Genomic DNA, 114,835 nt, shown 5'->3' with positions numbered 1-114,835 from the left:
AGACATTGTGGGCATTTCAGTACCACACACTGTCTCAAGATCCAGAAGGCCTCCAACTCCAGACCCTTGGGAGCCTGCGAAAGATCCTGGGCAAGAACACTCCATCCCCATCCTGCTTCATACTTTCCCCTAGGCATCCTCCATTCCACAGTCTGCGACATGCATTCTCAAGACAAGCACATCATCTCCCATTACTGCCCTCTTATGACATGGCCCATGGTCTTCCCAAGGATTTCCAGTTCCCTCAGTTCACATCAGCAGATGCCCAGGCCCTGCTCAGTGCCACTGCCACATTCTCCTCCGCAACATGCCACTGGTTCCTTTCCCACCTCAAGGCTCACTCCAGCTTTTGCAGGCCCTTCCGTCAATGACAGCACCATGAAAAACATATGGATGACATCACATACATGGTGTCCAGTGCACTCTCCACTCTTTCTATAGGTGACGTTAGCATAGCTCTAAATGGCAATGGCATTGATTTCATGCTGTGGGAGAACAATCCAAATGCTGACGAGCACACCACTGTAACAGATTATATCGACTGTGTAGGAGAATTCGGGTTTGGGGTTTTGTTTTTGGAGGGGTGTCTTTGTCTGGTTTTGATTCTTTGTATATTATCACGAAAAGAAGATTTCTAGGTCTTTTGTAACTGTGTGGCTGCTGATGCAAATATTGAAAGAACATCAAAACAGGCCAGCATACGTCACGCCACTTCTCTGGCCAGGACTGCTACTCTGCAACCTGGGCGAGGGGAGAAGCAGAAAAAGAAAAAGAAAATTCCCGTTTCTGACACCTACCTTGCGTCACACTCCTCTCCCTGAACACTTTAGACTACTAAGTAGAGTGATACATACTTGGAAAAACAACAGAGGAAAAGTCCGCAAAGCCTTCCCTACTTTCTTAATGATTCTGGTGGGAGAATCAAAAGGGAGAAATTACTCCACGGGGAGAGAAAGCCCTGAAGCCTCAATGTCACCTCGCATCACGGCTCTTGCAGGGGACAATCACACAGGAGGAGGACAGACTTTTCCACAAGAAAACTTTCCACATCTCATACCAGCACAATCAGCACTCTGCAACGCGAATAAGGCACCAAATAGCGCCTGGGGCACTGTCACCATCACAGCCTGCCTGTCTTGCACTCCTTCAGCAAGCTCGCGTGCAAACGCTACACACCCCCAAGCAAGAGCGTCTCGAAAGCTGATGTCGTGGCACCTCTCATCGCAGCCGGCAGCGATTTTACTCTACGGGAGAACAGCTCACACCCACAGCAGCAAACCTCAGCTGCCGACGGTAACCGCCGCGGGCTGCGGCAGTACCGCTAGTTTCCCCCCACAGCGAGAGCCGAGGGGCTCCGGCAAGGACGCGGAGGCAGATGCAAAGGTGCCGTGAACACCCTTGAGCACCCGCCAAGCACCCACCGCCCGCAGGCCCCGCGGGCTGAGCCCGCCTCCCACCAGCGCCTGCCCAGGCGGCGGGCCAGAACGAAGACCGCGAAGAAGGGCGGAGGGAGACCGAGAAGAAGGGCGAAGGGGCGAGAGGCCAGAAAGGGAGGGCCACTGACCGTGTCCAGGAGAGCGGGCGGCTCCGGCTGCGTCTCCTTCGCCGCGGGGCCGGGCGGCGGCGGGAAGTTGGGGCTGAAAACCATCAGGTCGCTCTTGCCCGCGCCGTCCGCCACGCACAGGCTCCGGCTCTGGCGCTGCGAGTACGACCAGCTCCCCACTTCGCTGGCGCACACCAGCGTCGCCGGCCCGGGCCCCGACACCACGGCCGCCCGCGGCGACCACCGCGACGCCCCGTACAGCACCACCGCCAGCACGAACACGCTCGACACCGCGCAGATGGCCACCACCAGCCACACGTTCGTCGCCGACGCCGACGCCGCGCCGCCGCCGCGCCGCCCTCCGCGCCCGCCGCCGGCCGCAGCCCCGCTCCCGACGACGACGACGACGACGACGACGAGCCCGCGGCCGCCAGCGCCGCCTCGGCGCCCTCCACCAGCGACACGCTCAGCGTGGCCGTGGCCGAGCGCGCCGGCTCCCCGTGGTCCCGCACCACGATCACCAGCCTCTGCCGCGGGCCGTCCGCCTCCTCCAGCGCCCGCGCCGTGCTCACCTCGCCGCTGTACAGCCCCACGCGGAACGGGCCCTTCCCCCGCGGCTCCCACAGCTCGTAGCGCAGCCACGCGTTGTAGCCCGAGTCCGCGTCCACCGCCCGGATCTTCGCCACCACCTGCCCCGCCGGCGCCCCCCACGCCGCCCACGCCCACAGCGCCCCCGGACCCGACGACGACCAGCCCGACGCCCCGGGCCCCGGCCCGACGCCCGGCGCCGGCAGCAGCGCCGGCGCGTTGTCGTTCTCGTCCACCACGAAGAGCTGCACCGTGGCGTTGCCGCACAGCGGCGGCTCCCCCGCGTCCACCGCCCGCACCTCGAACTCCAGCACCTGCACCTCCTCGTAGTCCAACGGACGCAGCGCCCACACGCGCCCGCTCTCCGCGTCCACCGACACGTAGCTCGACGCCGCCCGCCACCCCCCGCCCGCCCCCGCGCCCCGCCCACGCCCTCCGCCACCGAGTACCTCACGCGCCCGTTCCCCGCCTCGTCCGCGTCCCGCGCCCACAGCCGCGCCAGCTCCGCGCCCGCCGCGTTGTTCTCCCGCGCCAGCACCGTGTACACGGCCTGCGCGAACGCCGGCGCGTTGTCGTTCACGTCCGACACCGGCACCCGCACCCCGCGGCTGCCGCGCAGCGGCGGCGCCCCGCCGTCCTCCGCCCGCACCTCCACCTCGTACTCCGACACCCGCTCCCGGTCCAGCGCCTCCCGCAGCACCAGCGAGTACGAGCCCGCGAACCTCGCCACCAGCCCGAACGGCGCCGGCGGCCACACCGCGCACCGCACCCGCCCGTTCGCCCCCGAGTCCCGGTCCGACACGCTCAGCAGCGCCACCACCGTCCCCACCGACGCGTCCTCCGGCACCGGCACCGACAGCGACGTCACCCACACCTCCGGCGCGTTGTCGTTCACGTCCACCACCTCCACCACACTGCAGTGACCCGACAGCGGGGGTCCCTTTGTCTCTCGCTTCGATTTGGATCTCGTGAAGGACGTCTTCAAGTCCAGGGCGCCCGTGAGACGGATCTCCCCGTCTTCGGATCAATGGTGAACAATCTCTGTTACCACAGGAAGAACTGACGTGCGTAGAAACTCCTGATTAAGCCCTCGTCCGGATCCGTGGCGTTCACCCGCACCACCAGCGTCCCCTCCGCAGCGCTCTCCGGCAGCTCCACTTTATACACCAACTGGTTGAACTGGGGCGCGTTGTCGTTCGTCCAGCACCGAGATCACCAGCTCCATCGTGCCCGTCAGCGACGGCCGGCCCCCGTCACTCGCCGTCACACCAACCGGTGCACAGGCATCGTCTCGCGGTCCAGAGATTGCCTCAGCACCAGAAACAGGATTCTCGCTATTCTTCACTCGCTGTAAATCCAACGAAATGCTCGCTGGGGCTGAGTGTATAGGAGAGCTGCGCGTTGGCTCCGATGTCTGCATCCGACGCGCCCTCCAGCGGGAACCGAGAGCCGGGGACTTCCGCGATGCTGAGGTTTTTCCGGGCGCGGGGAAGAGCGGGGCGTTGTCGTTGATGTCGGTGACCTCCAGCTCCACGTGGAAGACGCGCAGCGGCCGCTCCACCAGCACCTCCAGCCGCAGGGCGCACGGCGCGCTCTTCCCGCACAGCTCCTCCCGGTCCAGCCGCGAGCTCACCACCAGCGCCCCGCTCGCCCCGCTCACCTCCACGCTCGCCCGCCGGCCCTGCGCCACCAGCCGCAGCCGCCAAGCCTCCGCCTCGCCCGCCTCCAGGCCCAGGTCCTGCGCCAGCCGGCCCACCACCGTCCCGGCCTTCGCTTCCTCCGGCACCGAGTACCGCACCTGCCCGACGCCCAACGCCCACCCCGCCTGCAGCAACAGCACCCGCACCACCGCACCCCAGCACTGCCGTGGTGGTCCACGAATGCCCATCGCAGTCACCGATTCCTTTTTCTCCCCACCGTATCGTTACGGATCTTTGTATCGAAACGGTTTTAGATGTGCACTACACGGTAATCCTTTCTCAGGGGCTGCACATCCTCTTCTCTGCTGCTCTTTTTCTCATCTGCGATCTTTTTTTATATGCACCGGAAGGTGTTTCTCCGCCCTTCCCCCGCTTTTATCATACGTTTATTAGGTCAGAGCGGCATCATGTGGCACTCTGCACGAATTGCCTCTTACGGTATCGCACTGGTTTGCTTCGTCTTTCTCATTTGCCATTCCAGGCACTTCTTTCTCACTTTGTTGCCGAATACGTACCCCAGCAGTTTAATTGTATTGGTTTAGGCGAAGTGCATATGATTATCTCGAGCTTCTTCGTAGAACACCCTTCTGCCAGTTTGTCTGAAACACGGTGCTTTTCGCTAATTGCAACTAATTTTGAGGCCTGAATTTTGTTATTCGGTTAAAACAGGCAGAAAAATCCCATCGAACTTTTAATTCTTCTCGGAGACGCTTTATTTTCTTTTGCACTGGTGTTTATTGTCACCTCTACTCATCTTGATTTGTAGCCCCTGTCATTAGTTCAAGTGGCCGAAAACTAATCTTTCACACTTGTTTTCCTAGTGAAATGGTCTTGCCATAAGTTATATTGAACATATTTTTCAATTAATGGGACAGGTCCCAAGCTGACCCTGATGGGGTTTCCTCTATTAGAAACCCTGAGGCTTAACTGAAGTGTTTCCAAAAACATGCGCGTTCCACATCGCAGTTCTATACATTTCTTGCAACAAAATATATCTAGAAGTGTTTTGTAACCAAGCCACCGGGGTGAGGGCGTTCACACGCTTGTGCTGTGAGCAAGTCTTTTAAGGATTGGGGGTAGAAGGAAAAGGGAAAACCGGGAAACAGATCCCCTGCTCGCAGTCGCTGGGTTCCCCCCACGGCATCCCTCTGCGGGAACAGGAGGGTCAAACGGTTCGGCGATACCTCCTTCACAGGAGATACTCCCTGTTACCCATCAGCTTCGCTGACAGCACAAGTGACCACCCTGCTATGAAATGCTGAGTGGAAAGGGGACGCAGGAGAGCAGAGTCTGAGAAACGCAGGTTACTCCACATTTCCCTCTACTCGGAGCCGAGGGGGACACGGGAGGGCAGAGGCGAGAGGAGATGCAGTCAACACGCGTGGTGACTCCAGTCCCTTGGGAGGAGCCAGAAGAGAGCCGTGTCATGGGCCAGATCCTTCCTCTAAATGAGACAGGGCTGAGTTTTTCCGCTATCTGTGCTCTCCGTTCGCGCCTGCCTTCTGCCGGAGGCTCGCCTGTGTCGCAGGATACCGGAATAAATGTTACCGTCCTCCGCTCCCCCGCCCCGGCAAAGCCGGGTGCGCGGCTGTTGGCATGATTTTCGACCACCATTTGAAGCTTCAGGGCAAAATCCGCCGCTTGCCCACACAGCTCTCGTCCGCCCCCGTTCGCATTCACCATCACCTGCCCCACGGCCCCGCAGGCAGCCGGGCTGAGGCACACCGGCCCCGCGGCCGCCGCACTTCCCGCAGCCGGGCTACGGATGACAGCAACTTCTTGCCGTTACCTCTGCAGCTCATGTACACAGACCACAGTTCAAAAGATTATTGAACACGATTGTGCCTACTGACCTTTTTGTATTCCTGCCCGACTGATCTCCACAGCGCCGCCGGTTCATACGGAAATCTGCCGCTGAAGGTAGTCAGGCTTTCCGTGGACAGCAATGATGTCTTGATTCCAGATCCGTCCCTAATGCCATTTTTGTACGGCCTATGCCATCAAAAACGCCAAGATGAACTCTTCCTACTGCGTCTTTGTAACTTACCTGCAGTTCCTTATCCCGATCAGTGACAGGGTTTTCTCCCCGAGGGAGACATTCAGACAGATCACGTTTCATATCCGAAATCCTTGTGGAAGTTCAGCCTTTGAAGATGAAGAGTGGTCTTTCTCTCCAGCGCTGCTCTCGAGCGGAGTAGCCCACGGTAAACGGCAAAAGGGACCTCTGGCAGAGACTGCTGCTGCTGCTGGGGACTCGGACTTACTAAGCCCGTTAGCATATCCCTATCGCATTCATAATGCCCACACAGGTTTTGTAATTCTCTTCCATTGTTTAGGTCTACACACGGATTTTCTGCAGTCTCACACTGTCGTTACCACAGACCACAGGCAAACAGACAGAGACAAATCTATCCTATCAAGTAGAACTGCATTTGTTAACTTGCAGGCGACACAATTGATCTTTTTGATAACAGAGGACCGACGAGTAAGATTCTACAAGGCACGAATTTTGCCCTGAGTTAATCTGGAGACCCATTCCCGACCTCTGAGTTTCCTGGAGTTTTCTGGCAGTTTGTTTTAATTCGTGTAGCAAAAGGAAATAAAGGTTTGGGTAGAGATCACTTTCTTGACTCGTGGATAGGAAGAGATGCCGGGACAGATCTTCTATTAACAAATTCATCACGCTCACTCCATGTGAGTCCAGGACGAGAGGTGTTTAAGCAGGATAGGTTTGGTTTTGTTTTCCCTACTTATGCACTTGCTAAGTTAATCCACTTACCTGGAATAAGTAGATCTTCTCTGGAGGAATAATTCATGCCATATTCATAGGGATGAAAATATAATGCCGATGTCAGCAAAAAGAGCACCATTTTATTTTCAAGTATCTTAGAGCCATGCTAGGGTCTAAGTTAAGCTTGCTGTAAAATGTAGTAGGATGTTTTAAACCAGTAAAAGAGCTGTTAATGAGATGACAAGCATTGACGTCAAGGATAAAGCACAGGGCGTCCCTTTTCCTGTGGTCTGAACACTTGTCGGCATTGTTTCTATATCCACCAAGCAGCAGCTGGAATAAATGGTCCTACAAGACCAGAGATCTGAGCTTTGCTAGCGATAAAGGTGTTTCTGTATGCAAAGAAACAGTTAAAGAATCCAGGATAACCTACACATTGGAAGAGTTGTTTCGTGCTTACTCAAATCCAGTCCACGTGAAATTCGCACATTCTGATGAAATCCAGCTACTACCTGAGTAGCAGTAGGGTAGCGGGTGGCATTGGCAAATCCTTAAGCATTGTAGCATTGAACTGCTGTCACAGATGTACAACTAAGTTGCCTTTCATACCACCTGTATCTATAAAGAGAAGCCTCGAAGGTCATAAGGAAAAGCTGAGATGATCCTGCAAAAAGCCCCTGACTCGGTGAAAGGCTGTTTAGCTACTCCAACTTTGGTCAGTCTCAGAGTATGCCCTGTGCCTCTGACTAAGCAGCAAGGCATGAGGAGTGGTTATCCACATCAAGAAAGAATCTGTACAGAACAATCAGTAAAAGCTACTCACCTTTACACCCCGACAGCCCACCAAGTGCCTGGGCGTTACTCTGAGTCTCCTCCATTTGATAGGAAGGGGTGAAAGCCTAGTTAAACTGTTCCAAAAAAGTAACCACGAGTTTCGACATCCCGAGTTCAGTTCGTCCATCAGAGCTTACGGAGTGAACGCTCGGATTCTTAGAAAAGCAAGTACAGCCCAATGGCAAACACTTACAGTAGCTCCGGCCAGCCAAAAGGTTCGTCTCCTGTCGTTCTTTAGACAGACAGACTTTTCCAGGGATATTTGGAAAGCTCTAGTTCGACCCCCTCTGAACTCAAAGCGTGACTTCAGTTACACTTTGAGACAAGAAACGGAGAACCGGCAAGAGGGAGAACAGCAGCAGCTCCGGCAGAATCGCTGCCGTGACACAGGACACTTCCAGCTTTACCATCCCTGGGACGGCAAGGGCCGCACAGCAGCTCCAGATCAGCCGGCTCAGGGCGACTGATCCCCCCGCGACCGGGGATCCGGAAAGAAGAGCCTGTCCCCTCCGGAAGGGCAGGGGAGCCCCGAGCTCACCTTGTCGGCTTTGTCTTCCCGCGAAGCGGCTCCTTCACGCCTCTTTAAGGCAGTTTAGCGGTTAGAGCACGGCATAGAAAAGCCGAGGTCTGGTTTCAAAGCCCTCCTGAGACCGAAGCTTTTAAAAAGCCTCTGCCACCATTCGAGAGTGCCCTAATCACCGAGAGAGGGACCGCCCGTATGGGGTCCCCACCGGTCCTTCAGCGGGGCATTCCGCCTTGAGCAACGCCGGCAGAGAGGCCGGGGAAGGGGGTGACCTGGTCGCTCAGCGGCTGGAGCACTCACCGCCGCGGGGTTTACTCCTCGCTTCCGCGCATCACCTTCAGCAACCACCGAATATAACGGGGCAGGCTCAGAGAGCAGGGAAGGGGAGGCTCAGAGAGCAGGGAAGGGCACCAGACCCGTCCCTTTCCCCTCTGTCTTCGGGACGCTGGCGGAGCTGGAGCCTCCCTCCCCCGGCGTTTCGCGGGAAGCTGCCGGCGGTGCCCGTCGCTGTGCACCCCACCGCTGCCGGCGCTCAGCCTGTCGCTCGGACGGTGACAGGACCCCGCGCAGGGTCACGCAAAAGCCTTCCCGCGGGCGTCCTGCTGCCGGCCCCAGGCCGCCCAGCTCTCCCCGACAAGCCCAGCGCCTGCCTGCGAGCCCGGCTCCTTGAGCCTGGCGCCGCTCGCCCGGGGAGCGGCCCAGCTCCCGGCTCCGCCTGGCTCCCCCGCCGCCATCCGCGGGAAGTGAATAGCGGTCCCGGTCGGAAAGCGCATTAAAAAAAGATAATAATAATAATAAAAAAACAACCCAGCCAATTCCAAACCGCTCCCAAGCCAGCGCGTCCCTCCCCGGGTAGGGACGGAGCCGCTCCGCCACCGCGGGGCCCTCTGAGGAGCAGGCGGAGCCCGGCCCCCGCTTCCTCCCCTCCGCCGGAAGTACCCGGCAGCCCTCGGTCCCGCCGCGGCGCTGGCAGCCGGGGCCGGCCGGGCCGGCGTCCGGCGGGCGACAGCGACGGGGAGAACGCCCAGCGGCCACCCCCGCCCCGGCGGCAGCTGCGGGGCCGGGTTCCCCGCGGGAACCGGCAGCCGGTGCTGTCGCCCCGAGCGGGTCTGGGCTCTCGCTCATCCCCCTTGAAGGGGGAGCAACGATTTTGGCCGCTCTCAGCCGCCGGCGGGGCAGGGCTGTACAGACCCGGAGCAGCGGCTCCGCTTGTTCCCTTTCTGCCCCGTCGCTGTCGGTTTCGTTCTCAGCTGGCCTCTATTTAGGCTGGCGTTCCTCCGAGTGAGGTTTATGGCAGCCGGGGTTTTCTCACGTGTTAAGTGTTTTAGGGGCACGGTACGCGCGGGCTCCCCGATCCTGGGTTCTTCCTCTACGGGAAGGCACGTCTGCTAACACAGACCCCGTCCGATCACGGTCAGGCGGAGATAACCTCCAGCAATGAACATTTTGGCTATTCATCCCGCCATGAGGGCTCGTGTGATAACTCCTCCACGCCCCCAGCCTTCCTCAATTAACATAACTGACACCTCGGCGTTCGCAGCACCCCACAAGTCCCCGTTTTCCCGGGGGATAGCAGGCACCGAGACCCGGCGGTGGGCTGAAGGTTAGCCGCCCTGCCCGCAGAGCTGCGGAGCCGCACTGGGTTACGGCCAGCCCGCCCCTTCAAGCCGCCCAGCGCTGGGAGGAGCTGAGCTGGAAATCCCCGCCAGCTGCTCCGAGAAAACACATCAGACACCGTTAGAGGTGGAGGATAGTATTTATGGGCGGCTATTAGCGCTGACCGAGAGGAAAGGCGGGCGAGATCGGCTTCCCCGTCCGCGGGGAAGCTCCTGGGAGCGGGGCTCTCCCTGGCTCAGGATCCTTTGATTTCTGGAAAGGATCTCGAAAGAGGGGGCGAGTTCCCCGGGGGCTGGCCGAGCCTGCAAGGCTGGACAGATGATGCCCACGCTCCGTCTGAATCCCAGTTCTCTGCACATCCGTGCGGGATCCTGTCCTGGGGGTGGGGGAGCTCCCGCGTTGTCCCACCCTGGAAAAGCTGTGCGGAGACCAGGCACCCTGGGAGCCCGGCTGGCCGATCCCATTGCCTTTCATTTGCTAAGTACATTCCCCAGACACCATTAGAGCTAGCGCTCGGGAGCAGATGGACCCCTCCGTCCCGAGGTTCATCCCGGACAGATTGCATACAATTTATTAATAACCCAACAGATGCTCGGGCACTTTCCAGCTCAGATTATTTTTCCTGATTGCTCAAATCCCGGCCTGGGGGAGCTGTTCATTTATCTTCCGCCGCTCCTCTTTGTGCCTTACCAGCACCGACCTGAGGAGGGAAAGGGTGAAATTCGTGTCCCTCCCCGCCCTGACGCTGCGTATAAGCGTCCGGGAACTGAACGGGGTCTGATGCCAACCTTGGTTTGGCCCTCCCAGCCCCCGTGTCCCAGGGAGAACCACCGCTGCGTGCCGCCGGGGCCGCCCCGCTCCCCGCGGGCACAGCACGGACGAGCCGTCGGGGCCCTCCGGTGCTGCTCTGCGCGGCGGGGCTGGAAGCCGAGGCGCCCGTTAGCAGCCCGCCTCGTCGGTGCCTGGCAGGGAGCGACATGTCGTGACTCCTAGTAAAACAGCAGGAATCGGGACTTAGGCCCTTTACTTCCCAGGGTTATGCTAATCGGGTCGCAGAGAGTCAGGTTCCCCCTCCCGGAGCTGCTTTCCGAACCGTGGGGATCGCTGTATGGAGGTGAAATTAAAACAACCCATGAAGAAACGGATATTGCCCTCGACACGAACTCCCCCAGCCTTAGGCAGTACGGGCAGCGAGACAGGCAGAGCTGAGGGCCGGTGACCCCATCTCCTTCCCGGACACAGGGTCTTAAGAGAGGAGGGGGACGTATGGGGAGAAACTGCTTACGCCCTGCGAGACCCTCCCGGAACTAGATAAGATGCTTTGAGCTCCAGAAAAAGCCATCAGACCTTTCAGCAACGTTACGTTCAATTTTAATGTATAAAATGGGCTTTTCTTTGCTCTGTAGGGAGAAGCACAAAAGCAGCAGGTTGTTTATATACTACTGAATAAATTAAATGCAGGTCTCTGAGGATCTTACGCAAACCACTTACCTTGAAAACACACCCACGGGAAAGGGAGCTATGGAGAGATGCATCGTTAATGTTTTACATCTTTAGAGCAGCATCCAAGTAGTTGGCTCAGCACCAGTTAGCATTAGGTATCACGGAAGGTAGGGGATGTGGTTATAATTTGGAATGTAGAAGTCACTTGTAAGGTATAAGTAGCAGGACATTTGGGGTTGAAGTTCAGTGGAGCATGATGTAGGAATTAACCCTAAAGGCTGAGGGCTTAGATTAAGTCTTGAAGCTGAAGGATAATTGTTAAAGTGAGAGTTTGGAGGGAAAGTGCATTTATTATTAGGATGCACGCCATAGTGTAGTTTTAAAATAAAAATAGGAAGCATGGCAATCTTTTCTGCTCAGTGGCAGCTGGGCTCAGTAAAAGGCACTTCACTTTCTGTGAATGCAGGTGAGAGACACTCTCAGCAATAACAGCAGAAGAATATTAAAGTCTGTTACATTTTTCATAGCTCCTGACATTTGCAGTATAATTCCACTTCCTTGCCTTCTCCATGCTCCCCATGCCCAACAGATTTAGTGCAGGGGTGAGTTTTCTTCATTTCAGCCTCTGTAAATAAAGTGAGAGTATTGTGCAGTTGCAGGAAAAGAATTCCTTCCTCCTTGCTCTACAGCAATAGGGAACTGCATGAAATGATGCCAGCCAGGCTTGTCGCAGAAAGGAGAATCAGGATGTAAAAGCTGGGATGTTGTGTTAAGATGGCCAGTGAGCATGAGGGGAAGGGGGTTGTGGGCTATCAGAGACAGCTCTCTGCGATTTTAGGTGAAACCTAAACCTATAACACCTTGCACCCTGCTTACATAGCAATTTTTTTCCTATCTATAGGTTCCCTAATACCACAGATTCCCTGAAATGTCCACCAGAAAAGGAATAGAGGGAAATTCCAATGCTGGTACAGGGTTCCTGGTCAGATAGTGGCTATTTTATCCAGTTTTCAATGTTCTGCCCATCTTTCTTCCTTCTTGCTGTAATAACAATTACAAATATTATCCCATGGCAGAAAGTCTCATAGGCCGTTAAATTAGACAAATGTCCCACCATAATTTTTTTCTTTCACTTTCCTTTGCTGCACACCGGCTGTGCAGGTCCTGAATGCCATCTCCTTTTTTCTTTCACAGACCTCCCAAATACATACCTCCTCAATGAGTTTCCTAGGCCAGGTCACAGAATAAAGCAGAGAATGAGCAAAACCAGCAACAGCAACAAAAATATTTTCTGGGTTGATAAATGTTCTTCAGTCACTCACCACTTTGTGCCTCTGACAAATCGTCACCACAATGAGCAAATCTTTTTAAATAACATACACATTTTAAAAGAATATATAATTATGTGATCTGTTGACGTTTTGCTAATTTGTCAGTCCCAATCTCGTCATTGCTGAACTCAAAAAAGGGGAAATATGAAGCATAACCCAAATAACAAAAGTTGCAAAGTAGAATCTTGTGACAAAACAAACAAACAGAATTCAGAAGGATTCATTTCCTGAATTTTTTCCCTTTTTTTTCCCATCACAATTGCCTTGAGAGTGAAAGGATCAGCCATACTCTTCATTGCTTGGAGGACAGACATCCAATAAAGACAAAATGGAAGTGTGCTCCGACGATCAGCCAGCATATACAGGCAAAAGAGAACTCATTGGGGAACTCCAGCTCTCCCCAGAGCAAGGGCATGAGGAAATGTTTGGGGAAGAGAGAAAGAGATGGGGAACCAAGGGCTCATGGGGCAGCTATTCAAAGTAGGAAAGAATGTTCATTACCTGCAGACTCTGCTTCTGCCTATACAGATTTCTAAACAGGTACCCAGAGTGAGGAGGGTGCAGGGTCAGGCCCTGGGGGTTGTCCTTGTACAGTTTGACAGGAAGGCACAAGCCTCCCATCGCACAAGTTTTCTCTAAGGTACAATCTGGTACAAACCTCTGCCCACATTGCAGGCAGAAAGGGTTGAATTATCATCACTGATTCCAGGGGCTTGGGCAGTTTGGAAAACTACTGGGACCAGCTGGTCCTCTTCCACCTCTCCTAGGTCACACCACAGTCTTAGCTAAAACCTCTTCTCTTCTTAATGCCTTATATTCCCCAAACTTCCAATGTTTAAGCTTAGGTGAATGATCCCGGGCATTGTCATGGAAAGACACTTGCTTCTGCTCAAGCAGTACCAGAATTATAAGGTTGCCTGATGTTTGAGGTGGGAGGCCAAAAAGCCAGGGCAGTCAGGAGAGCCTGGCTGGTGTGCAACTGGTAGGCAGGCATGATTAGCACGGGGTACATCCAGGCTTTGCGAGAGTCCTGGAAAGCTTGGCTCCAAATGAGAGAAACAGAAACTGATTTTCTTGATAGCTACGCAGAATATTGGATTGGGCTATATGTTGTAAGCAAATGTGATGCCAATAAGGAAATGTCCGAACTGTCTCCTTTCTAGCTGTGGCCACAGCAACGTGTCCGTCTCTTTTGGGTAAGGAAAGGAAAAAGCTGTGATCACAGAATCAGAGAATAGTTGTGTTTGGAAGAGATCTCTGGACAACACCTAGTCCACTCCTCTCTGCTTAAAGCAGATTCTGCAGGACTGAGTCCAATCAGTGATTTTACTCTGCATGTTGGTTTCCTTGGGTTCAGCTTTCAGCATCTGGAAGCTGAAAAAGTGGATTTGTTTGAAGAGTTTTGCTTGATTTGTTTTGTTAGAGATATGTCTGCATCATTCTTGTTTTGGAGGTCTTTCTGTGCACATGAGCTTAAAAATGTTCTCTGTCTTTGTCAAGCCTGCTATTCTCTAGTCATCTTTAAGGCAACAACCAGCTGTATGCGTGCCAAAAGATTTTACTGAAAAAACCCATAAAGCAGCAAGCAATCCAGTTAAGCCAATGAATGACAGCCTCACAACCCCAACCTAGAAACGCTGAAAGCTGCATCTAGATTGATACTTAATTTACCACCAAAATAAATAAATAAATCAAGCCTTAAGCACCATGACGTTCATCAGGGAAACAAAAGCTAGTGCAGATTAGCAGCCTCCTCACTCGGAACTGAGGAAAAAAAAAAAAGAAAGATAACTGAAGCCTGACACACAGTCTCAGCCCTTGTAACAAATCCAAATAACAAGGTCCGCTATATTTTGCAAACTGCAGGATACCAGGGACTGCAAATTTCCATCAGCTACCCTGGTTACACTTGCAGCATGGACACCTGTCCCCGGTCTCTAGTTTTTTTTTCTTTTCTTAATGTTTCGGTCTCTTTTGGGCAGAAGCACACTCAGGCCTGCCCCACATGAAAACACACGCTTATGAGAAGATCTGCTGTCTCTGGTTCCTGCCCAAGGCCTTAGTTGGCCAAAGGGCTCACTAGAAAGCTGTAGCTTGAGGGATTCTGCAGCTGCTTTATTTTGTCCCAAGGACATCGGGCAACGCTGTTCTCCCAATTTTTGCTAATACAAACTCCTCGTCAGGCTTAGTCCACCGCCTTGTTTACCACTTCTTGGCTTTTCCACTGAATCCCAGAAAGAAACCAGACACACAATCCTAATGAAAAGCTCGGCATGTAAGGGAGAATTTATATTTCACTTCTTGCCTTTGCTATTGGTTTTACAAGTGATTGCTCATCAGAAACCAATTACCCCAGAAAGGCTTGGGTTTGGGTCCCTACTGATGTTAGCAGGATGAATAGCCTCATTTACAATCTCTCAACTGGAAAACAAAAGTAATGATAATAAAAAAAAAAAAGTCTTTTCTAATTCTCTCTGCCTCTGTAGTAATTCACAAGAAAATTAAACTAATAACTCTCTCTGTGAGCGTGTTATGCAGATGCCAGGAGTCAGGGATAAATGGATAAAACTATCCCAGGCAAAGTCCCCACGGAAGGAACCTCTGAGCAGACAACTGTTATGCCTTGCAAGATTCAGAGCTTCTCCAGCAATGCAATCTATGCAGAGAGGAGGCTGTTTCATTTTTCTTTCTTCTTTTCTTCCCCCTCTTTTTCACTTGAATTCCACCTGCAGGCAGCAAAAAAATTCCATTATTTTTGGCTGGGCTCATTTCCCACTCCATCTCCATTTCCCTTTTGCATATAGAAGTCCTTTGTGAAGAAAATTCTCCATGCCAACAGAATCAAACTTTTCACAAGTGGCTCCCAGAGTGGTCTTCCTTCCTCATTCCTTCAGCAAACAAACAGTGCTTTACTAGACAGAAAGGCTTGGGGGAAAACATGAGGGTCCCCGTTGTGTTCCCAAGCTCTGTGCTGTGATTTGTCCCTGCAGCTCAGATCCAAGTTTTGAATTTATTTTTTATATTTTTAAAGAAGATATAACATTAAAACAAAGTCTGTAACTTGCCCCTGCTGGTCTCCAAGATAGGAGGAGCAGAAATGATCTTCTAACTCCTCCCTTGCAGACTGGAAGTGTCTTGCTGGTCAGCTGTGATACCCCGTGTTGATCCACCCTGGTTTTCGGACACCACAATGCTGCGCACAAGATGGATCAGTAGACACAAGCACAGCAGATAGGATGGTTTTGTCCCAGCTGGGTGCTGGTGGTGTTGTGCATCATGTGGGTGACATGGAGGGGCACAATTTCGCTAGGGATTTGGCAGTTTGCAGCATGGGATCTTCATGGATTCACGTGATGACTGAGACTGAATGGGATGCCTGGAAGTGATCGGGTCAACCTTCTGCTCAAAGCAGGGTCAGATTTGATCCAACCTCACTAGGAAACTATAGCAGATATAAAACTTGAGCCAAAAGAGAGGCAGAAAAGAGGGCATGAGGGTGGACCCACAGCGACAGGAGCATGCTGAAGTCTGTTCGGGTATCAAAGGAACACGACTATCACGGTGAGCACCATCTGACAGGCATTGAGGGAGTCAAATGGCTCATGTCATGTGGCACAACCAGCCAAGAGGACTCTTGGGGAACATGGGAAAAGGATTCAACCCCAGCTGTAGATCTTACATACTGGGCAACTACCAGACTATCTTGCAGGGGGAAACTAAGAGGAAGAAAAGATGGTTTAGGTAAGCAAAATGAATACAACATTGCATTTCCTGGCAACAGAAAAACTAAGCTTTAGTTTTAGGAATTGATTTCAGGATTACTTTCCTGAAGTTTGATCTTCTAGGGGAGGCTCAAAGCAAATAGCAAATCTGTTCCTCTGGTCTCTGATAAAATGCCACTGACAGACAGCTGCTGGGCACGTAGGGCTTTATCTCCACTTCTGGTAAGTGATATTAAAGGAAGATCAAGGAGGAGACTGGGGACAAGAGGGATCCTACAGGTGGGATTCAGCCCCAGATCAAATGCCTTACATTTAGATACCTCGGTGGATATGTTCCATCTGTACTCAGGGGAGCTTTGGAGATTTAGTCAACACATACTGAACAACTGCAGAGCAAAACAGTGATAAACTGGGTGCAAAAGAGCAGCAGCTCTTTGACAGAAAAATTAAGCCTAGAGCCCTCAGCCCTCACGCTTGGCAGTGTGAAAAAAACTTTCTGTTAGTTAAAACACCGAGAAATATGGACATGGACTTAAGAGGAGACTCATCAAACCAGCCAGGCTTCCCTGTGATGCTAGAGTCTAAACTAAGCTCTGGATTTCAGATAGACTTGGGCTGTAAATATCCTGTGTAGAGATCTGCGTTATTGTTCGCACCACGCTGAACTCCAGTGCTTTTTAGGGGAAGATTTGGATACAGAAATTCAGTGACTCATTGCAATAGAACAGAACAAATTCAGACAGCTCATCTTTTCTCTGGGTTCACATAGCAATTTAACCCCAGTTTTTCTATTTCACATGCAGCCTGCTATCACAGAGTCTCTGCATCCTGGCCTATCAGAAATCCTACTAATGCTCATAATCATTTTCTTGATTGATGGTTGCTTTGCCTGCTTCTCTTTCCTTTGTACGAGTATGATTTATTTTCTGTGCAGGCAAAATGTATGATAAGGCATTTCTGGAGCTATTTAATGATATTTTCTGTTGTAGACATTATTGAAATGAACGGATTTGATGTGAAGACCTTAGTGACCCTTCTGGGAATCTTCGCTCTCTCTTCATTTCTTCCAATGCATTTTTCACCTGTTGTTGCAGATATTCCTAGCAGTGAATTAAAATAAATATCTCATCACAAATGCCTGCAGATCCTCTGGATGTATTTTCTGATGGTTGACTGCACAAATGTTTTATTTTTCAATCCGTTTAACATGAACTTGTTTGCCCTGCTTCCTGGCATTGGAGAAACACTTTGAATCCAAATGCTGAAACAAAAATCGCTGCTATTGTTTAAAACATGCAAAAATGTTATCATTTATTCAAATGTAAGATTTGGTAAATCGTTGAATTTCATGGGAGACGAATCATTTAGCCAAAGTGCAGACTGCACTAAGAGGTCATATTTAATTTATTTTCAAAGCCTTCGTTCGTGCTTTTTGGTCCAGTATGTCGCAAGTTATTCAGTACACAAAGGTGTCTACTTATGTCTCACAATAATTTAGCTGATTAAGTCATATTATCACTAACAAGAAGCATTAATTCCACTTGAGTGAATGCTGCAAACAGAGTCAGTGACATTTCCACCACTTAGACTGAAACCATTAGAGGCAAACTGGGGAGGCAAAAGCTTTCACTTAGCCAGGCTGTTCTTCATCTGATCTCTGTGCAGGAGTTGGCAACTGATGTTTCAGAGCACTAAAAAAAGAAAAGGTGCAAAGGAGCAGAGAAAATCAGCACATGACAATCATGCAGTCCATTTTTCAGTGTGGCAGAGGCTAAATTATTTATGACAACTAAAGGATATTTATTTCTACAAAACATCTACTGAGATCAAAAAGGAAGCAGGAGGAGGGGATCCAGCCAAGAACAGCAGGCTGTTCTGTAGGGTGAGTCCAGGGAGGTATTTAAGACAACTGAGGCAATCTGAAAAGAAAATCAGGATGGACCTTGACCCAGTCTTGGCTGAATTAAGGTGGGTTCATTCCAGCATCATCTTCAAGTGAGAAGAAAGAAAAGAAAAAAAAGTCCTAGCATCTTTGGAGACTGTAATTAACCATGGAGTGCCACAGACTTCAGGCTGGATCCAGAACCCTCCAAGGTCAATGTGGCAGACTCCCACTGGTCCCCATGGATTTAGCCCTGTCCTGCCGATACCGACCCCTCTGGGGAGCTGAGACCACCTGTATCCATGGCTCTACCCAGCCTAACCTCACCGCATGCAGAGTGCTGTGTCCCGCTAAGGTTCCTGCGGGCTTCACTGACTGCTACTTGACTCCATGCGTGACAGACCAGACTAGAGCTGAGCACCAGCCCCTGGGTCTTTCTCTCTGGTCTTTTTCTCTCTACCTCTGGATTAATTTTGTCTCTCTGGTAATAGCTTTCACGTCTTTACAGAGATACAGTAATGTTTCCATCCAAAGAGTCTATTCAGGAATAGCAAGAGCACAAACCCCCCTATTTGTGCTGGTGCCCAGAAGCACTATGTGCCTGCCTAGCATGGCCTGCAGCATTTTGCAGCCAACTGCACCGCATGGCAGCTTTCCTGCCGTTGTAGAAGCAAATCTCAAGCTGGCTGGCAGGTCCCTGAAAGCCAAGATTTGCCTCTGGATCTCTGAGAGAGCTGGAACGTATGAGAGGGGCGTATAGAGAGTGTTCTGTTGAGTGTGTCTCCAAAGCGGCTCTCATGCCCAGTGCATTACCAGACTACAGAAACCAGCTAATGCTCATGAAACTGTGCAGGAGGGTAAGCACAGGAAGAGTTGTAAAAACAACTAGTTGTAGGGCAAAGACCTTGCATTTTAATGACACCCTGTCCCTGTGGGAGATCTTCAAAGGAGAATCTCATCTATTAGATGGACAGTTCTGACCAAGCATGCCCTTGAAGAAGGAATAGTCGTGTGGTTGAGTTAGGTTTAAGCAAGTGCTCTCTCCCCTAAAGCAAGTCCGTTTTTATTGTCCTTTTTACCAATATGTTGATTGAGAAGAAAGATTTAAACTGAGATCTTGTCAGTGCAGGATTTCCTTCAACTAAGCAAAAGGAGATCCTCAGGGAATGTGGGGGTTTGGGGCCTGGGCTAGGCACTGTGTTGACCCTCAAATCCCTTTTGGAAGAGGCCTGACCTGAACATGCAAACCTGGGGATCAGCAAGAGGCGCAGACGTGTGTGTGTATCTATCTATCTCATCTCCTGGGCTGAGGATGGCCAGGAGCAATGGAGAGGAGAGGGAGGCAATTTACTGGGCATCAGTTGAGCCTTAGTAGTAGGGGTTAAAAAATGTCAAGAAAATATACTGGAGAGTGACACACCGGTGGGGAGGTGGCAAAAGCTGGCCACTTGATTGCTCAACCCCTGAATTTCCAAAGACAGGGATACAAAGTGTCCCTTTCAAATGCCTATGGTTTTGGGGATCAATTTTGAGATCAATTTCCCTTTGGGAAGCCACTTCTGGGAATCTGATACAAAGCGCCAGCTCCACGCGTTCGTTTAGATCCTGGATATGAAGCACGTGTACGGGGTGCTTTTGCTGTGTGAGCTGAAACACAGCTTAATGGCTCGGCCCTGCTGCAGAGGGGCTGTGGCTGAGCGCCTGTGGGCTCGCTGGAGAGGGCTGCCGTCCTCTCCTAATGCCTGACCACCACCACCTGCCCTGAAGATGGTGGGGAAGATCTTGCCAGAGCTAATCTGGGAGAGGGAGATGCTTGCTGTCCCACAGGGAGTCAGGTCTATTTGATGCTTTTATTACTTCTTGAGGCTGTTATTAATTCTTGTATCACTTTACATAATTCTCTTGTTCTTTTGAAGCAGTGAAACAGGCTAATGCTGTACAGAGGTCTCAGGCAGTGGCTGTTTGGGGTTCTTTTTTACCCTCAAACACTCTGTAGAGAGCATTGAAGAATGCACTCAGCAGCATAAAATCCTTCATCCTACCTTCTAATTGAGACAGGGAATTTCATCTGCTCACAGTCAGGCCGATGTGAGCTGGGACTGAAGTCACCAGAAGCAGCAGGTCCCTTTCATGTCCAAAGCACTGTCCTCCTGGGTCCCTGACTCCCATGGGGCCCCTTTGAGTGTTCCCTGCCCCCTGCTTCCACTAAAGAGCACGTTACCCACTTGCAGACAAGGACTTTTCTGGGTTAATCTCAAAAGCCGCATTGCAGCCTCCCCAAGCCAGTCACTGAGCAAGCAGGGGGTAAGAGAAGGACAGCCATGGCGTGGCCATCTCAGGACTTCATCCAAAGGTGAACTGCTTCCCACACCAAGCCAAGAGTCATCCCACCAGCAGATACAGGCTTGCCTACTCCCAGCCAGTTGGTCCCTACAACTGGCACACATCCAGGTTATCTCTGCGACTCCCGAGGCAAGCTGGTGGGGTGGCGAGCATCCAGGGGAAAGCTTAGATGAACTATAGAAAGCAACGCACAATAACAACAATAAGCCATTGCTGCCAGATCCAGCCCCTCTCCCCAGCAGTTCAAAGCCTTTTGTGCCCACGCCATGGTGCAAATCCCTGCAGAGTCTCTGCCCAAGCTGGAGCATGGAGCAAGGAGCAAGGAGCTGTGTGACATCTCCAGCACATGGCTCCTCCTGGCTATGACCCCAAAGTGCTCCTGAGTCCAGGGAAGGAGGGAAGGGGACCTTCAGCCCCCAGCATCCAGGTGAAGTGAATAAAATGAGCTGTCCTGGGCTGCTCCAGCAACTAAGGAGGCCAGAGGGACACACATGTCTCCTGGAGCTGAGAGCTCTGCTCCAAGAGCTGAGCAGCAATTCCTGCTGTCATGTGCTGCTCAGGGACAGCCAGGAGCCAGGGTGAGCTATTAAAATACAATTTATTGGTACAAATCAGACATTGTGAAACAAACTTGGTTTAGAAAGAGCTGTCATGTTCTGCACAGATGGATTGGAAATGAACTGTTCCGTGACAGGAGCGATTGGCAATGGTGGCAGACAGACCGGGTGGACAGGTGTAGGGTGAGCAGGGCAGGGGAGAGACTGTTCTGGGGCTGGAGTCCTGCCCTTGAGGGCTCTGACAGCCAGCTAAAAGTCCTCAAAGGCAAGCAGGGCACAGTAGGAGATATCTGTCCTATGCAGGTGGGGCCCCCAGTGCAGGGGTTCCCCCAGGCGTTCAGGACTTGGGGAAAATAGAGATCAGGGGGAGGGCAGGGGGAGGAGAGAGGGACTGTTGCCTGTGCTGGGGCCCCTCCAATGGCTGGAAACTCTTTCATTCAGATGATGTTGCCTTGGGCTAGAGAGTTACCCAGCAGGGCCTCACCTTGTGCATCTCTCAGCTGCTTAAGCTAACAGCTCTTCTGGCCATCCAATCTGTGTGTGTTCTCCAGCCCATGCTGCTCCCGGAGCAAAGACTGGCTGTGTCCTGGACCCCAGCTGTGTCCTGGACCCCAGCTGTGTCCTGGACTTTGGGTCTCCAGCCCTGCAAGTGTTGGGTCAGGGTTTGAAGGGAAGCACCCATAATGGCTGGGTTTTGCGCTCACTTCCCAGAGAAGACAGACACTGATGGCTGCTCTGGACATGCAACACATCCCACTGGATGGATCCCTGCTCAGGGACAGAGCAACGGTCACTGCCCCAGTACGTAGGGTCAGGCTTGACTGAACAGGCTTAGTCTGCGTACATTTTTCATGCCTACTGGGACAGAAATACAGGCATGCAGCTCAGTACATTCACACAGCCAGACAAGACAAAGAAGTGACAATGTTTACAAAGACAGATGGTCCCTAAAGGGACATGGGAATGGGTAAACTCAAGGCAGATTTGCTTAAATCTGGTCATATGGACCCCCAACAGCACCTGCTGCCAACACAGCTCTGCAGGATGAGATGGAGAAACGCCCCACCCACCCACCCCCTGCCCATCCCTCTCACTTTTCAGTCTCTTGCTCCTTAAATCCTTCCCCATGCCTCTAGTGAGCCACTGTCCTAGCAGCCCCGCAAAGTCCTGAGTGGTCCATACATGGAGCTGTGCGCTGTGGGTGGACCTAGCAGCTGAAATAATGCGAGTGATTCCCAGGGCCTTGGGCAGTGCCATCCAGGCCCAGCGCTGGTCATTATTTCAGGTCATTGTTGATAACCACACTGTCATGCATGTCACAGTAAGTTGTCATCTTCTTCCTCTTGCCAAAGGTGGAGAAGCTGTTCTTGTTCTCCCAGCCCAGGAAGAGGGGCCCATCTTTGCTTGGAAAGCAGAGTGGGGGTGCGGGGATGTAGACATTGTGCTGATAATCCAAGGCTGGGATGTGCCCTGGGTACAAGGGGCTGTACTGGGGTGTCCAGATGCTGTTGGTGCCTGCTGAAGCCTTCTGAAACTCTGGAGGAAAGATAAGTGTGAGACTGGCTCAGGGGAGGTCACATCCAATAGCTCAAATGGGACAGTCACATCCATGTCCCAGGGTGCAAAGCCATGGCGACGTATCACCAACCTCCCTTCTGGAGCTGGACACCCCTTCCACCCCGCAAAACTCCACCACTGCTAGGAACAGGGATGTGTGTCCCCGCACTGCACCTCCACCAAGCGACAAGAGGGTCTGGTCTTCCCAGCCCAGTGGCCCAATACTAACCAGAGACAGGGGTCACCAGTGTGCACAGCCTCTCGTGCTCCTTCTGGAGGGCTCTGCGGATTTCCCCCACGTCCTCCAGGCTCTGGGAGCTAAAGAGAAGAGACCGGTTCAAAGCTGCGTCGGAGATAACCTCCCCGTCCCCACATCCCCCTTCCACCCGCTCCCTCTGTTCCCGCAGTGCCGGATTTGGTACCTCTTTAGGGCAGGTCGCTGCGTGCTTGGAAGGCAGCCAGTCTGTGTTGGGCTGCTTGATCTGGAAAACACAGGGAAGGGCAAAGCTGGTTATTGGGACCCTCTGTTAATCAGCCCTGGGACCTCTGTTAATCAGCCCAGCCCTGCCAGCACCAGGCTTCAGTAGCCAGGGATGCAGGACTCCATCTCCTCCTTTGTGGAGAAGCAAGCAGCACATTCCCATTTTAGGGAAACTGAGGCAGTGTTGAACCAGCCTGTTCCCGTCTGGACCTTCCCCACCCTTCTGAGACAACTGGGGTTGTCTGGGGCTTGCTCTCTGTCTCTGGGAGTTTAATTGCCAAGTCTGTCTTCCGGGGAGAGAGAGGGCTTTTTCCTATTTCCGTTAATTTTAAAAAGCCTTTTTTGCAGGTGGGCTGGTAACTTAGCCAGCTCTCAGGCACCCAGGGTGAGAGGTGCAGAAATTGGCTGCATACCCAATGTCCCAGGGGGGTTGCAAACAACTAGGGGAAAATCCATTAACGTATTAGAGAAGTGAGTCCAGCGGTGCAAGGAGACGTGCGGGGAGAGCCTCTTGGCAGCGAGTGTTGGGCTCTCCTTGGAAGGGCTGTTTTTATTAAAAGTCAAACGTAAGTGGATTAGACGCTCATCACTCTCCATCCTTGTAATCGCGTTTCGGAAAGAGTCTTTCATCGGGAAAATTAGATATTCCTCATTTCAATACCTAACAAATGTTGACATCAAAATCCCACCCTGAAGACCCCACTCCTTTCCCGCCGGCGCAGCCCAGTGCAGCACAGCAGCCAGGCCTGGGTGCCAGAACTGGGGACATGAATGGTGGCCGGTGGGGCTGGGACCAGCCCCGGCTGCAGCAGCGGGGCACTGCAGACTCCGCCGGCACGGGGGAAGTGGAGCCGCAGGATGCTCAGGCTGTCCCAGTGTGAACTGCTCACCCACACGAAGGAGATACCACCTCCACCATCCCACCCCTCCGGGGCACCGGAGCATCTCCGTTGCCTCTAATGGGTGCCAAAGGCGGCGGGAAGGGATTTCCTCTTGCCTCAGCCGAGCCTGATGCTCCCCCGGTAATTAGACCCGTCGGGAAGCTCGGTGGAGTGTTTCCCGCTGCCTGATGGCTCCTAATTCCCACACTGATCAAAGGCACCAGTTATTCTCTGGGAAAAGCCCTGCCTGGTTTCTCTCACAGCAGAGGCTGAGGGAGAGGGCTGGGGGACCCGTGGAGCGCCAGTAAGCACTGCCAGGCACGGTGTTACCTGCTTGGAGACCTGGAGATGCTGGCCTGGCTGGGACCGCTTCCCAGGGTCCTTCTCGTTGTTCCGGGGGGGGCTGCAGGGTTTGAGAAACATGAAGTCACTCTGGGCAGACTCAGGACCAAGGCAGACCTTGTAGCAGTAGCCCGGGGGGCCGCCCCGGGCACATCGAGGCAGGTGGCAGCCGTGGTCCCGCAGGGGGCTGTGCCGTCAGGTTGGACGTCTTCAGGCCATCAGAGGAGGGTCTGGACCCGGGGGCAAGCAGTGGCAGCGGGGTGGTGAGCAGCCGTCACCTTGGCAGGAGCGCCGCTCTCCGTGGCACCGAATGGCTGTGAGGATGAGGATAGCGAGGAGGAAGGTGAAGGAGATGGAGCCCAGGGAGACAAGGAGATAGAGGGTGAGTGGGGAGGATGAGGAGGCTCCGGGGGGAGGCTGAACTCGCTGAAGTCGGAGAGAGTCTGAGGCATGGTCTCCACCACCGAAAGCAGGAGGGACAGGGTGGCAGAGAGGGCTGGCTGCCCACTGTCCGCACCTGCACCACCAGCCGCTGCCGGGTCGCGTCCTGCTCCAGAAAGGAGCGGAGGGTGCGCAGCTCACCCGTGTCTGGTGCCACGCTGAAGAGGGTGAAGTCAGTGGCCTGGAGGAGCTGGTAGGAGAGGCGGGAGTTCAGCCCCGCATCCGCATCCACTGCCGACACCGTGCCCACGAGGTAGCCAGGCCTGGCTGATCGCGGCACCAGCTCGGTGGCCACGGAGCCATTACGTGGCATAGGGGAAACAATGACCGGAGCGTTGTCATTCTGGTCCAGCACGAAGATGTGGACTGTGACGTTGGCGCTGAGTGGGGGGAAGCCTGCGTCCTGTGCTTGCACCTGGATCTGGAAGCTGCGGATCTGCTCATAATCAAGGGAGCGCAGGGCATACATGTGCCCACTGTCCGAGTTGATAGACACATAGGTGCCCACAGGCATGCCGTGGATGTGCCCATCAGCAATGGAGTAGGACAGGTAGGCGTTTTGTTGGCAGTCGGGGTCCAATGCGCTGACAGAGCATATGGAGGCACCTGGCGCATTGTTCTCCATCACGTAGACGCTGTAGGAGGGCTGGAGGAAGCGTGGGGCATTGTCGTTCACATCGGACACCGGGACAGTGAGGGTGCTGCGGGTCAGCAGGGCAGGGGAGCCCATGTCCCGTGCTGTGATGCTTACGTTGTACTCGGGCACAACCTCCCGGTCTAGCGCCTGCGTGGTGACCAGCGTGTAGTAGTTGCGGAAAGAGGAGCGGAGCTCAAAGGGTACGTCGGGGCCAACCTCGCAGCTCACACGCCCGTTGTCCCCAGAGTCCCGGTCCAGAACGCTGATGACAGCAATGACGGTGCCTGGTGGGGCATCCTCCAGCACGGGTGTGGACACAGAGGTGAGGGTCACCTCTGGCGCATTGTCATTCACATCGAGGAGGTGCACAAGCACCCGGCAGTGCACAGCCACAGCCGAGGGTCCACGGTCCTTGGCTTGCACATAGAGCTCATGGAGGCTTGCCCGCTCATAGTCCAGAGGGCCTTTCAGCAGCACCTGCCCACTCCGGGGCTCTACGTGGAAGAGCTCCCGGACGCGCGGTGGTGCATGCCCACTGAAGGAGTACTCAATCTCCCCGTTGGGGCCTTCATCCAGGTCAGTGGCATTGAGCTGGATGACCAGGGTGCCGGCAGGGGCATCCTCAGGAAGGCTCACGCCATACGAGGGCTGGTCAAAGGCAGGCACGTTGTCATTTGCGTCCAGCACTGTGACAAGGATGTGAGCTGTGCCCGAGCGCTCGGGGACACCGCCGTCGAGAGCGGTGAGCAGCACCCGGTGCGCGCGTTGCTGCTCACGGTCGAGGGCGCGCTCCAGCACCAGCTCTGCAAACTTGCTGGCGTCACTGCGCGTCTGCACCTCGAGCGAAAAGAAACTGTTGGGGCTGAGCCGGTAGGTGTGCACAGAGTTGGTACCCACGTCAGGATCCTGGGCGCTCTCCAGTGGGAACCGGGCACCGAGCACGGCGGACTCGGCCACTTCCAGCACATACTCTTGCCAGGGGAAGGTGGGCGCGTGGTCATTGATGTCCAGCACCTCCACTTCGACGCGGTAGAGCTCCAGGGGGCTCTCGACGAGGAGCTGCAGGTGGAGCAGGCAGGTCCCCCCGGCCTCGCACACCTCCTCCCGGTCAATCCGCTCGTTCACGAAGAGGATCCCGTTCTCCAGGTTCACCTCCAGGTGCTGCCTGGCCCCGGCCCGTGACACGATGCGGAACCGCCGGGCCGACAGGGTGGACACGTCCAGCCCCAGGTCCTCGCCCAGGTTGGCCACGAAGGCTCCGTGCTCCAGCTCCTCCGGCACGGCGTAGCGCAGCTGCCCGCCCGCCGGGCGCGCTGCCGGGGGCCCGGCCAGCAGGAGGAAGAGGAGGGAGCAGAGGAAGAGCTGCCCTCGCCCGGAGCCTGCCCCGGCCCCCATGGCCCCGCAGCCCTCCCGAGGACGCGGGTTCCCACCCGTGCTGCCGCGTCCCCCCCGCCTCGCCTTTGCTCGCCCCTTGCACTTCCAAAGAGTTTCGGGCTCCCGGGGGCGGAGGGGGAGGGCCCTGCCCGGAGCTGGGGGGCCGAGCCGCGGCCACCGGCGGCCGCTTAACCCTTTCCCTGCTGGCCCCGGGGAGGGGATGCAATCCGGGGCCCGGTGCCACACCAGAATCGGTCTAGCGGAGCCGGACGCACCTGGGGAGGAGGCTAGCCCCGGGGGAGGTCCCGTTAACGGCGGTGGGAGCTCCAGCGAGACCGATCGCTGCCCGGGGCACCGGTATTACCCCGCAGATGCTGCGCTCGTCCCCGCGGTAGATTAAGAGGAGCCCGGATCGCGGCGGCTGCCAAATCCCCCGGCCGCGTCCCCCGCCGTGCGGGTCCTAACCTTTACCAGATGGTTAAGCCCCTCCAGACTTGATTACATTTCCCTGCACACCGTTTTCCTTGTAATGCGGAGTTTTTAATTACCGGAGCAAGGGGGATTACAGACCCGGATAAAGCTGAGCCCATCAGCGCGGAGGCACAGAGAGACACACACCCCCCCCTCCTTCCCTGCCTGCTCCCACCCCCGACTCACCGCCTGCCCACAGCCCCGCGCCCCTAATGCCGGTCCCCCACCGGGCACCCCAGTGTCAGCCCCCTCGCGCTCTCGGGGCACGATCCCGCAGGAGACCCGAGGACCTGTCGTCCCCCCCCCGCCCAGGCGGGTCCCCCCGCGGGCACAAACTTTCCGCCTTCCGCGGAAGACGAGGGGGAGGCGGGCGCGGACCAAGCCTCGGGTCCCCCACCGGCCCCCCGGAGGGCGACAGACGGAGCCCCCTGCGACCACCCCCACCCCCACCCCCCCCCTCGCCCCGGTACCGATCACGGTCCCTCCGCTGGCCGATCCGTTCTCCCCGCAGACCGGTCTCCAGCCGCCGCCGCGCCCGGGCAGCTCCGCGCGTCGCCTCCCACCGGCGCCGTCCCCGGGGACGCTCGGTAACGGGACGGGGCGGCCGCCCCCCCCCCGCCCCGCGGCTGCTTAGGGCGCGGATAATCCCCTAACGATCTAGTTAAGGGCTCGGCGGGGCTCGGAGCGGCTTTAGCCGTGCAGTGATATTTCGCCGCCTTTGTCTCTGCCTCCCGGTCCCCGGTGGGAAGGGAACCGCCGGCCCCAACCGGCCCCCTCCCGCTCCCCACGGGGACCCGCGTGGGAGGCAGGATCCAGGGGAAACCGGGAGACCGGAGGAAGCAGGAGGCGGCGGGGCTGGAGGGGTTTGTCGGGCTGGGGAAAGGGGATTTTGTCCCTGGGAGCACAGCGCGACCCACGCGGGACGTGCCGCGCTCGTGGGGCCGCCGGTTAGGGAGAGGCGCGGGCAAGGGCGGGGTGGCGCCGCGGGGCGAGCAGGTGGAAGGAGTGGCGCGGCTGGGTCACGCGTGGGCTCGGGCCGCTCACGGGTGGAATTGGGACGGCTGCCGGTAAGTGAAGCCCAGGATGCATCAGAAGCGGCGATCACGGCCGGCCCGGCCCCCGCACCATCTCCCACGCCAGGACCACCCCTGGCGTCGTCGTTGTCACCCCCCTCCCCCGCCCCGATCTGTTTCTTTCCATCCCACAACCCTCCCCCCCCCCCAATCCCCGATCTGTCCCCCCCTCCCCGCCCTGCATCACCGCCCAGCCCTGCCCGCGGCTGGGACCCCGGAGGTGGGATGGCTGGGGTAGGGCTGCTCCGGGAGCCCCCCGAGGGCTGCTCAGGCCAGAGGGAGATTGGGGGGGGGGGGGGGGCACTGGACACGGAGATTTTCTGGGGTTTCGTTTCCCTCCCTCCAGTCCTTCCCCGTCTCCGACCAAGTGCGTTCCGGGAAATCCTCGGAGCTGCTCTCGCTCTTTTGTTTGATTCAGATTAAAATATTCATTCTCCCCCCCCCCCCCCCCCAGGTGCAACCTGCTCCCGGCAGGATCCGTGCCCCCCCGGCCCCCTGCCCGGTCCCGCCTGCCCTTTTGCCGCACTGCTCGGCAATGCCCCCCCCGCAGCTCCCCATCGCCGCTTCCTTGGGGGGGGGGGGATCCGTGTCCCCCCGCCTTGCTTCCCTCCCCTAAGGGAGGTCACGGGATAGTCCCATCCTGTTCCTTTTCCTCACCTCCCCAAACCTCTGGGTCCTTTTCTGCCCCCCCTCCCCAGCCCCCACGATTCCAGGGGACCAAGGTCAAAAATGGGGGGCTTGAGAGGGGGCACAGGCTTGTTCCAAGGATCCCTTTCCTGAAGGAAATGGCACAGGCTGGGGGTGGCTGGGGGTGCTGCAGAGGGATGGGAGACCCAAAAAAGAGCCTTGTTTGGGGGGGGCATAGCAAAGGAGGGTGAACAGCAGGATGGGGGAGATGGCACGGGGACAGTCCAGCACCCCAGCTAACACCCCACTTCACATCCTGTAGATTTTAAGTCCCCTCTTGTGATGCAGGGGAGCATTCAGCTGCCAGCCCTATTCTCCCGGGGTAAGGAATCAGGACGCAGCTAGAAGCTTGTTTTTGGAAGACGCTGGAAGCTAGAAGAAGGGGGGGATGTCTCTCTGAGATGTCTTGGCACAGGCGGGCGGGTGGCCAGTTGCCGCAGGTCAGCACTGATGTGCCTTGGCAAGGCCAGCCAGAGAGATCAGGGTGGGATGTAGCAGGAGATGCCGCAGGTTGAGCCGCCTTGGAAAAGCCACACAGAGAGCAAAGGGTTGGGGACCATCACCCAGCTGCCTGCGGGCACCAAACCTTGCCCAGCCACCACCGGCACTCCATTTTCCTGCCTGCTGCGTTCTGGGGCAGCAGAAGGGTCTGCCAGAAAAGCTGTCCCTGCCAGACCACACATCCCTTCCCCCAGCTCCCCAAGGCGCCCGTCTGCCCAGCCGTGCATGTGGGTTCACTGCTCCCTTCTTGCTCGAAGCGAGAGCAGTTATAGTTTGCAGTGCCCAAGAGGACAACCACAGCGGGAGGAGGGGTCTCCTGATTGAAGATGAGAGCAGCCCTGGCCCCGCGGCTGGTAAGTCAGTCCCGGGTTGCTTGTGCAGGGTCAGGTGCTGGGGGCTCGGTCTTTGAAGCCACAAAGCTCTGTGCAGCAGGATGCCCTGATCAGTGCTCCTTCCCTCCCCGAAGCTTTGGCTCCCTGCCTTCCCTCAGGAGGAAAAACCAGTGCCCTGAAGGGGATGGTGGCCGTCCTGGTGTGTTTATCAGGGCTGGTGGGGCACTGTGCCTGCCCTTGGGTGCTGGGATGCAAAACATGAAACATGCCCAGTCTCCTTTCAGAGGCGCACAGGGACAGGATGAGAAGCTACGAGCACGAGCTGGAGAAGGGAAATTCTTATTAGGTATTAGGGAAAAAAATCTTCACCGTGAGGGTGCTAAAACACTGGCACAGGGACCAGACTGGGGCAGGAATTGCCATCCTTGGAGATCCTCCTCAGCAACCTGATCTACCGGCCCTGCTTTGAGCAGGGATGCACCAGGGACTTCCAGAGGTCCCAACTGATCAAAACCGTTGTGTGATTCAGAAAGCCCCAATCTGTAGCAACCCACGCTCAGCAGAGGTGAAGTGGTCGCCAAGGCGAGGGAGACTGCTGCCCAGACAGCCTTGGTTTCAAGAGAGTGCAGCTCCTGTGTTTGTCAAAGAGCCGTTTCTTTTCACAGATGCCTTGCCCAGAGGTGGGGTATGGAGCAATGAAGGATGCTGGGGCTCCATTCCCACCAGTACTCCTAGTCCATGGGCTCTGTCCTGCAAGGTGCTTGAGTTGTTCAGCACCCTCATATTCTCTGACACCGGTGCAGGTAGACCTTTTGCTCCAGGCAGGTGTGGAGCCAGGGTGTGTCAATAAAGGTTTCCTGAAGTTCCATGTGGTTTGTAGGTAAGAAGAAGATGTAGCTGAGGTAACCAACTCAAGGGCCACTACTGGTAGAGTACACCGGATTCTCTTGGCCAGAAACACATAGGAACAAATCCTTCAACCTCTCTGCTTGAGACACAGGCTCAGCTCCGAGCAGACCCTCTGTAGCCATCATCTACTTTTGAGCATTTTCAGGACATGGGGGGCCAGTCCACTCAGCTTCTGGGTGAGCCAGTTCTGGCTCCCTGTAGGACACAGACTTCCCTGGCAGCTTGGGAAGCCAACGTCTCTGCTCCTGCTTCGGGGGCGGGGATTTTCTTGCAAGCCCAAGCCTGCAAAGGGAGCTGCTTTCATGGCTGGTGTCTTCTTCCTCTTGAAGTAAGAGACCTTGGACCCAAAGCAGAAGAAGACCTGTGTCCCTGTTATCCTGAGGGCTGGGACTCATACTGCCCTGGGCATCCTCTTAGAGGCTCTCCCCTAGAATGTCCTGTGGGAATGTCTCCTCTCCTCTGGGAAGGACTGAGAAGGAAGGGGGGTCAGTGAGCAGGGAAATAAGGGTGGGCAATGGTGTGATGCTCGTGTGGGGGAAGAGCAGAGGCTTTGGGAGAGAGGAGGTAACACATCTCCTCTGTCAGGCACCAGTGTGACTGATCTTGGAATACTGTGCACAGCGCCTGCGCCTGAAGTTTTGAAAGAAGAATAAAAAACTGATTTAAGGCTTGGAAAAATACCTTACAGGGAGAAGTGTAAGTGAAACTGCCTGAACTCTGTGCAAAAAGAAGCTGGAAGAGGTTTGATAGTAGGGCCAGGGAGGTGTCACAAGGAGGAAAAGCTGGGGACAACAGGACAGTTAAAGGCATGCAGACCCATGGCTTGAGCCAGACAGCTTCACACGTTGGACAGTGAGAGGGGATCGAGCTGTCAGAACTGTTGATGGTGTCTGTGTCTCTTGGTGTCTGCAGATCCATGTGGAACGGGAGATGTGGGTTCATTGAGCCCAAGTTCCCCGGTGTATCTTGATGAAATGGGAAGACTGGCCCTGGGGAGTGGGGGTCCGATTGACCTCACCTCCTCCAGCAGAGAAACCACTGCAGCTCTCCCCTCCATGTGGGTGAACCTACAAGAATTTTGACCTGCTCTTTCCTATGAGAAGAAGGTCCTGTAGCCACAAGGGAGTACCTTGTCAGCTGCCAAAGGGCTCCAGGGAAGAGGCTATAATCCTAACATAGCCCAGCCATAACCCTAACAGCTTCCCTTGGCAGGACTCCATCATCCTGTGCTTAGATCCTTAAATCTCTCCTCTCCTCTCCTCTCCTCTCCTCTCCTCTCCTCTCCTCTCCTCTCCTCTCCTCTCCTCTCCTCTCCTCTCCTCTCCTCTCCTCTCCCTCTCCCTCTCCCTCTCCCTCTCCTCTCCCTCTCCCCTCCCCTCCCTCTCCTCTCCCTCTCCCTCTCCCTCTCCCTCTCCCTCTCCCTCCTCTCCTCTCCCTCTCCCTCTCCCTCTCCCCTCCCCTCCTCTCCTTGGACAACATGCTAAATAGCAGCTGGAAATGTTGGAGTTGGGACCCCAACAAGGAGGCCAAGGGGTGGGAGTTGGGGTGGATATTTCCTTGTCCTCTCCCCACACACATCTCCTTGCATCAACCCCCAAACAACAAATGGCTGCCTGCATTTCACTTGAAAGTCCCACATCCCTGGGCTAGGTTGGTGGTTTCAGAAGGGAAAGGTAGAAAAAGGCATGTTCTCCTTTGTCCCCATTTCTGGTTTTTAGCCATCTGCTTCTGTGGAGCCACCCTGGATCTCTAGGGATGGATCTCTGGAGAAGAAATTCCAATTCTCCCAGTCCTGGACAGATATGGGGATGTTTCCTGCTTCCCTGTCCCCCCTTTCACTTCATTTCTCTATCCCCATTCCCAGGATAGGGACCACCTCCAGCTTCCCCACCCTCTCCTAGCCCCTGCCGGGGACTGTGCGGCCCCCTGAGACACCCCCCAACATCCCCATCTGCTCCCGGGAGCTTTGCAGATCCTCCAGGTCTCCCTTTTCTCCCCCACCAGCCCTACTTCTTTCCTCTCTGTCTGGGAGATCAGTCATCAAGGGTGTCGACACGCACGCACCCGACTCCCCCGGGAGGATGGGGAGCGTGAAGCTGGGGGTGGTGTTCTGCTGTGAGAAGGCAAAGCTGCCATCAGCAGGCGCTTTGATCTACAGACAATTACAGACGAGTGTAGGACCTCGCTCCGCTCAGCCAATAAATAATGGAATTCGTGTGTTGACACAGACAGATTTCCCCCAAACTGTCAGAGAAGGGGAGACGGGGAGCGAGCGAACGGGAGCCCAAGCGGATGGAGGGAAGGGGAGAGGAGTGGGCAGGGGAAGGAACGAGGAGGGCCTGTGGGAAAACAGGGAGAGGAGGTAAGGGAGGAAAAAAAGAACAAGTTTGGGGAGGCAACGCTGATGAGGGGAGCCGGGCAGGGAGGAGAAGGAGCCTAAGGAACAGATATTTGTAGAGGGGAAGGAAAATCAAGACAGGAACTGTGGGTGGAAAGGGGGGGAGTGCTGCATACGCAGCAGGCTGGAAGCAGAGGGGAAAAAAAAATCTGAAGGTGGAAAAGAAAGAGAAGGAGGAACAAAGGCATGGCAGTGCCCCGGGGGCTCCCTGGCTGCCTGGCAGATCCCACGCTCTCCGAGCAGGGACCATATTCCCGCAGCCCTCCGCAGAGCGCCCCGACCCCCCCAGGCACTCAGCGCCGTGAAGCTGGCGACGAGGAGGCACGCGTGAGTTGGTGAAATGGTGCCACTGGTGCTCAGCCAACAGCAGAAATTTGCTCTGAGATCACAAGTCCCCGAAAAACCTCCTGCGGACGCCCTGTCCCCACATTCCCCCTGCTCCTCTCCATCATCACCCTCCCCATCTCGCCCTCTCCCTGATCCTTCTCCAGCCTGGAGCTGTTTGTTCTCTGGCTGATGATGGTTTTTTACTTTGCTTGTGACAAAGAAATACCTCCCCTTTGCTCAGGAGCCCCACCACTGAGCCCAGCAGAAACCATCCATCCTTCCAGCAACCCTCCAAGCCCAACCTGGCTGCGGCAGCAGATCCGACAAGGGTGGGGGGAGCCACTGGGGCTGTCTCCTTCCTCCCAGTTTGGAGCACTCGAGCACAGTTTGTTGTTCCCTCTTGGCCCCATCTGCGGCCTGACCTGGCTCAGCCCCAAATATTGAGTGTGTGGAGAGCGGCTCAACTTGCTGAGGTCTCCAGGCCAAGCACCACGTCGCTGTAGGCGTCCCCCTGCTCCCTGCTTGGCCCTTTTTGAAAAACGAGGGTCCAAGTTTCCCATCCAAGCTCCAGATGGGAAGAAAACACCTCCCAGCCCAGGGACATTCCCCCCCCCCAATTCTCTACCTTCCCCTACCCCAGCCTCCCATCCCTTCCTGCTCCCTTCTGCGGAAACACCAGCTCCAACCAGGGGTTGGACCTTTGCCCTTGCACAGATCAGGCTCTTTCCTGGGGACACCTCGTCCCCCCGCGTGAGGAAAGCGGGACAGGTTACAGGTTGGGCCGAGGTTTGACTGATCGGGGTGGCACTTAGTAAACAGGGTGTCCATAGAGCTGGGGGGGAGCAGCAACACTGGCTCTGGGGTTGCGTGGGATGGTGCCGTAGCAGAAGGTCATCTGGTGGGGCGCGGGAGACCCAGGAGCCTTGCAGCCCTCGCAGCCCATCCCCAGCAGAGCAGGGGTTTGGTGGTACATCCTCCCGGCACCGCCGCACCAGGTCAAAGCGAAGCAGGAGTGGGGGTTTCCGGGGTTATCACCTATGGAAGTTGTTTAGGTTAAAGATGGCAAATGGCAAGAACGGCTGCCTAACTGGGGCAGCAGTAGCTTATGGCCTGAGCAGTGGGAGGACTGGAGCTCCTGCCAAGCTCTTAAACCTCTCTTTCGGGAGGGCAGGATGTAAAACTGGTGTAAATCGCTAAAAAGCTGGGTCTTTTTGCTAATAAAGTCACTGAAGCAGGTAATGATTCAGCTGGCCAAGGCAGAGTAACGCACGGGGCCAGGCTGGGACCCCTTCTTCTCCAGAATCACTCCAGGTCCCTGATTCCAGTCATTTTACTGGGATGGTGCGAATGCTGGGCCGGAGCTGGCTGCTGCTGCTCTAGTCCCCCAGCAGGACCTGAAGAGAGTGAGGGGAAGGTGGGCCAGCAGGAGCGGGCAGGGTTGAGGGGGTGCCCAACAGCCTCCTGCGTCCCTCTGAGGGAAGGAAAGGGGAAAAGCAGCTGGGTGCTGGTGCTCAGCCCTTCCACGAGGCTTCAGCCCTCCCTCCCAGGATGAGGCCAGGGAAGAAGATGGCTGCGAGAGAAGAAGTGGTGGGGGCAAGATAGGTTTGTGTTTTCTGTAGGGTCTGCTGTGATGCCCGAGTGCTTCTCCAAACGCTGCCATCAATATTAAATGGGATGGAGCCACAGTAGTCTGGCTCGGGCTGAGCGCTGTCCCCAGCCTGGCTGGGACGGAGGGGGTGCAGGTAGGTCTGCTGAACCGGGAGATCCTTCCCCCAGGTCCTCAGGGCTGCATGCTGTGAGGAACCGCTCTGTGGCCAGGGTAGAGCCTTGCCCCTTCTGCCCAGGCACTGAGAACGAGCACCAAGCTGGCTCCAGGCACCTCAAAACACTTTCACGGTAAGACCAGGCAAGATACCCCAGCCTGGATGCGAGAACCACAAGAAACACCCCTCCTTAGTCCACCAGATCCCAGTTTTAACTCATGGAAGAGCTGCGTCCCCTTTTGGCAAGAGTGAAGTGGGAATCAGCAGGCACAGACCACCCCGGCCCTGTTTGCTGGTGGGGGGAAGCAGAAAGGAGAGCTGCAGAGCCGGGGCCTCCCTCTCTCCAATTAAAACCCCAAACCCTGACCCACACGGCCACATCCAGCACCAGCAGCCTTACAATTCAGCATGGAGATGGCGAGTGCTAATAAAGAGTCACGGAGAACCACTGCTCCAGCGTTGGGGGCAGCAAGCAAAGGGTTAACACCCTACAAGCAGCACTAAGCGGCGGTGGGAGCAAAGGGTTAACGCGGCGGGTGCAGGGACTGTTATCTGTCTCTTCTCTAAATATTATTTCCTCCCATGAAACCAGCTTTTCATCCTTGGCTAGAGGCAGCTCGCGCTGCTGGGAATCCAGCAAGAGCGTGTATCTGCCGCCGCACACACCGCTGCTCCCAGCAAGCCGCCCAGACAAAGAGCCGCGCTCCCCCGGCGAGAGCAGGCCCAGCGCTGGGACCAAGCGGCAGCAGCAACGCAGAGATGCCGGGGCTGGGGCTTCAGCCCAGAGGATGCGGGCGGCGGCGGGATGGAGTTTGGGTATGAGAGGCTTTTTACCAAAGAGGAATCTCGTTAATGAAAGCCCTCTGCCACCCCGCTGTACCGCGGAGGGATTTCCTCCCCGTCTCCCTTCCTCCCCATCTCCCCGGGGACCGAGAGCAGCAGGCAGAGACGGGCAGGGCAGGCGGACGGGCTGGGTCAGGCCTCGGCAGGCTCCAGCCCGGCGGCAGGAGGCTGCACAACCCCGGCCATCGCCCCAGGAAGGTTTTTCGGGGGCTGCCCATTTCACACCTTGCCCCTCGGGCGCACCGGGATGGACAAGAACGGCAGGATGCTCCGTGGGGAAACCAAGGCGGCAGCCTCTGGCTCCAAGGTCCCAACCTGGGAAAGAGGGAGGGTGCAGGGCAGCCTCTGCCCCTTCCCCAGAAGCGTAAACCAAATTCAGGCTGCAGCGAGGGTCTGGTTGTCTGCAGAGCTGGTGGCTGGGATTAAATGGCTGCTGCTAAATCTTCTCTGAAACGTCCTAAACTTTTAATGCGTATGAAACCACGGCAGCATCCCTTTCGCACCCCGGAGGGCACAAAGGCACAAGCGTCTCCTCTCTCCCATTCAGCCGGAGCCACGTGCTACAGTCTGAACAGCGCTAGGGACGTGGCTGGAATGAAAGTCGCCCTTCCAGCTCGTGTGCTCAGAGAGCATTTGCCGAAGTCAAAGGATTGCCAAGTTAAAAGGGTCAAACCTCCAAGGACAGTTGTATCTGACTGGCTATATATCATTTCAATAGCATCTTCAACGGGGATTATAATCTGAATTGAAGCGGAAAGACCTGCGGCAATGAAGCTGTCAGCAGTCTAAGATTAAGGAATTAAAACAGCAGCACAACATTACAGGATTTGTTCTAGATGTATTAGAAAGAGCAGGCTAAACACACTGCAGCCTTCCTCGGGTTGGAAATTTCATACAAGTACAGAGAAGGGCAAGAGCAAGGATTTCATCAATATACATAAAAAGAGAGAGGAGAGCGAGACAGAGCTACAAAAACCCAGCCACGCAAAATATAAATCCTAACAGTAGATGGAAATGAGTCACACAAGGTTTGACTGAAGTAAATAAAAGCAGAAATGAAGTGGATTTAGGGGAGGGCAGATGTGAAAAGACACTGATAGCCAGCAGAGGGGAAAAAAATGGCCCTTAATATACTAAGGCTGGTAAACTCTGGAACGCAGCCCAGCCTGCTCTTGGAGGGCCTGATGGAAATGCAGGTCCCCAGTCCTGTCCTCCCTTTCCCTTTCCCTTCCCCCTCCCACGTTCTCACACCCATCTCCAGAATTACTTTAAAAAGCCAAGAATGACGGCAACTGCCTGCATAGGGCAGCTGGCAGGTGAGCCGAGAGAGAGGGGGGCACAAGCCTTGCCTTTGCCTCCGTCGAGGTCCCCAGAAGCCCATGCCCAGCTCTGCGCAGCTTGGGAGATATCAGCAGCTCTTCTCGGCGGGAGGCAGAAGCTCTCAAAACAAAGAAGGAATCAAACTCCCACCAAAGGACCCATTAAAACGATCCATTTATTTCTGGCAAATGGCGCACACCTTCCTTTCATTCGCTTTATCCTAGATCAGTTGTGGGGAGGAATTTCTCCCCTGCCTTAAAGATATCAAAGTTATGGGACGAAACACAAAGAAAAGCAGGGAAGTACCCCTTGCAGATAAAATACACAGGAAAATTTCAGCGACCCAGACTCCATGCAGCCACCAGCTCTGCTCAGCACAAGCCATAAAGATGCAGGTTGTACCGCTCAACACCGCTTGCTGCGGCACATTTCCTTCAGTTACATGATCCAAAAAGAAACTGAATCACTCCCGGCGTCTCAAACACATCGCCCGGTTGACAACTAGAACAACTTAGGGCCCAGAACAACGATGCCTGGTTGACAACTAGATTAATCCTGAACCAGGCCATCTGTACAGAACTGTTGCACTTTATTGACACAAAAACGTACCCAGCAGAACACTTCCCTGCGCACACAAGGCCATAGAGCAGTGATGAGCAGCCAGATCTAGGACACAGAAGGAGATGGGAAGCTAATGACAGGCGGAGCTTGTTCTGCAGCACAGGTAGAGCACGGAATTGCTTTTCGACTCCTCCAGCCAACTTCTACTGGGAGATTTACATACAAGTCCTCAATCAAGTCTTTTAAGAGTTATCCAGAGTCCCCTGGGTAAAAACAATCTGTTTCAAGAAAGAGGAGAGTCCAGAGCTGCTCAGTGATTCTTTTTGGTTGAGCCAAAACCAGAGAAACCCATCACAGCTGCCATTTCATCATCCTCTTCAAATGTCAAATCTTCCTCCGCCCGCCTTTTCTTCTCTCTCTGCTTCTCCTTCTTGTAGGCTTTGGCCTTCTCCTCCTGCAGCAAGGGACAGAACAGCAAAACAATTTGAACCTCCTGAGCTGAGTAAGCTTTTGAGACACAGGGCACTGCACAGTTAACCCAAGTCCTACCAAGAGCACCCAAGTTGTGTCTGAGGAAATAAAATAGCCAGCAGAAATCCTGGCCTGCAGTCTCCCAGGAGGAGGTTTCCCACTGTCTCCAAATCACCCCACCTACCACCCCAAGAGCAGTCACACACACAAGATGTAGCCAAAAAGAAGCGTTATGAAACTCTCTCTTCCGAACAAACATCAGAAGCTTCGTCTAGAATCAACGCTGAAGCAAGAAGGAGCTGTTTTTAAAGCAGGAGGCCTTTCCCTCGTACAATGCCCTGTTCCAGTGACTGCGATGCCGAACGTTGGCTTTCAGCCTGGCAGAGCGACAGCTGCTCACTGGAACAGAAGCTGAAGCTCTGAGCAGCTTTGGGGGGTTTTGGCATCAAAGAGTTTGCACTGCTCTAATCAAAGTGGTTTGCTCTGCAAGGATCACAAGCCCTGGAACAGCGCCAGGCTTGTACCGGGCGACATGGAAGCATGGCTTCAGCTCCCAACTTAGCAACTGCTCCTGCCATTCCCATCACCGTCCGCTGCGCCGCAGCTACTGAAGACAGCCGTGCCCTGGAGAAAGCTACACCAAAAGTTGCTGCTGATTTCTTTGTTGCCATATATTGACTGGCAGTAGCTTCTCAACCCACAGCACTCCCTGCACTGCTGGGGCACCTGTCTCCTACCTCCCCCAAACAGATCTCAGGCTGAGCAGCACCAAAGCCTGCTCGACAGCAGAGCTCTCTGTGTGCACACCAACAGAGCACCCCTGCGGCGAAGCAAAGCTCAGGGCTTTGGGCAGGGAGACTCAAACGGGCAGCGATTTTTAACGTTTGGTTGTTACGTGACTGCTGATGGAGGAGAAGCATCCATAGGAGCTCCTCGACTGTCAGAACCTTGTCAGGTTTTCAAACAAACTTGGTCTTCATGTCAGGGAGCTGACACCTAAGCCCAGGTTTGAGAGGAATCTGCTGTCTTTCACTGCCTCCACGCACATCTCACACCACAGCACACTGCTCACAAAGCCCTTCCACACTTGGGGAGGCCACACAGAAGCAACGTGCTGTGTGGAGAAGGATCCCAGCAATCCTAAGAGCCATGGAAGATGAGGGACAAAGACACAGATCTGCTTATCAGAGCACACAAGTTCAAACACAACTAATGGGAGACAAAAAACGGGTGCATTGTCAGGCTTGTGCTGCTCTCAGTGGAAACCTGAAGCATCAAAAGTTATCCTCACACAGGAAGAGGGAAAAAGGGTTTCCAGAGACAGCAGCAGAAAACCTTTTAAAAAGCAAACAACAAAGAAACAAAACCCACTCATAGCAGTAGACGAGAAGCCCATGCTACCAAGAACAAGGCTTCTGTGGAACAAGATTAGGAACCAGGGTTGATTTCCTCACAAAACATGTTTCTGGGGGACTTTGCTTCGTCAGTTGTTGCCCAGACTCACCTCCTCGCGGAGTTCCTTCATCCTCTCCTCAAAGTCATAGTCCTTCTGCTTCTCCTCCATCTTCTTCTTGTTCACCTCAAAGCGTTTCTTCACCTGATCCAGTGTGGAGCGCTCCACCCGCATGGACATGCCCAGATTTCTCTGGTCTAGAAAACGGGAGTGAAATCAGCCGTGTTCAGCAATGCTCGTAGCCTTTGATGGTCTGCACATAGTCCCCGTCCCCGATCCCAATTTAAATATCTCAGCACAGCAGCCTCTTCCTGCCTGTCATCCGTCCCCTCAAAGCAGCTTCCAGGGCCAGACTACACTCATGCACAAGGCCATACGTCCTCAAGGCTCAGTGCTCCAACCTGACCTAACCGCACCGACTCGCAGGCCACCCACCACTCAAAGCACAGGGAGCAGCACTGTCCCTCGTGTTCTCGAGTGGCAGAGCCCGGCATGGCGCTGTACCACCGCCCAGGTAACCCAGAGCCGGCTTGGGGAGTGTGATGCAGCGGTGCCTTCCTCCCCCAGAGAGGCATGCACTTTCTGTCCTCATGTGGTCCCATATTCCTACGCAGATTGGGATTTCTTATGTCAGAGGGGACGGGCTTTATGGACACTATAACCTAAACCAGGCAGTGACTACGATGATCCGTACATTACTTGTAACAAGAAGGAGAACGCAGCCTATTCTTTTAAGATTCCCTATTAGGACGCTCCCCATCGTGCTGGTGTTCTGACACTTCAGGAAATTTAATCTTGGACCAGTGAAAAAACAAAGGCTGGAGTGTTGAAAAAGGGGCCAGAATAAAACTGGCAAGCTGGCATCTCTCAGCTGTGGGAGAAGCTAAACAAGACATCGGTGCCTCTCAGTAAGAGTTCCTGCTTGCACAGGACATTTCTAGCTAAAGCAGAGATATGAAATATTAAGCCAGGCCTCTGATTCAGTGGCTGTTCAGAGCAGATTCCCTTGTTTCTGCTCATGAGTAAGCCTAGGTTAAAGGGACCACCGCCGGCAATGTCTCCAACCCGCATTGCCTGGTGGATCCAAACAGCCTGTTGGTTCCAGCAGCCGTGCACAGGTTTGTCCCAGGGATGCAGCAGCGCTTGGAAGCTCAAACTATGCACCAGGAACTAGGAAGAGGGCTCCCAAAAACAAGCAGGTTTCAGCGAGATTTATGGACTGGATCGAAAGCTCCCAAACTTATTCTGTAAATCGTATTATACCAAAGAGCAATGCATCAGCCACTTTCCAACCCCAGCTCAACCCTTCATCTCAGGCCCATGCACAAAGTCATGCCAGGATTTTGGTTCCAGATTCTCTCATATGGACTTATTGCTAATCTCCCAACGTGTCGACAAGGCACTTCAGCGTCCTCCTCCCATCCACACAAAAGCACAGAGCTTTAACACGTTGGGTTTTCTTTTCCGAGCTACAGAAAACTGGCCCTCAGGTCTGCTTCTGAATCCCTCATTTCTCAAAGGTTCAAGCAGCCAAGTGTGCAGGTCTGGATCGCATTCATCACTGCCTTTTTGTAAGGGGGCCATTTGTTGACTTCCACAGGGAGCCAAAAACACCTTCAGGAGCGCAACAACATGGCAAGAGTGTGTCAGTGCGTCCTGCTGCTCCTTTACTTTCTCCGCTTTCCCCACCTTCTGAACATGTCAAGGAGAAGCAATGCCCACAGTCATGAAACGAGAGTCAGTTCAACGAGGGTACAGTCCTCGTTTTCAAGTCAAACACAGTAAGGGAACAGACTGATAAACTGGGAATTCTTTTCTCTTGTCTTTATCTCGGCCTAAGTTAACTGCATCATTACAGCGATGGAGAGAAGAACCAGAGAGAGGTACAGGACAGTAACTCCAGGGTCAAACTGCCCCACTCAGGTCTCTGCTCATCCTCAGCAAACCACGGCCTCCACCCTGTAAACTCTGACCCGTACTCTGGAGCCCAGGGACCAGCTAGTTTTGAGCTTCATACTCAACTTTTACAAAGAGAAGCTTCTGATCCAAAAATGGGCTAGTCCCATACCTTTTACTTATCTAAGAATTTACTTAAAGTTTCAGTGCTGTAAAAAAGCCTCTCTCCAGATCTTCAGAGGAGACATCAGGATTTGCTGACCCTGGGCTTCTCGCAGCACAGACACTCTGAGTGGGGAAAACATGTCACCCTAATTAGAGTAAACCAATCACTATTTCTTCTGGGCTTATTCCATGAAAATGGTCCAGCACCCTGGAAGATGCCAGGAGATAAAGGCAGCACCTCCACAGCTCTCATGAGCAAACACTGCCTCCATCCTGATCTCCAAAGCACACTTTGATCCATGTGTAAGTGTTCAGCCCTCAGACACTGGTGATGCACGAAGGGAACAGCCCAGAGCGCTGCAGCAGCCCTCCAACTCAACCAACCCTCCAACAAGGCAGAAAAGTTAGCCTTACGTTTTTTGCCATTGATGTGATCCAAGAAGTTAATGGAGTCTTTCACCACGCAGTCGCATACGTTACAGTAATATCTGGCAGGAGAGAGAGAAAAAATTAACTCCAAAGCATGAGACAAACCTCATCTCACAGAACAACTATTTGGGATAATCTACAATGTGAAATCTGCATGTCACTTGGGATATGGGTCCTTTCTCCAGGGCAAGAGGGAAGCTGCTTCCATTACAGAGAGCCCCAATGAAAAGAAATGTGCAAAGGCACACCCCAGACTGACAGAGCTGTCCGGGTTAACACTGGAGGTACCAACCCTTATGCCGACGCCACTCTGACAGATGACAAAAACCAAATTATGAGCTGATCTGTAATATGTCAGCCACAGCATCTTCCCCTTCCAGTCACAACCAACAGGATGGGATGGACTCTGCGACACCACAGGGCTCAGCTGCCCTCCTCCAAGGCAGGACTGGCCACGCAGCCCCGGTTTCCAGACTGCAGCCTGCTGAAGGCTCTCACCTGGTTGCAAGGTGAGTCCTCCCATCCCCATCGCCTCGCAGCAGCAACTCCCTGCTTTATACAGCAGTGCTTTCTGCCCGTCTTAAGAGCTGTTGCAAAAACCCAGCCAGAGCCTGCACTTCCATTCCCAGATGCTGTTCAGGGCTGCGCATCTCCCTGGCACTGCTGGCTATTAGGCTACACGGTGAGACACTAACAGGCTTACTCCTACGATGGCACAGACTTAATGTATTCTTTTCCACCTCTCGACAGCTTAGGAGGAGCTAAGAATCCTTTCAGCCTTTGGCCGAACACGATCCACACAAATAGTGGCCAAATACCATTCCCGAGGACAGGCACGTGATGTTTCTCCCATTCCCAGTGCACAGATATCCAAACCAGAAACTCAAATCAACAGCAGATAGGGTCTCGCCGCAAGCAGGCCTCCTGGCTAACAAAACCCAAGCGGGCAGCAGAGATCTGCCTCAGTTGTTTCTACAGGTAGGCAAAGCAACACCGATATCAAGTAATCATGTCGGAAGGGGCTCAGCCTGCTGCGTCTCTTCCATCCCTTACCCCAGAAGACCCAGTTTCGGTGTAATACAGCGCAGCACCGTCGCACCGGGCTCCAAACACCGGAGGAAATCACCACCTGGCGCACCATAAGGGCTCACTGCTGTACCACAGCCCCCTGGCCTCACCAGCACAACTCTGAGACTCCCACAAAAAGACCACGACCTACCCTCCCATCTCTGACTGAGGGGTGGTTTTGGTGATGACGATGGTTTTCCCCAGCTTCGATTCCAGGTCCACTTTGTAGTCTCGGTGCCGCAGAAGTTCTCTTTTGACGGGCTGAGCTGGTTTGCCTAGAACATATGCAAAAACCCAAACTGTTTATCAGAAAAGGACAAGCTCGACATGCTGGATTTCACATTGCCCTTGATGAAGAGGGGCCTGCTGGGAACCTGGGAACTACTTGATTCATGCAGAAATTGAACACTTTTTTTTTAATCAGTAAGGGATATAATTTCCTCCTCCCTATTTCCTGGTTCCTATTAGAACCAGGGAGATCTGTGAGGTATCTCCAGCTCTGACTTGGGTCATATTCTGAGATCTCCTTGTTTCCAGGGGCTGATTGTTCCTCTCCCTCCCCAAACAACAGGTGGACAGAGGCAAAGGTTCTCAGTAATTACTTTTGTCAAAAAAATATATGCAGTGGCAAGCACAGGAAAAAGGATCAGAGCAAGCCAGCCTTGAATTGCTGCTATTTCCCTCCGGGATTTCACTTCTAGCTGCTCTCTCCCTCTCAAACTCAAAGGGTTTGGGTGACTCACTGCCAAATGAGCAAAGCTTGCCTGGAGTCAGTACACTACGCACCATCTTTCTTTTCTCTCTCTTCTGTGAGCCGCTTCTCTGCAAGTTTCTCATATTCATCTTTGTCCCACTTTCGGCGGAAGTCCAAGTTCTTAGTCTGAGAAGGAAACAAAGTGTATTAACATTTATTATACAGTTTGCCTAGCTCTGAGGGGAGACTGGGCAAAGAGGTGGAATCACTTGGCCTGTGAGGCCACAGCAGTAAATTAGGGGCACTACATTATATCCCCATGTCCCCTGTTTTCATATCTAGGAATTAAGGATGTAGCTTAAGAGAATAACACTCAGCATGCCTACATCTACTTCTTCTACAAGGATTTCAAAGCACTGAGAAAAGTAACGAGTTTATCTTAATAGCTCCTGAGATGATCACCGAGGCTTTCGCTTTGAAAAACAGACACCAATGGGATTTAAACCCATTGATCTAAGACCTCAAAAGTGCCACCTGACAAACACAGCGCAGTCATTAGCAGGTTACACAGACTTCTTCCAAAAGTCAATTAAACCCCAGCTGCAAATATCAGATGAGGAAGCTGTGAAACACAACAGGAGCTATAAAGAGTTTGATTAAAATGCAGGAGTACGGAAGGCTGTGTATACCTGCTCTCAAAGAGATCAGCAGTATGTCTATGCATTACAGGAATCAAAGCGCTGAGTTTGCTACGAAATCATAGGAACCAGTACGGGTTTTTCAAGTGAGACATGTGTACAAGCAAACCAGAAAAAGCTCTGAAACGCCCATCTGTCAAGGCAGGGTGTGGAGATACGAGGGAAGCACCTGTACGAAACGCACGGTAAGCTGTCCCACTCCTGCAGCTTCACACTGCCGACACACAGGGAAGGGAAGAAACACCTCTGAGGCAGGCTGGCCCTTCCTCAGCTCCCCAGAGCACTCTACACTGGCAGCGACACGATAAGTTGCAGGAAGAGAAGCTGAATTCAGGTGAAGAACTGAAGAACACAAAAACTATTCTTTTTAGGGGGGATTTTTACCTAGTCACCAACGCTGAGGGCAGAAGTGACTGGACAAGAATCCCGTTTCCATTCAAGTCTACTCTCACCAAACCAGCACAGCCTCTTCCCAGTGTCTGCCCCGTGTGCAGTTAATGCCCCTGCACCTGGTAACTCAGACACTTCTTTATTTTCTTGAGAAGATAACTTTTGTTTGGTTAGAAACCTGCATTTCACTTGGCACGGCAGTGAGAGGCTCTCAGTTTCATATTAAAAAAAGGACGGATGTATTTTAAAACACCTCCGGGAAAGACGGACCCCCACACACCCCACCACCTTCTCTGTTCATCCAAATCAAGAATCCAATCACAATCCAAAGGAAATAAATCCCATTTGAAGCTATAGCAGCAGCACAGTCATTTAACGTTTTCTCCTCTGGCAATCCTTCAAATGGAACGAACAACTACTGATAGGAATGAAAATGCCTTAGGGAGGCATAGAAAAATTCTCATTTATTCCCAGAGCTTCTTAAGCACTTTTAGCATGTCATAACAGGTTTTATTAACCACCCTGAGCAAAAGAAAAGAAAATATCATGGAGTGTAAATTAACGTTTGGAGGTATTTTCCAGCATCTAGACTCTCCTGCATACTAGCGCATTATCACAAATCATAGCTGGTGGGAGCCCAGGGAGGAGGCGATTTACTTGCTGCTTCATTCTCCTGTTGTTATAAAAGGGAGAGAGTCTTTCACAGCTCTTTCACCAATCTCCCTCGTCCAGGCACAGGGAAAGAAATTAAACCCAAATGTGTAACAAGATCTTGGCTAGACATTACCTGAAGGAACTTTTCTTAACTGGTCTGGTGGAGGCAAGCCCTAAAATCTTTATCTAAGAACTGCTTTGGATGAAGAGTATTTCCCAAATAAGTAACAACAATTAAAAACCACAAGTGTCCCATAGCCTCCTGTTCCCTCTGGAAGTGGATACCGAATGATCTGCCTATCAGCAGTATCAGCATCAAAGCCTATAAAATAATACAGGAGTCTCAAGTCTGGCTCAATCTAACACGAACGCAACCGCCAGCAGCTGAGAATAAACCACAGGCCCCACCTCACTCCCGGGCAGACATCCTGCTCTTGACCTCTCTCAGCACTGCTCATTTCTCAGCAAGTGGCTTCAAGCGAAGGCAAAATCAGCCAAGAAAGCAGAAAAAAAGCCCTTGCAGTGCTGAGAGCTGTCTGGGGTATTACTGGAGGTGTTTAAACCGTTCTGGCTCTCCAGTCAGGCTACACCAATGGCATCGACTTCACTCATCCAATCTCGGCATTCCCAACACCAAATCCTGTGGGATCCACAAAGGCAGAAAGACCTCGCTGCCACGCTACACAAACTGAGCAAGGCTAATAAAATAATCAAGTTACACGGGAGTCATCAGAGATTCCAGAATCACAGTCAGGGAAAGGGCGGTTTCTCCGTGCAGGGCAGATGGCAGCAAGCAGCAACTTCAGCAGCACAGCGTGAAAGCCAGATGGGAAACAGGCAACCCTTTCCCAGAGGAGCTGAGAAGCAACGGGGCAGGACAAGATAGGGAATGGAAGGAGGGAGCTGCCTCCACCCCCCATCGCCCAGCCCCAGGAGGCCCCTGGGATGGGCTGGTCCCCCCTGGGGGGGCTGAAGGCAGGTGGGCACCCTCGCCCTGGGCCTGGGGCAGGTTCGGATCTCCTCACACCGCCTGGCTGAAATAGGGGCTCCCACGGAGGAGGCCTGGCCCTAGAAAGGGAAGATCGGGGTGGAGTCCACTCCTCTTCTAGCCCGGAAGGCATCGAGGCCTCTCAGGGAGCCCCAAATCTCCCACCACCCACGCACACAGAGGGCACAGCGGTGTGAAAAACAGGGGTGGGGCCTCCCCACGGGCCCCTGCCCACCCGGGCACCCCCGGCCCCGCCACGTTCCCCCCCCGGGAGGGGTCCCTCACCCCGCGGCCTGGCAGCAGGCCCGGAGCGCGGCCCGGCCGAGCGGGGTGGCCCTTCCCGCCGCCCGCTCCTCCAGAGCGGCCCCAGCCGCCGCGGCCCTGCCCCTGACACGGCTCAGGGCCTACCGAGCAAACGAGAAAGCGACGGGCACGGCCCCGCCGCCGCCAGCACCTACCCCGCTGCCCGACGCCATGTTGAGGGTGCGAACGACAAGGGAACAGAAACTGTCGCGCAGTGGCGCCCGGGCCGTAAAGCGAGGCAGTCCGCCCGAGCACCAACGAGTGCCCGCCGCTCTGCCCTAGAGCGCCGCGAGGCAGCGGCGCTGGACGCTCACGTGGAGCCCGACCGCTTCCGGGCTCCCCGGTACCGGCCATGCTGCGGCTAGGTCCGCTCGCCGCTGCCGGGCGCCTGCTGCCCGCGGGTCTCCGCCTCGGGCCGGCACGCCCCGCCGGGGGCCGGGTGAGCCTCTCCCGGTCCTGGCCGCCCCGTCCGCCGGGGTCGATCGGTGACCGCGGCCTCCTGTCCCGGCAGGTGCGGGCGGCGGCGGGCTCAGCCGGCGGCGGCGGCAGGCGGGGCCCGGCTCTGAAGACGCCCAAGGTAACGGTGGGGAGCGGGGGCCGCGCCGGCGGTTACCGGGCGTTGTTCCCCCCCCTCGTCCTCGCCGCTGACGGCCGCTCTCCGTCCCGGGACAGGGCACCCGTGACCACCCCCCGGCCCACGCGGCGCTCCGCGACCGGCTCCTCGCCGCCGTGGTGGCCTGCTTCAAGCGGCACGGGGCGGCCGCCATCGACACCCCCGTGCTGGAGCTGCGGGTGAGGCGGCGCCGGGGGGGTCTCGGGGGGCGGCGGGACCCCCCGTTCCTCCTTGGTGTGGGGGGGTGACCCCCACCGGGGCTGTGGGACCCCCCCTCTGCTCCCCCGTGGGGCTGTGGGGTCCCCCCTCTTCCTGCGGGACGGGGAAGCACCACCTTTCCCCGGGGCTGAGGGGGCAGGGCTGGGGGATCCCCCCGTGTGGGGCATGGAGGGGTGGGGGGGCAGCCGTGACAGTCCCTTTTGGGTCCCCGTTGTGTGGGGGGATGGGGACCCCACTTCTGCCCCAGGTCAGAGGGGGCTGGAGGGGGGATGTGTGTCATGCCCCCGCCCCGCTCTCTCTGCTCGACTTGTGGGGCTCGGTGGCGGGGCCGGGCTCTCTGCTCTGTTCCCCATCTCGGGGGACCCTGCGCCCCAGAGCCTCCCCGGTCCTTCGCCGCCCCCCCCAGCCCCCTCGCCTCTCCCCAGGAGACGCTGATGGGGAAGTACGGGGAGGAGGCGAAGCTCATCTACGAGCTGCAGGACCAGGGAGGGGAGCTGCTGGCCCTGCGCTACGACCTGACCGTATCCTGCACTCGCCCCGGCCGCCCTGCGGCCCTCGCGGAGGGGATGGTGGCCCACCGAGGTCGCTGCCGCCTCCGCCTTGTTGGGTCACCCTTGCCCTGCCCTGCCCGCGGGTCCCATCGGGGTGATGGAAACCCCCTTCCCGCCGAGCGGTGGACGCCCCAGCTGGTCTGGCTGTCATTGGCGTGACCCCACCTCAAACCACCACGCGGCCAGTCCAGGATCTGCGGCAAAGCGGCCCTTTCTTCCGTGGGCTGTGGACATGCACCAGTGTGCACCACCATACTGGTTTTACCTCCTCCCAGTTACAGTCCCCACCTCTCTGCGCTCCTGTCCTGCCCATCCCACCTTTCCAGCGCCTCAGTAGTTGTTCGGAGAGAGCAGCGGTGTTTGCTGCAGGTCCAAAGCAAGTGTCCATCCCGGGCCTTCTCCACCTCCACGTCTCACCAAAAAGCTCTCCGCTTTAATGTCTGTATGTCCGTGCTATATGTTGAATTCTCTCTGATCGCACCGTAAGAGGGCGAAATGACCTAGCAAAGGTCTGCGTTTGCAAGGTGTTGCTGTACTGTGGTTCAGAAGAAGGAGATGGAGTTGTCCCGGTGTTGGAGGAGCTCAGCGTGGTTCATCGTACTCGTCGTCAGCCTGGGCTGATGATCTCCCTAGAGATCGGGGAGCAGCTGGCAAAGCGAAAGGGGGACGGGGCGCTTTGAGGTTCAGCTTTCTGCAGCTCAGGCGATCTCCACGTTCCTGTCCTTAACTCCTCAGCCCCCCAGGTGCCCTTCGCTCGCTATTTGGCGATGAACAAGATCACCAACATGAAGCGCTACCACGTCGCTAAGGTCTACAGGCGGGACAACCCGGCCACGACCAGGGGCCGCTACAGGGAGTTCTACCAGTGCGTGAGTGTTGTGGCGGCCGCCGCCACGCGAGGGGCAGGAGGGCACGGGGGGCTGGCGTGGGTTTTACCGGCTGGATTGCCTTCAGCTGCTTGCGGGGCTGTGTGGTGTGCCTTGCGGAGCCGAAGCACCTCAGCTGTGCCAGGAGCCTCTGCCGTTTCTTCTGCCCCCAGGATTTTGACATCGCCGGGCAGTTCGACCCGATGATTCCCGATGCCGAGTGCCTGAAGATCGTGCACGAGATCCTGAGTGACCTGCAGCTCGGGGACTTTGTCATTAAGGTGAGATCAGAGCCGAGTGGTTTTCATACTTCTGCACCTTCCCTTCCCACGGGATTGAGGTGCTGGTGAAAAGGCATGAGGAAACGCCAGCAGCTTCCCGCAAGGGCAAGAAGAAATGGCAGCGGGGGATCTCCCCTGAGCTAAGCTTGCCTCTCCCACCCCCAGGTCAATGACCGACGGATTTTGAATGGTGTATTTGCTGTCTGCGGCATCCCAGAGAGCAAGTTCATCACTACGTGCTCTACCGTGGACAAGCTGGACAAGGTAAGCGTTGTGCTCCTGGGGAGATCGCTTCCAGTCTCAGAGGGCGGATGTCTCGGGCTGAGCGGTGTCCTGGCTGTTCTCATCATAAAGAGGTTCACAGCAGCTAAGCCATTGGTGTTTGTAAAGGATTTGGGGAGCTCTTGGGCGTGGTTAAGAATAAAGCCTGGCATTTCCAGTGGTTTCTGTTAACAATTCCTGTGCGAGATGTGGATCGTTAGTGAGATTGCTGACTGCTGTCTTCCCGCACGTGTTGTGAATACGTGGGCTGGTGGAGACAGTGGGTGATGAGAACGTCCTGCAGCAACGGATGTTCTTCTCTCCCCTCGCAGATGCCGTGGGAAGAAGTGAGAAGCGAGATGGTAGGAGAGAAGGGGCTCTCTCCCGAGGCTGCGGATCACATCGGGGAGTATGTCCAGCTTCACGGTGAGCGCTGTGCGGCCAAGCCCTTGGCCTTGTTCTTCCAGGCCAGGCAGGGAGGGCCAGCGACAGAGGGGTGCAAGGCAGCGTACACGCCTGGCCGGGCCCAGCGTTGCGGGTGCTGCTGCACTGGCAGACCCGAGGCATGATGGCTCGTTCCCACAGGTGGCCTGGACCTGATCGAGCGGCTTCTCCAGGACCCAAAGTTGTCCCAGAACAAGCTGGCCAAGGAGGGGCTGGGGGACATGAAGCTGCTGTTTGAGTACCTGACCCTGTTTGGCATCACAGGGAAGGTGAGGAGGTGCGGAGGCAGGAGGGGGTGCTGCCCCCGTGGCCGGGCAGCCTGGGCTCCCCGAGTGCGCCCGGTGACGGGGCCTCCCTTGTGTCCTACAGATCTCTTTCGACCTGAGCCTGGCGCGGGGTCTGGACTATTACACGGGGGTGATCTTTGAGGCTGTCCTGCTGCAGCAGGAGAACGACCACGTGGAGGAGTCAGTCGGCGTTGGGAGTGTGGCTGGAGGCGGTCGCTATGACGGGCTGGTGGGGATGTTTGATCCCAAGGGACGGAAGGTGCCCTGCGTGGGGGTCAGCATTGGGATCGAGCGGATCTTCTCCATCCTAGAGCAGAGAGTGGAGGTAGGTGCTGCAGGCGGTGCATGGGGGAGGGCTCTAGGAAGGCAGCTATTGTTTATTACGGAGCTCTGCAGCTCCACAGTGTTCGAGGGGAAAGAATTTTGGGGGAGAGGGTGGCTCCTCTCATGCCTGAATGTCTGTGCACAGAAGACAGAGCCCTTTTCTGCAGCCCATCAGGATGCAGGTGTGGGCAGCTGAGGGCAGCGTTTCGTAGCAGATGCCAAGGAAGCATTAGAGAGGGGTCCTGAGCTCTGGTCCTGGCTCTGAACTTTGTGCCCCAGTCACTTTGCTCTTGTCTCTTGTCTGTGAAGTTTTCTGTCCTGGGGATTGTGAAGTGATGAATTCGGTAACAGCTGTGGTGCTCGCTCTGTAATGAGCACCCTGGGAAAGCCTGTGAGGAAATTCATCGCTCTGTGTTTAGTTCTGAGCTTGTGATTCATAGGAAGTGAGGCTGAGGCAATGTGTTTGTACCTGAAGAATCAAAGGAGACATTGGAAAGCTGTCCAGGTCCCATCTGGGAGGGAGGGAGGAAGGCCAAGGTCCCACGGGAAGAGCAGCACACGATTAAGTAGCGTGTCACAATGCAGATTCTCTGGGGGACTCGTTAAATGTGCCCAGGTTGTCTTATCTGTGCACTCTTTTTGCTTCTGGAAGGTTAGCCTTCCTCAGTAACATTCACTGAATGGTGATGGTTAGCTTTTAAGTATACTTGTTTTGGGGAGCTAAGTTAAGGTCTGAAGATAAGCTGCAGGTTCCCTCAGAGCCAGTCACTCCCACGAGTGTGTCTGTCCCTGCAGGCTTCTGGGGAGAAAGTTCGAACGACTGAGACACAAGTGCTGGTGGCTACACCTCAGAAACACTTACTCGCTGCGAGACTGAAGCTCATCTCTGAGCTGTGGGACGCAGGGATCAAGGTAAAATAAGGACTTGGGCTTGGCACTGATACGGGTGAGGGAGGGAGAGCCTGAAGGGAGCTGTAGCACAGCGAGACCAACTCCATTAGTTGTGTGTCTCTTCAACATCTGGGCCTGTCTGAGATCTAGCAGGCAGAGAAGGAGAACAGCCAAGAGCACTAAAGGCAACCGCTGCAGGAATAATGAGGCAGAGTTTTCTGTGACGTTTTGGTGCTGGCTGTTTTGCTCCGAGATCTATCAGAACAAATTTTGCGTTAATGATTCACCTTTTCCACTCCCTCCTAGGCAGAGATGCTGTACAAGAAGGATCCTAAACTGCTGAAGCAGCTGCAGTATTGTGAGGACATGGGGATCCCCCTTGCTGCCATTGTAGGAGAGCAAGAGCTGACAGATGGAGTCGTCAAGCTGCGAGATGTCGCAACAAGAGAGGAGGTGAGAATGCCTTTTTACACCAGGTTTCAAAAGTGCTTCCAAAATCTAGAGATTACTGAAAGGCTCTGGGTTTTCCCTCAGTGATGTTGTTCCTTTGGGGAGCTGTAGCACAGATCTGTCAGGTGACTGCTCTAGAAAACCAGCCACAAACTGCGTTGGTATCCACAGCAGGTCCTTAGGGCCAGATTAAACCGTGCTCTGCTCAGGGTTCCAGTGCTGCTACCTCCTCCTCTCCGTTTGCTTTGTAGGTTGATATCCCAAGAGAAAAGCTTGTTGATGAGATCAGAAGAAGGCTGGAGCCCTAGGACTTTTCTGGCCAGAGCTGCTTGACTGAACTGCTGTACAACTGGAACCCTCCAGCGCCCTTAGCCATTCACTTCCCGCTGAAGTCCGGTCACCATCTACTAGCCTGAGGCTCATCTGCCTGGGCTAAGGCATTGTCAACACGGGGTATCTGCTTGGAAAGGAGCAAGCGGGTTTTAGAAGTTATGGACAGTGCAGTCACCAGGTTAACCTTCTGGTTAACTGCTCTGAAGGATGGGTCAAGCTTGTGGGTTCCTAATATTGCAGTACCTGTAACTGTACAGCCGTTTCCATCCAGTGTAGGCAGTTGTGGTGGCACGGGCACAGATGGACGTGGTGCTGCTCAAGCAGGATCAGGCTGAGCTCCGCAGTTGGGGGCGGGGGGGGGGGGGGCAGGAATCTGTGCAAGGCCACCCCCACCCCTCTGAGGGCTGCAAGGGCCAGCCCCAGCCTGCAGCCAGGCTCTGCCGTCGGGTACGGGGCCAGGCGCGCTCGGGGCTGCGGCACCAGCCTGTGGGGAGCGCGGGCCCCCCCTCAGGGAGGGACCCACCGGGGGGGCTGCTGCAGCTGCGCGGGCAGGCTCCGGCTGGGGCGAGCGTGGACGAACTCTGTATTTTTATATATTAAAAAGCCAAAACAAAACGCAAAAACCCACCCTCGGGCATTTATTTGAGCTTCGCGACGCCGGTGCCTCTCGCCGCGATCGCCCGGGCGCCGGGCTGAAGCGCGGCAGTGCGCGAAGGCGGCAGTGCGCAGGCGCGTCGGGGAGGTGGCAGTGCGCAGGCGCGGCGGCGGTGCGGCGGCAGTGCGCAGGCGCGGGCCGGCAATGGCGGAGGAGGCGGCGGTGCGGGCGCAGGCGGAGCGGTGCGGCGGCTCAAGCAGGATAAGGCCGATCCCGACGAGGTGCGGCTGATCCCAGCGCCCGCCCGCGGGGCTGGGAAGGGGTTGGCGGGGCTTCGGGTACGTGGCTGGGGGGGGGGCGGTGTCGGGGGGTTGCTGGGAATGGGGTGCTGAGGGAGGACCAGTATGACTGGGAGCGGGGTGCTGGGAGACTGGTGTGACTGGGAGGGGGGGAGCTGGCCTGGGGAGAGGGGACTGGCGCACTGGGGGGGGTTAGGGTGGGGAAGAGGGGCTTGGGTGGAACTGGGGGTACCGGTGCTGGGCTGGAGAGAGGGCTGCTGAGGTGATTGGGGTGTGGTTGGGGTTGCTGGGCTTAGGGGGAGGGTGCTGTGGAGAACTGGGAGTACTGGTGTAGGTGTTGCTGGGCTGTAGGTGGTGGCGTTGGGAAGAGGGGTGTTGGGGAGGATGGGAGTACTGGTCTGGGCTGGAGAGCAGAGTGGCTGAGGTGCCTGGGGAGAGGGTGCAGGGGACACTGGGAGTGGAAACTGGTGATACTGGTGTTAGATTGGAGAGAAGGATGCTTGGGGGTATTAGAATTGGGAGGAGGATGCTGGAGACTGCCGATGCTGGGGTGCACGTAGCAGGAGCCGGTGGTGCTGGGCCTGGGGGTGGTGTGGAGGCTGGTAGGACGGGAGGCGTGGGGACTGGGGAGGCAGATGTTGAGGGTAATGGAGGTTGCGGGAGTCAGAGAGTGGTGGGGGTGCTGAGATTGGGGTGCTTGTAGCAGAAGTGGGGAGTACTGGAGAGGAGCAAGGAGCGTGCCTATGGTTGCTGTGGGAGACTGGGAATAATGGATGTATTGAGGTTGGGGAGTCTGGGTGTACTGGGAATGCTGAGGCTGAAGGTATTGGGGAAGGCCTGTGGGCTGGGCCCGGCAGGTAGGCTTACCTCCAGCTCCCTCCTTTTCCCTCCCCAGATTGCAAAGGAGGTGGCGAAACTGCTGGAGATGAAGGCACAGCTGGGGGGAGATGAGGGGAAACACAAGTTTGTGCTCAAGACCCCGAAGGTAACTTCCCCCAGCGCATGCACTTGCGTGCCTCTCTGTATGCACAACCTACTTCTGCGTGCGCACACACACAGCACCACGCACCTGTGTGTGCAGAATCTCAGCACAGACTTGCCTGTCTTTTTTCTCATTTCTGTTTCTGTTTTCACTTTTAGCAGCAGGGGAGAGAGGGGTGAAAACATCCCTGACAGCATCTGACCCAGATACCCTACTAACTTAAAGACTTTCTGGTGCTTCTGTGACAAGCCAACTACTAGCTGGTGTGGTCAGGAAATTAAATTCCCTTTTGGTCAAGCTTTATCGTAGCTGCCAAGCGTGAGAGGTCTCATATCTTCTTGGATTGCACTATCTGAAGTAAGGTCATGACTTGCATTGCCCCGATGAGTTTAGAGTTAGGGCTCTTCAGCTCTTGTAGCACTGAGCCCACTAGTACCTGCAGACATTGGCTCTCATGGATCAAGGATCCGCAAGCTGGTCCTGTTTCCTGTTAACCTGGACAGAGTGGATGAAGCTGCTGGTAGGTTGGGTGAGCACGGAGTGCTGCGAAGCGCAGCTCTGCTGGTGCGAGGCTCATTGTGGGGGAACTGCAAAGGATAAGCCAGCCAAAGAAACCCAGATGCCCGGCAGTGTTTGCGAGGAATGTTCAGCACATGTTGAAATGTGAGGAGCAAGAAAGGTCTCATGGCTTTTGATCTTGCCTTAGTCTGTGAGGGTGGGTAATCCCATTTACTGAGCAGGTCTGGCCAGCTGCTGACATTTCTGTGTCATCTTGCAGAAGAACCCTTCCTTCAGGGATAGCTTTTCAGTCTCCAGGCCCCTGAGAATAGTGTCCATAATGCAATTTATGCTGAAATTTTTTGTAACCTGAATGTTTCATCACTAGTAGCTGACCAGAGACCAACTGTACTTCCATGCTGTGGCGTGGAGACAGTTATGAATGTTGCTCACAAATAAAACAGGTTATGTTAATGCCACTGACTTAGGAAATGTCTCAAAACTGTCTCCCTTGTCCATTTCCTTTATCGTATATTTTGGTAAATGTAATTGTGGTGTGAGACCTGGAAAGTGAAAGGGTATTTCACTGTTTAAAGATGTGGAGACAGGATTTTGCAGCTCTGTGAGTGCCAGGGAAACACAGCTTGGGTTTCCAGCCTGTCTCAGCCACGTCAGTGTACTGCTGAAAGCTGCCCTTCGCTGTGCGACCTGCAGGTGGGGTGTTATGAAGTGCCTGCTCTCTCTGCTTCTTCCTGCCTAACTGCCAGTCCCTAGAAAATGAAAGTGGGAGGTCTAGTTGATTAACGGTGATTTATGTGTTGCTGGGAGCCTAAAGGTGGTCATTGAAATAATTCAGTGACTCTTAACAGCGAAGAAATTAAAAGGGAGCACATCTCAGTGCACAGTAGATGGGCACTTCACAGGTATTGCACTTTGAAAAGATGATTTCTTTCTATGTGTGTTTGGAAATTGTAGAGCTGCTGGTTGTTCCACAGCTTCAAAGCGTGCCTGTCCTCTGATTCCACTTCTCAGGGTGGCTCGTTGTGCAGGGGTCTGGCTAATACGTCTGAATCTGAGCTGTGGACAGATCCTAGCTGCGCTGTCGTGCTCAAAAGCACTGAACTCTCTGACTGTTGGATCTGTGTTAGCTCCTTTGTTTCCTGCATCGTGAAACTCCTGACTTAGATTTAGCTCTGCAGACCATGACAGATCATGTCTGATCTGTGTCCTGATGTTTTCCAGTGTTTTTTGGTGCTGCTTTTTAGCACCTCTCCTGATACCTGATGTCTGGACCTGACCTCTCTGGTTTTCTTAGCAGTATGATAGCTTCCTCACATTGCCCCTCACGTTTGTCTCCACTGCGTGCCTCTAAACCAATGTGTCCTTTGCTCTTCTTTTCCTTATCTCACCCCAGGGCACGCGGGACTACAACCCCAAGCAAATGGCCATTCGTGAGAGAGTCTTCAGTGCGATCATCACCTGCTTCAAGCGCCATGGAGCAGAAGTCATTGATACACCAGTGTTTGAGCTGAAGGTGAGTGAGGACACAGCAAGTTGGCTGAGCTGATGAGGATCCTGCAGTTGAAAGCTTGCGATGTGTTGAGGGCTGAGTTTTCTTCTTCCATCTCCTAGGTGTCCTCCCTTTCTCTCCTTGTTTTCTGTGTGCTCTAGGGCTGATCCCCTGTCACTGAAGATGCTGTTTGTTCGTGTGTCCTTTTGTTGTAGGAGACGCTGACAGGGAAATACGGTGAAGACTCGAAGCTCATCTATGATCTGAAAGATCAAGGAGGAGAGCTGCTGTCCCTGCGCTACGACCTGACAGTATCCTGCCACAGCCAGTGCTGAGGGGTCTTGCCACCTTTGCTGCCCTCCTTTTGGGGCAGTGCTGTCCAGAGGGCAAGGGAGGAGGAGGGAGGACAGTCTCTTGGCTCTGACCCCGTACCGACAGGGCGAGCATGGGCAGGCAGTGTGGTTCAGTGGGTGCAGAACCCTTGCTCAGTTATTTACTGTATGTTGCTTCTGTTTGGCGAAGTAACGCTTGTATGCGGAGGTAAGGAAGATCTGTATTGAGTGGGGTTTCTCCTATGGCAGGGTTCCCAGACTAGGCTGCTGCGGTACACAGCTCGCATGAGACTGAGATCCAGCCTAAGGTGGTGCTGGAAGATGCCTGTAGGGACAGGCATCTTCCAACTGTCAGACATCCTTCAGGCATCATGGAAGATGCCTTCCAACTGTCAGGCATCTTCCAGACAGACAACTGTCCAAGACGTGGCAGCATGTGTGGGCCATGTCTTGGACAGTTGTGGAGACCTTGGGGAGCTGTGGCAAATCCAGCCGTCTCTTAGCAGTCACTTTGCCCCATGGGTGCGCGCCACACAGCGCTGGGTGTTGGGGAGATAGGGAAGACCCAGCACTGCCTGTGACTGATAAGTCGGTGGGGTGATCCCTCCCCGTTCCCATCCTTAACCCTACTGTCTCAGGTGCCCTTTGCTCGCTATTTGGCGATGAACAAGATCACCAACATCAAGCGCTACCACATCGCTAAGGTGTACAGGCGGGACAACCCGGCCATGACCAGGGGCCGCTACAGGGAGTTCTACCAGTGTGTGAGTTTGGCCATTGACAGGGACGCTGCTGAGTGAGGCTGTAGGCTGGGCAGCGCTTGTGGGGACGTAGCACCATAAAAACGTAGGACCAAAGGCTGTGTTGCCCTTCGCTGTGGCTGTGGAAAGCTCAGGAGGATCCACTAATCTTCTCCTTAGCGTGCCCTTATGGGTGTGGAAAAACAGCTTGAGAGTGGGAGAGTGTGGACGATGGCTGCGACACAGGGTGCTGGTGTATCAGGGAACTTTGTAATACAGCCCCCAGGTGCCCCAGGTATCTGGCCTGCTTAACACTCGGAGGAGGGCAGCTCCTTGCTCCATCCCACAGTACTTGCCAGCCTGGTGGAAGGGAAGAATTTCCTTCTGATCCCAAATGTGGCAACAGTTGAACTCCTGGATGTGTTAGGAGGACACATGAACCATGTGAGTGAGTGACTCAGCTGTAGCATATGCTACCTCTGTCCCGTGCTTAGTCAATCTTTATTTCAAAGGAAGGGAAAAACCCAGAGGCCAAATTACAGAACAGGTAAGAAAGCAATTTCCTTTATGGCTTTCTCAGATGAGTGTGGTGGCCCTGAGGAATGGCTTTGTTCCGCTGTACTAACACAGTCCCCAGGGCCTCATATTGCAAACAAATTCCTCTTTGAGAATATTCCTGTTTCATCATACAACCCCTGTGGATACCTTCCAGCTCCAGCTCGGTGAATTCCCATTTCCAGACAACTTGGGGTCTTTGCTTGCTGTCTCATCTGAAAGACAAAATCTCACTCCTAGGATAGCTAGAAATAGTCTTCTAATATCCAGGCTAAACTTACTTGTGTCTGATGGTTTACTTCTCCTTGTGCCAGTGCAGCTCTTTAAATGGTGGCTGTCATCCCTTGATATGGATTCTTCCCCTTTCCCAGATAAACATTTGGGCAATGTTTAGAGAAATCTTCCCCTCCCTAGGCCATGTAAATCAAGCTCTGTTATCTTCTCCCCCTGAAGATGCTTTGCTTCTTTGCTCAGCCTAGTAGCTTTTTCTGCATCTTTTCTAAAATATAATTCACCAGCACTTGGTTGGGTTTTTTCAGTGAGATTTCACCTGTGCCATGTACAGTGGTAGTGGCACTTCCCTGACTGTCCCAGACCTTGCCCAACTTCCACAGGAATTGCATCAGCCTTTCTTGCACTCAGCTGATTGGGGATTAACTGATGTGATCTCGTCTCTTTCCTCCTCTGTTGCCCCAATTTATTTTGGAAGCTTAGTGAAGCCATGTTGAAATTTACCCACTTGATTAAAAGTATTCTTGTATTCAGAATCTCATTGAAGACTTTGCATTTGGGGATTCATAAATGGGAATAGAATAAGAGGTCTCTTGTTGCTTCTGTGTTTTATTTCTCTCTGAACATTGATGCTGTCTCTGCTATTTTCCAGTCATGGGGTACCAGCCTATTAAAACATCTTGCTGTTGGGCTTTAGTCCTACGTGCTGGTTCATCTGGTGATCTCTGGTGGAGACCACTCAGGCTTTCTGATTTCTTTTTCTGTCTTGGCAGTTGAAACTTTGGTTTTGCCTCAGTTGAGTTTGCTTCTCTTGTCTTGTCTTCTTCCCTGATCATTAACTTGATTGGCATGTGTATTAAAAAAAGAACATCCTAAGAATCAAGGCGAAACATCTGGCATTTAGGTCATACCAAATAATAAGTAGTGTTCTCCTCCCCTTCCTCGTTCCTTTGTTCTATTTATTTACTGCTGATGGTTGCTCTGCTGTCTCCTTTTTGTTGTTTTTCAAGGATCTCTCTTTCAAAGTGTATCACACAGTAAGCTGCGGTGTCAGAGGCAGGGAGCAGGACACACATGTCCAGAAGCGGAAAGCAGGGAGAAGCAGAATGGCTTCTCGCAAACTGTCTGCACTGGCCACGACACAGTATACAAACTCTTTGCAGTGCAGTGGACACGAGAGCACTGCTGCCTTCGATGAAAGAGGGTCGTAACCCACATCCTGTCCCTTCTGGATCCTATCGGCGAGGGCTAGTGCTCCCTTACATCCCATTTCTGTTGCTTTTTGTAAACAGACTGCTGTTAACAGCAGAGTTGAAGCTGTATTGCTGCAGCCATGCCAGTGGTGCTGAATTGCTCACTGCCTTTTCCTGTGCCCTAGGATTTTGACATCGCCGGCCAGTTCGACCCAATGATTCCTGATGCCGAGTGCCTGAAGATCGTGCACGAGATCCTGAGTGACCTGCAGCTCGGGGACTTTGTCATTAAGGTGAGACCGGGCAGGTTTCTCTGCGTCATGGTGGGAAGCAGTGGTCGTTGTTCCTGTGGTTTTATGCAGCAGCACCTGTTCCCACTCTAACGCCCACTAAGGCCTGATCCAGAAGTTCATCTCGCCTCTCTGCCTCCTCATGGTGTATATGTTAAAAGGCTGGACCTCAGCTCAGACTTGCCTTTGGCTGGGAATGCAAGGAGGTTTCCTGAGGCTGCAGTTAGCAGAGTTCTCTCTAGCACTAACCGCAGTCCCTGCAAAACATCCAGCAGCCGACTAACCAGGTGACTGTCGTACTCACTGCCTGCAGTAAAACACAGGCTCTGGCCCGGGATCCCTGCCCTCGTCCCAGCTCCCGATGCCCCCTTAGTAGGGACATCTGCTCAGTGTGTGCGCTGTGTTGTCTGTAGACTCCTGCTTTCCCACCAAGTCCTTTCTGGGGCTGAGGCCCCTTCCAGAACAAGAGTCATGCCCTGCTATCGGTTGAGCTTGCTATTTGCTTCAAAACACCTCTGTTACCTTGGTGTGGCAGCCAGTGGTGCTGGGTGTGCAGGTCGGGCAGGATGGGGAAGGGTGTACAGCAGTAGGAGAGCGATGGGTAGGAGTGCCTGATGTGCAGGAGGGTGGTGGGACCTCTGAGAGGGACCCAGAGCCGGGTCGTTGCTGAGCTCTGCAGGGGAGGTGAGCAGTGCGGTCTGGGTGTTGTGCTCCTATGTGCAGCCTGCACTGGGTACGGGGGCAGTTACCTGCTCTTGAACCTGTCTGGGATGAGCTGAAGAGCTGTGCACAGGAACTGCCTGTCCAGCTGCTGTGTGTTTGGGCAGTGGTGAAAGCGTAGGCCTTTGAGGATGAGAAGGCATCCCTGCAACGGGGAACAGCAGAATAACCTGCTTGCGGTAATTCTTGTCTTCCATGAGCCACTGTCTGGTTCATGTTGATGCTGGAGGATTACAAACTCCCGAGCGGTCTTTGTTTCTGTCTAATTTAATTGTAGATATGTTCTCACTAGCCATGGAAATGTTGAATCCAGCTGAGCCTTTGGCCTCAGTTACCTACTATTACAGAGCATAATTAAACTATGGAATTCACTATACTATCCAAAAAAACCCAAACCTCCTTAGCGAGGTTTTAACATAATCAGATGTCCCTTTGTTCTTACACTGAGAGAGTAGGGCAATGCACTGAATTCATCTCCTTAGTCCATGGTCTGTTCCTGAGCTGTTTTTACGTGTCCATATGAGAGGTCTCATAGGCCCCATTGGTTTTTCTTCTCTGTTGAGTGGAGGTCTCTGTGGCTTTAGAAGGAGAATGTGATAGCTCTACCCAGGCTTGGTAGGACTCAGTTGTGCTAGCTGGCCTACTGTGGGCAGAGAGGCAGCTTAGCTCCCCAGGAATGGGAAAGAGACAGAAATTGCAAACAGCAAAAAATCTTGGCAGACATCTGCTAGTTTCTCTTCCGTGCTTAAAACTAGAGAGGAGAGAAACTGGACACAGCTGAAGCATCTGTTGGAGTTCATAGTTAATGACTTGCTCCTTCTCCCCCAGGTCAACGATCGGCGCATCCTTGATGGGATGTTTGCAGTTTGCGGTGTCCCAGACAGCAAGTTCCGAACGATCTGCTCCAGCGTTGACAAACTGGATAAGGTACTGGGCTGCAACTGCCGCTGCTGGAGTGTCAGTGAGTCTCTGTCCCTCTGGGCTGCTCTTACCATGGCCCATGAGAACTGGCTGGAAAATGCTGATAAACATTGAGTTGTTCTTGTTCCACCCTTTCTCTGGAGGGGAGGCACACAGGGCACAGCAGTCACATAGGAAAACTAGATCCTATGCTTTCTTCTCCAGTATCCCACGAGGTCCGGACAAATGGAAAGGAGGGAGGGAAAAATGCTCTTCACATGGGAGGTTCAACATCCCAAACCTTGGCCGCCTTAAGGTGCTGCTGCTTATGAACCAGGATCATGAAAACCTGCCCCCAGAGTGGGCCAGGGCATTGAAAAGCCTTTTCAAATGCATCAGGTTCAGTTGGGTGTTGTGAGGAGTCACAGTTGTGTCCTGGAATCATAGAACAGCCCAGATTGGAAGGGATCTCGAAAGATCATCCGGTCCCACCTTTACGAAAATTTCAGACCTCAGTTGCAAGGTGAGCATGACGTAAACAGTAAATCTCTGTGGTAATGTAGGAGTAGAGAAGTGCAATCATAAGTGATAGTCTGTAGTTGTAGTCTGTAAGGCAGTTAGCTTGCAGGTGACAGCGCCAAGTTAAATGGAAATCCACAGGTGAGTAGGCTGCCAGAGTTGTTGTGTTGTCCCGGGCCCTATTCATACATACTGTCCTGCAAGCTGGTGCTGTTCTTGATTGGCGACGTGATGTCTAGCATTGCTGCTGAGGACACGGAGTCTGCAGCACGTGCGTGTTGCTGGCCAGGCTGTTTCAGCATGGTCAGGGCGCCACTGGGCAGCGTGTGCCTCTGGCTGTTTGTGGGACCCTCAGGAGGTGGCGAGGAGCAGCAGGGAGACAGCAAAGAGAAGTGACATGCATGGACAAGGTTTCTGTATTTTACCTGGAAGTAGAGAAAAGGATTTGGAGTGAGAAGGAGTAAGAGATCAGAAACAGAGACCTGAAAAATAACCCCAGCAGCACATTCCTGCCTCCTGGGCAGGGGAAGGCTGGTCTGTGTGGTGTTGTGCTGCACTGTGTGCCCCCACAGCATGTCTTCACACTCATCTGTCGCTGCCATCAGTGCAAGCATGTTTTGCTAGGGACAGGGCTCCTTGGGGCTGGCCTGGACTGTGCAGCATTCTAGCAGGGCGGACACAGTCGCAGGGACAACATGCTGCTCCGTGCCGTAATCTCTCTTCCTGGTGCTGTGAGATGGTGGTAGCCCATCCCACGTCTCCTGGTCACTTCATTCACACCCCTGCTGATTTGGGCACGTAGCACAGGTACTTGTATAAAACATGCTGTGTGTAGACATCGCTGTTTGTATGGCTGACTAAGGTTTGGTGTGACACAGAACAGCCCCCTCTATGTACAGCTGCTCCTGTAAGACACAAGGCAGGAGGTACCCACAGGTTTGTGCTCAGCAAGCTGCTTCGAGAGTGCTGGCTGTTGTGAAGGTCTCTAAGGGATTCAGGCCCTTATGTGACCCTTTGGGAGGAGGGAAAGGTGCCAGAGTAGGTACAACTTTTTATTTGCAGCTGATTGTCTTGACTGTAGGCCCTAGTCAGATATAAAGATGCTGGAGATCAGTCTATAAATGTGTATACAGTCCTCCACTAATAGCTGAGGAAGAGGAACCTCAAAATGAAGTGCAATCTAAAAACTCAGTTTTCTTGGCTCAGGATCCGAAGTAGAATTTGGAGGCGAACTTCTGTGTGTGTTCAGAGTCATGTGGGGGGCACTGTGGGCTGACTGCTTAAAGGAGTGCTCCTAACCTTCCTGTGAAACCCTGTTAAACAAAGCGGCCTTGTGTCTCGTCTCGTGTGTTCACATTGCTTTGTTCAAGGATGAACCGCGTTTTCCTTTGGAGGCCTCGTCCGACAGTCAAATGAAGTCCACTAGAGGAAGGCTCACTTAAAAGTCCTGTTAGCAGTGAGATCTATTGCAAAGGCATGACCAAAGTGTAGGTTTTGGGGTTGTGTATGCGTGGAAAAGCAATAGGGAGGGAGGAGTGGGCTGCTTTTAGAATGGGATAATTTCCTTGTTTTCCTACTGAAATGCTGTGATTTATCTCAGTGCAGTTGGATGTGATCAAGACTCTGGTTCTCTTTGACCCCTTGGTCAGTGGGAAAACTGCAGCATATTCTGCTTACATTGGCTTTTTGCATCACCCAGCCATCTCCTCACACCTTTCCAGATGGTAGGCGTGACCAGCAACACTTTCTTGACTGGTGTTTATGACTAAGTACCTAACCAGGGAAACCACAGCAGCAAGACATCTCTCAAACTCGGTGCTTTTAGAGTATCAATGTTCGATTCTGGCCAGAAATCAAACCCAAAGTATTTGTCATGGGGCTTCACGTTTTTGGGCAGCTTTGCTGACTGCAGGGTTGGGATACAAACAGACTGCGCAGAGGTACAAGAAATGGAGTTATGACTGTATGACCATGCTCTGAGAGCATTTGATCTGCTGCTTCTCTCACGTACCTCTTAATCACGCGGACACTGATGGGGTTCCGTTGATGTAAAGATCTGTTGAGGGCAGATATGTCTGTTCATCTGTATTGGGCAGGACCACCAGAGACCTTCCCCAGGAGTGACCACATCCCTGGAGCAGTGGCTGATGTTCTTTTCTCCCCTCGCAGATGCCGTGGGAAGAAGTGAGGAGCGAGATGGTAGGCGAGAAGGGGCTCTCTCCCGAGGCTGCGGATCACATCGGGGAGTATGTCCAGCTTCACGGTGAGCGCTGTGCGGTCAAGCCCTTGGCCTTGTTCTTCCAGGCCAGGCAGGGAGGGCCAGCGACAGAGGGGTGCAAGGCAGCGTACGCGCCTGGCTGGGCCCATCATTGCGGGTGCTGCTGCACTGGCAGACCCGAGGCATGATGGCTCGTTCCCACAGGTGGCCTGGACCTGATCGAGCGGCTTCTCCAGGACCCAAAGTTGTCCCAGAACAAGCTGGCCAAGGAGGGGCTGGGGGACATGAAGCTGCTGTTTGAGTACCTGACCCTGTTTGGCATCACAGGGAAGGTGAGGAGGTGCGGAGGCAGGAGGGGGTGCTGCCCCCGTGGCCGGGCAGCCTGGGCTCCCTGAGTGTGCCCGGTGACGGGGCCTCCCTTGTGTCCTACAGATCTCTTTCGACCTGAGCCTGGCGCGGGGTCTGGACTATTACACGGGGGTGATCTTTGAGGCTGTCCTGCTGCAGCAGGAGAACGACCACGTGGAGGAGGCAGTCGGCGTTGGGAGCGTGGCTGGAGGCGGTCGCTATGACGGGCTGGTGGGGATGTTTGATCCCAAGGGACGGAAGGTGCCCTGCGTGGGGGTCAGCATTGGGATCGAGCGGATCTTCTCCATCCTAGAGCAGAGAGTGGAGGTAGGTGCCTTTGCTGCTCAACTAAGCATGGAGAAAGAGCAAGGATTTACATCTTCCCCACGTACCCCGAGTCCAGCAGATGCTGAACTGAGTCTTCCTTGCTGCAGTCTTTGATGGAGAAGCCAGCCAGGCCTCTACTGTGCTCTGCAGCAGGAGTCAGAACCAGGACATAATCTCTGATTTTCTCTGGCTTGGGAGATGATCTCTGGGGCTCTCGCTGGAGACAAGACCCCTCTTCCAGCAGCCCTCAGACACGGCTTGTTCAGCTGCAGCTGGACGGGGCACTTTAATCCTCAGCAGTACTAGGTACCCAGGTCAGGTGCCTTAGTGTTCCCCACTGCGTTAGGCATCTGTGTGACCCCACGTCCTCCTTGGCAAGGCGGCACTGCTCTGCAAGGCTGGCAGGGAGACAGCAGCCTCGCACATCTACTCGTCCTGCCCAAGGCACTACAGAGACCAGACAGGGATCGGATGTCCGAGGGCAGGCAGTGCAGTGCCTCTGGGGGTTTCGCAGATACCTTTTTCCTATTCTCCCCCCTCAGAGTTGCTGTACCAACATGTCCTCCATCCCAATCAATGGGTGTTAAATAGGTCTTTGTAGGCTCCCAAAACACTGCTGCACATTTCCCTCCCCCAGAGGCCTGTTGTGGGGAGTTCTCTCTTGGCAGCCAGACACAACCGGGATTTCTAAGTGGCAACTGAATTCTTCCCCCACCACCTCCAGTCCTGGCCAGGTTTGTTCCTCTGCAGGTGACCTTTTAAAGGCTTCTCCCTTCAGTGAAAGCAGCGGCAGGAAAATGCCACTTTGAGTATCCAGCATCTGCCATGGGAGCAGGTGGCTCCTGACAGCGCTGGAGCATTTCAGCTTGCTGCTGTTAATCTAAGCCATAGTTACCAGCTCAGCAGTTGAGCAGGCAGTTGCCTCTATCCAGCTTCTGCTGGGCTTGCTGCTCCGGAGCTGCTTGGAGCAGATGTCTGGGAGGCCCTTGGGTGTGGAGGAACAGTCTCTAGGCAGAAGCTGGCAGGGAAATTGCTCATTTGCAGCACATCGTCCAGTCTGCGCGCACCTGCAGCGTAGGAGGGAGGCTGTGTCAAGCCCCCATCGTGGAACAACCACAGAAGATGAGATTCTGCTCCAGGGTGGGGTCTGTGGGGCCTCCCTGACTCTCCTGAGTTTATGCCGTTCGTTCCACTGAGCCTGATCCTCTTCCCTGCTAAATTGGTGGGCCTGGGGTGGTGACCCGTCCTGCTCATAGGGTCTCAGATGTCTGTGTATGTCCATGGCATCTTTTGAGTCTTGTCCCCTCTCTAGGCCTCTGAGGAAAAGATCAGGACAACGGAGACACAGGTGCTGGTGGCCTCTGCCCAAAAGAAGCTCCTTGAAGAGCGGCTGAAGCTCATCTCTGAGCTGTGGGATGCTGGAATCAAGGTATGACCAGGTGATGGCAAAGTCAGGAGCTGCCTGGTCCACTCTCTGTGCCAGGAATGGACCACATCTGGCTTTGCTTTGAGAGGGATGAGTCACAGGGAGAAGGTGGGCAGCAGCCTGCCTTCCTGAATGGAGCCTGCCTCTTCTCGGTGTCCCGAATCAGGTGTTCTCCAGGAAGGGCTGGGCAGCATGACTTGGTTAGCCCTGTAACACTGCAGGGGCTGCTCCGTGTCTGTTATCTCAGGACACATTCCCAAAGCAGGCAACACTCCAGCCCCTGCTGCGTGGCAGCTGGGATACCATGCCGCTTCCAACGAAAAGCAAAAAAAAACGCGGAGCCTTGCAAGGAGGGGAGAGTGGGGCCAGCGAGGAGCCTGGGCTGTTTTACGCAGGCCGAAGGCAAGCAGTCTGGCAGGGCCCTGCTCCCTGCCTGCTGCGGGCAGACTCCCTTGGTGGCTGAGTGGAGGAGAACGCCTGGGTGCTCTGCCGGGCTCCTGGCCCTGTAGGGACACCACAGGTGTCAGCCCTGGTCTGACACGGACTAGAGCTAATGACCTGGTGTCTCCCAGGATAAGCAGTGTCTTGTGAGTACCTTTGAGCTGTGCTGCATTACTCGTTAGCTGTAATGCCCAGCTTTCTCCATTAGCCCATCTTCTCTCCCACCACACACCCCCACGCTCACCAGACAGCAATTAGCAGACTGGCCCAGCAGTGCCTGGTTGAGGGGTTGCAGAGAAACAGGCCAGTGCTGATCATGGTGGTGTGCTCTGGTTCTCTTCCAGGCAGAAGTGCTGTACAAGAAGAACCCCAAGCTGCTGAATCAGCTGCAGTACTGCGAGGACACGGGCATCCCTCTTGTTGCCATTGTGGGTGAGCAGGAGCTCAAGGATGGAGTCATCAAGCTGCGGGTCGTGGCAACCAGGGAGGAGGTGAGGCCCGTGGTAGCTTGGCACGAGGGGGATTGGCTACTTGACCCTTCATCCCAGCTCAGGCCAGCCCTCCAGGCCCATCCATACCCTGCTCTGCAGCGGTGCCGTCAGGTTGTACGCAGCAAGGTGGCTTTGCTGGCCCACATTTTGAGTGCAGTGCCCAAAGGGGAGATCAGAGGAGTAAGGCTCTTCCACCTGATGTGAAAAGCCTCCAAGGCTTAACAAAGCTGCTTACACAGAAGGTGTGGTGAGGGGAAGGCTCTCCACATGCAGTAGGCAGAGGGGTGAGAGCCAGGGCTGGCAGACTCGAGGTGAGGCCTATGGACCTTGTGGGTGCATTTTTGGAGACTGGGTGAGGTGAGTTTCCTCAGCCCCTCTTGACTTGTGGAGCACGTGCCCTGGTGTCAGTTTGCCACCAAGCCCCCTATAACAGGTTCTCAGGATTTTATACGTTGCTTCCTCATTAGATCTTTTCAAGCAGTGGTCTCTCCAGGGACTTCTGTAACACCTCACGTTCCAGTTCCTCGCCCCACGCAGTTTGTGGAGCACTGTTGTATCCAGCTCTGGAGAGTTTCCCGTCATGTGGCCTCCTTGAACTCCCAGCTGTTCCTCAGTTCAGGAGCCTGGAACATGGAGGGGCAATTCAGTGGGCTGTTATGGCTGTTGGCGCTTTCTGTGCAGAGCATGGGACCATTGCTGAAGGTCCTGGAGGTGCCCTCTTGGAATGAGTGAGACCAGTGCTGATCTATGCACTGGTCTTGGCTTTGGAACCAGTAGGAAAGAGTGGGAAGAGCGTCACTCTTGCAATCGTTGGGCAGGAGAGGGCTCGGCAGGGTTGCAGGCAGGTGCTTGCTCTCACAGGTTCAGCTCCGCGTGTGCTGCAGCCCACTCAGTCCCCGAAGAGGGACTGGTGGCAGCACCATGGTGTGATCTGCTGAGACACAAGGCCACGAATACGGTGCAGGCCATCCCTCTGGGACCAGAGAATGTCACGATAAGTCAAGCTGCTTGCATTGTATTGAAGCAACTTTGTGCTCCCCCTGTGTAGGTCAACGTTCGCAGGGAGAGCCTGGTTGAGGAGATCAGGATGCGAACAAGCCGGCCTTAAACCCCTTCTGGACACGTCTACTTGTTTGTTGGATTCTGGCTGACAGATTTCCTCCTGTAAATGCCTTTGCCAGGCCACGTAACAGTGGGTGCGGGGTCGGGGGGACCTTTGAAAGCTGTATTTATTCTTGTCTCGTGCCCTCCCTTTCCTGGCGGGAGCAGAGAGGCTGCACTGACTCCTACAACGTGCCCTGGCCCTCGAGTATGTCGCTGGAAAGATGTTTTGCAAGTGGCTCTGGCAAACACCGGCCTCCCATCTGCCCTCGCTGCGGTGACATGTGGAGCCCTGTGCTGTCAGCAGACCCCGGGGTCTTGGCTGCAGCTTCTTGTTCCCGTCGCTTTGAATAAACATCCCGCCCTGTCTCTCTGCTCTGGCTGCAGGGAGGTGACCTTATCCCAAGCAAGATGTAAAGGCGCTGCTCCCAGAAACATAATAAATGTGTCTCTCCCACTCCGTGACTCCTGTCCCTGCTTTCCGCTTGGGGCAGGGATTTGCTTACCTGCCTCGCTGGGCGAGACCTGGTTTTTAAATGTCATGGTGGACGTTTCTTCAGCTGCGATGCTCCCTCCTTGCCTCTGCATCCGACCGCCATGTGCAGAACAAAGCCCACACCAGCCAGGCTGGAGCTCTCTGAGCAGCCCCGCGTGGGCTCCCCGTGCTCCAGTCACGGGTGAAACGGCCCCCTCCGGCCTCCTGCGGGTGACACGTGGGGTGCCCTCCATCCCGGGTGCCCTCCGTACCCAGCTCCCCTCGCTGCTCACCCACGCATCTCGCCCAGCTTCGTGCCCCGGACCGGGTAGTTTTTTAAATCCATGCCCCACGGTTCCCTCGCGTGGAAACGCCGCGGGAGCGGAGGGCTGGGGGGGGAGGGTGGGATGTCGGTCCCTGCTCCCCGGCGGCGGGGCGGGCGTTGCTGTCGGGTCCCCCCTGCCCCGCCCGGGGCGGAGCAGCGGCGGCGCGATGGGCGGAGCGGCGGCGCTGGAACCTTCCAGAGCCCGGCCCGGGCGGCGAAGAGGAGCGGGAGGAGCAGCGGTGGCGGCGGCAGCCGCGATGGAGGCGGAGGTGGGCGCTGTCGGGGGGCGGCCCGAGGGGCACGGTGCTGCCGGTGGCGGGGGGGGGAGCCCCGGTGCGGGGCACGGCTCACCTCGGTGCGTCCCTTCCCGGGGCGGGGGGGGGTGTCTCTTTGGGGAGCCCTCGGGGCCGTCGGGCGGGACCGGAGCCCCCGAGACCCGTCTCGGTGCGTTGCCCCGTCGCGGAGCGCACCGGCGGGCAGCGCCGGTCCCGAGCCCCGTCCCATCCCCGGACCGGAACCGCCTCCATCCCACCCCTTCCCCCCGCGGTGAGCTGGGGCTGGCGGCCCCGGTGCCCCGTGGAGACGGTGGGGGTGATGATGAGCGCCGTTAGCACCTAATCGGCGAGGGCTGCGGGCCTAGCTGGCTCTGCTGGGGAAGAGCCGGGTCCTGCCTGCCCCAAGAGCCCTGGCACCTCCCCGCCCCGCACCCACCCCCGTACCGGCCCTGTCTACCCAGCCCTGGGAGCTGCAGAGCCATGGCAGGAGGCTTTGTGGTGTGCGTGGCTGGTCTTTCTGCGCCCTCTCAGCTGAGATTTCCCCTGTGTTGGGTCCCCACCTTCATCCAAAGGTGTTTTATGGTCGTCAGGAGAGATGCGACCGCTTAGAGGTAGAAAGGTGCTACCACCTGGGGATGCACCTGGGGATGCACGAGGTGAAGGTGCAGCCAAACTATATTTTAGCCTGAGGTAGGGTTAGTCCCGCTCAGCCTACAGTTTCAGAGATTTTGCACTACTTAATGAGCTAAAACCTGATGATATTGCCACATGGATAGTGTCCCTGGATCCTCCTTGACGTCCTCAGAAGCCTGAGGAGATGCTGGTAGAAGAGGATTGGCTGTCTTGGGGTCCCAGCCTGCCTGGGATCTCATGATGTGATGGGTCACCTTGGCTCTGTGCTCCAGCCCTCTCTTGCAGCGCCAACCGGCTGCTGCCTGTGTCTTGGCTTTCAAAGCCCTTGTAGGCATCCACAGGGGAACTGTTGGTGTCCTTGTGCTCTACCAAAGTTGCAGGACTTAGTCATGTGGAGCAGGCCTGGACAGTGGGCAGGGTAGGCACTTTGGATGGTAGGAGAGAATGGTAGAAAACCTCCTCTGTTGGTTGGGAGGTTGGAAACTCTTCACTCAGACAAGCGCCAATGTCATCTCCCTCCTCAGACATGGACCAACAGTATCAACCAGGCCAATAAGATGGCCCTGCTTGTCTGGGCAAAAGAAACCGGCATCGACCTGGTGCAGATCAACGGGCAGAGGCGATACGGTGGCCCCCCCCAGGTATGTGAGAAGAGCATCTCAGTGCCGTGGTGCCCTGGGAGCGTGGCACGTAGGGTGCCCAGTGGGCATGGAGGCGAGGTGGGTCTCACCCACATGCACCATGTCGCTATGTGCCTGCAGGCTGGGTGGGAAACCCCCCACCGGCCGGCACGGAGGTGTTCATTGGGAAGCTGCCGCAGGACATGTACGAGAACGTGTTGATCCCGCTCTTCCAGAGCGTGGGAAAGCTCTACGAGTTTCGCCTCATGATGACCTTCAGTGGGCTCAACCGGGGCTTTGCCTACGCCAAGTACAGCAACCGGCGCAGCGCGAAGGAGGCCATCGCTGCCTTCAACAACTTCGAGGTGCGGGAGGGCTGCGCCATCGTGGTGTGCAAGAGCACGGAAAAGTGCGAGCTGAGCGTGGATGGCCTGGCCACCTCGGTGAGCCAGCGGGAGCTGGAGGCCGTGCTGCGGCGGGTCACGGAGGGGTTCCTCAGTGTCACCCTGTATGCCAGCCCCTGCCAGAAACAGGCCCAGCTCGCTGTGCTGAAATACAGCTCACACCAGGCTGCTGCCATGGCCAAGAAAACCCTGATGGAAGGTAAGTGGGAGGCCAGGGTGCTGTGGGATGCTGCTTGGGCTGGTCTTCCTGGCATCTGTAAGGACTGATTCCACCTCCAGACTCAGCTGTGAGGTGACTTCTGCCTTGAGACATCCCTTGTTCTCTCCCTGTCCCGTGGGAGGCTAGCTGTCCTCAGTGGGGCTGATCCTCAGCAATCCTTGTGCTGACCTAGTGGTGGGGGGGTAAAGGGGCTGCTGGAGGTCTTCAGGCAGCTGCCTGCTCAGAGCAGGAGCATCACCAGTACCAGTCCAGGGCATCCAGAGCTTTGACCAAGTTATTAAACCTCCTGATGGAGATGCCCTACCCCTCAGTGCCCCATCCCGTGATTGCACTGCCCTCCAATGGGAGATGTTTCCCAGACATCCAACTGGAACTTCCAAAGTCCTGATTTGGACCCGTTTCTGCTCCAGCTGAGAAGCATTTGGCTTTGACGTCTTTGCACCTGTCCCTAAAGGCACGCTGCCCCTAAAATCCCCTGAGCTTTGCAGCCCTAAGCCCACCTTGGTAGCAAAAGGAGATGGAGAAGCAACTGCCCTGCAGCTGCGTGAGGGCTCGTGGAGGCAGGGGAAAGGATCTTGTGCAGTTCGTACACTTGTGGGTCAGTGCCAAACCACCCATGGGGGTCAGTGTGCCAGATGCTGGGGGACAGGGTGGGATGGGGTGATACTGGAGGACTGGTGTGTGGGCATCTCCTGCCAGCTGCTGCTGGTCTCTCCTAGGGAACATGAGGCTCGGTGGGGTGGAGATGAGGGTGGACTGGCTGAACCCCGATCTGAAGCAGAAACTGCAGTCGTGCGAGGAGAAGCCATCATCCAGCCGGGTGGAAGGGGGCAAGTGCCTGGGGATCCCCAAGCAGGCACCGCTGTCTCCGGTGCTGCGCAACGCGCTGGACCGCCTGAACACCCTGTGCCGGAGGCAGTACCTGGGGACCCCGCTGTTCCTCACCAAGTGTGTCCAGGCAAACCCCAACGGGTGGCTGCAGTTCTGGTGCCGGGTGGTGATCCCAGGGTGCCCCGTGCCCTTCAGTGGGTTCACGTGGGTCCGGCAGGATGGGCCAGGCAGGAGCGGGCATGAGGAGGCGAAGGTTGCAGTGGCGCTGCAGGTTCTCCGGATGCTAGGTGAGTCTTCACACGGCGTCGGTGCAAAACCCCTGCCTTTCCCAGAGTCTTGGAGCATCTCCTGCCAGCATGGAGCTGTGGTGCTTCTAGTGTGTGGGGGGACCCAGCCTGGCAGGCAGGACTGAAACATTGTCACCCCCCTGCCAGATGTGACCCCAGTGGCGCTGAGCTCCGGGTGGGATTCCTGGTTGGAAGCAGAGGACGCAAGGGGAGAGGGGTTTGGGGTGCTGCTCCCCGCAGTACTGCACAGAGCCTGACACTTTCCTCTCCGCTGCAGGATGCCAGCTGATGTAGGCAGCCGTTCTGCCCGAACCATGAGTTGAACCTGAGCCGCCAGCCTCGGTGCCGCCGGCCGCAGGAGCGGTGTGCGAGCCCTGCTGGGGACCTGGTCCTGTTCCAGCTTTGCCTTGAGTTTATTCCGGTTTGTTTTGAGAGCTGGCTCTGGAGGATAGGGCTGCTGGCCTGGTCAATGACAGCTGCCCTGTCCCCAGCCGGCTCTTGGGGATGGTTCTGTTTTTGGGGGAGGTAGGTTTACCTGCCCAGTTTGGCTTCTTTTAAGTTGGTTTGTGTTGCTCTGCTGTGGTGGGGGGCCCGGTGCAGGTCTTGGGAGAAGCAGCAGCTGCTTGGAGAGACTGCCAGCGTCGGCTGCGGAGGCAGAGGGGACATTGGGGGCTGCCTGGGCTCACCAGGGGACCGTCTATTCTCAGCTGGCATGCCTTGTTCCAGAGGAACAGCTTCAGGTGAGGACAGGGCCACACATGGGGACTGTCCTGGTGAACGAGGGATGTTCCATGGGCTGATGGAGTTGCTTTTTAACGAGGAGAGTGTCTGTGGGCTCTGGGAGGTGCAGGGCCATTTGCGCTGTGGGGAAGTAGCCGTGGGGTTACCGGCTGTCTATGAATGATGCCTCAGGACCAGGAGGTCCGGCTGCATGCTGTTCACTTGGTATTAAAGTAGCCTGGAAAGCACCAGCTGTGTCATGTCTTTTGCTCCTGCATCCTCAGCTCCCTGCCTGTCCAGTGCCATCTCGGTGCTCCCCCCACACCAGGAAGCCTGTCTTCTCCAGCGGCAGGAGAAGGGATCAGGTGGGACTTGGATCCGTCCTGTAGCCTCCAAGCTCCGGAGCCACAGCCTGCTGGGCTCCTGAAAGCAGCGTTGGCTCCTGTGAGAAGCAGCAGTCCCTGGCACCCAGAGCTTTGTGTCCCCAGCTTCTCACCGGCGTCTTTCTGACTGCCTTTTGGTATGCGCCAGGCTCCTCCAAGCACCTCTTGATGAGCCGCCAGTGGTCTTTGAGTGCCTTTGGTTGCACCTCTGGGACATCGTAGCACCTTTATGCTCTTCTCTGGGGCCTCCAAGTGCCTTTCAGCTTCTGATGAGCACTGGGGGCTTCCAAGTGCATTTCAGGGCATACCTGGGTGCCTCTGAATACAGAGCTCTGCTAGTCCCTTCTCCTGTGCAAAGGACCAAGGTGTCTTGCTGTTAGCCTCCGGTGGTCTCCAACGGCGTTTCTGTGCTCACTATGGTCCCGAGTGCCTTCTGGTGCACCTAAGGGGACTCCGTGTGCCCTTCTGCGCCGCCCAGGTGCCTCCAGGTGCCTTGCAGTGCAGCACCAGGGGACTCTGAAGTGCCTTCAGGTGTCCTCCAACAGCCACTCTGTGCTCAACACTGATGAGCCAGTGCCTTTTGTAGTGCCCCAAAGGCCTCCCAGAGCTTTGGAGGCCTCCCATGGGGCTCCAAGTCCATTTGGTGCACCTCAAATGGCCCTGCGCTCCTATCTCTGCTTCCCAGACCTCTACCAGTACCTTCCCTAACTCGTGTGGACACACCAAGTCCCTTTGGCAGCACGCAAGTGCCATCCTTACTCCTTTTGGAGATCCCCAGGGGGGAATCCTCCAAGAGCCTTTTGGTGCACCCTCAGGTACCGGCAGGTGCCTTTTTGTACTCCCTGGAGATCTGTCTGTCCCTTCTGATGTACACCAGGATCCTCACTGTCTCTGTCTGTGCACCTGCAAGAGCCTCCGAGTGAATTTTGGTGTCTGCAGAGTGTGTCTCGTTGCATGGCAGGGGCTTCAATGTGCCTTTTCTTGTGACACCCTCCTCTGGGACCTCCATGGGCCATTCTGTGCCCCCCAGAGGTCTACCAGTGCCATTTGAGGCACCCCAAAGGCCTCAGGGGCTATGCCTGCCCTGGGGACGTGTCCCAGCCTTGGTGTGGCTCAGGACCACTTGGGAGTCCGTGATTGCCCAGGAGCAGGGCTGGAAGAAGGGTCACCCCAGCTCCCAAAGCAGCCAAGTCTTTTTATTAGGACAGTCTGGAATGAGAGGCACAAGCCTGGCCTTGGTGAGCGCCCTGGAGATAGGGAATCCCCCTCCCTGGAAGCCCACCTATCTGTGTCCACCGTCAGCAGCACCCACTGCATACGGATACACCACATCTTCACAGCTATCTTAAGAGGTATCTATAGAAGCATCATTGCTTCATCTTCTTCACGGGAGGAGCCTGGATGTCCAGCTGGGCGATGGTGCTGGTGGTGGTGAAGAGGCAGTGCTGCCTGATCCTCTTGCCGATGGTCTCCACCTGGAGCACAAGCCACCAAGAGCCTAGGGGCACCAGTATGGTCCAGCAGATTCGTTCATAGTCCAGCTCCTGGAAGAACACCTGAGGGGAACTGCCAAGGGTGGGAGCTTGGGCCGAGAGCAGCCCTGGACTGCAGAGGCCAAGGGGCTCTGCTGATGGGAAATCCCAGTGGCCACCTGGGTGGAGGTAGTTGTGGAGGTAGAGACTCCACGGGGCTGATCAGAGCCCAAGGGTGAGGAACAAGCAGCCCCGCAGGGGAGCGGAACGGGCAGAGCTGACATCTGAAAGGACTAGCCCCACGGGCACCAAGTCCTTCCTGCTACCATGGCCAAGGCTGGAGCATCTTACCTTGAAGATGTTGATGTGCAGAAGATGTACCAGCGCAGAAGATGATGGCATGGGTGTTGCCACAGGTTTTGTAGGGGTCTGAGGCAATGCAGACCAGGCTGAGCAAGGGCTCAGAAAGATAGCATCCAGCAGATCTTCAGTGCCAACACCAAGTCCAACCTGTCCTTCCAGGTACGGCACAGGTGGGCAATGGAGACAAGGCAAGAGGGAAACCGGCACAGCCACAGCAGGGTGCTGCTCCCAGGGACACAACTGCCAGGCCTCGGATGGCACCGGGGACCTGCTCCAAGCCTTGATGCTGGGGAGTACCAGTGGCTTGTGGTCCTGGCCACCCCAGGTGTACACTGGCCCTACCGCTCAGCTGAGGTGATGGAGTGGGACATGGCCTGCATGATCTGCTCATTCTTCACCCTGAGGCCTGTCGTGGTTTAACCCCAGCCGGCAACAAAGCACCACGCTCACTCCTCCCCCCGGCAGGATGGGGAGGAGAAAACACAGCAGAAAAGCTCGTGGGTCAAGACACGGACAGGGAGGGATCACTCACCACTTATGGTCCCAGGCAAAACAGACTCCATTTTGGGGAAAAATAAACCAATTTAATTTGTTAACAACCAAATCAGAGTAGGATGATGAGACATAGAACCATATCTTAGAAACACACCTTCCCCCCATCCCTCCCTTCTTCCCAGGCTCAGCTTTGCTCCCCATTTTCTCTACCTCCTCCCCCCGCAGCGGCACAGGGAGGCAGGAATGGGGGTTGCAGTCAGTTCTTCCCACATTTTCTCTGCGGCTCCTTCCTCCTCAGGGGGACGACTCCTCACACCCCTCCCTTGCTCCAGCATGGGGTCCCTCTCACGGGGGTCAGCCCTCCATGAGTTTCTCCAACTCAAGTCCTTTCCACGCACTGCAGTCCTCCACAAACTGCTCCAGCGTGGGCTCTCCCACAGTCACGGCCTTTTCTGGGCCCAGCCACCTCCTCCACTGTGGGGTCCTCCACGGGCTGCAGGGGAATCTCTGCTCCACCATTAACCTCCATGGGCTGCAGGGGGACAGCCTGCCCTCTCACCACGGGCTGCAGGGGAATCTCTGCTCCCCTGCACCTCCTCCCTCTCCTTCTTCACTGACCTCAGGGTCTGCATAGTTGTTTCTCTCACATCCCACTCCTCACTGGAGCTCCTCTTCTTCTGCCATCTTCTTCTTCCTCTCCTGCTCTCTTTACTGTAGCCGCTGCTGCTGCTGCTGCTCCTCCTCCTCCTCTTCCTCCTCCTCCTCCTCTTCTTCTTCGTCCTCCATCTTGCTCTCACACCCCCAGGAGTTTTTTTTCCCCTTCTTAAATATGCTATCACAGAGGCGCAACCACTGTTGCTGATGGGCTCGGCCTTGGCCAGAGGTGGGTCCAGGCTGGAGCCAGGGAAGCTTCTAGCAGCTTCTCACAGGAGCCACCCCTGTAGCCCCTGCCCCACTCACAAACCCAACACAGGCCCTAAGAGTGCAGGTGGGCACCCTCATCCATCCGGCACGTGCTGATGGGGATGCTGGATGACTCCCAGGGCTAAGAGGGAAAGCTGCACTGCAGCCCAGCCTGGAAATCCTCCTCCTGCTGCTGCTCTGAGGTGGAGCTGCAGAGATCAGGCCGCTCATCACATATGTGACCAAAGAATGACTGCAGGCAAGGGAATGGCCAGCTTGAATGTTCCTCCCCAATCCTGCCCAGCCATACCTTGTGTTTCCCCACGTCCATTTGGAAGGCAAAGCCCAACAGCATGATCTTCTTGGCTGTGATGGTGTTGAAGAGGCAGGCAATGATGCGGGCAGTGAAGCGGCGGCACCGGCACTTGTTGAGCTTGAGGACCTGGCAGGAGGGGTGGCAGCAGGTCAGGCCAGGAGCTGAGCTGCCAGTGCTGAGCCACCTCCAGTGGGCTGAGAGCCTCAGAGGCAGACCAGGTTGAGGACATCTTTCTGGAGACAGCTGCCCCTCAAAACCTGCCCTGGCAGAGCACCACGGCCAGACAGTGCCAGCTGGGGACACCACAAGTTCCCTTAGGAACAGTGACACTGCAAGCCCCCCCTCCACCCCCAGCATCCAGAGGCCGGTGACAAGCTGGAACAACCCCGGGGCCACCAGGGATGATGATAGGGGACAAGCCAGTTGCCAGGTAGATCTGTCCCACCAGGCTAGATGGTGTCCCAGCCTGGATGCTGGTGCGGACCCAAGGACCAACCCTGTGATTCCTGGGACAAAGCAGCAGGGACAGCCTGAGCGCAGCACACAGGCCCCGGAGGGGACACCCACAGGGACAGAGGGTGCAAGACCCACCCACGCTGCCTTTGAGGAAGCAGTTGGTGATGCGCTGATCTGTGTCGATGGCATGGGCCACTTCCTCCACGTTGGCCCTCGTCATCTCACCCAGAACACTGATGGAGTTGGTGCTACTGATCCTCTGAGCCAGGAACGTGATGGCAGCCTGGGCGCGGGCAGTGTGTGGGACCCTCAACTGCATCTCCTGTGCCAGCCGGGGGACGGGAGCACATACCAGCTTGGAGAGCCCCGAGGACCACGCGTTGGGTTTTGGGCACCCAGTGCACGTAGGTGATGCTGAAGGTTTCAGTGGGCTTTTGCCCCTCAGGTGTCTTATTGCCACCAAGGAGGACCCAGTCAAGGGTCTTCAGGTCAGAGGTGGCCGTGCCTTCGGACAGGACCTTGACAGGATGTGGGGGGCACAAGATGGCGTGGGAACGCTGCAGCCCCGCATGCCCCTTTCTCCTGGTCCGTGCTGCCTGTTGGCCACCAGTGAGATACATGGGCCACCCTCTGCCACCCCCTAACCCGTGGTCTCCCTGGGTCCCTGCCTTGCACCGGGACAGGTTGGACTCGGTGTTGGCATTGAAGAGCCGCTGGATGCTCTCACTGCTCGCACCAGCACTCTGCTCTTCTCCACATGGGTCAACCACCTAGCCCTTGCTGGGTTGAGAAGGTCGATGCCACCCCGGGCTGAGCTGCGAGGGCAGGGGAGAGGGCAGGGTCTGGCCCCTGGGCAGGAGAGCTGGGTGCTGGCGGTGACCCCCTTGCTGCACCCAGATCCTTGCTTACCTGGAGATGCCCAACCGCTGGGCACATCTGGCTCCCTGGCCCAGGGCACAGCTCAAAGGTGGCGTGCCATGGCTGAGGGGCTGTGGGCAAAGCGCTGTGCCTGGCCAGGGCCACTCCGCGGGTGCAGATGTCACCCAGCCCGCAGGCTCCCCCATGGCAGGGGAAGGTGGTGCGGGTCCCCTGCCCCGGTCCATGCTGCCTGCAGCCTCCCCCAGGCCACCAGCCACCCTGCCCAGCAGGGACCAGCCAGTGCCTGCTGCTCTGCCCACGGCCAAGCCGGGCATCCCCGGCCACTCAGAGCAGGGGGAAAAAACCCCTGGCTCCCTCCTGACGCCAGTTATGTCATGACACCCAGGCACAGGGTGCTCTCCCCACCTTTCACAGCCCCAACAACACTGGGGCTCTGCGCTTCTCTACCCACCTAACGTCACGGTCACTATCTGTCAGTCTCGAAGAGCTCAGCTCTGAAAGTGAAAACGTCCAGCAATTCCTCACACATGGAAAGTGCCAGCACTGAATGCTGCTGCTTGATCTCACCATCCCTTGGCTACCCTTTCAGAGCCACACCAACCGTGGGGCTCTGCGCTTGCCTACCCACCTAATGTTATGCTCGCTCTCTCTCGCCATCTAGGTAGAGCTCAGCTCCCAAACTGAAAACGTCCAGCGACTGCTCCCACATGGAAGCTGCCAGCACTGAAAGCTGTTGCTAGCCAGCACCCTTCCTTGGAAGCGCTTTCACAGCACCAACACCACTGGTGCTCTGCGCTTTTCTAACCACCTAACCCAACGGTCACTATCTCTCACTCTCACAGAGCTCAGCTCCCAAATTGAAAACATCCAGCCACTGCTCCCACATGGAAGCTGCTAGCACTGAAAACTGCTGCTTGATCTAACCATCCCTAGCCTGCGCTTTCAGAGCCACGCCAACCATGGGGCCCTGCACTTGCCTACACACCTAATGTTACGCTCTCTCTCTTTCGCCGTCTAGGTAGAGCTCAGCTCCGAAACGGAAAACGTCCAGCGACTGCTCCCACATGGAAGGTGCCAGCACTGAAAGCTGTTGCTAGCCAGCACCGTTCCTTGGAAGCCACCCCCCGTCCCCCCACCCCCAGTCCCCAGCACCCTGCAAGGCAGGTCCCAGACGTGCCCAGGGGTGCCAGGGAAGTTGGGGTGAGCCAAACCATCGGCACAAGGCGCTAAGAACTGAAAGGCACTGGGTTTATTTGTAATAGAGCTGATCTCTAAAATAATTAACAAAGGCTAATTGACACACCTGCTTGGACAGCGGTGCAGGCACGGGGGGAGGGGCAGGCAGGCCCTCAGGGAAGGGATGGACCCGTTTGCCCAGGCCAGGCACCCCAGGACCCCATGTCACTCCCCCCCTCCCTGAGCAATGCCTTACCTTGCCCCCCCCCCATATCCCAGGACCCCCAAATACACCATCAAACCCCAGCCTTAGCCACCCCTCCCCCCCCAGGCTGCATCCCCACCAGGGACCCCCAGCCATGTCCCCCTCATATCTCAGAGCCACCCCCGCCATCCACCAGGGATCCTCAGTCATGACCACCCCTGCCCCAAACCCCTCCACCAGGGCCCCTCAGCCACGTCCCCCCATCCCTGGACCCCCACATACCAGAGACCCTCAGTCACAACCCCCCCCCTCCCCCCAGTCACTCTCGCCAGGGACCCCCAGCCAAGTCCTCCCCACCAAGGACCCCCCACATACCGCCCCCCCCCCCCCTCCAGGTCCCTCCTATGTCAGAGACACCGAGACACCCCCCCTCCCCCGGGACCCTCAGCCACACCGTCCCCAACCTCCCCCCCAGCCCGGGGCCACCCCCGGGCTCCTTCCTCCTGGGCCTCCGACGCCCCATAAGCGCTGCCCACCGCGGAGTAACCCCCTCCCAGGCCAACGCACCCACCCACCCACCCACCCCGCCTCCCCCCGACACCCTCTGTCCCTTTAAGAACTCGCCTGCAACCCAGCCCGAGTGCCAGTCCTAGCAGCCAATCAGAACGCCGGCTCCCGGCCTGCCGACGGTAGCAGCAGCGCCCGCCCATGCGGGTCTGACCCCGCCCCCGAGGCGTGGCCGTTCAGAGCCGCGCCCCCTGGGTGTGCCCACCCAGGGGGCGCGGCCGCTCAGAGCTCCGCCCCCGTGCTGAGGGGAGGCAGCGCTGCTGGCGGCGCGCCTCGGCCGAGGCCCTGCCCGGCCCCGGCCTCTCAGTCGCTGCCGTCGCTGTCGCTCCCCGCCGCCGCCTCCGGCTCGGCCTCGTCCCGCAGATCGGCGAAGAAGTCCTCCCCGCTGCCCGTCGCCTTGCTGCTGAGGGCCCGCAGCGGCCCCCCCTTCTTCTTCTTCTTTCGGTAGTCGTCCACCACCAGCCCCCCCAGGGCGGAGACGTCCCAGAACTTCACCTTCTGGTCGTGGGCGCAGCTGGCCAGGAGCTGCCCGCCCGGGGCCACCGCCAGCTGCTCGATGGGCTCCCCCAGGTGCTGCCCAACGCAGCCCAGCACCCGGTTCGGCAGGATGTTCACCGCCCTGGCGATGGGGGTAGGACACCCCAGTGAGGACCTCGCAGGGAGGCAGCGCCCTGGTCCCCCACGAGCCCACCTGCCCGCACCAGCACAGGCTTGGCGTGCCCGCCCTGCCCTTGTTCCTAACCAAGGCCGATCTTGTCCCACACCCTCCCCACCCCATCCCCTCCCCCTCACCTGATGACTCCGTCCAGGGACCCCACGCACACGATGCTGTCCGTGATGGGGACCATGCAGTCAACGGACTCGGCCCTCAGCGCGAAGCGGTCGCTGGCAGCCCCGAAGCCGTCCCAGTTGAAGAGGTAGATGGTGCCTTCGCTGGAGCCACACGCCACTTTCTTCCCCCTCTAGGCAAGATGGAGGACAGTAAGGCAGAGGCAGAACAAGAGACCCGGGGCGTGGAGAGGGATCCGCAGGATTCTGCTCTGTGGCAGGGCCCCGGTGCCAACCTTCAGCAGCACGACAGACGTCAGGTCCCCATTCTGTGGCTCCGAGAGCAGCTCAAAGCGCCGCCTCTTCACATTGAAGACGCCCAGGGTGCCATCACCGCTGCGGGAGATGGAAGGGGCATGTCGTGAGCATGGGACACGGCGCAGGGCGCTTCCCCCAGCCCTAAGGGAAGGCCCTGCATGGGCACAGGGGAGCCCGACCCCGGTGCCACAGAGCCCCCGGTACCTGGCAGTCAGCAGGATCTTCCCATTACCGTCCACGGCCATCGCGCTGATGTACTCCTCCTGCTGACGGGCCTCCAAGATGGCATCCCCCTTGCGCAGGTCCCACACCTTCAGCGCCCCGCCGTCATCGCCCGTGGCAAAGACGTGGTTATCGATGGGCAGCACGCAGTTGAGGGCCGAGCTGCAGAGACCCCAGCCCCACGCCAGCGCAGTCATGGCTCACGCCACGGGTGAACGCCTCCCAGAGCATCGAGGACGATGCTCCGGCCTCTGCCTGCCCAGCCCAGGGCTGCGTGGCCCCGGCAGGGGAGGGAAGGGGATGCTGATCCAGCAGTCGCTGCCCGGGACGAGCCGCCCGCGCAGACCTACCCGTGGGCCTTGGGGAAGCGCGTTTCCAGCCGTCCCTCCTCCACCGTCAGGACATGGATGGACTTATCCTTGGACACGGTGAAAAGCTCTGCAAGGCTGTGTCAGCGCCCCCAGCCCTGGCACCCCCTGCCGCACCCCGGTGCCACCCCATGTCCCCCGCACTCACTCTGCCCATCCTGGGAGAAGGCCACGTCCCGGCACGACTTGAGGTGATGCCCCGAAGACCAGAGCTGCCGGTTCTCCCCCTCGGTACAGGAGTATGAGTACCTGCCAGCACCGGGTCGGGCTCGACGGGGCCCGCGGGAGGACGGGGAGCCCCGACGGCCGGTGCTCAGCGGTTCCTATACCCGGGACCCCCCCCCAACGCCCCGGCCGAGCCCCCCACGACCCCACTCACAGGTAGACGTCGCCGTCCACGTCCCCCGCCGCCAGCAAGGGCCGGGCCGGGTGCAGGGCGATGGCGTTGGCCGTCGCCTCGAAGCAGATGTCCTCGGGGTGTCCCGCAGCCGCGGCTCCCTCCCCGCTGGCTCCGAGCACCCCTGGGGGAGAGCGGGGCGGTGGGGCCGGGGCCGGGACCGCCGGGGCCGGGGCCGCGCTGTCCCCACGCGTGCTCACCTCTCCCGGTGCCGCCATGGCGGCCGGGCGCAGGCGCTGTGCTCGTTTGCATAGCACCGCCCCTTCATTTGCATGGGGCCGCCCCGCCGCGGAGCGCGGCGCCGACACGCGTGGGCCGGCCGTAGCCCCGCCGTCAGGTCGGTGTGGGACAAGCTCGTTGTGTCCCGCCCCGCGAGGGGGGGGGGGGGGGGCTCGGTCCCGCGGGGGCTCTGGCCCGTTTCGCCAGCAGTCGCCCCGGGCGCTTCATTTTTCCCTGCTTTTTGGCTGCGGAGCAGCGGGAACCCCCCCGGGCTCCCTGATTTGCACCACGGGGAACACCGCGGCCTCCTCCCCCTCTGCGTCCCAGGGGAGGGGGCAGCCAGGGGCCAGGTGTCACTTTGGCCCCTTTCAAGGCCTGGGGCTGGCAGGGCACCCCGATGTCCTGCCCAGGGCCCCCAGCCCAGCCAGGGGCCACCAGCAACATCCCCATCCTTGCCCAGAGGGGCTATTCCAGCTCCCTGCTGGCCCTGCACCCCGGTGAAGAGCTTTTTGCCTGGTGCTGGCCCCATCGCATCCACCCTGCCGCTGGTCGGGGGCAATGGCTGCTCCCGTGCCACGCGCAGCCCCACCGCTGCCAGCCGTGACAGCAGCTTGTGCAGGGGAAGCGGTACGAGTCCCCTGCTTCAGGCCCTTCCTCTTGCTCTACCCCACACAAGGGGTCCCATTTCTTCCCCACGCACTGAGGCACAGGTTGCTCAGCTGGGATTATTTCCCCCAAATAGGTTTATTTGCTAATTTTATCCAGGGCTTGACAGGGGCTGCCTGCCCCCCGACCCCAAAGGGCTCCCCCAATAAACATCCTTAGCCAGGGCTCAGCCCATGAGACCCAAGAGGGGCTGGTGGGTGGGAGAAGGAGCCCTGGCACCCCTGCCACCTCAGGCACCTTCTCTCTGCCCAAACAGACGTTCACACAAATTTAAATGTGGTTTTATTACGGCTACAACATTTACACATCACAGACTATACAGCAAACACTGGAGAGGAGAGCCTCAGCACAGCCCCACAGCGCAAGGCTGGCAGGGGGGACACCTGTGCTGCCCAGCCCAGAGCAGAAAGTGGACGGCGTGGGGGGCAAGAAGAGCACACCAGCAAGCTCTAGGAAGGCCGCAGCCAGCAGGCTGGGGTTCCAGGAGCTGGCGGAGAAGATAACGGAGGCATCAGTACTTGGGACGTTTCACCTCAACCCTGGAAGAGACAGAGGGGCAGGATGGTGGTGAGGATGCAGGGCAGACAGCTCCCTCACCCTCCCATCCAGAGCTCAGCACCGAGGTCCACAGTTTCACCCCACAGAACAGTAGGGGGGCCCCAACAGCTCCTCAGGGCACCCAGCTGGATGGGGCAGAACTGTCTGGTCAAGGAAGAGCCCCAACACGGCCCTGGGGTCTGCTCAGCACCCACCCATGGCCCAGGGGAGAGAGGCCCTGTAGGCCCTGCTGAGCTGAGCAGGGCAGGAGAACCCTGAGGGGACCAAATGTTCTCCACGCTCCTTCCAGCCCCACTGCTGAGAGCCGGCAGGGAGGTCTCTGCCCCCTGCAGCCCTTGGGTGAGGTGGCAGGAGACAGCCAGGCCCCAGCACTGCCCTGCGGCCAAGCCAAGGACAGAGACAACTTTACTAACCCATCAGCCTCCAACTTCTTCCTCTTCTCGATGATCTGCAGAGAAAGCACAAAGTCCTGTTACCCTCAGGGTAGCTGGCTGCCCACAACCACAGCAGAGGGTTTGTAGGGTGCAAGATACACCCGGGGAGAGCTGTAGCCAGGCCAGAGCAAGCTGAGTTGCACTAAAGTTGTCCACAAGCTGCCTGAAGTCTGGAGAAGCTTGACCTGTTCCCCCTTTGCTCCATTTTGGCCACCAAAGACCATTTGTTCTCACCTTCCCCTAGCCCATCCCGTACCGTTGGGGTGCTCATGGCCAGCTCACCCTGCCAGGACAACCCTCAGTTCTGCCAATTAGAAAGCAGGGAGCTGCTAAACATGCCTTGTCCCCTCCAAGCCCCTTCGGATGGCTCTGAGCTGCTGGGTTTGGACACGTTCATCTGCTGCAGAGCCTGGAGCAAAAAACCCCTGATCGGGACTGCTCCCAGGGCAACCGCTCCAAATGTGGCTCCAGATGCCTCTGCAGTCCTGAAGCCCTAAATATTTGGCTGATGCTCCTGCAAGGAGCAAATCCAGCTTTTAGAGAGCCAGCCCTGCTGCACACGCACACCGACAGTGCCTGCCTGCCAGGACACGGGCTGGACCGAAGAGCCGTGACTAGGACAGCGAGGGCAGGGCTACGTGGGAGCTCTCCTGGGCTACACTGGCAGCTCATGGCCTAAACAGACAATACGCCAGCACCGGGCACTCACCGCACTGATCTTCTTCCACTGCCGGTCCAGCTCCGCCTTGTCATTTGTCTCCTTGAAACGACGGGTTTTGCGTCCCTCAGACATCTTGATCCCATACTGGAAGGCCGCCCTGGGGAAGGAGTGAGACGGAGCTCAGCGCTCGCATGGGATCCACAGCCTGCCGGGGGAATGGACACATCTGCCCCAGCCACGAGCCTGTACTCCAGAGCTGGCTTGGGCCCCTGAAAGCAGCGGCTGGGCAGGAGTCCTCAAGAGTGATACTAAGAGCAAAGACAAGCCACCAAGCCCAGGATCCACAGCTCCTCCTCAGGCCCTCATCGGGGAACCCCCTTCTTGCTTTAAAGCTCCCTCAGGACCCAGGTTTGGCCAGTATGGCCGCCCCTCCCCAGAATCCTTGCTGAGCCCTTCACAAGGGCTGCACTCACTTGGGCAGAGCCTCTTTGTTGTTCATGTATTCGCTGTACTCCTCCTGGGTGTCGAAGTCCCAGCGGCCTAGAGGTCCTTTCTTGTTACCCTGCAGAGAAAGAACGACTCAGAGCAGTTCCTTAGTTGACGCTGGCCAGGGCTTCTCACGCATCCCCACACACCCAGGCAAGATCTCACTCTCCCATCGGCCCCAGTTCAACGGGCTTGTGCACCCAGTCTGGCCTTGGCTCTGAGATCCCCTCCCCGAGAAGCCCCAGACAGGAGATTCTGTGGAAGAGGGAGTCAAGATGGACTAGCGCTCCTCCCCAACACCTCTTGGTCAAGTGCCAGAGAGTCACACGTTTGCTCCCTGGGACAACAGATCCCGCCCAGACCCAGGCACACAGCAGATCAGCAAATCCCGAAACACATTCAAGACCCAGCTCCAGGGCATTCAACCCCTCTGCACAAGCCTGCTTCTCTCCAGTGGGATCCTCTCAGCCTCTACTGATGACAGCATACCTGATCCATTTTGCTGTAGTCCACCTCTTCATCGCTGTCCACAGCCATATCATCCATTCTGTAAAGAAAAGAAAAGCAAGGAAAGGGTTCGGAGCAGGTCCACGGGACATGGATCAGAACCTCGGAGCCAGGCTGGTGGGAGCCATCTCTCGTGGCCTCAGACTGAACACATGCAGTTCCCGGACCAGAGAGAAGTTCCTCCAACTGCAAGCCCTGCAGGTGAGCTGTACCACAAGGGCACCCAAGATTGCAAGCACTTCCAAGATGACTCTGCAGGCTGAAAGCTGTTCCCCTTCTCCTGAGGAACTGCTTTGCGGCCAGAGCTCAACGAGCACATGAATTACCAGGGAACCTGGCAGACTCCCAACCACCTCAGCCTCTCCCTGGGACTGAGGGGCAGCAGGCTCCAGGTAGCCATTTACAGCAGAGACCAGCTAAGAAAAGGCCAGGTCTGCCAGAACCAAGGACTCAGCGTTTTAACAGTAGGTTGCCAACCCAGACAAAGCCAGGCCTGCTCCTCCCAACACACAGTGGGGCTGATGTTCAAGTTCTTGCTGCCAGAGAACAGCAGCCCCTTGGCACACCCTGCTCCCAACCCGCAGCTTCTTGCCGCTTCCTTACGTAGCAGGGTAGCACTCGGCGTAGCTGTTCGACATGCCGAAGAAGTCCCCCAGCTGCTTCTTGTCTTCTGGCTTCTTCAATGTGACAACCGTCAAGGAAAGTACCATCACGTAGCCTTAGAGCTAAGGGCTGAGCACAGCCAGCCAAAGAGCCATCTCCTGCCCTAACACAACCAAATTGGAGGCTGCAGAGCTTATATTTGGCGTATGAGCAGCAAGGTTTGGGCAGCATTTCTCTGCTACAGGAGAAAGAGCCCTCCCAAGTGAGGAAAGACACAGCCATGCTCGGGCAAGGCCTGCCTGCAAGGGAAGCCCGGCCCCGCAGTGAGCCAGGCTGGCACAGACAGTAAAGGATATGACTCTGCTCCTTCCCAGCCAGCGGCTCCAGCAAACTTCTCGTTGATGGACTTGATGAGCTCCTTGGCTGAGCTGGGTCCTGGGGTAGAGAGAGCAGCAGGCTGAGTTTTGGGGGAAGAACAGCTCACCGTGACACACGTGGGGCTGGGCAGAGCCCCCTTCTGCACGACCGATTCATTGGGACGGGGTAACAGGCGGAAGGACAGGCTGCGTATGAGGTAGAAGAGGAGGAGCCAGGAGAACACTGAGGAGCAGGAAACCAGTTTGAGCACAGACAGGGGCAGGCTGATCCTAGGAGACCCTGAATCCTCCTCAGCTTACAGCCAGCGTAAGGTTTTTTGAGCTGATCTGCTGCCAGGGAAGGATCTGCACACACGCTCAACACAGGCTGGCATGCAGCAGCCTGTAGGCACAAGACTCTTCACCTCAAAACCCTCACGGCAGGCAATTCCCTCTGCCATAGCAGCCTCTGGGAGAACAGGGAGCTCACGCAGGCCAGCGAGCCAAGCAGTTCTGAAATCTGCAACCCCGTACGGCCTCACTCAAACGTCCAGCTTCATTCAAATGTCCACGCCACCTGACTCACCTTTGTCGATGTCTGTGGGCTGCAAAGAAGAGGGAGAGATACCATGTCACGCGGGAGGGCTGAAGGCAGGCAAGTGACAGTGCTGCATGACTTGCAGCTCCACTTTAAGACGCTCTGTGGCAAGCACACAGAGCTGAACCGTAAGACCTACTAGCTTGTGCTAGTCCTGCCTTACTTGCTGAAGGAGAGGACAAGCACCCAGTCACCCACCAGCCCCTGCCTGGAGAGACAGAGTTCAGCAAGAGCTGAACACTGGCACATGTGGGAGCACGACCAGAGACACCCAAAGCCACCAGGGTGGCCCCACCAACCCCACAGCTGCGCTCCCCAAAGGACAGAGATCAGGCAGGACAGTCCAGGCTTCACGAGCAGAGGCTCACCTCATCATCAGCCTTGGGCTTCTCAAAGTAGCTGTGCCTCTTCTTTTCCTCCTCCCGCTCACGGTCACGCTCCCTGTCCCTCTCACGCTCACGGTCTCTGTCACGTTCTCGGTCCCTGTCACGCTCCCGGTCCCTGTCACGCTCTCTCTCACGGTACCTCTCCCGCTCCTTCTCCCGTGGCATCTTCGCAGTGGAGGGCACATAATCCCCAATGTCTTCAAAGATGCTAGAAGCGGAAAAGAGCCTGCAGTTACGTGTGCTGCAAGAGAAGAGGCCACAACCACCTCCCTTTGAACTGGAACCTAATAAAGGAGCACGCAGCACGAACACCGAGAGCTAAGGATGCCCACTAGAACTGGCTTCTACATCTGTCAGAGGCATGGCTGCATTTCTGCTCTCTTCTGCTGCCTGGACCTGCTTCTTGTGGTCCAGGACAACAGAGAGCCCTTGCCTGCCTGAAGTCTGAAATCAAAACCAGAGCTTGCCTCCAGCCTTGCCCTACAAACCACAGGTCCAAAGAGGCAGCTCGCTCCAGCAGCGCTAAACCCAGCCTTCTCCAAATGTGGTGGGCCAAGACGACATTCCTTAAGGCACAGAGCTGTGACCCCACAGCCTGTGGGCAGGGAGGCACTTACTTCATATCAGCTTCAGGGGGCTTCTTCTCATCCAGCTTCCCTGCAAGGACAGAACAGCAGTGAGAGGCACATCATCCACTCCACCACCTGCACTGTTTCCCTGTCCCCAATCTGGTTTCCAGGCCCCACGAGCGACAGGCCTAGAGGATGTCCTGACTTCCCCTTCGCTTACCACATCATACCTAGCCCCCTCAGGAAGCCATTTTGTCCCTTCCCAACAGGGGACATTTCCCCCGAAGCACTGGGCCTTAACCAGGAAGAGCAGAGCAGCACGAGGCACCCTCACAGCTACAATTTCTCAGCAGCCAGTCCCCTGCGGTCCGGCCACAGAACAGCCTGCCTTCAGGACGCAGTGCTCGGGGAGCTATAGGAAATCGCTGTCCTCTAAGTCCGCCGCCTCATGGCGCAGGGGAATGCAGCAAACCAAAACACATCTCATTCTCTCGGGATATGCTTCAAGCATTAAGTCCTACTATTTGGTTCCCTTCAGCTCCTACCTTTGTCTTTCTTCTTGAGCTTCTTGTTGCGGGTCCCTTGCCTGAGATAGGAGAGGATCTGTGTCAGTTTGCTGATGACAATGTCATTGGTGGTCAGCGTGGTCTGTGCCTGAAAGAGAAATCCCCGAGGAAGCGTCCGACTCCCTTGACAGGGAACCCCTCCCGACAACACCTGCTCTGGCCAATTCAGACCAATGCGGTCAAGCAACCCGGATGCTAGCTGGGTACCTCCATGGTGGGGCAGTCAGCCTTGCTCCGGATCAGCGTGGTTGGGATATCGGTGTCGGCATACTCATCGTCCAGATCTACCACGTAGGCCATCCTCCCCGGCAGGAACAGCTCATTCCGCTCGTAGGCCTTGTTCTTGAACAGAATGCGGTAGATGTTGCGACCTGGAGGGGAAGGAAACATGTGGGAGAGCTGCTGTTACAAGAGTGTCCTGGTTTCGGCTAGGATAGAGTTAATTTTCTTTCTAGTAGCTGGTATAGTGCAGTGTTTTGGATTTAGTAGGAAAATAATGTTGATAACACACTGATGGTTTTAGTTGTTGCTAAGTAGTGTTTATACTAAGTCAAGGATTTTTCAGCTTCTCGTGCCCAGCCAGCAAGAAGGCTGGAGGGGCACAAGAAGCTGGGAGGGGACACAGCCAGGACAGCTGACCCAAACTGGCCAAAGGGATATTCCATACCATATGACATCATGCCCAGTATATAAACTGGGGGGAGTTGGCCGGGAGGGGCGGATTGCTGCTCAGGAACTAAGTGGGCATCGGTTGGTGAGTGATGAGCAATTGCATTGTGCATCACTTGCTTTGTATAGTCTAATTCTTTTAGTATTATTATTGTCATATTATTATTATTTTTCATTCCTTTCTGTCCTATTAAACTGTCTTTATCTCAACCCACGAGGGTTTTTTTTTTTTTCCCTGATTCTCTCCCCCATCCCACTGGGTGGGAGGGAGTAAGCGAGCGCTGTGTGGTGCTGAGTTGCCGGCTGGGGTTAAACCACGACAGAGAGCAATGGACAAGCCCATAGTGAAGCATATTTAGTTTATCGGAAACATCAAAATCACCTCCTAAGAGACACACTTCCTCCAGCCCTCAAATTCAGGATGCCTACACCTCAGATTCTCCCCCTCCAATGACTAAAGGTTTTCATTCCTCCATTCACCCTCCAGGATTTCTCCCACATTCACGGCACTACGCAAGGTGGGGAACAGCCACATGCACACAGCCTTACCCAGCCGGGTCTTAAATTCAATTTTGTTCTCAGGATCTTCATCTTTCCTGAACAGAAAAGAAACAGAAGTATTATACTAAGCATATGCCTCCTCTGCATCCTCCTGTCCAGGAGGCAGCTGCACTCAGGAGTGCAAATCCTCAGCTACTCACTTAGTTTCTTTCTGGGGCTTCTCCATCATTTCCTCCTCTTCCTTCTCCTTGCTGGCAATCTCAGCCCGTACCTGGCCGCAGAGTAAACCCATGCATTACAGACCAATCCATGCCACCGCTGCCCAGCAGAACCAGTAAGCCCACTTCCACCACATCCCCAACCCTTCATAAATCTTTCCCAGAAACAGAAATCGACACTGACAAGACTGAAGCACCCGTAAGTGGCAACTACTACCCTCTGCCCACCCTCTCTGCCTGTGGGATCGGACAGGGTAGAAGAAGAGCAGCATGGCGATATCTGTGCTCACCTTCTGCAACAGCGCGAAGTCCAGACCCTTCACCAAGTGAGTGTGCTCCATGTCACCACCCAAGAACTTGGACTCCTGGATCAACTGTCTCCTCTTCTCCGCAGCGGATTTATCCCTGTGCAACAAAAATGGAGCCAGTTACAAGACAGCCCCTCTGGAGCACACTGGCAAGACAAGGCCATGCCACAGGCTCACGTACGCCTCTGCCGTCGGCCCCACAGCCCTGTAGTTGGCAGTTGTGCTGATCAGCTCTGTTTCCTCGTAGTCCTTGTTCACACCATCTCTCCTCTCCTTGGCTCGATCCCTGTACTTCTCAGCCAACTCCCTCTCGCGCTCTATCTCCTGCTGGCGCAGCTTTGCGTAATAGCTGGGGTTGGAAAAACAGCTCAGTGTTAGAGTGCCACGTTCACAGTTTTGATGCACCGGTCAGGTAACAGCCGCCGAGGTCCCACACATGCCTGTTCTGCTCCTAACCCCTTCCCCAAAAACGTACTAAACCACCATGGGACACAACATGCCTGGAGGACACCAGACAAGATCAAACTGCTGTACTGAGCCTAACTAAAGAGGAGCTCAGTCTTCCCTTCCAAAGGGAAGAGGTCAAGTGCAGTCCTGCTGCACAGATGTGCCCCAAAAGACACAGTCACCAGTGCAGATGTCCCACTGCTGCCCTGCTCTGCCAGACACCTGCAGAGCCTCTCCCGCTTCTTCCAGAGGTGAAGCTTCACCCCCTTTCTGCTGCCGTCCTCCCACATCTGTTCCCACAAGCAGTGACAGTCACTCAGTCTGAGCTCTTCTCATTCTGCTTGGCTCCAAAGCCCCAATATAATCTGGGCCACTCAGGGTCCTCTTTGGTAGCCCAAGAGCTCAGAACATGATGTACGAAGACAAGTCCTGATGCATTGCTTTCCTCATTTACCTTTTCTTCTTCCTCCTGCGAGCAGCTGGGTCTTCATCTTCATTGTACTCCCGGGGCATCCTGGAAAAGGGCAAGAAACCACACGTACAGTCTGCAGAGCCATACAAACACAGGCAGCTAGACAGAACAGTCCCTCAGACACAGCAGGGCACCGAGATGCTTGAAGGTGGGAACAATACAGTCCCATTTCTCCCTAATTCCACTCTGTCAGCAGGGAGAGGAGGGGAAAGCACTGATTTTCACAGAACAAAAACTAAATCCGCCTCCTGCACAAAGTGTCTTAACAGCCATGCAAGACTCACTCTGTTATTTACAGCAGTCCTGACCCACCTATTTCTCCACTTAACACACACATGTACAGCTTGCATGGACCCAAGCACAAAGCAAGGCCAAGGTCTGCTCCTCGGGCCCTGTCTACATGCTTATTAGCAAAAACCCCTTTAGCTACTCCACTGCGGAGCGCAGGGGGAGAGAGTCAGGCAGGAATGAAGCCCCAGAGGGAAAGCGGACATGCTTTGTCCCACAGTCCTGTGAAACTGAGTCCTACTCACTCATGGTGGCGAGATTTGGATGGTGGCGCAGATGTTGGCGCAGCCCGCGGGGTCATGAGAAGCTTTCTAAAGTCTTCATTGGTCAGCTTGGACCTGCAAGGAAGAGAGGAAACAGAAGCTGTCATCCCCCAGTGAGCTTCGGCAGCCTTCCGAGGAGGCAGAGGGTTTGCCAGCATGTCCTATGCGATGGAGTCGGACACCGGACACGGGGTCCCGTGGAGGGAGCCCAAAGGCTGCAATGCACCAGTCACTCCCAGCCTCTAGATGGGGGAATAGGCCTCGGGCCCCATAGTCCTGGTCCAGTCCCGCCCCAGCGCCCTAGTGTCATACTCACTGGTGGAAGGAGTGTGAGTCGTCCACATCGTGGCCATCAGGGGCCAGGGGGTTGGAGAACGGTTCATCTGGGGGACAGGAGGAAAGAGAGCGCTCAGAGTCTGCCTGCACAGCTTCAACCCCCCTCCAACCCCCGCAATCCTCCCAGCCCGGTCCCTGCTCAGGAACAGGGAAGGGAGCAGTGCTCACCCACCACCCTACTCCTCCGCTTAGCCCAGCCCACTGACACCCTGGGGTGGCCTAACCAGGGTGCATGGGACGAAGGGGTCCTGGTGTCAGTGCCCACTGCGGGACCCTGCCGCCCCCCCCAACCCGAGTGACTCTGTGCCCTCCCGGTGGGTGTTCTAGTGCCTCCCCGGGACGTGGCCTCTGTGCCTCCCCGGGGCTGTCCCGTCCCCCCCCACCTCCCGGGACTGCCCTTGCATCCCCTCCACCCCCAGAAACGCCCTACTGCCCCATTCCCTGAGAGTACCCCCGTGTCAATCCCCCGCGCAGAGGTTAACCCCCCAACACACCCCCGGTTTGTCCCCACGTCCCCCCCGAGCACCTCCTCACCCCCTGAGCTGCCCCGGAGCCCCATCCCGGGAGGCCCCCTCCCTCCGACTCCTAATGCTGTCACCGTAGCCCTTCCCCCAGCAGGGCTGTTCCTCTCACCGGGCTGGGGGTGCAGCCCGTGCCTCCCTGGGGGCCTCCCCACTCCCCCGCCGCAGCCCGGTGCCCCAAGCCCAGGGTGGGCCTTCACCGCCCCCCCCACTGGGCCGCTCCCCCGCTCCTCCAAGTGCTGCAGCCCCTCCTGCCCGAGGGTCGGAGGCCCAGGCTCCCGGGGTGTCCCGGAGACCCCCCAGTGTCCCGCGTCCCCCCGCCCCACTCACTGTCGCGCTCCGGCATCGCGCCCCGCTCCGCAGCTCCGCACCGCAGCCCCTCGGCACCGCCGCTCCCCTTCCCAGCACCCCCCGCGGCCGGCCGGCCCGCCCCCCTCTCGCATTGGCCGGCCGCTCACCGGCGGGCGCCGCGATTGGCGGGCGCCGGAGCCACGCCCCCATGTTGTTGTCAGGTGCAGAGAGAAGATGGCGGCGGCGGCGGCTGTGAGGGGCATCGGGGGCGGGCTGGGCCGCGGCCTGCGGGAGCTCCGCATCCACCTGTGCCAGCGCTCCCCGGGCAGCCGCGGTGTCAGGTGAGTCGGGACCGGGAGCCGCCGGGGCCGGGGCGGGGCCGGGGCCGGGGCCGGGCCGGGGCCGGGGCCGGGGCGCCGCTCCGCTCCGCCGCTCCGCTCTGCCGCTCGGCGGGCGGGCCTGGTGGGGGGGAGAGAGGCACCGGCCTGCCCTCAGCCTGCCCGGCCGCCCCCGTGCCCGGTCCCAGCGGAGTCAGCCACGGGGATCCACCGTTCCTCCTTCCCTCCCCAGAGACTTCATCGAGCAGCACTATGTGACCCTGAAGAAGGCAAATCCCGACTTCCCCATCCTGATCCGCGAGTGCTCCGGTGTCCAGCCCAAGCTCTGGGCTCGGTACGGTAAGTGGGGGGTGCCCGCCGGGAAGCACCGCCTGAGGACAGCTAGAAGCGAGCGCCAGAGGTCTGCAGCATATGGGGGGGTTCAGCGATTACAGTAAGGGACATTGATGGAGAGGGAGTAGCTGTCCATGAGGCAAGGTGGGGACTGACTTCTGAGAAGCGTGTTAGTGCTGCGTGACCTGGTGGGAGGCAAAAAGGGGACCTGCAGCTCAGAAGGTGGTTTGCCAGCTTGTGGCTGTGATCTCCCACCCCCGTAGGATTCCTATACAGAAAAATGTTTCTGTTTTTTCTTTGTTTTCACTGGATTCTCAGTGAAACGCCAAGGAGGGAGCAGAAAAGCTCCTCTGTAAAGGCTTGGTTTTCTTCCTAAAGCCATCTGGGCTGGACAAAAATAATTTAGAAACTTTCTTCCAAAGAGATGCAATGACTCTTTAAGCATGAGTTTCCCAGTGTGAACACACAGGCCAGTAGAGCCTGCTGGTGTAGTGCCTGTCTTTTGTTTGTATATGTGACTTGCAGGGAAATACACCCCTGGGTAGCGGCTGCTGTAGTAACAGCACTATTTTTCAGCACCGTTTTACTGAAGTGTTGGTGAGCATCTTGATGTGATCAGGCCGAAAGCCACCAGGTTGTGTTGGGATGTGGTGGTGGCCTCTGCCCAGCTCCTGCGCAGCAAAAGTTAACAAAAAGAGGCAAGGAAATGTGTTAGGCTGCATTGGCGTCTCTCCAAGAGAAAGGCTGAGAATAAAGAGAAGGTGGAAACGATAACTTGGGCACAGGGAGGCACACTGGGGAGTGGTGGCTGCGAAAAGGTGGTGATGGGAACCTGGGCTGTGATGCCAGTGGTGCTTGGGAAACCTAAAGCAGGGCTTTGGGTTGCCCTTGCACCAGAAAAGGACCAAGGCACCTGCCCCCTCTCTCACTCTCTGTCTTTCCTGCAGAGTTTGGCAAGGAGAAAAGCGTGCCGCTGAACAACCTTACCGTGGACGAAGTGGCCAAGGCCTTGGAGAACATTGTGAAAAGCAAGGTGTGAAGACAGTAAATATGCGCGTGCTGAAGACTTGACTGATGATCTTTAATGTAAAACGTGTATCTTTAACTTATCAATCGCATAAATGCAACGTGCTTACTGTGAGCTTGACATGTTGGGTTTAAAGCCAAAAGGAGATGCTGGAGGGAACGGCCGATCCAGCCCGGTTTATACACCACCTCCTCGGCATCAAGAGCCCGTCTGCCCGGGTTGCAGCTCAGCTCTGCCCCTGCACCAAGCTCGGGGGAGGCACGGGGCAGCCTGCTGGTAGCTACGAGGTGGCGACAAGGATGGAAACAGCTGTATCTTGCCAAGGACTAGTGTCCCCATGCAGCCGGCACTGGTGCTTACAGCCGGCGGTTAGAGCTCTCACCAGCCCTTGGGACAGCAGGGCATAGGGTGAACAAACGGTTTACTCCTCGGAGTGCAGGGGGAGGGAAGGGAGGTGGCATGGCCTAGGACAAGGCAGACAATGTGGCGTGGCAGGGGCTGAAGGCAGAGGCTCCCAGGGGCTGCCTGACCATGTCCAGCAGCGCTTGTGCCCGCTCCTGGAGTTCTGGGGTGCTCTGGTGCTGCTCAAGGGCCCGGTGCCCGCCTTGCCTGACGAAGTCAGCAGCAGCCTGTGCAAGAGGAGAGGGGTGAGAGCTGGCTGGCTGCCACCTGAGTAGCTGCTACAGCTGATCCTGTCTGCCCAGAGCCACCACTGGACAGCCCAGGGAACGGGTTGGAAGGAATGCCCCAGAGCCCTACCAGACACTAAAGTCCCAAGCCAGGTAAATCCTGCCATGCTGATCACTGGCCAGGAGTGTGCAGAGCTTGAAGTAAGCACAACTGAATCGAAAGAATCCCCCCGTAATAACCTCAAAGGGTACAAACCACCTGCCCAAAAAACAGTCATTGTCAATGAAAAGGAACTCCCCAGAGACACAAGAAGGGCTTCCACCCTCTGCATCACACAAGTGCCCCCCTTCAGGCACGTGGCTGGGTGCTGAGGAATTGGAGGCTAGCGTGGCAATGACTGAAGGCAGTATTATTTAAATAGTAATAATAATCCCCATCACCGGCTTTACGATCTCGTGCTTGATTCTGGGGCAGGCACCCCCCACTCTTACCTCCGGCCAGTGCAGGAAGAGGAGGTGCAGCAGCTCGAGGCACTGCCCCACTGCTTCGGGGTCAGGCAGCGTGAGGGTGGGCAGCAGCAGGGGCAGGGCAGGCTGCCCGTGCAGCCGCTGGCAGTAGGCTGGCCCCTTCTCTGCTATATTGCACAGAACTGTCAGGACCTGGATGGAGAAGCCGTGCGAGGGAGTGAGCAAGGAATGCTTCGTTAGCGGGCAGATTCCTGACAGGCTTAGGAGGGCTCCAAAGAGCTCCCCATGTCCTCCCTGGAGGCCCTGCCAGGTGCTTCCCCAAAGCCACGTGCCCACTAACTGGCTGGATTCTGAATGCTCTTTAAAAGCCTTCTCCATCCCCACTCTAAGGCACTGTTCATCCCCGTGCCAAGCAGACGCAGCCGTACCACCCACCCCTTGGCAAAGCATCCCCCCAAGACCCCCTAAAGCTTTAGGGTCTTCCAAAAGAACATGGCAGCAGCCTCCCCGGGCCCACTCCAGCTGCTGGCAGGCCTGGCCCCAAGTTAACATCTGCCTTGGGACCCCTCTTTTGCTGGGACAAGACTCTGTCAAGGGTAAATACAGATATAGCGACTTCAGGGGAGGCGGATGGTGACTCTACCACAACACGAGACCTTCTGCCAAGCTGTTGCTACTGCCCCAAGCCAACCTCCAACTTGAGCACTGTGTGGGCGGGATTCATGTTCCTGAAAGTCCAGTGCTTCCCCCCAGACCTGGGGCACGAGGCGAGGTCTTACCAACATGCTGACCATCTGGGAACACGGCAGGAGCTGCAGCAGGGCTGGGAGCAAGTCCAGGGAGAGCAGAGCGGAGCAGAAGAAAGGCTCGTCCGCTAAGGTGGGCAGAGAAGGAACGTGTCAATAAAATCGAGGTTTCTGAGGGAGGTCTCCGTAGACAAGACACCAACAAGTCTGCCAGCAATCAAGGCAGGTCCTGGCAGCAGCTCTGGCTCTGTTGACAGCCCCGTGGGACACTCACCCGTGAGGTTGTTCAGCAGCCAGAGACACTCCTGTACGATGAACGGGTGCTGCTGGAGGAAGCACTGCAGGATGAGGAAGAGGGCGATGAGCAGGCGCTCGTCCTGGATCTGGACTTCGTAGGCCGTCTCCTCCGCGAGCAAGTTACCGAGACACCGCAGCACTGGGCAGACGAGCTGTGACGGTGGGAAACACAAAGCCCTTTAGCTGGACCGCATCCCCACAGCAATGCCAAGAACGGGCAGCACCCTGCCTGCATCTTACCAGCTCCAGGCCCTCAGGAGCATCTTGGGGGACTTCAGAAGCCAGGTCGACCAGGAGCGAGGTGAGGGCAGGCAAGGCCCCCAGTGACAGCAATGCCGCGTTGGCTGTATGGCTGCAAAGGGAAGGGACAGCATGGTTGCTCTTGGCGCTTAGAGAGGGAAAACTGCTGTAGCCCTCGCCAAACAACAGGGCCTGGAAATTCGGAGCGCTCTCCTGAACCACCGTAGGGCTTGTTTCATGTTTGAATAGCAGCTTGTTTATGAGAAAGTTTAAAATCCAGTGGAAAACAGATCCACTGGAATTATCTGTGCGGATCTGGAAACAACAGCCCCGAGCCTTCTTTGAGTACCCACACATTCCTTTCTGCTGGGGCTGCTGAAAGAGATGGCACCGGAGCAGCCACGCCAGGGCAGGCAGAGATTGTTGGCAGCAGCCAGCCTGGCCGGATGACACTGGGCCAACCCCAGAAGCAGGAGGATTCAGGGAGCTTGCCTTGGGGAGTGCAGGGGACAACTCCAGACATGGGGAGGTGACTGGGGGGGCGTTCAGAGGACCAGAAACAGCCTCCTCAGGTTTAGCACCTGTTATCACCCTGTAAAGGAACTCAGTGATCCTGCAAACAGCAAGTGTGTGCTTGGATACAAGAGCGGGAATGCCCAGGATGGCAGGGAAATTGCTTTCCTAAGGTAAAGGGGCAAGGGGAGGCAATCCAGGTCCCCTCGAAGGACACTGAGCCTTCGTGCCTCTCTGTTTGGCTGCCCCCAGGGAACTCAAAATGAGGAGAAGAGCGCGTTTACCTACAAATGATGTAGTGGAGACACCACGCGAACTCCACGGCTGCTCCTATCCCAGCCTTGAGGCCAGAGCAAACCAGTCGAAGCATGTGCTGGGGGAGAACAGAGTCCAGAACCAAGCTGGGGTCAGAACAGCAGAGTTAATGGAGGCACAGGCCAGAGCACAAGCAGGACAGACAACTGACAGGGAGACACTAGCCCTGGCCACCAAGCAGGGAGCTGCTCCCCCCGTACTGGGGGCCACATGCTCCAAAAACACACCTGGAAGAGACTCTTTACCTAGGGGCTGCAGCCTCAGGCACCACTAAGGCCCAGCACAAGCTCTCCCTGTCCGTGGCAGGGTCTGGGGGCACTCAGGACACCTTGGCTGGGGTCACATTTTTGGCACTGGGGGCTGTCAAGCTGATCTTTTCCTTCACAGGAGGAATACAGCCAGAATTTCCCTGCGTGCCTACCCTGCTCAACACTGTCCTTTACTGAAATACCAGAGCTGTCTGCTCAGATGAGGCTGAGGGAAAAGACTCAAGCCCCGTGCCGTGATCTGCAACAAAACCTCCATAGTTCTGGTAGGATTCTGCTCTGAACGATTAATATCACGGGGATGGGAAAGGCGGCGGCGTCCCTGGCACGCAAATACCATGCCCGGCCCCAGGGCCCATCCTGATGCAGGGTTAAGAGGCTCAGACTCACGGTATGATCTCTGTGGGGGCTTCCTTGGCTTGGAGGAGCTGCGAGAGGACATAGCCCAGACCTTCCAGCACAGCCTCGTGCGGGGACTGCAATCAAACAGAACAAAGCTAATCCTGCATGACAGAGCCGGGGGATCCCAGGGTGCCAGCTGCCGTGCTGGTGAGAGGGCGATACCTCTTTGTAACACCAAACCAAGCAGCTGAGCGGCACAGTCTCTCCATGCCGGGAGAAGAGGGGGCACAACAGGGGACCGGGGAGTGACAGAGCAACCTGTGGCCGCACCAAAGCTGAGCTCTCCCCCCTCCCCGCACTCACGTGAGCTGCAGCTGTAGGGATCCAGGAGCCCAAACACAGCAGCAGTGCTGCTTTGAGCATTCAGATCTGCAAACGACAGCCCCACTCACTGTGTTGGCCTCGTATGGCTGCTGGACCCAAGCCATGCAGAGGGGAGAAGCCTGCAGCTCCCCGTGGTACAGACTGTTCATCGGCAAGCCACAGTGACGGATGTGAGAGATTCAGCTGGAGAAGGGCACAAGGTGGTGACCTGAGCCCCGAAAATGGAGTGCAGGGGAGCCCATGAGAGACCCTCACCGGCAAGGGAACAGCCCTCTGCAGAGGGGTCTCTGCCCATGGCCACAGCTGGAAGGAGGGCTGGTAACTCAGTACTGTCAGCCAGCATCTAAAGGGCATAAGAAAAGGCATCTTTCTGGGGCAGGGCAGGGGAAGAGCGTGGCTGAGCTATTTCACCCACCTGGATGCAGGATGCCAGCACTGGAATGATGCCCTGAGGCAGAAGCTGCTTCCTCACAGCTTCGCTTTCTACTACCAGGTTCCCCAGCGTGTACAAACACAGCTCCTGAAACACGCCCAAGAGAGCAGGTCATGTCCTCCGCACTCCCCAGCGGGACCCAGGCCAGCCTGGGCAGCCAGCAAGGCCTCTAGGTCCCTGCACCCTGGGACTAGAGCACACACTTCCCCTGAGCAGGGCAGAAGCTGTCTTCAGAGGGGTAAACATAGGTGGATACTGCTGGACTCTCCAGCTACCCCATTCCCAGCTGTATCAGCTTCAATTTATCCTTTTTCTGTCTGGCTCAGGTTGGGATCTGATCACTTCTACTTTGGAGGTTTTTCAGGCTTCTAATTATTGCTGTGACATTTCCCTGAGACCCCTCTAATTCCACAGTATTCTCCTGGAGACTGCCCATGTGCTGCATTAAAATGTTGGGGTTGCTCCCCGTCTTGTTCCTTAGCTCTGATCCTGTCTGCGTCTCAGAGGAGCACAGCGCGCTGTGCTCAAGGCGCACTGCTCGGCAGCTGGGAAAACACACGGGCGTCCTAGAGTTATTCCAACTGTTCGCTCCTTCGCCTGGATCAAACTGCGTGGCTTGGAGCCACAGGCGCTCTGCTCTTCCTCCTGACCTGGACTAAAGCCTGCCTGCTTGTTGCAGGAAGGTAAGCTGACACAGTAGCTGTCCCTGCATCTCAGCCTGCAGCTGCTCATTTCTTTCACTTTTCCAAGATCTTCTAAAACACCTAAACTGACCTGTATCTAATATTTCTGCTTTACCCACCACAGAGACACCAAGGTACCTCCTGTCCAGGCCCAGCCTGCGTCAAGAGGCCAGACCACACATCTGATGATGGAGTCCAACTGCCACAGCCTGCAGTCCCTGCTTCCCCAAACAGAGCTTGGAGCTGAAGAGGAGGAACCCCATTGCAAATGGGGCAAACCACTGTGTCCTGGGCTGCGGCGGGAGGATCTGCCTGGCCCAGACGAGGCTTGGGAGCATTTAAGAGCAGCCCGCAGCTACCTGGAAGGAGGTGCAAACACAATGGAACCAAACTCCTCTTGGTGTTGGGACAGGGCACAGTGAAGGGGGTCTCCATATTTCCAAGACTTGGCCAGACAAAGCTTCGCTGCCCTGGGCTAGCACCAGGGACAGTCCTGCTCCAAGGGGAAGGCTGGACTAGAGACTTCCAGAGGGCCCCTTCCCACCAGCACTCCTATGTGAGCCATGTTAGGCAAAGGCTGGCCAGAAGAGGTCAACACCCAACCGCTACCAAAGGATTATCAGGTGCCAGAGCCCTGACAAACGCAAGCACGGATCTTACCGTGAACTCGACACTGTGTCCTGAGAGGTAGGTGAGGAGATAGGAGGTCACTGGCAGACATGCCTCAGCCACAGCAGGGTCACTGGAGTGGGAGAGCTCGTGGAGACAGCGGGCTGCCTCCATCTGCATGTCAGCCAGGCTGCTGGTGAAGAGCCCGATCAGTGTCCGGATGCTCCCGTCCAGCCTGGTGGAACCCAAAGGGTGCTGTCACCTCCTGCCTTCCCACCCTTGGCCACACACACAACTGGGACAAAGGGCCACTCTGGACATGCCCTTGATAACAGCCATGCAGTGCCAGACCTGGGCTGACCTGACAAACTTCTGCTGAGTCTCCTTGTTCTGCAGAGCCCAGCGGAGGCGGCTGAGTGATCTTTTCCTGTCCTCTGAACCCCTCTGCACACCTCTGAGCAGCTCAAGAACCTGTCCAAAAATTAAAAGATGGGTGAATTTCAAGCAGTACCAGGGTTAAGATTTCATCCCGTTAATCCTGGAGGCAAAGAAACCCAGGGCACAAAGATGGTCACAACGAACCTTACTGTTTCTCACCGTGTCTGGCAGTGACTCAGAAAACACTCCCAAACCCGCCTCCACCCAGGCTCCTCTGCATGCCTAGAGGCTGGCGAAGACCCCAGGGACCCTCATCACCATGGAGAACATCATGTTCTTCACCTCATCCTCCGAGAGAGGGTCCGGCATGATCTCTGCTCCATCCTGTCCACCGTCCTCTGCTGCAGTGTCCTCCCGCAGAAGCCGCTTGCTGACCAGCTGCTCCTGCCGCCGGGCTTTCCTGAGAGCTGTGATCGGATCGGTCCCCATCACTACCTGCCTACGTCAAGATGCTCTTCCATCCCACCAAAGAGCCTTATTCCTTTTAACAGGGAGAAACTGCCAGTTCCTCCTTGTGTGAGCCCGGGAGGGACGCACGAGGCAGCGACTGCATTTAGACCTTGCACGCCGCAGGGCTGCGGGGTCGGGCACTCATCAACGTGCGAAGCCATGGCTGGGCAAACCGGCACGAAAGCAGGACAGGGGCGTGAGGACCAGAGCAGCCACACTGGGAGGGACCCAAGGCTGGTTTTACATAGGCGAGACCTTGAAAAACCCAAACTGCAGGGAGGTGGTCGAGGAAATGGGGCATCCAGGGCAGAAAACCCACGTGGATTAAAAAAACCAAAAGGCTGTAAAATGCTTCCCTGCGTGGGCAGGGAGCTCACAGACGCCAGCCATCCTGTGCACCCCCAGGATGTGCGGCCAGACGGGGCGGGGGGCCGGAGCTCTGTTTGGGTCCCGCTGTGGGGCAGAGCTGGCGGCCATGGGGTCTCCCACCCGTGGCCCCGCCACCCACGGAGGGACCCACAAACCCCGAGACCTCGGCGCAGGGCCCGGCCCCGTCCTGCCGCGCTGCCCCCTCCCCTCCCCGCCCGGGCAGGCCCAGGCCCCGGCCCCGGCCCCGGCGCGGACCTGCCTCTCGCTCCCGCCGCCGGGCCCGCAGCTCCTCCGCGCCGCGGCCGCTGGGCCCGGCCCTGCGCTGCCGCCGGCCCCACATGGCGACGGGCGGAGGAGGAGGCCGGGCCGGGGCGGGCAGGGAGAAAGGCGGGCAGGGCCCGGGCCGGGCAGGGCCGTGGCGAGGAGGCCGGGCAGGGCCGGGCCCGGGGCGGGGCGGCGGGCAGGGCTGGATGGCGGAGGCGTTGCCGCCGCTGCCGCTGCCGCTGCCGCTGCCAGGTCCCCGGGCAGCCCCGGGAAGGGGGGCCGGAGGCCCTGCTGTCCCCCCCCGCCGAGGGCTCGGCCGGCGGGTCCGCCCGCAGCCCGGGGAGCCCCGGGGCCGGGGCCCAGGCACCCCCCTGCCTCCCCAGCTCCCAGCCCAGGAGGACCAGGATCAGCCCTTCCCGGGGCAGGGGCTCTGCTGGGGCACCCCCCCGCCATCCTGCTGCTGCTCCAGCGTCAGGAGGGAGCTTGGCCAGCCTTGCTGCGTGGCCGGGGCAAGCAGAGCCGTGTGGCTGGGTCGGCGGGGAGTGTGTGGTGACCCTCTTCGGTGCCGTCAGCGGTTGTGGCACTGGCTCCGGGGATGGGGTGTGGGGCCTGCACGCAGGGACATAGACACGAGTGTGCACGGTGGGGGGAAACCAGCCAGAGGATGAACTCCGCTGGCCTTGCAGGGCTGAAACCAGCCAGCCTCTGGGCTCAGGCAAAGTTTCTGCCCCCGCAGGGCTGGATTGCATGTTTGTTGAAGCCAAAAATGCCCAGAGGCTCAGCGGAAACGTAAGACAACGGGTGTCGGTGCCCTAGGATCTTCCACGGTGGCGATAAGAACAACAAATTCATCACCCAAAAGATGGCTCGAAAACCACGGGTCTTTGAAGCAGGGTGTGGCTGGCCACCGAGGAGACAGAAGAGCTCATTTTTCCCCAGAAAGGCATTTGAGGGAGATTGCAGCAGGAATGAGCAATTAAAAGGTACGAGGCCCAGACAGAGCTGCCGACCTCACCAAAAGGAGTAGCGAGGAGAACTCAGAAAGGCTGCTACGATTTTTCCACGATGCACAGAGCAGCAGTTTTATGTAACCCGAGGATGGAGAAGAGGAATCATGGAATTGCTGAACCCCTCTGCACAAGGAATTCCTCAAGGAAAGGCAGCAAAGCACTGCAGCGCTCCACCTCAGATGCCAGGAACAAGAAAACGAGCTGCAGTGGATGTAGCGACCAAAAGGAGACCTTCCCTTCACCCATCCCAGCAGCAGAGTGCCAGAGTGTGTGGGATAGGCAGCTCTGGCCCCAGCTGTTGTCGCGCTGATAGTGTCTCTCTGTGATGCCGCATTAACAACAACAACAAACTGGGAACTGCATCTTCTAGCCGTGCAGTTTTGTTGCCTTTCTGAAACCCTTTCTGAAATCCAACATAGGCAGAGAAATCCCTGGGGAAGAAAAAGTCCCTGATAGATCTTTCCAAATGCCTGGTGGTCTCCGCTCGCTGACGGAGAGCGTTAAGATCTTGTTGTAGGCACAGCCACCAGCTGCCAAAGGACCACAGGGCAAGTGATGTGAGTTCCTCAGCGAAGCCAAGTAGCCAGCTTGCCCAGGAAGCCGATCTTGGGTGAAGGAGTGCCCTTCGCAGCATTGGGCTGTGCACACAGTGGATGGGAATTTGTCCCGTTCCCATCCTACATGGGACACAGGCATCTGGGGATGGTCTGGATACTGGGTATGACAGTCCCGTACCCTTCTGCATTGCCTCCTGCAGGGTGCTCAGCACCCGGTGGGCTCCGAGGCACAGCAAGCCCAGAGCATCTGGAAGCAAAGGTGTGTTTGGGCTGGTCCCAAGAGTGCCTTTAGGGCACCTTGACCGCACTCTCTTCCCTCATCCTTCCTAGGAAAGTGAGCAGCATTGGCACTTAGACCAAAACCCTTCCCAGCTCGCAGCCATGGGCAGCCTCTTGCTGCAGGGAAGCAAAGCAGAAGTGACTTGGGCGGTTGCTGCACGGCACGTTGCTTCCCGTGACACAGCCAGCCTTGTCCTGCTTAGGAAGTCCCGCAGCGGGAGCAAGAGCAGTGCCTGGGAACTTGCCTCCAGGTGCCCGCCAGCCCCGACCGTGTGGATCTAAACGCAGGCAGGACGGGCTGCGGAAGCGCCAACGGCAGCTGGAAGACACCTGCAGGCACTGAGGTCTCATCCGGCTGGAGGCAGGGGAGGATCAGGCGCAGGAGAGAGCTGAGCGCTTGCAGAGCCTTTGGCACCTAAGCCCTGGATTTGGCAGCAGCTAGAGGAAGCAGCCGTGGGGCAAGGAAACATTTCAGTGTGAGCTGGCTGGTGAGTCACTGGACAAACCCACCCCTGCTTCGTGCTGCCCCCTCAGCGAGGGGGACTTCGCGCAAGTGCTGGAGGAGAGCTTCTCTCCGGGGGGGTGGTGCAGCCCCATGACGGCACAGAGAGGTAGGGAGAGCTCTGTCCTCGGAGGCTTTTGAGACGCAGCCAGGAAAAGCTCTGGCTGATCAGGGCTAGTGCCAGCAACAGACCTGCTCGAAGCAGGAGGGTGGACTGGAGACCCCCAAAGACTCCTTGCCACCGCCCTGCCCCGGTGCTCAGGCAGAGCTGAGTCAGCACATTCTTAAGAGCCTTTAATCTTTGCTTGCTGCTTTTTTGCAATCTGTTGATAAGACTCTCCCGTCAGCTAGACAGCAAAGCCATACTTGGTGCTGACAGGGATGCATACAGACCCTCAGGAATTATTTTCTACCATCCCCTTGGAGGCTGGTAATGAATCAGATCGCTGGGTGAGAAAAAGGAAAATATGAAGCCCTCTGTTGCAATTTCCTGCCCCAGATTACAGAGCGCACCACACAGAGAAACAGAGCTGTGGCTCTCCCTTCCTGTGGTCAGACTGATTTATCTGGCTTCACTGTCCATAACTCAACATTTCTAGTTTCTCCTGATCTGTGGGATTTCCTGGTCGCTTAGGAATGGGAGTCTGCAGCAAGGTAGCCCAGGCAGGAAAGCGCAGAGCCCGGTGGCTGCTGCCTCAGGAGGAGCCACCCTGCCTTGCTGAAACCCTGCTTTTGGGGTGGGGTGAGACCAATGCCACCGACTCCCTGCCGAGGAGCGGGTGGCACAGGTGTAGCTCTTGGGTGTTTTCGCTGGTGATTTGAGCTTTGCCCCGAGTCATGACTGAGTAGTCAGGCACGTGCTGATGGGGTGCGCTGGACCCACACGAAGGGCAGTTGGGTAGGAGGGATGAGGGCAGCGCTGTGTCCCTGAGGGGTGGCTCTCCGGGGCTGAACCTGCCCAAGCCAGCCCTCCAGTCGGCTGGATCTGAATGGTCCCCTCAGCTGCCACAAGACTGCTGCCTTTCACTGTTGCTCTCCTCGTTTCTAGGTTGTTCACCATGAGTGTGGCTGTTCTCCTCCTCCTGGGGCTGGGGCTGTTGGAGGCAGAAGGCAGATGTTTCTTCAATCGCACTCAGGAGCACTGTGTGTGCTACAGCCTGTCCCAGGAAAGCCTAAGCAGCATCATCCAGTGCCTCCCAGCCTCTGTTGTGGAGTTTCGGGGGGGAGAACTGGAGAGATACGTAGCCTTCCCCATCAGAGACCTGGAGCCCTCCACCATTGAAATGCTGGGCTCCCTTGTCATCAGGAAAATAATCTTTGGTGATCTCCTGGTGCCTGAGATACTCCTCGCCCGAGTCCTGAGGTTCTTCTCCTACACCCAGGTGCAGGAGCTGGTGTTTGAGAGCTGCATTTTCGAGGGGAGAAGCAACTGGGATGAAATGGCCGGCCGGGACTTGCCCATATTGTCCCTGCAGTTCCACAATGTGACATCTGCCCCGCTGATGGGCCGCGAGCAGGACTTCTCTAGTCTGAGCAGCTGGCTGGAGACGCTGCAGGAGCTGGCTGTCGCTGGCTCCCACGTCACCAGCCTGCCCTGCAGCATTGGAAGGGTGTTCACAGCTCTGCGCTCCCTGGACATGGCACAAAACAGCCTTGGGGATGAGAGCTTGATGCCCGCCTTCTGCAAGGGGGCTTTCCCTCAGCTCCAGGTACTGAGTCTGCAACGCAACAACCTGACATCCTACCACAGCGTGTGCGAAGGTGTGCAGCTGCTGCGTGAGCTCCAGCATCTAGATCTCAGCCAGAACAAGCTCATGGCAGACCCGTCCTCTTCCTGCCAGTGGCCAGCGTCCCTCCGAATTTTTAACTTGTCCGACACTGGCTTGGAGGAAGTCCTCACACCTCTGCCTCCCAGTCTAGAAGTGTTGGACATGAGCTGCAACCACCTCCGTGCTGTAGACACCTCCCTCAGCTCCCTGAAGAAGCTCTTCCTGAGCCAAAACATGCTGCAGGCTGCCCCCTCCATCAGGAATTACCCCATGTTGGACACCCTGCACCTAGACAACAACTTGATTACAGAGCTGCCGTGGGATGAGGTGAAGCTCCTGGGGCACCTGTGGGATGTGGCTGCAGCTGGCAACCCCTACAATTGCTCATGCTCCGGGGCCGAGGGGCTCCAGGCGCTGGCGGGCATGGGACACCTTGGGCAGGGCTGGCCCCAGGACTACACGTGTCACTCCCCCCCTCGCTACCAGGGCAGGCTGGTGAAGGACGTGCCGGTCTCGGTGCTGCAGTGTAACAGTGCTGCGGTGATTGCCCCTGTCTGCGTTGCCCTTGCCCTGCTCGGCATGGCTGGGGCCGTCTACATGGTCAGATCCAGGCCTGGGCTCATCCGGCCCTGCCGCAGAGTGTGAAGGGGATGTGTGACCGTTCCCACCAGTGCTTTCCCGCAGCGGCTCAGCCCCGAGGGCTGCAAGGCCAGGAGCTCTGTGGGAAGACTCACAGGACCCCCAAGAGCTGTTGAGGGGCTCTCTCGGTGTCCCCAGTCCAAGCTTCCCTGTGGGACAGGACTGTCCCCAGCATTATCCCACAGTGGCTGTGGCTTTGCCCATCCAAGTTTTGGGGAAACCCTGAAGCAAAGCCCCTTGCCATGCTCTGTCCCAGGACTGCACCCTCCCAGAGGGGTTTTCATTATGGCCAACTCTCACTCCCCAAGCCCCAACGTGCACCCTTTGCCCCTGTGATACCATCTGCCCTGAACAAGAGGAGTTCAGCTCCATCATATTTGTACCGCTGCAGGCAGCGCTCAGGTGCCCCAAGCCTCACTGGGGTCTGGTGGTCTCCACCCAGAGCCCCCCCACCTTGTAGCCCTGTGCCCCCCCAGCCCAGACGTCCCTGCAGCCTCCGCAGCCCCTCTGCTGATCCTCCACCTCTCCTCACCTCGGGCTATGGCTGGGCCATGGCTCTGAGGATGTCTGGTTTGTGAGGATGTCTGCTCAGCTGCTATTCAGCATAAGAGAAAAACCACAAAAGACAGGAAAATGAATAAATCAAACACCCCTATGCACAAACACTAACGAGCGGGAGGTAACAGAGACAGCAACCAAGATGAGCTCTCAAGGCACTGGTGGACGAACCCCTCAAGTGTGACCTTGAAGAGGTTCAACCAGAAACATTTTAACTGCTAAGAAGAAAACGGGTTTATTCTGGGTTCTGGGTTATTCAGAAAAAGTCTCATAGGAAAGAGAAAATTGATTATGGGATGCTGAGGGAGATCGGGTGAATGCAAAACTTACTGGGGAACGCTTATGGGAAGGATCAAAGGGAGGTTCACGGTGGGTGGGTGGGGAAGGAACAAGCGTGGGAAAATGGGGATGGGGAAGAAGGGGGCTGGTCGTAGGTAGGCAGTGCTCACCTGGCCAAGCCCTGTGCTTCATCCCCACGGTCTGTCGTGGCTTCTCATTAAAATCTATTCCTGGGTATTTTCTGTGTCACCTCACTCTAATCTGTTTGCGCACATGTGCACGTGACCTGCGAGCAAACACAGGCTGGACTAGCCGGTGGGTGGGAAACCAGAGTGTGGAAAGACCCAAGGCTGGAGCTGGAGAGTGGCTAAATGGGGCCCAGGGTCCAGCCGTGGATCCGTGGTGGGCTTGGGCTCTGCTGCGTGTTTGAGGGCACACGGGTGTGCACCTGCATGTGGGTCGAGGGTGGGGGTGTGGGATTGTGCCACCAGCCCACATCAGCCCTGAGCAGCTGGAGGGGAGGGATGGGGCCGTGCCGCCCGTGTGCTTGTGTTCGTGGGAGCGCCGTTGGTGGTTAGCAGGGTGCTAGCAAAGGCACTGCTCTGCTTGTGTTGACCTGTGTGGACATGTGTACACCAGGTGTCTGCATTTGCATCTTGGGGGTTGGTGCTTTGCCTTGCTGCTGGCTGGACCTGGGAATAGGGAGCAGCAGCTGCTGTCTAATGGATGAGGAAGGAGAAATCCCTGTGTCCCAGAATCCTAGGATTTGCTTTCCCTTAGCAGCACCCACGTGAAACACAACCCCACCCTTGCTGTGCTCCTGATGGAGCCCCAGTTGCTGCTTGCTCCATTTGCAATGACGGCTCACGTCCAGCGTGGCATCACCCTCACGCCTGAAGACATTTGGGCAGGCAGGGGCTCAGGGAGGCAGGGGCAGCATTGTAAATTCATTTTATAGGGGGAATGGTGGCAGACGGAGGGCAGATCTCCTCATTGTGCCTGGTCCTGCCCAAATGCAAGGGGCAGGGACTGTCCTGGGACCTCTCTCCTGTCTCCCACAGTCTGTGTTTCCACAGACCACAGAGATCCTCAGCTTCAGCATTTCCTTTTGTGCTTTCTTGGTATGACTGATCTCTAATAAATGTGGTTCTGTCGTTTGTGGTTGCTTCTTTTGTCTAGAAAACCTTCATAATAGTCCAAGGTCCCTCATCTCCTGTCCCCAGCTTTCAAAGATGTCCCTCTTGGAGCCAGGAGCACGCCAATGGTGCGAGTGGGTCCAGGCACCCACTTGCCTCCCATGGTCCTGCTGACTCCTTGGCCAGCGGGGCTCAGCCTCCAGAACACGGTACCTCCAGGCTGGGCCCGGCTCTGCCCGTCTCTGCCCACACAACTGTTCGCAACACCCATTAATAATGCAGGGGAACAGGATCCCCCCGTGTAACTCCATCCCCTGCCCTGTCCAGAACAGCAGCTCAAAGGCTGCTGCTACCGAGCTGGGCATGGACGCTGGGGAGGTGAGTGCCATCATGGGGGACATCACAGGGTGGTTTGGAGGGATTTGTCCCCTGCCTTTGGTGCAGCATAGCCAGGTGCTGCCCAGCTCCCCAGGGGCTCATCCAGCTCCTGGCAGGTGCTGGGTGTGTGGGGCAGGACCCAGCTCATTCCCCCTCTGCCCTGTGTGCCGGCAGGCCAAGCAGGATGTCTGCGTGCGAGCAGCCGTGGGACTCCACCAGGCAGCAGGTAGAGCTGGGGCTCAGGACACCTGCAGCGTCCCAGTGCCTTCAGCCTGAACCCCCACGCCAGGGAACCGGGCTAGGGCGGCAGCCACAGCCGTGGTGGCACTGGGACTGCTGGCCATGCTGGTGGGCCTGGCCTGGGCAGTGGTGGTGGGGAGGGGGCATCCTCTCCACCCTGGTGGCTCTGAGCACCGTGGTCATAGCGGGAGGGCTTGGGAACGATGTGAAGCCCTGGGACCTGGCCCCAGGCTGCACGGGGGGGACAGAGCTGGGGCAGGTGGGGATGACCCCCCTGCACCACCCCACGCTCAGTGTTTTCAGGGCTGGGGGAAAGCTGGGAAGCCAGCAGCGAAGACCCCCTGCAGCTTCTCTTCGCTGGGAAGGAGGTCCAGGTGAGAGTGGCAGGGACATGGCATCAAGGGGACGAGGGTCCCTGGGGAACCAGACGGGAGCAGGGGGCTCTGTCCCAGCCACCTGCCATGCCTGGGACCCTGATGGGTGCTAAGGTCTTGGGCTGATCCTGCCCTACACCCCTAAGGGCCCCTCTCTTGTGGGGGGCTCCTGGGGGTTACCAGATAGCAGGGGAAGGGAGAGGGAGTCCCCCCCCCCGCCTGTGCCAGGCCCTCCATACCACCCCTGCCATCTCCATCCCACTGTGCCCAGTCCCTCCTTTACCCGGCACTGGTCATACTGGGATGGGGGAAAGCTGAACATTATCACCCTCCCTCCCTTGTGCCAGGACAGCTGCTTGACTGTCGATGGTGTCTTCCGCTTGGATGCAGGACAGGTATTGTGGGCCCCAATTCCTTCTTCTGCACCCCTGTCCCCAGCCAGATGAGCCAGGGACATGATGAGCCAGGGACACGCTGGCCCAAGCTGTGGGCTGGGGCACCCAGCTGTGGTCCCGGGGGCACTGGGCACCGCTGCCAGCTCCTCCGGTGTCACAGGCAGTGCTGGGGACCCAGGGCTTGGTCCTATGTGTGGTTCTGCTGGTGTTTCTCACCCCTTCCCTGTTTCCTCTTGGGTGCTGGGACATGGCTGCTGTGCTCTGCCATGCTGTCTGTGCCTTACTGCCCATGCCGTGCTCTCTCTGGCGTGCTGTGCACCACTGTGCCATGCCATCCGTGCCATGCCATGCCATGCATGCTGTGCATCTACACCGTGCCATCCATACTGGGCTACCCGTGTCACACCATGTGTTGTGCTGGGCCCGATCCATGCCAATGCCCTCTGTGCTGGGCCATCTGCACCATGCAGCCCGTGCCATGCCATGCTGGCTGTGCCATGCCGGCTGTGCCATGCCATCCCTGCTCTGCTGGCTATGTCTCTCCTACCAGGAGAAGGTCCTGGAGTTGGCAAGACCCCAGCTGGCCCTGGTTCCCCTTGGCTACAGCGTGTCCCTGCTGCTGTGGGACCCCCATGGCCCTGGGACTCAGCTACCCTTCCAGAGCATCGTCTGGCAGGTGAGGGCACAGGGCATGGTAGGGGAGAGGTGACAGTGCAACTGCACAGTGCTGGGCTCCCAGGTCATCCAACTGACCCCAGTCCTGCTGGTACGGGTGTGAGACCCAGCCATGGGTGCCAAGAACCAATGGCTCCCAGCTTGACCGGCTTGTCCCCAGGTGATCGACACCATCTTCCAAGAACTGGAGGCCTTGGGGGGCGATGCACAGAGCCTGCAAACTGTCAGCCTGGTCCAGGTAGGGCAGGAGCAGGGCTGGCCAGGACGCCCTGGGGTTGGGGTCCCATTCCCTCTCTGCCACTGGCCAGACCCTGCTGCGCCAAGGGGCATATATTGCCCCAGTACTGGCATCCAGTCCCCTATGCCGGAGGGTGACCAGGGGCTGGAGACCTTCGGATCCCAGGTTTTCTCACCTCTTCGCAGGACTTCCCGGGCGTGGGAAGCCTTGGCTGCCCACGAGGCGTCTCCCAGGCTCCAGCAGCACGGTGGGAACAGGGGAGCTCTCTAACACCTTCCTGCCCACCTCGTGGCTGGGCTTTTCCTGCCATCCACTGCTCCCCGTGGCCTGAAGGTCCCTCCAGTGTGTCCTTGGTCGGCACAGGAGTGATGCCAGCTCCTGCCACCAGGCTGGGTCCTGCTCTTTGGCTCCAGGATGCTGCCAGGGACCTGCCAAGCTCCACACAGGGCTCGGGCGTTCCCAGGGCTCTGCCTTTCCCTGGCCCTGGGGCTGGAAAGGCTGGGAGTGACCCTGAGATCTCTCCCTTCTCAGCCCTTACCTGTGCATAGCCACGAGCAACCTGGGTGCCCGGTGAGTGCGGGATGCCAGCAGCCCCCTCTTTCTGCCCCCCTGCCTAACGCAGTCCCGTTCCAGGTCTGCACCCACGACAAAGCCTGGGATCTGCTCCGTCCTGACGGCCGAGCCCTGCAAGTGATGGATGTCACACCCCTGGGCCTGTAGGTACCTGATGCCCCGTGGTCGGGCAGGTACTCCTGGGGGGCTGGTACCCCAACATCAAGCATGCGGCTGGGCAGGGAGCATGGTGCCCAGCCAGCAGATGGCCAGGGGTATCCCTCAGGGAGCCTGGGCATGCAGGAGGTGGGTGGACATGGCCATCCTCGCTCGCTCTTGTCTCCCTCTGCTTCCAGGACGGTGGAGGAGGCAACGGAAATCGCCGTGCCCGATGCCCAAGCTGCCATCAGTGTCTACACCTGGGGGCTGGGTGCCATCCCGGCACTGTTCCAGGGATGTGCACAGCAGCCCCCTGCAGACGGGCGCTCGGCCATGCAGGGGTGAGGAATTCCGCAGATATCCCGCAGGGTCGGGAAGGATTGGGCCACAGGGTGCTGGGGCTGGCTCTGAGCACCGCTGCAGCCCCACTCCTGCGCTGGCCTCTCCCTAGTGCCGGCAGCCTCTTCACTCTCACCGTGGAGCGGGAGCTGGAGGACGGCAGGCACCAGCGCTCGGCCCTCAGGATCTTGGCATCCCCCGGGGCCACCGGGCCCTGCCCCAAGTTGTACGTACCGGAGCTGTGGCTCTGCACTGGGGCTGAGCCATGTCCCCTCTCCAGCACCCCCGTGGTGCCTGCTGCGGGGTCGGGGGGGATTCAGTACCTGGAGGTGAAGCAGGAGGCACCCTGACACCCCAGCGAGAGCCTGTGGCTGGGAGCCAAGGGGGTGCCATTGCCCCTTGGGGACGTGGGCTTGCTCCCAGTGTGGCCAACCTGTCCTTGGGCTCCCGTGGGTTGGGGCTCAGCCTGCCTGGCGCATGGGTCCCAGCCCCATCCCTCTCCTGGGGTGTCTCTTGCCCCACGTGCAGGGCACCAGCCGACGACCACCCCCTGCCTGATGCTGGCTGCCTGCCCTGGATTGTCGAGCGGCTGCTGGAGGGGAACAGCCTGACGTTCCTGCTGCTGTGTGTGACGCTGCCAGGTAGCCCCTGGGACTGGGACACCGCTTCAGGGTGCCCCCTCCCTGAGGTTTCCCCCCATCCCGTCCCATGCCTGGCACTCGGTCCCTGGCTGCTGCCCAGGGATACCCGCAGTCATCGGAAGCCGGACACCGGCTCCGCTCATCCCCATCAGCCCTGACCCTGTGCCAGGCACCGGGATGTCCCCGTGCTGGTGGACCCCCCGTGGCCCCTGCCCAGGGCTTGCTGCTCTCCCAGACCCCTCTGGAGAAGAGATCCTGGCGGCTCTGGGGCTGGCTGAGCGGGTGAAGGGGCTGGCCAAGACAATCTCAGCCACACTCTGGGACCCGGCACAAGAGGTCGCAGCACGTCGGAGGGAGATCCGAGGGCTGCGGATGGAGCTGTTGGCTGGAGCTGGTCTCCCCGAGCAGAAGATGGCCGTGGCCCAGCTGCGGAGAGCCCTGCGGGAGCTGCAGGTGGGGGAACGCCCCTGGCCACCAGATGGGACCAGGATGGCACTGATCCCCCCCGGTTGGATGAGGTCCGGGCTCCGTCCTGGTGTCAAGACCCTTGTCCGGCACTGAGGGCCAGGGCTGGGGGCTGCCTGCTGAGGGGCAAGATGGTGGGGGTGGGATGTGTCCCTGGGGCTGTGCCATGCCTGGAGGCCTCCAGCACCCCAGCAAGGACCCCCAGCCCCTTTTTTCAGGTGCTGAAGAACCAAAGGTGGGAGAAGAAGCAGGCAGTGGCTGAGGTGCTCAGGACAAGCCAGATGTACCAGCCCAGTGCCAAGGTGGGCACTCCCACGGCCCCCTCATCCAGGGACAACCCAGGTGCAGAAGAAGCCCTGAATCCTGGTTGCGTCCCCGTAACATCTCCTCCTGCTCCCACAGGACCATGTCTCTGCAGGGAATACAGCACCAGGCCAGCAGCCTAGGACCCAAACGGCCCCGACCGGTGCCAGCCTGGAGCCAGCAAGTCCGGAGCGTGGGGACAGGCAGATGCCCCACGCCTGGGTGGCTGATATGTGGGCACGGAGCATCGCTTTACATGGTGGGAAAAGGCTTCGCTTGGGCTGGAAGAGGCCTCAGTCCTTCACGTAAACTGCCTTCTTTGGCCATGCCACACCACGCTCATTCTTCTTCCCTATCCCCACCCAGGACTGGGTGCCAGCAAGAGCAGCCAGGGAGGGGACAGCCAAGCCCCGGTGAGCACAGGGCAGGATCTGCTGGAGGAGCCCTCGCCGAGCAAAGGATCACAGCCGTGGCCACTGACCAGGGGTGACACAGTGAGTGGGAGCCCACTGGGTCCCTGCCTGCTGCTCCTTGGCAGGAGCAGTGCCCACGACCTGCACCCTCTGCACTAGCAGCGCTGGGTCCCCCAGATGCTGTCCAAGCCTGCTCTGCTCTCTGCCAGGCAGGGAGCCGGTGCCAGCCCTGCCCATCCCTGGAGGTCCAGTACGCCCTGGCCAAGGCGCAGAGGCAGCGGCTGCGAGCTCAGCACTGCCTGCTCCTCCAGCGAGAGCTCGGGGACACGGCAGTGCAAGGCCAGGAGGCGAGCAGGGAGGTGGGCACAGGAAGAGAGCCCACCACCGTGGGCTCCAGGCTCTCCTCCTTCCCTGGCGCTGCTCTCCCAGGGCAGGGCAGCCCCAGGGAGCAGAGACACCCCAGAGCTGCCCTGTCCTCATCCCTGTCCCCCGCAGTGGGACGCAGCTCGCTGGCAACGGGAGGTGGCCACGCTGGGCCTGAGCCTGGAGGCAGCGCGGCGGGAGCGGGAGGCGGCCGAGTGGGACCTGGAGGCCTTGCTGCAGAGCCACCGGCAGGAGATGCAGGCCTGCAG

At 56.9% G+C, this 114,835-nt stretch overlaps 8 protein-coding genes and 3 pseudogenes across 8 annotated transcripts; 4 read left to right on the top strand and 7 right to left on the bottom strand.

The window, feature by feature from the left end:
- Window positions 1-729: 729 nt before the first annotated feature.
- LOC127022147 (protocadherin alpha-2-like) lies at window positions 730-4,019 on the bottom strand (annotated as a pseudogene).
- Window positions 4,020-22,090: 18,071 nt separating this feature from the next.
- On the bottom strand, window positions 22,091-26,548 carry LOC127022064 (protocadherin-10-like; annotated as a pseudogene).
- Window positions 26,549-37,306: 10,758 nt separating this feature from the next.
- ZMAT2 (zinc finger matrin-type 2) lies at window positions 37,307-47,113 on the bottom strand. The gene is made up of 6 exons (XM_050905298.1): window positions 47,077-47,113; window positions 43,981-44,074; window positions 43,346-43,469; window positions 42,112-42,185; window positions 39,688-39,833; window positions 37,307-38,166 (listed from the first exon to the last, which is right to left on the bottom strand). The coding sequence occupies exons 1-6, from the start codon at window positions 47,092-47,094 to the stop codon at window positions 38,023-38,025; spliced, it is 600 nt and encodes a 199-aa protein (XP_050761255.1). The 5' UTR covers window positions 47,095-47,113; the 3' UTR covers window positions 37,307-38,022.
- Window positions 47,114-47,273: 160 nt separating this feature from the next.
- On the top strand, window positions 47,274-52,779 carry LOC127021805 (histidine--tRNA ligase, cytoplasmic-like). Its single transcript, XM_050905056.1, has 12 exons — window positions 47,274-47,498; window positions 47,594-47,713; window positions 48,179-48,274; window positions 49,048-49,173; window positions 49,344-49,451; window positions 49,617-49,715; window positions 50,045-50,138; window positions 50,298-50,425; window positions 50,526-50,768; window positions 51,563-51,679; window positions 51,965-52,111; window positions 52,360-52,779. The coding sequence occupies exons 1-12, from the start codon at window positions 47,274-47,276 to the stop codon at window positions 52,414-52,416; spliced, it is 1,560 nt and encodes a 519-aa protein (XP_050761013.1). The 3' UTR covers window positions 52,417-52,779.
- Window positions 52,780-53,260: 481 nt separating this feature from the next.
- HARS1 (histidyl-tRNA synthetase 1) lies at window positions 53,261-68,622 on the top strand. The gene is made up of 13 exons (XM_050905058.1): window positions 53,261-53,317; window positions 54,231-54,320; window positions 56,230-56,349; window positions 56,541-56,636; window positions 57,296-57,421; window positions 59,562-59,669; window positions 61,215-61,313; window positions 63,975-64,068; window positions 64,228-64,355; window positions 64,456-64,698; window positions 66,011-66,127; window positions 66,910-67,056; window positions 68,105-68,622. Exons 2-13 carry the CDS (start codon window positions 54,261-54,263, stop codon window positions 68,162-68,164), a joined length of 1,398 nt encoding a protein of 465 aa, XP_050761015.1. The 5' UTR covers window positions 53,261-53,317; window positions 54,231-54,260; the 3' UTR covers window positions 68,165-68,622.
- Window positions 68,623-69,210: 588 nt separating this feature from the next.
- On the top strand, window positions 69,211-73,195 carry DND1 (DND microRNA-mediated repression inhibitor 1). Its single transcript, XM_050905447.1, has 5 exons — window positions 69,211-69,226; window positions 70,390-70,504; window positions 70,624-71,088; window positions 71,829-72,227; window positions 72,505-73,195. The coding sequence occupies exons 1-5, from the start codon at window positions 69,215-69,217 to the stop codon at window positions 72,519-72,521; spliced, it is 1,008 nt and encodes a 335-aa protein (XP_050761404.1). The 5' UTR covers window positions 69,211-69,214; the 3' UTR covers window positions 72,522-73,195.
- A 1,502-nt stretch (window positions 73,196-74,697) lies between these two features.
- LOC127022145 (UDP-glucose 6-dehydrogenase-like) lies at window positions 74,698-78,871 on the bottom strand (annotated as a pseudogene).
- A 1,594-nt stretch (window positions 78,872-80,465) lies between these two features.
- On the bottom strand, window positions 80,466-82,453 carry WDR55 (WD repeat domain 55). Its single transcript, XM_050905594.1, is given in 9 exon segments — window positions 80,466-80,781; window positions 80,955-81,124; window positions 81,227-81,326; window positions 81,453-81,632; window positions 81,821-81,908; window positions 81,987-82,087; window positions 82,218-82,311; window positions 82,314-82,359; window positions 82,436-82,453. Coding segments are annotated over 9 exon segments (1,113 nt in total).
- A 932-nt stretch (window positions 82,454-83,385) lies between these two features.
- Window positions 83,386-93,250, bottom strand: IK (IK cytokine). The gene is made up of 20 exons (XM_050905342.1): window positions 93,198-93,250; window positions 92,327-92,393; window positions 91,993-92,085; window positions 91,442-91,501; window positions 90,722-90,889; window positions 90,523-90,637; window positions 90,215-90,285; window positions 90,063-90,109; window positions 89,052-89,215; window positions 88,824-88,932; window positions 88,327-88,366; window positions 87,692-87,917; window positions 87,312-87,330; window positions 86,726-86,804; window positions 86,370-86,450; window positions 85,749-85,806; window positions 85,247-85,335; window positions 84,822-84,930; window positions 84,092-84,126; window positions 83,386-83,659 (listed from the first exon to the last, which is right to left on the bottom strand). The coding sequence occupies exons 1-20, from the start codon at window positions 93,211-93,213 to the stop codon at window positions 83,632-83,634; spliced, it is 1,674 nt and encodes a 557-aa protein (XP_050761299.1). The 5' UTR covers window positions 93,214-93,250; the 3' UTR covers window positions 83,386-83,631.
- A 142-nt stretch (window positions 93,251-93,392) lies between these two features.
- Window positions 93,393-94,970, top strand: NDUFA2 (NADH:ubiquinone oxidoreductase subunit A2). Its single transcript, XM_050905505.1, has 3 exons — window positions 93,393-93,499; window positions 93,729-93,835; window positions 94,777-94,970. Exons 1-3 carry the CDS (start codon window positions 93,393-93,395, stop codon window positions 94,866-94,868), a joined length of 306 nt encoding a protein of 101 aa, XP_050761462.1. The 3' UTR covers window positions 94,869-94,970.
- A 56-nt stretch (window positions 94,971-95,026) lies between these two features.
- Window positions 95,027-102,378, bottom strand: TMCO6 (transmembrane and coiled-coil domains 6). Its single transcript, XM_050905504.1, has 12 exons — window positions 102,294-102,378; window positions 101,502-101,626; window positions 101,143-101,252; window positions 100,833-101,016; window positions 99,472-99,576; window positions 98,721-98,806; window positions 98,034-98,150; window positions 97,237-97,348; window positions 96,974-97,148; window positions 96,733-96,827; window positions 95,978-96,145; window positions 95,027-95,485 (listed from the first exon to the last, which is right to left on the bottom strand). The coding sequence occupies exons 1-12, from the start codon at window positions 102,376-102,378 to the stop codon at window positions 95,321-95,323; spliced, it is 1,527 nt and encodes a 508-aa protein (XP_050761461.1). The 3' UTR covers window positions 95,027-95,320.
- Window positions 102,379-114,835: the final 12,457 nt, after the last annotated feature.

This window comes from Gymnogyps californianus, chromosome 14 (assembly GCF_018139145.2).
Source record: "Gymnogyps californianus isolate 813 chromosome 14, ASM1813914v2, whole genome shotgun sequence".
NCBI classification, from domain to species: Eukaryota; Metazoa; Chordata; class Aves; order Accipitriformes; family Cathartidae; genus Gymnogyps; species Gymnogyps californianus.
This window is presented reverse-complemented; position numbering and strand designations above follow the sequence as displayed.

What these genes read in the sequence shown, in the direction of transcription:
- DND1 (XM_050905447.1), top strand. An exon ending in GCGATACGGTGGCCCCCCCC is followed by an intron (nt 70,505 to 70,623) that starts AGGTATGTGAGA and finishes GCTATGTGCCTG; the next exon opens with CAGGCTGGGTGGGAAACCCC. An exon ending in CAAGAAAACCCTGATGGAAG is followed by an intron (nt 71,089 to 71,828) that starts GTAAGTGGGAGG and finishes GGTCTCTCCTAG; the next exon opens with GGAACATGAGGCTCGGTGGG.
- ZMAT2 (XM_050905298.1), bottom strand. An exon ending in CCTCAGTCAGAGATGGGAGG is followed by an intron (nt 42,186 to 43,345) that starts GTAGGTCGTGGT and finishes CTCTCCTGCCAG; the next exon opens with ATATTACTGTAACGTATGCG. An exon ending in TGAAGGAACTCCGCGAGGAG is followed by an intron (nt 38,167 to 39,687) that starts GTGAGTCTGGGC and finishes CCCTTGCTGCAG; the next exon opens with GAGGAGAAGGCCAAAGCCTA.
- TMCO6 (XM_050905504.1), bottom strand. Translation starts at nt 102,378, where the DNA reads ATGTGGGGCCGGCGGCAGCGCAGGGCCGGGCCCAGCGGCCGCGGCGCG. An exon ending in ACCCTCTCTCGGAGGATGAG is followed by an intron (nt 101,253 to 101,501) that starts GTGAAGAACATG and finishes ATTTTTGGACAG; the next exon opens with GTTCTTGAGCTGCTCAGAGG. An exon ending in GCCCCCACAGAGATCATACC is followed by an intron (nt 98,151 to 98,720) that starts GTGAGTCTGAGC and finishes TTCTGACCCCAG; the next exon opens with CTTGGTTCTGGACTCTGTTC.
- HARS1 (XM_050905058.1), top strand. Translation starts at nt 54,261, where the DNA reads ATGAAGGCACAGCTGGGGGGAGATGAGGGGAAACACAAGTTTGTGCTC. An exon ending in CACCAGTGTTTGAGCTGAAG is followed by an intron (nt 56,350 to 56,540) that starts GTGAGTGAGGAC and finishes CTTTTGTTGTAG; the next exon opens with GAGACGCTGACAGGGAAATA. An exon ending in GGAGTATGTCCAGCTTCACG is followed by an intron (nt 64,069 to 64,227) that starts GTGAGCGCTGTG and finishes TCGTTCCCACAG; the next exon opens with GTGGCCTGGACCTGATCGAG.
- LOC127021805 (XM_050905056.1), top strand. Translation starts at nt 47,274, where the DNA reads ATGCTGCGGCTAGGTCCGCTCGCCGCTGCCGGGCGCCTGCTGCCCGCG. An exon ending in CGGCTCTGAAGACGCCCAAG is followed by an intron (nt 47,499 to 47,593) that starts GTAACGGTGGGG and finishes GTCCCGGGACAG; the next exon opens with GGCACCCGTGACCACCCCCC. An exon ending in CCCCCGTGCTGGAGCTGCGG is followed by an intron (nt 47,714 to 48,178) that starts GTGAGGCGGCGC and finishes GCCTCTCCCCAG; the next exon opens with GAGACGCTGATGGGGAAGTA.
- NDUFA2 (XM_050905505.1), top strand. Translation starts at nt 93,393, where the DNA reads ATGGCGGCGGCGGCGGCTGTGAGGGGCATCGGGGGCGGGCTGGGCCGC. An exon ending in CCGGGCAGCCGCGGTGTCAG is followed by an intron (nt 93,500 to 93,728) that starts GTGAGTCGGGAC and finishes TTCCCTCCCCAG; the next exon opens with AGACTTCATCGAGCAGCACT. An exon ending in CAAGCTCTGGGCTCGGTACG is followed by an intron (nt 93,836 to 94,776) that starts GTAAGTGGGGGG and finishes TCTTTCCTGCAG; the next exon opens with AGTTTGGCAAGGAGAAAAGC.
- IK (XM_050905342.1), bottom strand. An exon ending in GACTCACACTCCTTCCACCA is followed by an intron (nt 92,086 to 92,326) that starts GTGAGTATGACA and finishes TCTTCCTTGCAG; the next exon opens with GTCCAAGCTGACCAATGAAG. An exon ending in AAGAAGTTGGAGGCTGATGG is followed by an intron (nt 83,660 to 84,091) that starts GTTAGTAAAGTT and finishes TGTCTCTTCCAG; the next exon opens with GGTTGAGGTGAAACGTCCCA.